Raw genomic sequence first — 121,896 nt, 5'->3', positions numbered from 1 at the left:
AGATCTGATTCAAAACCCTTTCCTGTATTCTTTAATCCAGTTTTAGAATAGCCAGGAGACTGGGAACTGTCTTCAGGAGCCGTTGTTGCTGGAGGCCTTGTGCTTTTCCTGGTTGGGGTCAGTGTGTGATCTGATGCTGAAGCTTGTACGTTTTGTGCTGTGTGAGGACAAAAGGTGTAGAAGGAAGTTGCATTGATCCCTGGACTGACTGGTGAGGAGTCAGAGTATTGCTGTGCCTTGGCTGAGCTGGGTGTTAGACTGAGCCTGGGGCTGGCTGGGCGAGATGCTGGAATAGTCCTTGCTCCCAGTGGGCTGGAACACGATATTGCTAAATTTTCATCTCTTTGCTCAAATGGTTGAGGGTTTGGTGATTCTCCCGGGGCCAATCTAGCGATGGAGGTGATGTCCAGCAGGGTTTGATCCTGAACCATGGAGATCTGGCTGGTCGGTTCTGATGAAAGTGAAGAGCTGCTTGATATGTCACTGGAAGAGCTTGACGTAGCGAATGGGGGTATTTTCTGAGCATTATGGTCACTCCTGTTCCTCTGCGTGCTAGTGACATTTAGAGCTGGGTGTTGTGAAGCCCTAAAGACAGACAAACACACACTTTTTCCTCTGAACTGGGCTAAAGGCTCATAAGACAATTTTAGGCCTATTTGGGACAATTTAAAGCCTGTTTCCCATAATTGCATTTCCCCATAGGCTGATTAGCTTCTCATGTCTGTATAAAACCCTCTGCTCCTCATGACCGAGAACAAAGTGTTTGAGAATAAGGCACGTAAATTCAGGACCGGTTCCTCCCTGGTGCCAGCTAAGCATTTATCAGCTCTCATCAGTGTGATAATCACTGGCACATCAGTGCTCTCTTTCCCAAAAGTCATACAGCTCTGCGAGAACCGGGGATTTGGTGCAAGGGGAGGACAGGAAGGGAAGAAAGCTACTGGCATATTGACAGTGACAAATCCCAGTAAGAACGCAAAAGGTTAAAACCTGGCTTGCAGGTTGCCACAGCGCCTGCCCTCCATCATCCCTGCAAAGGGTGAAGACCTGCCTTCACCCTGGACCCACAGGCTTTAGTCTCCTGGTAGCTCTGCATGCTCACCCAGTAAATTAGGGGATGAATAAACAGACAAGATAAAACCAGAAGGGCATGACGGAATGACATCACTGTTCCTGTGGTGACATTACAGGACATTTATTTTATACGGTGCGGTGTGTTGAGGATTCTTCTTTCCCCCCTCCTAAGCTGTAGACTGCGTACAGGGGTGACCACCTATTTCAGGTGACTGGAAATGCCAACTGCATAGGCTGCCAGACTCCTCCTCCCGAATATTCTTTCCTATACTTGTCTCCTGGCTGCTGCCAGACCAGAGAGATCCCAATGCTTTTTTTTTTTTTTTTTCTATGGCTAAGTTCTAACTTAGTTTGGCAAGACTGATGGACAAGAGAGCAAGTTGTACTGCCGTAGACTTGCATTGTCCTGATGGGTAGCGAATGCAGCTAGAAGTGCACCTTGATGGGGAACACAAACATGCCCACTGTGCAGATCATGATTCGGGATTTCTGACAACCAAAGGACATGACAAACTTTCATAGCAATACCAGTGACCAACTGGTATATTCATATTCCTCTTGTGGTGGAAGACAGCAGAAAATCCTGGTCTGGATGGATATACAAGATCTAACGTGTGAAGTCCTGTCCTGTTAGTACTAGTGGCTTGATTTACCTACATATTCACTTCTCCTCCCTGCACCTTTCTCAGTGTTGGATGCAATTAAACACCAAATTTTTAAGGTCTTAAAGAGCAGGGCTCACACCTATTGGCTTCAGTGGAGTTAATTAAGGCCTTTGCTAGATCACAGCATAATTATCAGGTTTAAATCAAATTTAGAGGTTTTATAATTGGAAAAACAGACAATAAGAGAGCTACTGCATAAAACCAGAGCCAAAAAAGAAGCATAAAATGAGTTATATAAAAGGCAGGAGAGAAAACAAGAACACACATGTCCGAGGGAGCACCCATCCCCAGAAGCTTTCATAAACTGGCTGAACAGAGGTGGAAGACAAGAATTGCCAACTAGATAGAAGGAAAAGCTTTTTCACCCTGGGGGTGCTCAAACACTGGGACAGAGGCCACGAGAGGTATTGGGATCTCCATCCTTGGAGGTATTCAGGACTCAACTGGACAAGGAATTAAGCAGCTGGATCCAGCCTTGTCCAACGGACATGCTGTGAGCAAGGGACTGGACTAGAGCCCTCCAGAGGCCCCGTCCTCCCAGTGTTATTCTGTGATTCAGGGATTCTGCCTAACTATGAAAATAACTTCTTTCCCCCACAGTTTCCCTTTCTCCTTTCACTTTTCTCCCCTCTGAGTCCCATCTCACCATCTTTCTCCTCCATTGGAGCCTTCCCCTTCCATACTGAGTTTATAGTGCCTGTTGCAGGAGAGTCCCTCATCAGTAAAAAGGTTTCTAAAGGAAAACCAGTGTTGCTTTTGCAGCCCTGTGGCTCGGATGGATTGCTACCCTTTCTTTGCATAAATTCGAGGGGGCATCTCAGGCCTTTGAAAGTGTGGGCTGTGGGAGCGAGGGCAGCCTGGAGCTGGGCACCTTTGCTGTGTTGCCTTTGTAAATTGAGTTGCTGTTTCTCCATTTCTCCTGAAAACAAGGAAGGATGGCTTGTAGCGTGTTTGGTCATGCTGTGGAGGTGTTTGTGAAGTTGGAATTTGTCACAGGCAAAGCTGATTGTTCATTTCTCGTCAGAGAGACCCAGAAACCTCGTAAACTTGTGAGGATTTAGAGCCAGAGGTTCTGGCTGAAGGAGCACATCCCCACACGGGCGGATGGGGAGAGACCTGTCTGCTGGCTCATGGGCCGCTCTGGGACCGAGAGGAGGAGTGGAAAAGGGTGATCTTCTGCTACAAAGGACACAAAATTACTGGTTATTTAAAGCAGAGCCGAATCTCAGGCATTCCTTAATCTTCACTACAAAACCCCACATTCAGGAAATACGTTTTGCTGTAGCAAAGTGTAGGAAACTTATTCTGACAAGAGCAAACCCCATTTTAAGGCAACTAAAAGAAGTGCATGTTGTAACTTTTTTGTTAAACATACCCATATTTGTCCTCAAATATCTTATAGTGTAAAACTATCTGAACATCAAGAAAGCAACAATCCCTACCTATGTTCTGGGGGGAATACATAATATGCACAGTAACTGAAAGGCTATTTGGGTGCATATACAATCTGAAAGACTTCATTTCACATCTTTAGCAATGTTGGACGGGGTTGGATTTTTTTGTGGCGTTTTGTTGGTGGTTGTTTGGTTGGGTTTTCTTTTTTTTTTTTTTTGCATAAATCCAGGATTAGCTGTAGGAGATGCAATTTAAAAGAGTGACAGAAAACACGTTTCATAACTAATCTCACTGAAATTTATATAAGAAACATTTCTAATTCACCTGTGCACTGGAGGAAACAAAAAAAGTATTATAAACTGTCTTTATTTTGCTTTCCTTTTCCACCCTTTAACTTTCCTGGCTACAGTGCTAAACATTGGACTGGACTTACTTTTATCATCGTGCTTATCTCCGAAGCAGAGGAGCTGGTTGCTTAAGAAGCAATCTGAAGCTTGTTAAAGCAAAATGTCGGTCTGGATTTTAGCAGAGGTAAATGAGGGCACAACTGAGCCCTGTAACTTTGGAGTTTGCTCGTGGGCAAGGGTTTGCCTGAAGACAGGGATGAAATTCCCATTGCTTTCAATATAGCAAGGCTGGATCTTAGTGCTGTAACCATGGTGTTTTATCAGAGGGGATTTTTTCCACCTGTTTTTATGTAGTGAATCACCATGAACTGCATAAATTACAGGAAGAATTGCAAGACCTGGAGTTGAAATCAAGCTGACATGAAATAGGAAGGTGATTGCAGCTGTCAGGTACCTCCAGCAGGAGAAACCTTGACTCAACTTTGAGTGACACTTCAAATGCGTCAAGCCCTTGTTGTCTGCCTTCTTCCAGCCCTGTGCTGCTCAGCATATAAAGCATGTTCCCTGTTGTCAGAGTGACCTTGTCTGCCGTCTGTGCCTTGCCCTCTCCAGCTGAGCTTCTGCAATAGGCTTTTTGTAGCACTGAATTTGAAGATATTCAAAAGTTGCCGGCAAATCCGGCACCACTTTCCTTCTGTGGCACTTGTGACCAAGAAAAAAACAGTGGATGTTCGTTTTTATTTTTTGTGAATCATTTCCACCATGTTTTAAATCTAGAGTTCTTCTGATGATCTTGTTTGAATAGGAAAAAAATGACATTATGCTTTACGGTGAAGCACTGAGAGGCTGGTTGCATAAATCTTACTGTAGACAGCCAGGGGTGGGAGGATGGTAGAAGAGCTGTGGGATGGACCCAGGGGAAATGCCTGCAGGGTGGTGATAGGAGAATAAAATTATTTTTTTTCAAGGCCTCCTCTTTGTCAGGTGACCCTCCTAAAATGCCCACACTGCCAAAACAGTGACTATATTATTTTTTTAATGCTGAATACATTGTGAATAGTCTTTCAGTTTCTACGAGAAAAGCTGGTGTCCTGGGCCTCGGGTTTATCTGCCTCAAATAACAACCAAGGCTTTTAGCCACAGACAGTAAGAATGTGCTGTTTTCTGTTCAGGTCTTGTGTCTTCTGAGCTACCCATCTCCTCTTTGGCTTTGCCACCATACCTGTCCCTCCTTGCCTTTTGTGACATATTTATCCTGCTTCTTTCTTACCCCTTGTTCTACATTTGTCATCTGTACCTCTCCCATCTGCACCGTGGGTCGCGAGCACATTGATCTAAGCAGTGGGCTCATATTAAAGCCTACTGGTGGGAGAAGACTGGAGGAGAGGGTGGAAGTGGTATGGACACACAGATGTCTGAAATCATGTACGCTTGCTTTCTTGGGCCATAAATAACTGTGTAATAACAAAGGAAATCCTGTTGCGAAACAACTTCTATCATTTTTGTGTAGCAACTGTGCACAACCGGTGCATTGAGATCTCCCAGCCCTGCACATCTGAAAGAAAAAATCGAGGCCTCCAAGGTCAAAAATGACAGCAAATAGACTATTAAGATTGTTCAGAGCTTTGCAATGGAAATGCTGAATTTGGTATGAATGAAACACGGCTGGAGATCTTAGATGTATAGGGGCCAGCGCCATATGTTTGCACAGGAAGGCGGCTTGGTGAGAGCAGAGGCTGCCAATTTATAGCTACAGCTCCCTCATGCTGTTCTTAGCCCAGCTCAGGCAAGTCTAAACCCTGTTAAAGGAAAATTATAATTTAGTGATGGACATTAAATGGTTTAAGATAGAATTATCAAGAATGAATATTGCATTGCCCCAATCAAGACTCCTCTGGAATCGAGCTTCTGATGAAATTTATAATTTAAGGACACTTTTCAAAATGGATAGCTTAGTCTTGCCAACAGAGGAACCGGAGATCCTGCCCTGGTCCTGGCCTGGCATAAGGCCCTTTGTGCTACCTGCGCTCTCACAGTGCTCCTGGCCTGCTCGCAAACCTCTAATATTTTCTCTTCTAAAATCACTTGTTCAGTTGGTGTTTGTCTTTGATGATTGTTCAGTCTTGTTCTTTTATTTGAAGTTTTTACTGTTTCACTCTTCAGCGGCACTCCCCCAAAATCCTCGCCTCTCAACAAGGACCAGATGCCCTGTTCTGATTTTGTGTAAGGACAGAAAATATTCCTTACATGCTCTTTTGGTTCAAATTAGAACAGCCTCAGAGCATTTCTAAGTGAGGGCAGCTGACAGGTCCTCCAGGGAATGAAATGCTGGTTGAAGTGAGCAGCAGGAATAACTTCTGGTGATATGTCCTTGCGTCCTACTGGTACAGAACCACCTTTGTGTGAAGAGTTCAAAAAGAGCTCCAAATGATCTGCTGGCATTTACTCTGCCAGTGGAATGCAGGTGGTGAGTTGACCAAGCAATGGCGAGGACTTGGTGTGTTGTAGGTGACGTGCCTCTTCTCTCACACAGGCAAGCCCCTGGATAACCAAAGGGCCAGTGTAACCTTTGTGGCTGCTCGGACTTTAGCAAAGCACTTCTCCCATTGCCATTAACAATTCTCTGCTGGCCATGAGCCTGTTGCGTGGATAATGCGACAAAGAAGAGTGGGAGTGAAAGAAGTTAGAAACAATGTTAAGGAGAATCCTCTGATCAGGTATGGGCCAGTTATGGCTTGGTGGGGCTTGTTCCAGGAAGGAGACTTTCATCTGAAGGTTGTGAGGCTTTGTGCCATCATGAGCAGCAGTAACTAATGTATTTTGCTCCCTAATAAGCACAACTAATGAAGATTTTGAAGCTTAAGTTGGATTAATAAGCAAACTGTGAACCGAGAGCGGAACTTCAGTCATCACTTTATTAATATTGATCTGATTTCATTGCAGTAGATAACTGATGTGGAGCTCAAACTGATGTAATATTGAGGAATGGCCGCTGTTCTTTAACCTGATACCGGACTTCTCGTTTGCAGTTTGCTTTTACAGCGTTGTCAGCACACCCCTGGAGGTAAGCTATGTGTCCTTTACATTGATGTACTGGGGCAGGGCTGGGCGTAGGACCAACAGCGCCTTGTTGCTGCTCCTTAGAACACCTAATGTCAAGTATTGTTATTTGTTCTTTGAAACAAAGACCTTTGGACAGTCTTCATAATGAAATAAGCACGTTTGAGCACTAGCCAGTAGCTTGGCAGGCAGGGCATTTTCTTGGGAAATATGACCCAGATAACTTTGTACTAATAGACATCCTCAGGCCTGTGAAAATAAAGGATGTGGCTCTGCCTGTGGAAAAGGTCCATAACTGACATAACATTTTCAAGGAGCAGGAGTTACCGAGTGAGCTGATGACAACCCAAGCTGGAGAGTAGCACTAGCACTCTCATGCCTGTGCAGAGACCACCTGCAGTGACGTGAGACTGGAGCGCTGTTCCAGCAAGTCTGATGAGGGATCAGGACCCTCTGTTCTTAGGATTATGAACATCAGGCTTCCATGAGGATGTGGCTGAGATGCGCATCTCAGCAAGACAGAGGCAGCAAAATGCTATGAGGTTTCCAAATTCTAATAGCGCAGAGTCAGCAAGTCACTTCCCCAAGTCTCCCTCCTGCTGAATGAAGTATCGCTTTCTTTGCAAGGAAATAGATGCATGAAACTGCTCACAACTTTCCCCCAACTGATTCTTATAGCATAAAGTAAGATTATTTTTTTTTTTTGCAAACACTGAATAAAAGCATAACAATTTTCTGAGTAAGTGCAAGAAATGGCATTAATTATACTAATGTTCTTGTCTACCAAAGCTGCTTTCAGTCTTTTTTATATTCAATAGCATGCATCATCATGAATTGGTGATAAATATAGATGAAAAAAGGTAGTGATAATGAAAGTTATACAGGTGTAAATTAGAGCATATTTTTAAACTACTATGAAGTCACAGTTTCTTGAGATAACATAAAATTATAGGATATGTGCACATCCTAAACTGAATCCTGGAGAATTTTGTACTGTTCGTATGCTAGCTGATTATCGTTTGGGCAATGCTGTCTGGGAAAGTTACAAACCTCTATTTCCATAACTTCCTGCTCCCAATCTTTTTCTTAATGCCAAGGAGCCAGCGTGGGGACGGTACAAGCCATTGTGTATTGGACAAAATTGAGCCATGGTCACTTACTATTTGGGGAGCAGCTATGGAGGCACTGTAACCTCAGGTCCCCAGCCTCAGCCCTCTCCTCCTCAGTCCTGGAAAAGAGAATATAGAAGTAGCACCTTTAACAGAAACAAAGGCTGCTCCCAAATGTACATACATGGAAGGGTCAAAATCAATAAGAGTACAACATACCTGGGCTCCTCCATCTATAGCCAGCCAGGCCCATTATGGAGATCGTAATGGTCTCAGGAAGGACTCGGTTCCTTTGGCTTTGCCCCTCTCAGGGGAAAGCTCATGTAAAGAGGCCATGGGGAATAGAAATGAGGGGCTCAGGGCTGCGTCTCTCCCACTCTTTCACTCTTCAGGATGAATCTAAGCGTCGGGGACTAACAGCATTGTACAGTACGTGTGTGTTGGAAGTGGGTATGTTGCTAGTGCTACACCATTTAAGTGCCAGTCCATGTAATTTTCCAGAAGGAACAGCTCTGCAGATAAACCTTCCTGTGTTGCAGAATAAAGTACAGAATAAATCCAAGGCAGAATGTTACACTCACCCCTGTGTGCTAATGAAAGGTGAATAGTCAGATTGGAAATTCTTATTGATGTCCATATGAAAAGATACTGACTCTGTAAATGAGGTATGGTAGGTCAGTAGCTTAAAGCCTGCTCAGATATCGAGGTGACCAAAGAGGAAATCAGAGCAAAAGGTTGGCATGTCTTTGGAAAGCATTGATATGATCTGCACGACATCTGATATGAGCATAATGGAGTTAGAGAAAGAAAACTGTGAGTAGGATACATTAGAGAAATGTACAAAAAAGGAAACAATAGCGTATGCGAATGATGATTTGAAAAGTTCTGATTCTCATAGTGTTGGGAATAGTCCTGATTTACTATCCCTGCAATAGCTTTAGTCCTTCCGACTATTTCAAACTGCTCCTAGCACTTCAAAACTACAGTTTCTATTCCTGCAGAGTCATTTTGTCTGCACTGGTATCAATGGCTGTTTGAACTCAGTTCACTCTAGAATTTCACCAGGAGCATCTGCCTGATGTTGGGTTGGTTTTGCAGATCAGAGTAAGGGCTCAGTCAGCAAGAAAAATGTTGTGAAATCAGCTGTGATGCCACAATGGGTGTTAATGGACAGCTGCAAGTTGGCAAATGTTGTGCTATGGATGAGTGAACTGTGGAAGGCTGAATCTTCCAGATTTACTTGCTAAATTTGTATGTTGGTTTAACAGCACCCACTAAGTGAGATTTGCTTCACAGGGAGCAAAAGGCTGGATATCAGACTGGAGACAGGGCTATGCTGATCTCTAGGATCCCCTCTCCCACTTGTGCCAGGGTGGGCTGACCTCCTTACCACTGTCTGCAGTAGCTTCAGTTCCAATGGAACTCAACACGCCTGGCCTCACGCAGGGACACCTCCCACTAGACCATGTTGCTCAAAGCCCCATGGCCTCGAACACCTCCAGGGATGGGGCATCTGCAGCTTCTCTGTGCAACATGGGCCAGGGTCTCACCACCCTCATAGTGAAAAATTTCTTCCTAATATCTAATCAGAATCTTCCCTCTTTCAGTTTAAAACCATTACCCCTCATCCTATTGCTCCACTCCCTGATCAAGAGTCCCTCCCCAGCTTTCCTGTAGCCCCTTTCGGTACTGGAAGGCTAACTTTTTATTCCTTGCTCAAGGCAGGGGCAAAGGGATAGCGGTCCTTTGTCTGTGTGCGTTACACAGGGCATTACAGAAGCCAAATAGCTGGGCAGTGGGAAGAGGAGAAGTTCCTGGCACGTTGACATTCCTTCAGCTGACGGTCACTTATAGCTTGTCAGACTGTATAGGAGAGAACAAAGAATCCCTGTCCCTTTGGCTTATCTGGAAGGATCCTGAGAGCAAAGGAAGCAGACAGGTATGTGGAGGGTTCCTTCTCTGCTAGCTGGGGTGAAGTGTAGGTAATGGACTATGCTCAAGATCATATGGGGCAAGAGCATTCATATGAAACAGAGCAGAAAAAGAAATTGAGAGGCAAGGAAGAGAGATACCTATTATGAACTGACACCTAATAAACTAAAAAAATTGAAATAGATGGGCAAATGTTATAGACGAATATTCAGGTAAAAGGAAAACCAGAGAAAAAGGGAGGACAACCAATAATAGGCCAAAGACTGAAACCAGGCATGTTGCAGAGAATTCTACCGATAATTATATAGAACACTTAATACATGAATAATACGTCCAAGCCTGTATCACTTACGTGTTCTGCTTAGAGTTATTCTGAGGACTATCACATCTTTTATATCTGAAGAACTGTAATATCTTTTGATTTTATGGTATGAACTACAGAGTCTATTTTGTCTGGACTTTTCAAAGTATCCCGGGCCTGGGAAGTAAATCATAAAATATAACACCATGAATCTGTGATTTTTCAGCAGCTTGCTTAAATGTTTTCCCAGTGATAGAAACAGTAAGGTGCTCAGCTGTTGAGAGACAAAGTCTGTGTCTTTGCGGTTGCAGGTAGTCAGAGAATTTGTTGGTGTCTATGTAAACGGTCTCTGTTTGCAACCCGGTTGTGGTTCTGTGCGGCCGTAGGGCTGGTGACTATGGGCACTGCTTAAGGTGGAGTCAAACCAGGCTGTGGAGCTGCATTTGGGGTGTACACATATATTTTTTGTGATTTTAAAGGTCTTTCCTATGCTCTTCACAGCTGAGGCAGTTTTTTGGATGTGGAGGTTATCAAGCAGCAGCGACGCAGGCTGGGGGAGGCTGACGTGCGAGGGGAGGGATGGGGTGGGCTGATGGGGACAGCGGGGGTCAGGGCAGCAGGCCATGCACCAGTGGGGCTCAGCCCTTGCAGCTCCTGCACTGGGTGGTGAACGTGGTGCACACTTGTTAAATTGGGAGTTCTCAAGGGAGCATTTCAGCTCTCTAACCTAGTGCATCTCTAGTAAATCTTCTGTTGTTATATGCAGCTACATGCGATTAAAATTAAGTGAAATACAATGGTTACGTTTGAAAAAGTACTTGCTAGATTAGCAGTATTTTACTCTCGGTATTTTTTATAAAGCAAATTTCTTCTCTGTGAGCAGGGGCCTGTAGAAGAATATTCCAACAAAAAACTTCTATCAGGCAAAGTGGGGCTAATGCTTTTCTTCCCTGTCTCCCAGAAGATAAACTGCAGCTGTTGGGAATAATGAGAAAGCTTCAACTTCCGCTAGAAATATATTGCTCTTAGAAAACTGCCTATTGCACAAAGTCTATTCAACACAGAGGTTAGATGTGTGTGTACTGTGGCTGCTGGATGGTGCCCGGAGGCAAAGGAACATGCAAAGAGGGTAGTGATAGGTACAAAGTAACAGGAAGGAAGAAAGGCTGGAGGGTTTTATTTATGAGATATGGGAAGGAACATGGAGGTGGAGGAGTAGGAGGGAATGTGAAGCATCCCTGGATATATGCACAGGAAAGACAGAGAATTTAAGTTATTTTCTATTTGTGCAAAGGTCGGAGCCAGGGGAAGTTGTGTGTTTGCTGGGACTGCTGGCACCCCCAGCATGTAGCAACACTGCGCTGCTGATTGATGATCCCTGGACCCCCTGCAGTCTCAGAGTATTCCCAGGTCACAGTAGGGAAGCTGTCACAGTAGGGAAGCTGATCATGAATATGCTAACTTCAAAAAAAAAAAAAAAAAAAAAAAAAAAAAGGATGCAATGCTGCACAGCTTTAAGTCTCTGGAATGATCCCATGGTAACACTGTCTCTGGGCTTCTTATTATGTATTCAGATACAACAATTAAAATAATGTGATATAAAAAAAGAAAGTCATAATCATGAAGTTTGGGAACACCACATGCTTGAGCTGTGTTTGCCAAGTGTGCGTGGAGGGGCTTGGAGGATGTGACCAACAAGTGAATTGTTCACACAAATTCAAAATCAACAAGGAAGCTGGAAGGACAGAACAAAATACACAGTCCGGTCATAAAGCAAGTGGCAGAGACAAAGCATTGTCCCTGTATGCTGGTCAGGGTGGCTCTGACCAGTATACAGAGCAGTCACAGGGAGCAGGCTGTTCTGTATGCATGTTGCCGAGTATGGAGCTTGTTTTGAATGATACATATAAAACAAGAGTTTGTACTGGCCAAGGTGGGACTTGTTGCTTGCCTTGGGCATATGTGTGTTAAAAACCTTGCTAGTTGCCTGGACAAGTTCCAGCCTTCCTTCCAAGAGACCTGACAAAGCCTTGATGCTGCCTTTGGCTTGTTGTCATTCTTTGGGGCCCTTCACCTGTTTATGCAGCGTGTTGGGACCATGGTCTCTCAGATTACAACTAATCCAACGTGGCTTTGATTGAAAAGTGTTACGTGGTATTGATTTCCATGCATGTAAAAATGGGGGAGGGAGGAGAGCTGTGTAATATGGTGAGTGCAAGAGGAATCAAAATCAAACCACACAATACCTGTGTGAGATAAAGAGGATTACTGTCCTCTATGCCATTAATGTTTTTTGCTATTTACTGTTCCAGAAAGAGCAGTAGTGGTACTTTATCAAGTTTCCTTAGCACTTCCCAATGTAACTCCACATATTCTGTTTGCTTAAAATTCTGCCAGTCTCTCGTCTGCAATTCTCACTTCAGCAATCCGGCCGACTGTTTTCCCTCCCTGAGTGTTGATTTCTCCTGAGGCACAGGCTGACCACTTCCTCTTCACTGTGTTTGGGGGATTTTTCTCACACACAGAATTTTTTAAAATTCACTGTCATCTTTAAGTGCAAAATTACGAAAATCATGACTGTTTGAATCATTTTTCTCATGCTTCCAGACTGACTGAAAGGTAGAGGGGAAAACCTTGAAGTTGGCAGAGGAATAACTCTAACAACAGAGACTATTAGTTAAGGTTGGGTAACCAAAGCAAAGGAATAAGCATGGAAATTCTCTAGTTCTTCCTGCTCAGGAAAGCTCCTCACTTTGCTCCTGAAATGTCTGATCATTTCAAATCTTCTCTTTCCTCAGAGCTTCCCAACCACTCTCTTCCATCTCTGAGAAACTGCCACATTGGTCAGAAGAACAAGAATGAATTCTCCTTCTGTTTTCTGTCCCCAAAAGATCTTTACATTATTTCCAACAACAGGCTTTCAGTGAGGATTCTCTGTACGTATCAGCCTCTCATTCCGTGAAGGTATCCCTATGGAGTCCATCATACCTTCCCTGCTATGTGAGGTCAGTATTTGCGTGTTCTTTACATTCTGCAATTTTAAGCAAAGCCTTAACCTTCTCATGAAAGAATGAGGGCAGCAAATAGCTCAGTGCGGCCACACGGGCCAACTGAGAGTGCGTGGGGTCAGCAGTGTGGCGGGTGGGCAGTGTGTGGTGACGGGCAGAGTGGAGGATTGTCAGGACTTAGAGTCCACCTGAGGCCCTGGTAGCAGCTTAGGGGGCACTGCGGAATGCTTCTGCAGTGCGATATGATGCATGCGCTGTATTTGCGTGGAGGAGCTCAGGAGGATGGGTTGTGTGGAGGAGCCTAGGATGGGTTGTAGGCATGCGACTATGGAAGATGGCGACTCCAAAGTGTCCTAGTGGTGGCTGGAACATGTCTTGGCAGCCATTCGGATTATTAGGAACTGCTTACTACACGTGCTGAGAAAGGATGGCTGCAACATTTGTTATATCCCCACAATTTTACCTTTCCAGAGAGGGAAAATTGGCTTGTATTGGCAGCATAGCTTCTTATCAATTCCTATGAATCAGATGTGTACTGTAAGGACTTGTCAGTCTTGTGTTTTAATGAGTTATATTAGAAAAGGCAGGCACTGGGACATCACAAAATTTAAGAAAAAACAAATCAAGGAGGATCTTTTGTGCTTGTCTTTAACACACATCTTCTCCAAGTATCTCAGAGACTTCACCCGTGTGTGCTGGAACGGGTGAGAGCCTGGATTTTCTGAGACTAGAGGAGTCCATGAAAACCTCCACTGATGGAGCGACTGACTGCACTGACCTTTCTCTGAAGTACTTCATGGCTTCCTGGTCTAGGAAGTTCTGCTCTTCTCGAAAGCCCTGCTCAAAGATTTTGCGCTTGTGTCTGAACTCAATGACAGTCTTAGTGTAAGAGTTCAAGGTAGTAACGGAGGCCGCCATGCAGCAGGTGAAAGAGCCCCATGCCAGACTGTGGAGAGAGAAACCAGCAGACAGAGCTGGGTTAAGACAGCAGCTCATGTTATATTTCTGACGCCAAGAGACACACATACACAGGATGCAACTAGGCAGGTAAGTCAGTGGTGACAAACCCCTTCTCCTCACCTTACCTCAAGTGGCCTGTGGCACGTGCTCAGGGGTGCAGGCAGGGTGCCGGGCTAGGGGCTGGGCACAACTTTCATCCCGTGGAGAACCATGTGGCAGAGTGCTAACGTGAACACTCGGTGCACTCTGACAGAAGAGCTGAATGCCTCTTGATTTTCCTTTGAAAGGTTTCAGAGCTTTGCAGACAAATGCTAAAACCTATAGAACAGTAATGAACTCTTGGAAGGAGTAATGCCCCAGAGAGCACCTCTTTTGGACCAGTGGAAGTTCTCCAGCACCCATGGGTGACTGTCTCTGCACAGCGCTACTGCAGGGATGGTTTCTGTTCGGTTTCTTATGCCTTCATCAGACTACTGTATTTCCTTCTTTCCTACTTAATGGACATTTCTAGCATTCCTGGCTTATGGTCTCTGAAAGCCTGACCAGAACAGAAGACAGCGCTTCCATTTTGTGAAGAGATCCAATCTGAGGGCAGCGCCCCAAGCATGCCAGGGGCAGGACACCTGCAAGTCCCAACCAGGAGCATGCGCAGACAGAGGGAGAAGGGAAGTGGCTGGAACCGCAGCGAGCGTTGTCCTGGGGTCTCCTGGCAAAGAGAATTCAGCTGGGAGCTGCTCTGCTCCCTGCCCATCACTGGGTTTCCCCCCGGGTGCCTTCTGCCCTCCCTGCACATCTCTCCTCCAGCCTTTACCTCACTGATCTCAAGTTTGGATGTGGCTGGGGGGAACTCACAGCCCCAGGGAGTTTAGGTGCTTTTTGAGCATGAAATGGGGCTACAAAAAAAGGCACTGAATTCCTCCTTTTGCCTGCAGAGCTTATCTGTGTTGAGGCTCCCCTGGACTTCACATTCAGCCCATCCGCTCCAGCTACATGCAGTTCACAGTGGCTTCCAAACTAACTTGGATTAACTTTATCATCTGTGTCAGCTACACACTTTATCTACACCTCGCTTTCACCTTTTCTATAGCCAAATTGAACGTTACTATAAATTATGCAGAACAGAAAGAATACAGCCACAGTAGATTATCTTCTAAATATGCATTATCAACAGAGCCCTCAGCGTGAGCTGTTTTCCCATTCTGCAAAGGATCTGCAGACAAGGAAACAGTTTCTCATTTCAAATTAGGCAAAACTTGAAAAAGAACACATATTCATGAACTGAAAAATCTGGGGGGGGGAGGGGAATGGTTCAAGTAAACAGAAATTTCAATTATTTCAAAATTCGGTGCGTAACAAGTCCTTTAGGGACTCCCATGGCAATGAAGTGTGTGGAGGCAGCCCTTTCCTAGTCATTTTTGAACCCAGTTGCCAGATGCAATCAAATGAGAAGGAAGCGTAGTGAACCCTGGGGTGATGAAGCTCCCTTAGGTTTCCACGGTTGGGTGGAGAAGTGGAAACCTGTGCTATGTGCGAGCGTCCAGGCACAGGGAAGGCCGGCAAGTATCTTGCTCCTACACGGAGCACGTGGAAAAGCTCCAGCACCCCCAAAGATTTCCAGCTGGGCTCCTAAACCATATCATGGAAGAAGCCAGCTGAAACCACATTCTTCCCTGTGCCTGGTTGGTGCCTGGGGAATGACATACGGAGACACATTTCTTGTGAAAGTTTCTGATAATTTCTAATCATTAACTCAGAAAAGTGGAAAGGTTCAGAGAAGGAAATACAGAATGAAGACTCTCAATGTGACCTCAGGTCTGGCATCTGGTAAATCATAATAATGAGACAATTAGGATTGATATGGTTTAGGTTTTATGGCCTTTGGTTAAATGTTATTTATTTTTAAGTGTAAAGAGTATTTCTCCCACCTGTAAGAGTGACATGTACCTTAGGTGAAGACCTCTTTAACAGCAATGCCACACCATACCAGCTGTGTCCCAGCTGTGGTGGGACTGCACCCATAGTGCCTCTGGTAGCTGAGCTCAGGGCTGTGCTCTCAAATTCCTCTGCGGCTCAGGTTTCTGTATTTGTTTTCTTTCTAGAGGGGCCGAGCTTGAACATCCGCTGATCCTCAGAGCCACTGAACCCCCTGGCCCACTCCTGGCTTGTGCCAGAGCACAGACCAACCTGCAGGTTTTGCCAATGGGTAAGATAACAGGGCCAGGCGGTGGGACATCTGAGCAGACCACAAGCAGCCCTTCCTCATTTTGAGGAGCGGTATCTTTATCATTCCCTTTCAATAGAGGGGAAATAAAGTCACAGAAAAGGTAGTTTTCCGATTGACACTTGGGAAACAAATGCATTCTAGATCTCCACTCATGCCCTTTGGCTCTTGGCCATGGGGAGGCTGTTCCCTGGCCCTGCTTTTCAGCGGTGTTACAATTCTCTGTGCTCTGACACGTTGTCTAGGAAGGTGCTGCAGTGGTTCTTTTTACAGGAGGCTGTAAGTAATGCTGATGTTAGCGCTACTGGTTCAGGGATATTTAAAGCTCATGCTTCAGGCCATCTCCTGTACCCAAATGGAGGAGAAAGAAATTCCTACAAGTGCAGAGTTTCCACCAGGCTGGGTGGGCATTTGTTTTTAACCCTTCTTAAAGAAGGTGTTCAAATCTGGGCGATGCCGGGGAGGTTGTAGCTCTCTAGTCCATAGAGCAGTGGTGGTTCAGTGTTAGCTGGAAGGAAGAAACCTTGGGTTTGCTGCGTTTGACTTTCAGACCTTCCTTTGCCAGGTCTGCTACCAGTCACTGGCGTGGCGTGAGGAAACCCATGGCCTTCCTCAGGCTGCTGAGCACCACTGCAGGCTGAAATACTGCTGTTATTCATGTCTGCCCTGGGGGAGCTGTTGCTGAGTCGATGTTTGCACCTTGCCCATCATCCTGCATAGGTAAGTATGTTGCCTTGGAAGGTATTAGGGGAGGGAGAGAGATTACCAAATCTGAGAAGCTGCTTTGTGACAGCAACAGCTTGAGCAGAGCTCAGCTTTAACGAGGGTGAGCCAACAGTGACTGTGTAGAGTGAAGCTGAGATCCTGCTTGATGAATATGGGAAGAGCTGAGGTTACTCCCACACATTTGTCTGCTTGTGGGTATCTCCAGCATCCTCCAGGGTCAGTCCTGGTCTTTAAAGCAAAGCCCGCTGTGCCTTGGCTCTGGGGAGAGCTGCAGGCAGGGGGTGCAAGGTCTGTTCTGTGACCAGGCAGCGCCGAGAGCTGCCGTGGCAGGACAGGTGCTGGGCTCCAAAGAGCCCGGAGCACAGGCAGGGAGAGGGGCCAGGGAGGGCTCTTAACGCCCTGCGTCTACCAGCCTCTGATGCCCCTTCTGAGACATGGGGGTTCTTGTCTTCCACAAGGTGAAGGAAAATAATGAGTGCTCTATCATGCTAGACATTTCACAGCATTCTGAATTTTGAGTATTGCAGTAAATTATAAAATAGATTACCGAAGACAAATTAATAGAGAACACACCTCATTATTTAAATATATTAATCATTACACAATTATTATGACATAATTATTATAAATATTTATACAAATATTATAAAGATATGAATGCAGTATATTTATATGTTCATCATCATACGCAATCGATATTCATTGGTGATACACAAAAGATCTATTTTAAATATAATGGGATTTATATTTTGTAACATGTTATTAAAATGTTAGTAACTCCTCCCAGGAAACACAGTGTAGTGAGGAGAGAAGGAAAGACTAATAATTCCCCGCAGTGCTGTGCATAAGGAGTACATGTACTTATTTATTGGTGTTAGCAAAGGTTGTTGTCTCTGCTTTGAGATGGAACAAAAATAATATGCTATATTTAGAAATGAAAAAAAGAAAGCATTTTCCCCAGCCATCCGAAGAGGCTGATGCCTCTAGAGGGATGCGAATGTTGTTTGCAGGTATTTCTATTCTCCACAGGCTCCTATTCTTGTTAAGCTTCTTATAAACTTGCAAGCAATATAACACCGTCGATGTCTCTTGGCCAAATTATTTTTACGTGATTTTTTAGAAGATACATGGGAAAGGTTAAAAAACAAAATAAAAACAGTCTCCAAAATGCTGTGTCCATTTTCCCGAGCCTTTTCCCCACAATCCACAGGGAAGTATCATGGTGCCAGGAGCACTATGCCTTCCTCTGCGGTTGTGTTAAAATTTGCACTGTAAGGTTCAACTGAGACATTAATTAAAAACAAAACAAAACCAAAAAAAAAAAGTTAAAAGTCTCTGAAATGCCATGGCAATTATGTACCTAAATTGAACTTTAATGAGAGTGCTCAATCTGTGTTGGTAATTGTGGCTGGTGTTTATTTACAAATGCTGTGTACCTGCTGATGCGCACAGCTGCTGCTGCTGCACAGTCACTGATAACTGTCCTCTAACACCTCAACAATTGTACGGCCCTGGTGGGTTTTTGCTCCTAGCATTTTGGCAGCTGGAAATTCATGTGCCTGTTCCTGAAAATTTGAGATGATACGTATAATCTCCCAACAGACTGATGGAAAAACTCCAAAATGAAAAGATATGAACTGGTGGTGACACTTACCAGAAGGACCATCCATAGTCCCATGAATGTGGTCGCCAGTCCTCTGGCCCAAGGCTGACTGTCACTTGGAAAACTTGAGTATACATCATGTGTGCCACCATCCCCAAGAGACCTGAGAAGCAGGGATTATAATAGCAATTTTTGTGCTAATGTTTTTTTTATAATTCTTGAGATAGCTACTGCTGGAAGTGCTTTGAAAGCTCCAAAAAAGTCTTTGTTGTACTTTTATGCCTCCTATTCTACTGTGGAGGAGGGAGCTGCATGGGCAGAGGAAAGGTGTGACTGAGAGCTCATTATTTTACATCATACTGAATTCTCAATTAAGAGAAGAGTTAAAGAAAGAAAATTGTTGAAGAAAATGTTGCACAATTAGCATCGCCACCAACCTTGCTGCTGCAAAACAGGGGTATGCCACCCACAAGTTATTGCACTTAGCCCAGCGCAGACAGGCCTCAGGTAAGAGAATAAGGAGAGAGGCTGCTCTAGGCAATGCAAGATTGAATGTGTTAACACCAAACAACGATATTTTATCTGAACAGTTGCTAAGATTTATAAATTTGAAAGTTATAAAACACCTGGGAGTTACACAAGGAAGCTAACTCAGCACTCCCGATGATGTGTGGAGAGAGGATTACGATAGGCATACTTTTGATGGTACAATGTTGATGATGCTTGCTTTTGTGACATCATTATATTTTGCTGAGATAATTACAACTGGGTGAAGATTAGACGGTGTATTAGACACTCTGCTCACCGCGATGCTAGAGAACGGGGCTGCAGTTAGATCACTGAGTTTGCTCTGCCACTTTTCTGGCCAGCATGGCTCTTCAGCTTGAGCAGAAAAAAATGCCTGAATCTTTACACCTAGGCATCCCTTTGAGGATGATCAAAACTTTCCAAGAAGTGGTGGCCAGTAGCAGCTTGGAGAATTTTCTGGCTGCAATAATTTGGGATATGTCTGCTTTAGTGCCCGGATGGTGCAGAGTGATGCTCCCAGCTAAGCTCATGAAAGGGTTCCAGCAGTTGGGTAAACTGTGGGGCAGGATCATCACTTCCCAAACAGACCTTGGACCTACAGATGTCAGAAGCCCCTTGTGCTGCAATGACAGTTCAAGGCACTTTGAAATACCGATATTCTGCCACAGTGGGATACAACATGGGCCCATATGGTACACTTTGCTCCTTAACCAAAGTCACCATTTATTGGTATCTGACCACCTACTTTTTTCCACAGTTGCCCTTCCTCCATATGGAAAATCCTGATTTTCCCTCCTCAGACACGGATTTTGTCGCTTCTTTCCTTCTGACTTTCAGAGTCTAAAGCGCTTCATTAGTCTCACCAGCCATGTGGATGATTCAGGGCAATGCTGGGGGAGGGGAGTCGGGGAATGTTATGTTTGTGTTGTGGGTATGTTAAGCAGGACCTTCAGCAAGACAAATGGCGTGTTTGATACAAACAACTGCAGAGGCTGAAAGAAGACAGTTTATTACAAGAAGCTGTGGTGGTTTGCTCAGCGGCTTCATGTCGGTGTCACACGCTGGGAAGTTAGGAGGTGGAAAGAGCAATTCACATCGGAAGAAATGATGTTTTGGCAGGGTGGGCGGCCTAATGGGAGCACAGCAAACCAGTACACACCTTGCTTGTTTCTGGCTATATTTAATTTTCAGAATGCATAGGGAGCTTGCTGTACTTTTTAAATCAGTGGATTTTTCTCCAGCTGACAGTTATGGCGTTGATCATTAAGTCTGGGGTTTGCTGTTCGTATACCTACTGTCAGTAATTTTTCAACCTTAATAAAATATTACAGGCTGCCCTGAGACGTGTCATAGTCACTCAGAGCCATCAGGACATGGCCAGGACCGGCTTCAGCAAGGCTGGTCTGCTCTTTCCTGTCGTGCAAAACCTTAACGGGGTTTCAGCAATGTTCAGCCCCTTCGCTGTGTGGGAGGCCAGGATGGCAGTCCCCTGATGCTGGTGAGTAGGAGGTCATCAGCAAGTCCTGCTGCAACACGGGGATCACAGTGAAAAAGTGGCACTGACTGCTTTTTCTGCTTAGTGGGGAGGAGGGGCGGGGGCGGACAGGTACCTGGCTGTGCTGTCAGTGGCACTGTGCCATCTACAAGCTATAGCAAAACAGTACGAGTCTGTCTTTCATTGGGCCGCTTCATGCGCTTTCGCTTTGGTTTATTCCTGATGCCACCAATGGTTTGGTCTATTTTAGACATACTTTGCCAAGCGCTCCATGGGGATGTCCTATGATATTTTACGTTGTACGTTTAATGGTCACATGTTAGATAAAATGGCCTGCCTGTAACGTAAATCAACAAAGGCTGTATTTACAAGACCATCTTTTCCTCTGACTAGCTGCTTAAGGCTGGACAAAGAGGACAAAATGCCTGTATGCCCACCCACCTGGGGACCAGGGCAACAGATGCTCACGGTGGAAAGTCCCGGTAAAATGGTGGATTGGAGTGACTGGGAGTGCAGAAACACTGACCTTTATAGTTGGCTTGAGATCATTATCCTTGCTGTACCAGAGATGTCTCTAGGAGAGCTTAAGGGACTAAATTTGGAAAAGATTATCTATTTTAAAGCATTTTCAGATACCTTTACTAAAATATTATTTATGGAATATATCATGTTAATTGAAATGCTTTATTGTAAATATTCCACGAGAGACTTATATTAAGTTGTTTAATTTGTAGAAGAATACCAAAATGTCGGTGTTGTGGGGTTTTTTTAATGACTCACAACAGATTAAGTAACAGCAACAAGTGGCCACACTGTTAGAGTAATTTTTTGTAACCTTTAGATGTTGAGCTATGAGAATATGAAAATCCCATTGCGCTTTTAGGAGGGAATTCTAGCATGAATTTAATGAGAGGTGTGTTGCTCCAAGGCAAAGCCTTCTTTGTTATCTGATTTCTATAAAGCTGTGTCATTATAAATATGCTAAGATTAAATAAATAGGCTTGTCATCTTCCCTCTGAGATCTCTGTCGCTGAAAAAAACCCAGCTAGCAGTGGTTTGGGGGTTTTGGTGGGGGTTTTTTTGCTGCTTCTTGTTTTTCTATCCCTTTTCTCTGTAAAATTTTAAGCTTTATATTTGGAACATCGTGGCAATGTACTTATAAAGAGGGAAGGAAAAATAAAAATAGAAAGATGTGTAGGAAAGAAAACTTCGTAATTCTTACAAAACTTGAAACTGCAGTTAATGGTGAAGAGAAAGAGAAACAGCACAGAGATAATTGTTTGAATGCTGAAGAATTCCACGTAGTTTGATTTTGAAAAATGAACTGAGGTTTTTTTTTTTTAAAACCCAAATTACATCCTCATCTGAAAAATATGCCTTGGCAACTTTTACTTGATTTTTTTTTTTTTGTCCTTTTAGCTCCACTTCTAATCTAAGTTTTATACCACTAACTGTATTTCACAATTTGAAGCTATCCCTGAAGATAGAAAATCCTTTGCAAAAATGTACACTGCACGTTATAATCTCTTTCAGCCTGAAATACAGCAGAATAAAATGCACTTTTATTGCAGAAGTCCTTTCTGCCAGAGAGATCCATGCAGGAGTGCTCACAAAAGCCAGCTGTGGCTGTTGCTCATATAAATCCTGGGAAGGGCAGTTTTCAGCCAGCACAGAAGCGAAGGGGCACTTAATTACACGGTTAGATTTGATAACTTCTTCTAGAGAAGTGAATTCCTCAGGTTCGTTCGCTGAAGGGCTCCAAGTACTGACCGAGCATGAAAATAGCCTGAAATATTTGTTCTGAGAGATGTACATGTCCCCTAATTACTCTTGGGGTTGCTCCAAAGTGAGATTACTAGAACCCTTTTCATTCTCAATTTTGCTGATGAACAAGATGGGCTTCTTTCTTTGGCTTGAAGCATCAAGCCATCACCTGCTTTTAGGATTAACAGAGAAAAAAGAATTTTCGACACTATATGTTTTTCATCAGTGTGACAATGCTGAAAATGGATGCTCAGGCTATGGGTATGGGATGGCCGTGTGGGCTAGGGGGAGGCTAATGACTGCATTGCTGTTGTGAAACCAGGAATACGTGTTTCCAATTCTTACTGGCAAGAGGCAAATTTATCATGCATTCCTCATTCCAAAGGAACAAAAAATTGTAGTGAAAAATGTGATAGTTAAATGGGGAAAAGAAGTCTTGTACCCCCAGTTTTTATTCTTTCACAGTTTCAGGAGTTTTGTCTTGGCTCCTCAGGCAAAAGGGAAAGGGAAGGTTCGTACCTGAAAGGACAGTGAAGACAGCAGCAAAGGCATTTAACTTGAGCCCATCTATCACACTGCTTGAATGAAAGAGCTCGAGGCACATAAGGCTGAATCCGACGACTAACAGCATGATGTATAACACCTCGGATACTACTGATAGCCACAGGACACCTGCAATGCACAAGAGCAGCAACTGGTCACTGATTCGGTAAGTACTTTCAAGAGGTAAAGCTGATAAAAATTAATTAGGAAATCAGGAATATCTAGGAGTAATTGGGTTATCAGAAAGTTTAAATTTAGCAAACCACCACCCAAACTCTGAAAAATAGAAAAAGTGGTGAATGATGATTTGAATAATGGCAGGGTGGTAAATATATTGCAGAAAAAACAAGCTGTTGCCTAAGATCCTGGCTTGGCTAAAGGACCTCTTTGGGTATATCTTGAACCTCTTGGCTCCTGTGAGCCAAAACGTGGGACACCAGAATCCATTTTCTGTCCCTGTGTCATGGTTCAGATGAGCAGAATCTAGCACTCATGCGGTGATATTACCTTACAATGTATGGGCAGGTGGGAGATGAACAGGCTTGGATACCTCTCAGTCCCTCTCAGTCCCTCTCAGGTTTTAAAACGCTTGTCACGACATAGTGTTGAGGCCTGTTATTAGAAACTCTCTTTCCCAGAAACCGGTGTCCTGCAGAATGACTGTTCTGACCCAGCGTGTTTGGATCCACTGCACAGATCTCTGCCCCTGCGACTGTCTACAAAACCTGCCAGGATACCTGTGGGGTGGAGCCAGTTATTTATAACATACTCAGCCGAAGAGCTGCAGATACAAAATTTGGGCTGCCTTCTGTTTTCTCAACCCTTAGGTACAACCCCTCGGGTGACGGGCAGAGCTGATGCGCCCCGTTGGACCCGTGCATTCCGCAGGACTTTGCGTCATCTGCAGGTGAGTGGTTCTGGCAGCATTTGGTGGTGGCCGGATGAGACTGCTTCATCCGCTGTAGATATTACATTTGGAAATTTCAGCACAAACCTTTTAGCAGGATCCGCTGAGTCTTTTAAAGACACCAACCCATAGGGTAAATTTGCGAGGATGGTAACTCATGATAATATTGAGTCCCTGCCAGATTTCCAGTTGCTGTTTCAGCAGGAGAATCTGCTAGAATTCTTCAGTACATTTGCTAACCTGATTGCTAGAGAATTCACCTGGAAACAACGAGCAGTGATGGAAAATTTCAGCCTAAGCAGTTGAAACATGGGAAGTTAAGCATCTGAAGACAATGGCTTCTATTAGAAAACGTTATCTGTAACCATAGAGACTGCTACAGGCTTCGCTTGCATTAATACGTTCTCTCCTCACTGTAAGAACATATATGTGATAATGCCTATAGTTGAGCTTATCAAACCAGCTATGCAGCCTCGCTTTTATCAAATACTTGAGTGTCCTCTTAGTGACCAGGATGATTGCATTTTTTCTGGGAACTTGTCTTTTTATAATTGCAACTAATTAATATGTGCTATTAGTTGTTGGTACCATATCTGACCTTTTGAGTTATTAAACAATACTGCAGAGACAGTAATAAATAAACCTTTTAATTCCTCAGTGACTTCATGTGTAATATTGCATCTATCAACAGCAAACAGCTGTTTATCTCACTCCTATTAGTCAACTAGGTATCAGGGCAACTGGCACACTCTCCCAAAAAGAAATACGTGTGAGAGACAGCAAGCGTGTTGTTCTGCGATACAGCAGGATTAAGAAGGGATTTTGCCTCACTTTCTCACAAACAGAACTTTCTATGACAAGAGAATGATGAAATGGTGTGAGTTGAAGAGAGTTAGATTATGTAAACCTGACTTATAAATTGAGGCAGCAGAGCGGCCTAACTAACGAGCTCTAATTCATAAATGTTTCATCCCAAACTTGAAAGAGTAATACATGACGTATCTGCCCTGATGTTTATTGCCCTGTTTCGACTCTTGAGGATACTCGCTGCTGGGCAGTGCCACAGCAGTGACTACAGCTCAGGACTGTGGTGGGGCTCTGCTCTCTGCTTCCTTGGGTGAGCACCTGGCTGAAGGGTCGGGCTCAGAGAGCTGCAGTTAATGGGGTGACATCAGGCTGGTGACCAGTCACTTGTGGTGTTCCTCAGGGCTCCCTTGTAGTTTGACTGTTTTCATCAATGACCTGGACACAGGAGTTGAGCGCACGTTAAGAAAGTTTGCTGATGATAATAAATTAGGAGGAGACGTTGAGTCCCTTGAGAGCAGAGAGGCCTTAGAGAGAGATCTCGGTAGATTTGAGTGCTGGGAAATCACCAACACTATGAAGTTTAGCAAGGACAAATGCTGGATTCTGCTCCTGGGGCAGTGTAATCCTGGATGTACAATCCAATTCCTGGATTGGGGGAAAACAGGCTAGAGTGCAACGCTGCAGAAAGGGATCTGGAGTTTGGTTGATGGCTTGGGGGTTCAGTTGATGTACATCAGCTGTGTACAGGTCTTCTCTATTGCCCAGCTGTGAAAGAGTGCTTGAAGCTGGATGCTGTAGACGCAAGTGTAGTGTCCTTGAGAAATAATAGGAAGCTGAAGAGATGCACATATGTCTCTATGGGATGGCCCACGTCCAGAAGGCAAGTGAGGGGATGCTGCTAGAAGCAGCCTTGTGCACATTCAGAGCAACAGGAGGGCTCTGGGACATGAGGGTGGAGGGCACAAGGGGCTCAGTTGGTGTTCTTTATCCTGATGGTGAAGGAGAAAGGAACAGGTGGAAGGAACGCTGACTATGTGGCTGGTGTCACAGGGAGTGCCTTGTCTTCTCTAACCACAGGGCCCTCTTTGAGGAACGAGGACTGCTGAGAGGAATGGGATTCCACCTGGTCAAATGGGACAGAGGTGGTTTTGCCAAGAGGATAATCTTGCAAGGAGATCTTCAAACCTGATATGCTGGAGAAGGCTTGTCGTAATTTGAAGAGCTGCAAGGGCATGGTGGACTGTGAGGAAGTGTCAGGGGGCTGGAGCATGTGGAGTACAAGGTAAGGCAGAGAGAGCTTCACCTTTTCATCCTGTAGAAAAGAAGGCAAAGGTCTTGCTGTCTACAGCTACCTAATGGAAGGATATAGAGGACAGAACTAGGCTCTTAGAGCTGAACAGGGGTAGGATAAGAGAAAATGTGCAACATCAGAGATTCCAGACTGAGCTAAGCAAAAAAGTAGTCAAACACTGGAAGAGGGACCCAGTGAGGCTGTGGGATCTCTGTCCTTGGAGACGTTCAGATCTCCACTGGACATGGCCCTGAGCAGCTGGATCTAATGGATATGCTTTCAGCAGGGTCTTGGAACTAAAGGCTCCAGAGGCCCCTTCTACCCTAGATCCTATGATTTTTTAATTGCACAGTTGCTGGGTCTAATGTGCTGGGGGAACAACTGGAGGGAGGAGGTTAGCTGGGGCAGGGGTAGCTGGAGTAAAAGCAAAGTTGAACTATGGCTGTGATGAACAGCTCAATGAAACACGAGTTTTGCTGCTCTGTGAAACCTTTTTCCAATGAGACACAAAGGCTGGGTGAGTTTCCCATGGAAGGCATAAGCAGTTCTTTCTTCTTTTTCAAGCCTATCTGGAAGGGAACTCTATGTCTAATTCTCGTGTCTTATTTCATGGTGTACACTGACTGTCTGCTCTGTGCCTTTTTAAAATGCATTTAATGTGTGTGAAATTGTCCCACATGCAGTGTTTGCATAGTTCTGAGTATGTCCTGTCCTGCCTGCTTTGATTTTGAATTTCATCTGAAATAACAACCAGAAAATGCAAGCTGTATCTGGATTTTGCATCTTCCTGTGGCTTTCAGAAGCAGAACAGTTGATTCAGGTTATTAATTCAGGAGACAGTGTCTTTCTGTCCTGTGCTGATGGTGAAGTGATCTCCCACTGTTCTTCTCTCGACATGAGATTCATGAGGCAGTCATTTGGCATCACTTACTTCCACTTACAATCTCTTACAGCCTCCTTCTGCAAAGAAGAGAGCTCCTTCTCTTCAGCAGACCTCAGTCATCCCAGGTGACAGGGAAGAAGCTCTCCAGAGGACTTTTCTCTTTGTCTGTCTTTTCTGCTGTCACCTTTTCTGTCTCTCGTACTTCCCACCAGCCTGTGTCCTCTGCTCCAGGGATTTGTCTGGCCTAACTCAGCTTTTGTGAAAAAATCTTTCCTTCAGAAGAGTCAGCACCTGATTCATTTGGAGACTCCTACCTGGCTGGCTTGTATCTGAGGGTCTGTGTTCATATAAATCACCTGCTTCCTCTCATTTTTTGGTCTTTGTCCTGTTTATGCTTTTTCCTTGCCGCTTCATCAAACCGAGTGTTAGGTGTGCGGAGAAAGTGCTGTAGGTTTGTGTACAGAGCTCAGCTGGGATGCGCCTGTTATGCCGAGGACGTTCCTTGTTAATTCAGAAAGATTTTGGGTTCTCACCCGCTTTGTCCTCACTATGGGCAGCATTTGTTGGATGATGTGTCATCCTTCCTCGCCTTGTAGGAAATAATGCTGCGACATCATGGCAACAATGCGAGACCTCTTAGGAGAGTCTTTTAATTTAAAATAAAATTAAATCAAAACTGATCTCACTTACACTCCTGTGCACACATTTTCACTAGCACAAGTATATGCAAGGAGTCCATCCAGCGTGCAAGCACCAAGATGCATGTATTCAGTCAATCTTTCCAGGATTCCCTGAAATAATACAGAGGATGCCAGCTGTTGAGTCCTTCTCATGTCTTCTGGGCTTTTCGTAGGTCAGCAAAGATGTGCTAGGTTTGCATGTTCCTTTCTGTCCTGGCTGGGAGGTGACCGTGATCTGTCTTGCTGTTCTGTCACGTCTGTATTACACATCATGATTTACCTGGTGTTCTGTATCTCCCAACCTGGTGTCTGAGAAGCTGCAGGTAGATGGGCACTAGGATCCTCATGACCCACTGATCTCAGTACCATCAACACCTGATATTCCAATACACCTTATCCTGCCATTTTTTACTCTGGTGCTTCTACACCAACCAGTTTATCACATCCTCGATGGTGTTGCCGACAGTGATAGAGTTACTTTTGTGTACTGTGGGCCACTTTGGGTCTTTGCTCCTGCGCCACAGATATTATACTGTATGTCGCAGGTGGGATTGTTCTGCAGCTGAACACCACAGACTGTGAAGCTCTTCCTGGTAAAGGGGTCACCATCTTCAGGACAACCTCCTTGTGAAGCGAAAGCACTGGAAGTACTGGGCTGAGCTGCTCACCTGGAACTTGAGATGGCAAAGCTGGGACTCACATATGTCAACTGACATCATAGGACTTCTACCTCAAAAGGAATCATATCATCTTCAAATCATCTGATCTCAAGACAGATTGCACTCTATATGATTACCAGCTTTGCCTAAAATGTGAAAACATAGCCCTGCTGAAAGCACATTTTTCATCTGTGTTTCTGTTGTGGTACAGAGATTCTGATTTCTCAAGGAGATCAATAAATTAGCTGGGACATAACTGAACTTCTTCATGTCTCTAAGCTACTGTTATTTCCTGAACAAGGTTCATGGTGAGAAGCATCAGTGCCACCTCCTCATGGACTTAGCCACTGAATGAGTGTTGTTACATGCCAAGGAAATTCATTTTCCGGAACGCCAAGTGAAGTGAATGTACTCTCCATAGTGACTGAAAAGATAACTGTTACCCACCTGGTCGCTGAAATCTTGGGAATTCAAGTACATCATGAACCAGCTGACAAGATCGGTTCCTTCATTGCTGTCAGGCAGTGGAGGGCAGCATCAACATTTTGAAAGATTTATAGATACTGAGTGCAGTTCTGCAAACCTGGTGATCGCGTTAAGTGCATCTGCCAGAGCCAGCATGGTAACAAAGGGATGCTGCAGACAATTCTGAATGAATGAACCAAACTGAGTATTTTCCTGACAGTGAGGTAAAGAAACTTTTACCTCAGCCTGTAATGAGTCTCAGGGCTCAAAAGTTCTTCACAAACTTGAATTTATTTCAAGTCAGCCCTGATCACTGGGAAGGCACTGTAAATGAACATGCTACTACCTCTCACCAAGGAGCACTCGGAGTTGGGAATCTCCAATGCTGCCTTTCCTTTGAAATGGGAATTCTGAAAAAGTAATAGAAATCCTGCTTAGAAGAACTCAAGGCATTGTACCACATTTCAGTGAATTCCTGATTAAGGAATCCAAAGAACAGTGTGATTAGTGACTTCCAGGAGTTTTGAGCCGATTTTGACTGTTTGGTATCTAAGTTAAGAAGTATAAATGTGAAACTGGGGTAACTGCTGTTGTTGTCAGAGGTTGTGCTGTTGGTATGTATCTGGCCTTTTTCCTTCGGAGTAAGAAAAACTGAGGACCATTCACAATACCCTGAGCGAAAATACATATCAAAGCATCATGCATGCTTTGTTCAAATCCATTGCAATTTCCTGGCACAAAAAAAGCAGCAGTTGCTGACTCCAACTTTTCTATGAGAGAGCTTCTGACCTCAAGGATGTCAAGAAATTACTGACACGCTCTTCTGTGCTCTTTCCCCACAACATGGAAAGATGATTCTTAGTTGTCTTCTGCTGCATTATTAAAGCCATTCGCAGATTCATTAAGAATTTGGACTGAAATACCAAGAACTTGGATACCATCTGAAAGAGATTATGTGCAGGATGATAAAGAAGCATTTGCTGCTGTTTCTGGAACCATAATTTCAATTACTGTTGTGCTTCTGAGATTAATACAGCCAACAAACCAGTTCTAGAGAGTTGAAATACACATCTATACCTCCTATCGCCTACATTCACATGCTGCCATGGAGTTTTATGTTAAATATGTATGACTGTAAACTTGTCAGCAAATCGGAAAAGTTTATTTTTGGTGCCAGCTCCGTGTGCCAACAGTTTCTGATGCCAGATTGTGAGGTCCTATCTCCAGATGAAATAATGATATTGAAATCCCCTTCTGGCTACTTCTCTGGGCTGGTCAGGTCATGAAAATGACTGTCAAAGATCCAATATTAGTACGTGTTCTCAAGGCAACACTGAAGAGGTGGCCAACAGAGAAATTGCTGTTAGAGTTCAAAGCATTTTTAATCCATAAACATGAGCTGTTTGCTTGTAAAGGGTCTCTTCTGAGAAAATCATATTGCTATTCCTGAAGGAGAATGCTGAGTCATGTTAACTATGTTATATGCAGCATAGGCAGGAGTTGTGTGCATGAAAATGTTAGTCATGCATTTTGGCTAGTGGCTTGGAAATTATGCCAGCATAAAAACGCCCATAAATTAATGTATTACCTGCCAAGCTATGTGCCACTGCCTGCTGAAAGCCCCAGTGTTCCCTGAGCAACGCCCAAGAAGCAATAGTCCAGAGTCCGTATTGATTTCTGAGGTCCCTTTCAGACAGAAAATTAGCTTCCTAATTGGGGTAAGCTCATATTTAGAATGCCTCAGTGGGATTTCATCCTCCTTAGAAACACCTACTGCCTCAGTCTCTGCTCCCTGCTGAAGATGCTCTGTGGTTACTGCCCACCAGCCCTTCTCATAGCAGACCTGCCCTCTTGGCTGAGCAGTTCGAGGATCTGACCAAAGCAGCCTCATTTGACCTGTCACACTGTGCCATGCTGTCCTCGAGCAAGCAATCAGACCGGACAATGGTGCAGACAGCCAAAGAGATCTTGAAAAGGTTTATACTTGTCACGTTCCTCATAACTCAGTGTTGCACATCTGCTCCAATAGTGAGAGGAGTCTGAGCTATGATGAGACATCATCTCAAGTCACTCCTCTGCCAATTCAACCTTAGAAATTCTGATACAAGCAGGTGTAGGCTTTGGGGCTTGTTTGTTGGTTTTTTTACATCACACTTTATGATATAACAAAAAACCTTTATGTGCTAGAAACAGTGGAGCTGAGCACTGTGTGGTCCTTAATAACTATTGAGGTTATCAGACCTGATTGAGATGAAATCCAGAGCACTGCACCCAAAGGACAAGCTGAATCCAAAGGACCCAAAGGACATTGCTGAGCTGCTGAAAGAGACACCAGTGTCCAAGCAATGCTCTCCCAGAGAGTGTGCATCCTTCTCGCCTCCTCATTGACACTGCTGATAGCCCCAGACACTGATGCTGTTACTTGAGGAAGACAGTGCTCCTGTTAGCCCATGGTTCACCGTCATTGTCCCCGAGATCCCTGAACTGCTGAACAACACAGGGAAACCACAAGAGGCTGTGACAGCCAACTAGACAGGTGTCATCCAACGTAGCAGGAAAAGAACCATGTATGAGGGAAAAACTGGGCTTTGGGTGGTGTGAATTTTCATGGAGAAAGCCATGGTGCAGGTCTTGTTCCTTCTTTGGGCAAAAATATTTCACTGGTTTTCTTGCTCTCCATGCATGCTGCGGCAGCCAGGGAGATGGGGGAGTTGTCACCCTTGTTACCAGCAACAAAAAGTTATGGGCACTTGTCTTTGACAGCCTCAGGTCTGTATGTCCTGCTTTATGAACATAATAGTTGCACTGGAGATGGCGGGGAGAGCACCTGTGTGCTCGATGGGAACGGATCCTTCCCCTTCATTTGTTTTTTGATGATGAAACTCTAAGTCCTCTCTGTAAGTTACTGTGCTAGAGCTAGATGATGTGTGAGGGACCCAGAACATATCTTCTTAGTGGCTGAAAGACTGGGGGCAGGCCCTTGTCACCCTTCCTGGGAAGGAGAGAAGCTTGCTGTGGAAAGAATGACCCTAATGGTCCTCTTGCACTTCCCTATTCATTATTGAGACTTAGTTCTCAGCAAGTTGATGATCATCCATAGCCTGTGGCACCCATAATGGTCTGCCACGTCAGGGAAAATCTAGTTATTTCGTTAATACTCAATTCTACAGTTGAAAGTGTGATGCTGAGAGCACACTGGCAGCTGCAAAACACATAATAGATGCTGGTGTTTATAGTGAGTGCTCCCTAGACCTAATGGGTGTTCGGTTTTCTTGCGCTACTGATTTTTAAGATATTCTGTTTACTTATGTAGAATGGCATTTTCTCTGCGTTTTTTTTGGTCCTGTCTGCTTTGTTCCTCCTGGTCTATATTTGCTGTCCTTATGTTTCTTGACTCTGGCTGTCGTTGCTCTGCTTTTCCAGACCTACCCGCTATGTTGGAACTGACACCTGGATCTTACTTTAATCTCTCCACATTCAGTGCAAGAGAGAAGAGAGGGGAAAAATACACAAATGGGTACACATTGAGAAATGTTGTGTATCTTGTTTGGGAAAAGCATTAAAGTAAGCTTGAAAGGGCCACGTAAATCTCATGCTTTCTCTTCAGGTTGCATTCTGATGGTTTTAGTCATTTGCTCATCTCTGCTGCTCCAATACTGGGAATTACAAGCCAGAAATATTGGAGTGATCAATAAAAAATGGTGAAAGGAGTAAACATTGAGCATGCTGTTGTGGCTGGCGGAGGGACTCCGCTCTGAGCAGTCAGCCCATCTGTTGGTTAATGCAGACTCATAATATCAGACCATCTGCCTGCTCCTCTTCTGCTGCAGTGTAAAAAAACTGGGAGAAGTAGACCACAAAGCTATGAGAGACGTTCCTCCAAAACAAAGTTTCATGATCCTAAAAGCCATCAGAGATACCTAAAACTATCTGTTGTTGTAAAACATCTTAGTCAAGATAGATAAAGAGCCAGCACCCAGACAAGAGATTGCAGTTTGCCAAACATGAGAGACCAAACGAGAGAAAAACACAATCACCAGAAGCTGTTCAGCTGAGAGAAGAAATGCCAGCTGCCTTGGTTCTGTCTAGCTCTAGTTCTTCATTGGTCTCTATTTTGAAAGGTGAGGTGGAGCTGTGAGCTAAATAAAATGATTCTCTTCTACATGATGATGTATTTTCTATGACTTTTTATGGTTCTGACATTGAGTTTGGTTCTGAATTTAGTCCTGTGTTGGGCACTGAGCAGGCTGTGGAATATCTTTGTGCCTATATTTTTTCCTAGTGCGAAAACAGTAGAGTAATATAGTGGAAAAGACCATGAAAAACACTCTAAAGCAGGACTATCCCCTGTGTCTTAATAAATATATTTGGGCTAAATGGAGCTGCAGGGCAGGGGCTGTGATGTGCTTCCATCCTCGGCACTGGGCTGAGAAATGAATTACATTCAGACCCTGTGGCATTCCCACAGCAGAGACTCTGTCCTCCATGCCTTTGGCATCACCAGCATGAAAAGCAAGCCTATTGCTTCCTTTTAGGAATTTAGCTTGAATTCTGCTATTAAGCATGGCTTCATCTTTGTATATCCAATTAGTTTGTAATAATAACTTCAATGATTCATAATAGATGTATAAGAAAACACAGATAAAATGTTAGTAAGACTTTTTTTTTTCATGCATACTTAATCATAACTCTCCTAATACAAGTGCACTGGTACTTGTCTGTGTGGGTATGTGTATACCCTGTTGCAGATCTATTAAGAATAATGTAAGCAGAATACAAAATGTTCAAGAAGACAATGGGGACTATTTTGGAAAGCATACAATGCTTGTGGGAGAGACAGTTACATTTCTTTTCACTGGATGCAGGTCTCTAAGTGGTCTTTTTAGAAGATCTATCCTCTCTTTTTCTTCTGAGGAACAGCTACCCAGTACACAAAACCTGGCTGTTATGAGTTTCATTTATCCCTTTTCCAGCCTGAAATCTGTTCTGTGTTGCCCTTCTCATAAAAAAGGATTCCTTATCTTTGACCATAACTGTCAAAACCTCCTTGCTATCTCTATAAATTTTCTCATAACTTTTTTGAGCTGGGGCTGGCAGGGGAGGGATGAGAGGTACACACAGAGTGCTGCGGGTGGGTACATCATGAATACATGTGGTGGCATGGTGACTTTTCTGTTTTGTTCCTGATTTCCTACAACGATCCTAATATTTCTTTTCATCTTTTCTTAATCTCTGCAGAGCAGTGAATTAATGTTTTCATAGAAGTGTCTGTCATCACTCCAAGAACTCTATCCTGAGGGGTAAAAGCTAATTCAGAACCCATTGCTATATACGTAAAGGTAGGATTACTCGTGTTCACCACTTTGCGTTTATCAAGGCTGAATATTATCTGCTGTTTTCACTGACTCCGTGACTGAGAAAGAAAGATTTGTGTATAGTTTAGATGCCTGTAATATATCTAGTATCTTTAAAGTTTTCGCACTCCATTTGTCCTTTTAGCTGAACGTGTTAATTTCTGTTTCATCGGCTCTTGTTTTTCTTACCTTCTCTTCTTCACAACTTTTTTTAAACTTTTGTTGCTTCTGCAAGGATGCTGAATTTGTCTATGTTAGTGACAGCTACAAGGTATTTCTTACTAACATTTTGAACCAAGTTTGCCATACCACTCAGGAATAAGTCAAGATTTATAAGTTTCCCCAGTGAATTTCTCCATGCTCATAAAGTTTGTCCAAATTTTAATCTCTACATTATACCAAGTGTGACATTTTCTCAGTTAATGCATGGGGTTTTGAAATCTGCTCCTACTGTTTTGCTTTCTGTCCTTATATCTTCTCTGATACCGAGTTTAACCCTGCTGCTGTAAACCGCCCCAACGGGTGATCACTAATATAATTCGGTATTTTTTATCTGAGTGTGGAATCCATCCATAGAGATTGTCTTGCTTATTAATGACATTACCTTGTTTTTCTGATTCAGCTTTAGTACACGACATCTGCTTTGTCTTTCAGTGTAATCAGTACCAAGACGTTATTGTCCCACTAATTATCTTTCTTCCATCAAATTTCTGGTACACCTATTATGTCAGTATCCATTAAAATCAGGCATTTAGTTTCTCTTCTCATTAATTGCTGTTGTAGTGCTGGCTTAGAAGCATGTATAGGTTTGGCTGAGCTTTCTCTTTTTGCGTGCTGTGTTTAGGTGAGACTTTATTTCTTTATTTGCTGTTTTCCATGTGCCATCTTAGTTTTGCCAGCTACTTTTTAGACAATAGAGCATTTTTATTGCTTCATCTCTACAGGATGCATGATCATGAGCTGTGTAGAGGACAAGCAGAAGGTATCTCCTACCTCTGCCAGTACAGCCTCTGATTTAAAAAGTCCCCTGTAACATTTTGGACCGTTAAGTGCTCACTAGCAGTGAGCATTTTTCTTCTGCAAGGCTTTGCCTTGCCTCAACCTCCATGGTCTCTAAAAAGTCTTATTTTATGCATGTGTCTTTCCCTATAAATAAGTAGAAAGCAATGCAATATAAGCAGTTGCTTATCACCTGCTGCTTTGCCATTCATTGTGGGTATTATTCTGTAGGTATCACAGCTGAACCAAGTGAGGTCCTACAGAGCATTAGAGTAACTTAGATCAGACTGTACCATAGCTGTAAGGAGTTTGTCCTGTGAATCCTGTCCTAAGCTGGTGTGCCCAACTCTAAATTTTGAGCCAGAGCCGACCTTTGAGCCTGTTCCTGAAGCAACTTCCCAACAGGATTCCTCTGGCCAGAGCACTTTATTGCATACGTGCTGCAGGCACTGCAGGTGTTTGGAAAGTGCCTGGGTCACAGCCCCCGTGAACACCATCCTGAAAACTCTTGGGGGCACCACATTTCCTGCAAGCCCTAGCTCTTTCCGAGCAAAGTTCTTCCAGCAAAAATGCTACTTCCAACTGATTTCCACTGTATATATCTCAGCCTCCCCTTACATGAGGAGTTTAGCTGGTCATGACTCCTCATCCTCTGGCTCTCTGTGGCGCTGTAGTTAACAGCTGATGTTTATGCATTTATAGAAGAATGCGAGAGTTCAAATCCCCACACAGTTCTAGGCAGGGGAGGAACAGACCTCTGTGTGTGTGTGTGTGTGTATATATATATATATAATGCTGTGGTGTTATGCTAGTCAGTGAAGTCATTTATCAGATCATTTGATGGGACATATTGCTACCTTTTGCTTTCCACTGTGGTGCCACGTTTTCCAGACATAACATCTGGCCTTGGTTTCTTCCTTTTAAATGTATTCTCCGGGGGCTCTTGGAATTCCTCTTGGGCCCAGATTTGAAGCAATGGAGAAGGGGAGCTAGAAGGTGCACCCAAAAGGTACGATGAAAGGAGGAGGGTGGTGGAGTGTGTCCCAGTCAGAGTGTTCTGGATGGGCACTGCATCAGGGAGACCAACAGAAAGTTGATTTAGCAAGGTTTTCAACAGCCCAAGGGGAGAGGAAAGGCTGCAAGCTGCGTTCAAAAATGGACCAAGTAGCTGAAAACTGAGTGTACTTCTCAGTGTAATGCACAAGTGTCCCTCACTAAACAGGTTACCCTTTTCTTCTTTGGACACCAAAATACTCAGCAGGAATAAAACTTGGATTAAGTTTTGTGAAGATCCCAGGAGTAATTCAGAACTGAAAGATCAGGCCTAGCCTAACGTAGCAGTTTCCTTTCAACTCCTTTTGGAAATACTTGCTATCTTGCTACTCACATCCGTAATGAAAATTAGAAAATAGCACACATCATGGGAGCCAACAACATCTGCTTTGTGAGAGCCCATTAGAAGTCCTGGCCGACATAACCAGCTATTGCCCTAGCATCCTTTATTGCTAGCGAATGGGAGCTGTCATAAGAAATATTTGTGGACACAGAAAATGTGTTTTTTTCCTAGTTATTATCTACCATCACCAAGCTGATTTTGTTAAGCAGATTTGGCACTAACAATCAGCAATAGCTAATAAATTCATGTTAGGCTTACAAGGTTCTGACAGATTGTTGGCAGCTGCCTTAAACACGGGGAAGAGCTCTCCTAGTGTGGGTTGGAAATGCTTATTTATACCATACTGTGGGTCTGTTTGCCCCAAATTTTGCTGCCTCCTTTTAGTAGATGTCATCGGTGCAATATATGCAAAGGGTATAATAACTGATCAGAAATAGAGTATCCAGCTACACTAGAGATCAGAACAAATGGATTACAGATAGGAAGCTCAAGCATAAGCTATTACATTATTACAGTAAGAATAGAAAACGTTTTCTTTTATCAATGCAAGATTTGTGGTAAGGATGTAGCTAGGCCTCACCAAAGATGTTTTTATTTTGCTGTGAATGTTTCGGTGATTAGCTTTCCTATACTAAGAAGGGTTTAAATATCATGCAGAGGTTTTGTACTGACTTGCTGTTAATTGGTGAGGGACTCTAGAAGAGACTGGCTACACAACTAGACTAAGTTTGTTTTTAGGTGTCCTTTTAGCATGCCTTAAAAGTGGAAGCTGATGTGCTCAGGAATAGGCACTGGCTGCAGCAGCCTGTATTTAGCTTGGAAGTTGGTTAGACAGAAGTCGTCTTTGCATCAGGGAAAATCAACTGAAAAGAAAACTTTAGAAAGCCTGAGTGCTGAGTTGCAGTAGCTGCATGGAAGCTTTTTAGATATTCAAAACCTTGAACAACTGCATTTTAGTGTTAAGTGATGCTAAGAATGTGTGCGGCAACTGAATGAGCTGAAGTCTCATTGCGCAGATAAATGTAGTCCAAAAATTCCAGTTACACAATGTACTGTGAAAATCACAACATACTTGTATAACTGAGCTCCACATTTTATATTCAATGTATTTTATCATATCTCATTTACTTGGAAGAAGAATCAAGATTCTGTCCCAGAACTGGGAGTAACTGGGTAGCTGACAAGCCTATGACCACTAAAGCCAATGCTGAGTGAGGGGATGAAGAAATTAAAGGAGTAGGAAGTTCTTTTTAACTGGGAAGGAGAAGAAAAGAAATCAGGAGTTGAATTCTGCTGTGAAAGTAAGTTGAGCATCATTGACACGCAATTTTCTCTGCATATGTGATGAAAGTATCTTTGCACAGCACAAGATTGATGGTGAAAATTTCAGATTAACTATGTTGCAGTGTCCAACTTGATCTACAGTTGTTTATCAGTCAGCTGGTCAGCACTTTCCATCTCTGACTGAGTGTTCCCCTCTCTGCCGACACGCCTTACAACTCCAGGGCAAGACATCAGATATAGGTCTAAGTTTCTTTATACCACTATATCAAAAGAGCCTTCTTTCCTCAAAAAGGAAAAATAGAATAGTCTAGAAATACACACTGACATCGTGTAGCAACTCTAAAATTCAATTATAAAAAATTGCTGACAGTGTTTCACACAACTAAAAGAAATAGTTAAGTAAAGCACTAATGCTGTTTTGGGAAGCGTGTGGGTGATGCAACCAAGCATTATGCACCATAATGAACTTGCAGAGAAAATGGATAAAGCCCAAAACCATCCCATTGCCTTTTTAACAGACACATCAGGCTTCTTTTGAGTCTGTCTCCTGAAGGTGTCATGCAGTGTCCACTAGCCCTTGCACTGGGAAAGGCAGTGAGCTACCATTCCCCAGGCTGCCCTTTCAGTTCCTCTTACACCTGTATCAGTGTCCCTCATCTCTCCTCTTACATGTCTCTCCTTCGGGCTGAAGAGTCTTAGTCTCATCCTTGTACAGCACCTTCCAGAACTGGGATTATCCTTGCTGCTGTTCTGTGAGCTGGACTAAAAAGGACAAAATACCACACTATGTTTTATATAAAGGCGAAGCTTTCAAATGTATACAGTCCTCATGCAACAGGGTACTCTCTGCTCTGTTCTCAAGTCCTTTCCTAATGCTTTCTAACAGATTAGTTTGTTTTTTGACCGCCGCTGAGTATTGACTTAGTGCTTTCATAAGAACGGTTATACCCCAAGGTCCCATTTGTGTGTGTAAATTCAGCTCAGAGCCCATTAGTGGCAGTAATCCCAGGATTGTTCTTCCTTTACGTGCATAATTTGTTTAGGTTTACTTACAATGAATTTCACAGAGACTGTCTCTGTTACTCTTTCTCTCACTGAAATACCCCACCGCTTTATTAATGGTAATTGCCCTTCTCTTTCAATTTGTCCGGCTGACCAGCAATTCAGACAAACTAAGAACAATGGTTCCTTACGCCACTTACTGCCTCTCTGTCAGACCTGATGAAGGTACCGTATGCCCCAAAGGTTTTGTAATTGTCTCAAGTGATCTAACAAAATATACTGCTGCTTCACACAAACATGAATTTTCATCATCCAAGCCCATTATGAGCGTGAAGGACACTGCGGGGCTCGTGCCCCTCTTCAGCTGTGGGCAGAGTGCTCTGCTGCCAGCTGGGAGCAGGACGGGCTCAGCTGCCCTGTTTGTTAATTGAACTCTGCCCATTCTTTTCCAGAGAAATACTATTTTGAAACGTGGCTTAAATTGCTCTTGAGAATTTACAACTCCAATACCAGGGTAAAGCAGAGCTTTGCAGCCTGCCTCTTTCTGTGCACTTGAATATATATATTTTTTTTTCCGAGGGCAAATCAAGCAAACAAGCATTTACAGCATTCCCTCTCACAAAGAGCCGTTTGGTACTGTGACTGCAGTTTTCTGACCACAAATGTCCTCTTGGCCTGAGGAAACCATATTGCATGTCCTTCCTTACTAGGGGAAGAAGGGAAGTGTCTGTATTAAAATATAAATCTTTATTTTCTTGGAAAAAAAAATCAGCTGAATGAAGAGAAAATGCATCAGAGAGATGACAGATCTGCATAAACCGAGTAAACAGCTCTCTTAAACCCTTGGCATTTGTTCCACCTGGCTGTACGTAATCTGGATGACATGTAGGTCCTTGCGTGCTTAGGTAGTAATGTTTCCCCTGGCACTAAAGTACGACTAGAAACAATACTGATGCAATTTGTAAAATGGGAAGAAACCTTGACTATATTGTCTTACCTTTTTCAGAAGCCGGGGCAAGGTCAATAAAACTTCGACATTTTTCACCTTTAAAAGAAAAGGATTATTTTAGGAGACATAAATTGATTGGTTTTGTTCTACCTCCTCTTTCTGACTGGTGTTTCTGCCGTCGCTCCCACCTGATACTCCACAGGACCAGTAGGTTTTCCCACACAGAGAGCAGATGTTTACCCGTGCCTCCAGCCTGGACCAAAGCCGCTATGCTCACAAGGCTGGGCTCCCCCTTAGGATTACAGCCCCTTGATCAGGAGTATGAAATACAGTTAGTGAAGAACAAAGTTCTCTCTGATGGCTGGGTCCCTGTTGGGTCAGTGCTGCTCCTTCCCAAGGCCAGGAATAGCGTCGCACTCCAGATGGAGTAGCATTGGGAGGGCACAGGCCTGTTTCACCTGCGCTTTTGCCCTCCTTCTTCTCATTGTCAGGACAATGCCTGTGCCCCACCAGGGTCTGACCGAACCTCCCAGTGCCATGGGCACAGATGTCTCAAGAGGTACATATGACACATGTGACTGGGACAGAGAACACCTGAAGCACAAAGCAAGCTAAGCAATTGCATAGAATTTCTAAAAAATTGCTTAAAAAGCAGGCAAATGCCTTGCCATGACCACCACTCAGCCCTGTGCCACTCCCTCTGCTTTGTGGCTGCTGCATCCCTTTATCGTTGTAAATTAAATTTTCTCTCTCTACGACTCCACCTCTATTTTTGCAGATATTCTTGAGAAGCCTATTGCTTCTGAGCAGGAAATGGATCTTACAGGTAGATGTATTGACCTTTCTTTTTTCTTTTTACTTTGTCAGGCAATCAAAGAGGTTGTAAAATAATCCCTCTGCTCTAAGTGCATCCATACACCAAGTGTTGTCTTTCCTTCACTGTGATATGTTCCAAGGTGACCAGTAGCCCGCCTGCCTCGAGGAATCAGAGCATGCCTGCCAGAGGTAATGGCCAAGAATCCATTTTACTCTGTAAGACTTCAATTGTTGCAAAGACAGCGTCAGGGGGAGATTTTTTTTATTAGTTTTGCTCAATTTTAATTGCACAGTTAAAAGACTTATTTAGGAAATGTGAGCCATTAAAAAAAGAATAAACAGTGAAATGCTGTAGTGATGTTGAAGTCGGTGTCTAATTTTTTCTGAGTTTTAATGAATTATATGTACAAACCAATATAAAATGTTAATCTTTCTGGTGTCTTTGTTGGCAGGATTGAGATAAACGTAACTATTCAAATGATAGCTGTGCTGAAACAACAATCTATTATTATTATAATCCTATTATTACCACATTTATTTATTTTTTGCGGTTTTAAACCTATGCTAAAAGCGTTGTGTACATAGTCTGTAGTCTGTTTGTCTCTGTGTATGTTGCTATAAAAGGTTCACTTGACATTGAAATGAACATTTCAATATCTCCATGGCATAGGGAGGGACTTCTGCCCTGTGAATCAAGGCATTGTCAAGAGGACAGTCAAGAAAAGGAACGGACACTTGACTGATCGAGCACCATCTCTGTTTCAAAAGAGGTAGGTAGGGCAGTCCATATCTGAGCAGAAGGAATGTCAGATGAGTAAGTTATTAAGTTTTGGGACAGACAGACTGAAAGATACCTGGTGGATCACAGAAATCGCAGCATGCCAGAGCTGTTGTGTTGATGGGCCCTGCAGGTCTCTTGTCCAGCCTCCTGTCCAGAGCAGGACTATCGCTAACACCTGATCAGGTCAGCTGTGACTTTGCCCAGCCAGCTCATGGAATACTTCAAGGATAATGATACCCATTCTTCAGTGATTCCAAGGACGGAGATCATCCCCTGCTCTGGCTGCACCACCCTTCTGGAGAAGTGTCTCCTTATGCCCAACCTGAACTTCTCTAGCTACTCTGTCCTCTTTGTAGTCATCCTTCTTCTATTTGTAGGGACATGAACAAGCCCAGCTCTCTCAGATTCTTTTCACACATGGTGTACTTTAGGCCCCTGATCAAGAAATCCAGAAAAACAGGCGGACTATAAAAGGTATTGTGCTGCATGTAGGCATCATTCTCATCCAGAGCCTCTGAGTTTTAGGGCAGGAGGTGCGTCAGGAATGCGTTGACATAAAATCAAGAGAATATAAGGAGAGTGACCTTAAATTTGGCCTTGATATAAGCAGATTAAGCAGGATTTTTCATTCTAGCCATATGGATTTGTGGTTTGGGTTTGGTCTTGTGGGTTGTTTTTTTTTGTTTTGTTTTTGGTTTGTTTTTTTCCAGACATAAGCTATTACTTTTATCACAGTTTTATTTTAACCTGACTTCAAGCAATCTGGCTAGCACAGAGTCATCTCTCACCTGTGGTTGCAGTGAATCTGAAGTTGTATTACTGGAAACCTTTAAGAAATACCTGACTCTAGTGTGTTACCCCAAGACAGCCAAAGAGGAACAGCATTGACTGCTACAGAAACTGCACAGGCTGTTCTGGGAGCTGGAGATACACGGTGCCTTTCAGGTACCTGACAAGGTATGAAGTCTTTCTGACTCGTGTGGGTACTGAGGAAGCTGATGGTACCATAGCGTTTGGCTGCAGGCGCCTTGTCTGCGGGCAGGGTACGGAGAGCGGGATCACAGGCTATTTGGAGGAATGTGCATCCTCGTCCTCCCTCAAGTCAGCTTGCCCAGAACACCATCTCTCCTAGGAGAGCTGGCTGTGGCTGAGGCCTCCAATTTAAATAATATGGACTGAAAATGGTGGAGCGTCCAGGAAAAGTCCTTTTGGGGCCACAGTGCAAAGAATGACTTTAGACTAGAGACAGAGAAAAGCCTAGAAGGAGGTCGTTTCGCTTCCACTGGCTGATACATGTGCCTGGCTTACCGCTAAAGGTTGTGGTAGGAACCGCAACTGCAACTTCCTGATGAGGAACACTTCCCTTCGTTGCTCCTGTTCCTGGAGCACTGGAAACCCCTCCTCCATTTTCAATGGTAACCACTGGTGGTATTTATAGACCACATTCATACTTCAACACGCAGACATGCATCTCGCTGAGAACTGAAGATGTCAGCAGCGCTTTCACTGTTCCTCTTAGGATTTATTCTAAGTTATTTTTGGCTATCTTGTATAACTGATCTCTTAAGCCCTCTTAAGTTTAATTTTAGACTTGGCAGAGTTTATCCTGCTGTGCTGCCCTTTTCCAGATGCATCTTCTCCTCATAACCAGGCTCCTGGTGAGTCTTTAGAGAATACAGAAAAGGCTGTTTAGAGATGCAACAAGAACAGCATCTAGGATCCATCCCCCTGGTAGTTCTGCCTTCACACTGTTGTGGCAGCGATTCTGACAGAGAAGAAAGCCAAGGAATGATCTCTCCTGCACATAACTCACATAGAAAGAAGAGGTGTGACCTAGCTTGAGTGCTCTCCACTTCCATGCAAGAGCAACGGCCGTGTATAGTACATGTGAAGCTCTCTGGAGCTCAACAGTGTCAGGGAGCTGCTGGAGGCTTGAGAGACCATCTAAACATCAATGAGAGCAAAGCACTTGGTACCAGCTTCTTCTATGGCTTCCCAAGAGTGAGGTAGAAACATCATCTATCCAAGCGCTTGCCAAATGCATTCCCTCATAAACAGACTGGCACTGCTGGGCTCCCAAGAAGGAGGCATGGGTCATAGGGGCCTGTAGGTCTGGGTACCAGCAACTGGAAAGCCCAAAATTTGTGTGTGTTTTTGCCTAGTTAATCTTAACTAATTAATCTAATCCTGCATGTTTGTGCATTTGTAATTCACTAGGGAACTTCAAACTGAACTAGCCAGAGAGTGGGAGGAGACACAGCTGTAAAGACCCAAGGTGTGAGCTGGTGCCTGGGTAAGAGCCTTGAAGTTTTGGTATGGATAATAGACTTAGAGCCCGTGACAATATCTGAGGGACCGTTAGTGTGATGTGCTTGTGCATCTACAGAGGGAAAAGGTGTGCATGTTTCACTAGCGATGTGCCAGACTGCTCAGCCAGAGAGCAGAACGAGGAGCGAGCCAGCCGATGGGAGTGATGGTGGTGTTTCTGTGGGTGCTGGAAAAGGCACAGCTCTCTCTGGGTTAGGCTGTGTGGCCAGCCAAGTTAGTGTCATGCATGCTTGCACATGTGTGTGTGCGTGCATGTGCGCGCACCTGCACCTTGTATATGTGCCCAGCCCGAACTGGGAAGGACATCAGCAGCAAAAAGGCAAGGGAGGAGAAATTCCCTGGGTCTTAAAGTCCCCTGGGCTCAGCTTCCCAGGAGCATGCCCAGCGTTTCCTCAGGCAGGCTCACTGAGACTTTTCCCGTTTCATGGCTCTGCAGCTGTGGAAGCTGCCACAGCACTGCAGGACAAATGTTTTCCAGCTCCTCATTAGTTTCTACCAAAGAAATCTTGGCTTTGGGCCCCTGCATGTTCTTAGGAAACAGTGTAGAGGAAGATGTGGATCATATCACTGCGTCAGTCCCGGGGACACAGAGAGAAAGGCATATGGCAGCATAAGGAGATGATCTCTCTGTCTTGCTTTCAGCATGAGGCCCATTCTTTGTCCTCTGCTGCTGCTTACAACGTGGTGGGAAGTCCTAAGCTTCCAGCCCTTCCAAGTCTGTGGCACAGATTATCACGAAAATTGTCTCGTGTCTGCAAAAACAAATAATTTCAGGAAAAAGTAGAAGGCTGTATGAAAAGTGGACACTATGCTGGTAGAGCTGCGTTCTGGAGAAAGTAAATGAGCTGGTAAGAGTAAGACTGCTGCAGGGATGGGAAGGAGGCACTGCAGGACATCGCTGACAAGCAGTGGCACATGTGGAGGGGTCACCCGTGTGTCCTGTCACCTCAGCTAGGCAGACCAGTCCCCCAGACACCTCCCTTGCCCTGTCACATGGAGGTAGCGGGGCTGCTGTCCTACCCTCTCCACTGCTGAGTCCCGCTTCAGAGCGTCACACACACTTTGGAGAGCTGGGACTCTATGTTGGAGGTAAATGCTTGTTTCTCTTACCTTCCTCAGGCAGAGTTCAAAGAAAAAAATTAAGATAAACAGGTCCCGTAGAGCCATCAGGTCTGCACAGTATACTGGCTCCAGGGCTGTGGGCTGCTTTCCCCTTGTCGTGGGCACAGCGAAACTGCACGTGAGAGATCAGATGTGCCCAGCTGCTGCTTCCGAGGTGGACGCAGGCTGGCATTCTTCTGTGGGTCTACGGAAGACACTAGGGAGCAATTAGAGAGCTATAGAGTGGAAAGGCCGGTCTAGGTGCACACAGATTGGGTCTAAACTATATCACAGATGTGCTTCTAAGCTCGGTGTGCAGACTGGAGTCACCCCGACTTTAAGCCTTTGGGACACCCAAGTGTATTCTGTTTCTCCTACCCCTAGTCTGAAACGTTTGGTTTGTTTGCTCCTGTCTCCAGGACCACACACTGCACAACAGTGGTTGGATTTCTCCGGAGTACACCTCACTAAACTGATGGTTTAGACTGGAAATCAGGAAGAGGGCAGAAAACACACCAAAAAAAGCATAGGCTTTAAGACAGTATTCTAAGCTTATAACACGGCTGTCGCAATAGCAAGGAGCAGAAGTTGATGTCCTGGATACTTATTGCTCCTACATTCCCGAGTTCCTTCCTCTCCGAGCCAGTGATAAATGCCTCACTAACAACCAGGGCAGCAAAAATCCCCCAACTCTGAAAAATCCTAGTCTGCATATCTTTCAACTACATGGTTTCAAAATATTCTAGTTAAATAATTTTACTTAAAAGAAATCCGGTAGTTCTGACTGAAAGAAGGATCTCTATTATAACTCTGCTTTTCATCTCAGGAGAAAAAAAAAAAAAAGAAAAAGAAAAAGCTGTCTGTATTCACTTACTCTGCATAAAATTTTACAAGTTCAAAAGTACAGTTCTGATGGAAATTTAAATGATTAAATTTCATTTAAACAGCATTCCCTTTTAGTAACGCTCTGGCTCCCAGCCTACAAAAGACAAGGTCCCCTTTTTTCCTAATAGGCCCTAACACGTCTTTATATCTCCAATTATATCTGGAGTCACGTGAATCTGATGAGATCCCACATCATCTACTGAGAGTAAAATCATTGTATTTGTCTAAAAAAAGACATAACCTTTAAGGGATCCCAGCCTAGACAAGGCTGAGGACTCCAACCAACTTCAGTGAAATAAAGTACTACATTAGGGAAAATACAGGTTAATGAGCTCACTCAAACCGAGTTGTATCGCGTTAATTAACGAGTGAAATATTCCACTTTTGATTAAAATTATCTCAGACAGACTATTTAATTGAGTTTTTTCTAATGAAAAATCAAGCATTAATCTGCAAAATCAACATTTTCCAGTTCACCGTGTTGATTTTGCTGGAGCGATATTATCTTCTGGAAAATAAACAAGTTCATGCTGAATTACACTAAAATGTGTCTTAACTATGAAAACAATTGCTTTCTCTCACTCTGACAGCTGTCATTCATAGCTGCTGCCCATCGACATTTCTCTTACTTCCAAGTAACATCAGAATTTGTTCAATTTAGTCTTCTGCTAACTCACAATCTTTCTCCCTTCGGGGGTTGTTTTTAAATCTGAATGCTATACTACTGTTCTCTTTCAGCAAACTCAAACTCTCAAGACTTTCTACCTTTTAAAGTAAAAAAGCTTAAAGCTTTCCACTTTTTCATTTCAGGCATGCATTTTTCCTCAATTCACATATTCACAAAGAAATGGTAATAATTTTCTCCATGCTCTGGAGTTTCCCCTTGGCTCACCGGAGCAGTAGATAGCTGTGCAGGGGGCAGAGGGTGCGGGCAGATCAGGGACTACGCCAGTGCCTTTGTGCTAACCGGGGCTATGTGCCATGGCAACTGCGTTTTCTGCGCTGAAACTCTCCCTGATGTGAAAAATCTTGCACAGGATCTGAAAGCAGACATCTCGGCAGGCTGCTCTCAAATCATGTCTAATTGAAACACATCCAAGTCACAAGACTCATCTGATTGTCTTGGTAAGACCTGACGGATGTGTACACACATCTATCATTTGGAGAGCTGGAAAACAACTCAGGTTTTTAAGTGATTGGGAGAATCAAGGAAACAATGGCGCTGAGAGAGTCTTTCGATGATTCTGGTGTCAAATTAGACCTGACTTTATAATCTGGAAAACATTAAATGAGACAAAGAGTTCTGAGTTGGTTTCAGCATTTCCAACCATGGAATGGAAAGAGGATGTTTTTTCCCTGTTGAGCCCACAGGTGACCATCTGCCACACTGTGCCAAAATAAACTAGTTATCGAGGGTCTGGTATCTGTGGGAGTGTAAGGTCTCCCCGGAAAACTCTGAAAGACTAGAACTGTGGCTCTTCACAGAACATGTAGCTGATACTTATGCCTCATTGTCTGAAGTCTGACGTGCCTTCTACAGTCTCCCGTGTGACTGCATTAGCAGTTCCATTCAGGCTGGTGATTAACAAAGATCAAAGCAGTAAGTAACCAATAAGACCCTAAAGCCCTGGTTGTAGAAGTAATGTGGTTCAATAGCTCCCAGTCTTTCCAATTATTAGCTGCGGATCAATGTAGGTTCTCTTTTAACCATGCCAGTGCTTCTCTCCAGATAATGCCCAACCAGGGTATTTGCATTGGATCTGTGCCCTAGCTCCGGAGATACGTAAACAGGGCAGGCAGAGATGAAAGTCACCGAAAGCAAAGAAGGAAACTCCTTTTCACAGATGGGATTACTCCAGAAAATGAAAACATCGAAAACTGACGTGTGCCAACATGGAGGGAAAGACAGATTCAGGACAGAGCATCACTCTGATGGCACAGCACGTCGTTGGGAACATGAGTCCTGAGGTTGCAGCTTGAAACACGAGCAAGTGACTGTAGGTAAGAAGCAAGGGGTTGCTGGAGCGGGGGGGCCTTGAACGTCAGAGCCTGTACTAGATCAACCTGTGCTGCTTCTCCACAGTTAACACCATAACAGTATTTCTTCCCTGGGTTGCCCATCTATCCGCTCTCTGTTCCTCTTAGTCATTGAAATTTAGGCTGCCTGTTTCAAAGTGAACTCCAGAAACGTCTCCCACCTTCTGTACCCAAAGATGCTCAGTTGCTTCCTATTTTTCCAGGCAGGCATACCTGTCTTGGAGTATGGAAAGTGAGATAACCTTAATCTTTCAGCCACAGACTTTTAAAGGAAGTACACTGCAATGCACTGCAAATGAATATCCAGTTTTTGAGATCAAGTGAAAAAAGTTCTGCTTGCATTTCTTCTTGTGAACCTTATTTCCAAGCTTGTACCCGGTAACTTTTCAACAAAGTCTCACTTAGTGATTTTTGTCTGGCCAGGTGATGCAAAGTGAAATCAGGCTGAATGACAATAGGATATGTTTTTTGGTCTCTCTAAATCTAGTGAGTCTAGACATGATGGAATTGTGTCCTTTTCCCCACCGAATGCAGCCAAATGCAAAGTCGAGCATCTTAAAGTGAGTTTTGTTTTCTTGTGACTGTTCTACAAGCCACGTCATTCCATAATAATAACATCTGCTTCTTTATTATTTACTGTCTTCTCTAGTAATTTCTAAGCTAGATCAGCAAAGATGTATATTACCATTTTGTTCACCAACAAGAACACTGGATAACATTACACCAATTTCTGATTAACAGAGGATGCTGCTGGAAGCAGCCCTCTTCCCTGGTAAGTCCCCATTTTGAGATCTGTTGGGAAGCCAGTTCTGTTAATTCCATATAAGGAAAGTTTCAAAATCGGGATTGAATCTGGTGTAATTTTAAAACCACGAGGATACCGTGATGATTGATATTCCATCCCATATTTATTTCTGTAGCCCTGAATTCACCTGTTCATATTTTGCACTAACTGTTGTCAGGGTAAGCGCCTCAGTTCTCTTTGGAACATGGGACTTATCTGTTAGTCTTCCACCACTTTGATGTTTATTCCATTTACAAGGAACTATCAGATACCTCCTTTAAGACTGCTGGGTTAAATGGTTGAGGATAGACACATCCAAAGAGAAAGTAACACAGTTTTTGTTCATGAGATATAGAGTAACATGTCAAATAAGGAGCAGCTCACTGCCTAGTCCCTTACTTTACTGTTACGAGTCTCAGCCTGCAGGGATTTTATTTCCACATTTTTATGTATGATAGATGTTCATACAGCTAGTCTGTCTAGCAGGATCAGGAGGACCTAAAATCCAAAATCCCCAGTGCACTGCAGACACAAAATATCCCCCAACATCCTATAAAAAACCTGAATGTCTATAATAAAGCAAAGACTAGCAGAGAAACCACAGCTATCGTGTACCACAGGAAGAGAGCAAGAGACATCGTGAGGAACATGAACCGATCTGAGGGCTCTTATCCTGTAACTTAAATTCCTACAGCCAGATGTCTCTTATTCTGTAAGCAAAAAATGAGGGATTTGTTAGTTCACAAGTGCTTTTCTGAAATGGACCCTTCCCCATGTTGTAAAGGAAGGCAAAACGTTATCTAGCCTGAGGGAGATTTCTCTTCTGATCCCAAATTAGATCATCAGTTTAATGTTCAGTGCATGAGCAGACATACCAATTAGATACTGAGAAGCTGTAATAATGTCAACGGCAGCAAAGCAACCTCCTCACATACTGTCTCCACCTGTAGCCAATTTCTGGTGCTTTAGAGAAGGCATAAAACCCTCCAGAAAACGTGATATGCATCAAGTCAGCAAATACTTTCTTCCTGGCTCCCCCTGGTAACCAGCGGCAACCCTGAAGCTGGGATGTCTTCAGAACACAGACATGGCGTGAGCGAGGCAGTCAAGCCAAGATGGCTCCTTTCAGACCTCCTTAAGATACCAACAAATCAGCTATGCAGGACTCACTCCAAGCTTCCGCACGCCAGAAACATTCCCCTTCCCTCACACAGTTCTTTCTGCGACTTAAGAAGTGGCCATTTCAGGCGGTGGGTTTCCTTTGCTCACACTGCCCTCTGTGGAGGCAAAGTCCAGACACACACTTTCTGGGAAGCCCTCCTTGGATTTTCACTTTTTTCCCCAACGGCAAGTTACTCAAGTCATAGTCATTTCTTGATATTTATCCATAAGGTACCATCCCATCCCCGCTAGATCTTCAATTTGTTATACTAAATAGGACCAGTTCTTGAAGGAGATTCTCTCTTCCTTAACTACCTTGGAAATCCCACCCTGCGTCTGTTTCACCTCCCCCTTTTCTTACCATAGCTATGCACGATGGCATTAACAAAATGCGCTGGTGCTCTCTGTGCCTTGCACAGCTGGACTGATTCTTCCCTAGAATAACACTTTTCCTTTATATCGCAGCGCTTTGCAGCTCACAGTCACCCCACAGTCAAATACTGGCCCGCAACTTGTTTCTTATCTTTTTGCTCACAATCGATAACTATCTGTGACCTCACAGAATCTTACGCCTTAGTGTTTTGTGCTTTTAATTTATTTTTTTATGATTATTTTAATACTATTCTTACAAATCTATCTGACCAGCTCCCATTTTCAGTTATGCAGAAAAACCTCTCCACTGCAATGCCAGTATTCCCAGACTTTGTGTCACAGCTTATGTAAGGAGTGCATTTAAAGTGGGATTGTTGTCTTCAAGTTAAGACTTCTGTGTTAGAAATGGCAAGTTCTTAGACAGCTTCCTTTTTGACCAATGAGGAGAACACATAATGCCAGGGCTCAGCTCATGCCATATGAGGAGGAACTTAATTTCCCTAAGAAAGTCACTATGTCCACAGGTTTGCTGTGGGATTTTTTTTTTTATTTTTTTTTTTTTTACAAATTAGATGACATGAATTGTACCCCTAGCCAGCCCTTTTTCCTACTTTGGTAATCTCAGCAATAACAGAATCGGTCCCCCAACCAAATATAAGGACAACTAGAAATATCTGATCTCCATTGTGATAATTTCCCTTTTTATATTACTTGTCACTGTCTAATTGTAAAAATGTTCTTTAATCAGTTTACAATCTATTTATCCCCATCATAATAAATAATATAAAGTAAAATCTGCACCACAGACTCAAGCAAAAGGACTGCCTACTTGACTAGCTCTGTGTCATCATCCAATGATAGATATTTAGGGAAGAACAAATGGGTGGGTACAGGGTGATTCTGTTCATGTACTCCCCTTGTGATATTAGTACTGCATCAGTAGTTCGGGGACTTCCTGGTCAGAGGTTGCTCTCAAATCATCATGTTAGTAACACAAATGGATGTTTCCCCCTGGAGCCATGCAATCCCCCAGTTTTGGCCTTCACAACACGCCCTGGCAGGGAGCTCTGAAGAAGGAGTATTTCTTTTTGTCTGTTATGCTTTATTGTTCTTAAATCACAGAAGCACTCAACAATATTTCTTGTCTGATTTCTGTCATTCCCTGTTGATCCCCACCAGTATCACAGTTCTCTGCACAGCATGCCTTCCTTTCAGTCTGAGGAGGCTCAGGCTGTTTAGCAGTCCCCCGCGCGGAAGCATGCCTACATCCGTCACCACATTGTTACCTTCTCTCTGCTCTCTGTAGTTCTTCTGTAAAGAATTTTCAGTGGGACATTCCATCAAATGTTTTTTTGTGACTCCATAGAGACTGGGTCTAATGCATTACCCTTGCCGAAGAAGCGATTCATCTTTTTAAAAGATTTACCTTTAACAAAACCCTACCTTTGATAAAACCCATTTGTTGCCATGTACTGAGTGCTTTCCCTGAAAACTGTCCTAATGTTGCTGGGTCAAGTGGCCTGTATCATTTTTTTCCAGTCGTCTTTGAATACAGGAATGTGCAGATTCTTGCTACTAAACCTGCATTTTCATGTGCCAATTATTTCAACATCCTCAGATGGAGATTGTCCAAGCCCCCTGGGTTCAGTTCCTCTATCACTGGAAATTTTATCTTTAATATAGAGCTCTACCTCCTCAATATCTTTTACCACTCTTTCCCTCCTAAACAATTTATAACTAGCAATTTTTACATTCCAGTCATGCAAATAAACCCGTCAGGTTTGTCATGCCAATTATATTGTATTTCTCAATAATCCAGCAAGAATTCCCAGTTCCTCTTGCTTTTAATTATATACTGACGAGGTGCTTCTCCCTGGTCCCTCTTTCTGGACAGCTGCCTACGGTGAATCATATAGGCTTATTATCACACGGTGGCGGGGGAGAAGGGTGACGCGGTACCGCCCTGGGTCTGTGAACGCGTGTGGCAAGTTCTTGTCTCTGTATGTTACAGATTTATTCCTTTCTGCAGGACAGACCTCTCATTCTCTGGCTCCTTCTCAAATGTGCATTTAACGTCCATATTTATGGCCTGTTTTGATGCATCCTTACATACCATGTAAGTTCCACTCTACCATTTACTCCTTAAAGAGTGCTAATGAATACATGGTATGGAGCATACAAAGAGCTACAGACCCCTTGCCCTCAAAATAGAATTCCAAGAATACAAAAAAAGCCTGTGGATACCCAATCCTGATCTCTCTGGCTTCTATGGAGCGTGGTGAAGCAACATGGAAAAGCGCATTGTTTATTTAATGGGACAGTACAGTACTCTTAACAGGCACCTAGGCAGCTGCTTTTCCCTCTGAATGTGGATGCTATTGCTGAGATTGTCTGTTGATTAGCAACTAAAACAAGATCTGAGTTCATGGTTTTTTGTATTAAAATCAAGACACGCTATTGAGCAAAATCGGCTAACTTGCTATTGCTTCCCAGCTCTCTCACTCCTCTACCTGTTAGTGTAAGGTGTGCCACCTTCCCACTTCATGTATTCATTTTCTCATGGCACGTATGTTCTTGAGTCACGGAACCTACCAGCTAGCTTACCGCTGCTGCTACTAGCCCATTGCTTGGCTGGTATCTTGTAAAGGTGTCCACTGCTGACACAAGCGTAGACCTAGACTGCAGGTGTGAAATAGGATACGCAGTCCAAGTCGTACTCAAAAAGAAATGAAATGATAAAGAGCTTGGCTGCAAGATGCCTGGTCTTGGCCAAGGATTTCATGGCTCAGGAGGAGGCAGTGTGTGAGTGCAGAACAGGACTTGTGACCAGCATGGGCTGCAGACCCTCCAGGGTGTGCTTTAGCTTCATCCCCTTCTGGAGATGAGCTGCATTGCTCTTACAGAAGGTACTTCCACCCGTGTGGGATCCAAAGCATTGGACCCAATCTGAAAGGAAGAGCCTTCATCCTCTCTTTAGTAGACTGGGATTGAGCATACTTTTGAGTCGGAAATTGTGCTAAATAATTACGGGACTCACCCACAAATGAAATACATTCATGCCCTTCTATTCCCAGAGGGGATTCACAATTACATTTCTCAGGTGCTAAATGCTTTTCAGATTCTTTAGCTGTCCTAGACATGCTGGATAAAAATACACTCTACATTCACTAATTATTTCAGAAATAATCACAGCATCCAATCTCTGTTAGAGATGTCAGTGAAAACAAAAAACCTGCAACAAGATGAAGGTCTGCTCCGCTAGTCTCTGCACGGAGAGTGTATGGCATGTTTTTTGCACCTCTGTCTCTGGAATCTAAATAGACATTTCAGATAAGCAGCGAGAAGACACTCAAAAACATTTTTTTATTCTGATCTAAATGTCATTTTAAGGTGTGACTGAGACCCAGCCCCTCCAGCCAACTGGAAGCCCTGTGATCCTGTCCTTCCTTGTAGTATCAGCCTTTTGGGAACTGGTCCTGTCGTGTCGGCACTACAAGATCTGCTGTAGTTTCAGCTGCACCAGTGCAGAGAGCAGAAAGTTTTGACAGTGCCATGACTGTAGGGAGAGATAAATCAAAAGCCTGGTGGCCAGATGAAGAGTGTGGCTCGCAGCTGGGAATGGTAGGAGTCTCTGGAGAGTTTTGACAGCATCGCAACAACAGACTGTTGCGGGCATTCATGTGTTCCTGGTGGGATTCATGTTGCTTAGCTTCAGACATCGGCAGTGGGGACGCAGGGACAGGTCAGGAGCTGTGGAAACAGTCCTGACCATAGGCTGTGGCCATATGTTCTGCTGACAGAGGTGTGAGGCTGTGGAGCAGCTACCAAAAGGACTTTGCCTGGAGGAAGGCTGCTGTTGCAGTCATTTTCAGTATGCTATTGGTAAAGCTTCAAGAAAGGTGTTATTGAAAGTATGGAGTACATTCAAGCTGGGGATTTTGACTAATTTAATACACTGCTGTCTGTGTGCTTAGTGGTATTTTCTGGATGTTCTCCTGTCATCCTGGGGCGTTTATTAACAACGCAGTGACTGTATGACTTGTGATACCTACGGGCTGTGGTCAGTAAGTGCGGGGTGGACAGTGTGATGAGCCTATGGGCTGGATTACTCACAGCTGTATCGAGTGTTGTGGGTGTATGTGTAAGCATGATTGCAGTGCTGCTGGACTGGCGCTGGCTGGTCCCTCACTGCCCTGGAGCTCAGGTAAAATGATCACCAGTCAGGCTGCGAAAGGCCATGACAGTCTGGTATTACAAACCTGTAAGTCTGAATGAAGGCCTTTCACGGTTATTTTATGTGGACGCTCTTAGGGACAAATTTAGACCTGTGTCCATTACACCGTTCCTGCCCTTACCAGAAAAGCTATGGCCTGAACGAAGCAGCTGTCCGCCTAAGCCAATATATCCCTACCTGGCTGGATTCTTTCTAAAGGTTGGTAACTCCTGGTCTGCTAACTGAAGAGTACTTTTCACCAAGTTAGTGTTTCAAATAAGAGGAAACACACATGGCTGCTGTGGTGGTGCGGTGAGGGAGAAACAAGCCTCTCTCTCCTGCTCTCACCATAACTTTCTAAAGCTGGCTTCCAACTATCTCCTGAAATCACCCACTACAGCACAGCTTTGTTTACCCAGTACAGAATAGATCCCTGTATTTCTCTTCTCCCACAGATAACTCAGTTTTCTGAGTGGGCTAGAGTCACACAGTTAGAAGTTATCTCACACATAAATCTTGGCTTGGAAAGCTTTCAGTATCTGCCAGAAATTCGAGCATGCTTCATCATCCCAATCCCAGCTAAAACGCTAAAAAAGTTGGAGAGTCTTAATCTACTGACGCAGGCTGCTGTGGCCTAAGTTTATTTCCAAATCAGTAAGACTAAGACAAATCATCTTTTTTCTATGCTTCTTTCCTAATGTCAAGGGGGTTACTTTGGTGCACTCATTTCAGCATGGAGCTGTTTATTGACAGTCCCATGGCTGAAGTTCATGAACTTTCCTTTTCATATATTAAACTTGCGTTTTAATGACCAACTAATACTCAAAGCACTATCCTCAAAATTGCCAGCGAGCATACACAGCGCCCTGGGGCGAAATGGACTGAGCTGCTCCCCAAGTTTCCCCCACTTTATAGTACATCTTACAGAGCAGTTGTACCACGATCTCCTAAACTTCCCATTATCAGGGAGGTTGTGTCCTCAGAGACATAACACATAGGATGATTAACTGTTCCTCTCTCCCAACAGCGGTGAAGGATCAACTCCCCAGTCTACTCCTTGGGCAATGGAATGAAAGAAGCCCAGCAAGGAGGGCCAGTATCCACGAGCCGTTATCATCTCATACTGTGTCACACTTGTAAACTTTATTTTCCAGTCACATAATCTAGAAAAAAGCTCTTTCAAAAGCAGTTTGGATGTTAGCTCTACCAGACAGCTCTGGGAGTAGGGACTGTCAGTTTGCATCTGTTGAGACTTAAATCAGTCCCATGGCTGCTACCTTCCATCCACCCTCCAGTGGTTTATTTCTTGGTAAGTGCCAGGGTACACCAGTGGAAATGAATGCACGGAGAAACTGGAGAGATGTCTTCTGGAGTGGTTCTCAGCAAGTACACGGCTGAGCAGGGAACAGAAATGAGCTTTCTTGTGCCCAGTAGTGCCATTTCACTGCCATTTCTCTACTCCAATATACAACCCAGCCACCAGGAAGGGTTTGTGGGTGGTCATTCACTGAAGGGATACCAGAAAAGAGGCAGTCTAGGCTACAGTGTGATAAAATCTGTGACCTTTGTGTTTTCCCTGTCACTCGTATCACTGTCCTAGGGGTTATTTCAGGAGCAATTACAATTACATGTCAGAACCTCCTTAACAAGTACCAGCCGCTGTCTTTTGTGTGCTCCATGGAGCAGCTCCCAGAAGGGAAGCACTGGCCAGTCTCTGGCTGCAGTGCCCGTGAGGGTGGCACATACTGCTTATTGGAGGTTCAGCTGGCTTTAGAGCACAGACCCTGCATCAGCCAGCAGGTAAACAAGCAAATCCTTGCTCTCGCTGGAAACAGGTTGCTTTTCAACAAAGAACTGTTAAAATCTTGCCTCTCTCTGCAGAGCGAATCTGCTTTAAGATACAGCGCAGAACAGCTTGCCTGTGTGTTTATCACACTGAGCCAAACACAAAGCAACACAAGCTGGAAGGAAGTTGTTTTATACTTACCAGCAGCATTGATATTTTCCTCACAGGAGTACCAGATCCCAGTGTGGAAATACCTGAAAAGGAAGCGGTCATCTCCCGTCTCCCAGCTGTAATGAACCACATTCTGGTTTGTCTCATTTGCAGTCTCATTCCCGCTGTAGTTGAGGCAGTTTGTCTTCTTCTCTTTCCCACAGCTGGGCTTGGGGACCCTCTGTGTGCCCTCACACCAGTGGGTCGTGATAAAAGCTGTTGTAGAGAAGAGGAGAGCCATCAGATTCAGACTCACTGCTAGCAGGGCTCTGCATCTTCGATTTGTCTTCATGGTAAATCCGCCCTCCCTCCCCCTCCTGCTGAGAGAAGAAGTCAAAGGGGTTTGTTTTATTTGGGAGGGGGGGGAGGTTCAAAGCCTCTCACGATTCAGAATCCAGTTTTCCAGGCATCAAAACTCTCAGCTTCTTCCAATCTGTTGTTGTAGCAGTGAAGGAAACGCTGCAGCCAGATTCCCATTCTTCTCTTCACTTGAAATCCTGCCTTTGTCCGTTAAAGGAGCAGCTGCAGGCGCGGGAGTGCGGCCGTCCTCTTGTAGTCGGAGTGCTTCAGCGCGCTGACGGGATCAGAGAGGGTCTGTCTCACAAAGAGCACCAAGAGCAAGTGAACATCTGCTCGGGTACCACACATGATCCCAAGGGGCTCCGCAGCCTCCTCCGCTGGGAGACACCTGCAGGCTGCAGGACTCGCTGTCCTCTGCTCCCGTAGGATGAGCAGGAGAAACTCAGCGGGAGGCAGGCGGCAGGGCCAGCTGCTGCCACCGTTCTCGGCAGAGCTCGGGGACCACTGCAGCGCGCTGACAGCTGAGTGGGACTGGGGGGAGGCGTCACATCTTAGTCCCAAAAAGAATCGCTGTTTGAAGCTGTGAAATGCATTTTTCATATAGCAGAAGGTAGAGATTTGTCCAGGAGGAGGAGGGATGGAGTGATACTTTAGCTTTTATTCTCTGAGCTAGTGAGTAGTAAATCGGGGATTTGATTTTGCGAGCAGCATATCGGTATAATTCTCTGTCTTCGGGGGGCTTGCTCTGGAAGCCAGCAAAGACCCAGAGGAATTTAGATTTGAAAGTGTGTAATGAGTAAAACCTATGTCTTTCATAATACCAAGTGAAGCCCCTTTCTCAGGCTTTCATTTCCAGCTACAGCCCATGCAGATGCTCAGTTTGAAGTGGGTCTGTAGGACATTTTGTAGGTCCTGGTCTGTGCAGGATAGAACTGATTAGAGCAAACCCTGGCCTCTGCTCACCAGGTGGCAATGCTGTGAGAGCAGGGAGCACTGCGTAATATCCCGTTTCCAAAGAGAAGTGTATTGTCCTGTCTTGTTGGTTGGCTGACTTGTAGAGTTTATGTCCTCTTTCCACATTGCTCAGCGCTATCTGGTGAATACTGAGTGCTGTGAGGAGACCAGGGCACTTGATGTTGGTGGTGGTACAATCTGTAAGACCTTGTATCCAAGCATTGAGGTTGGCCACATTTGCCACACAACAGTTCTATGTCCTTAGTAGATGAATGCAATTTTCTGTGGTTAAGAGGTTGCAGGTACCTCCTGGGCTTTTGACTGAGTGAGATTTCCTTCCAGCCTTGTTTGGGCTCCCTGCAAGGACCGTGGGGATGCTTGTGGCCTCTCAGAGCAGTCCAGCAGTGGGTTTCCAGCAAGCCCTGAAAATAACCACGCAGCCACACAGGCTTACACTAGTAGATGCGACAATGCTCTCATCTCACACTCTGTTAAGTCAGCGCAATGACTCAACATACAAAGCTCATCCTGTGTCTTACTGCCTGCAGACATGAGATGTGGTGGTAGTTTCTCCAGCTCCTTGAAGAAAGCCAGAAGGACCAGGTGGACCACACAGGACATTAGGGACCCGTTCCTGCCTTCCTGATGTCCCCCTCACAGGTGGACGTAGGACTCTATATTATGCCTCTTCTTGATGCCTGTCCTGCATGTCTGGTTCCAACTGTTTATGAGATTTTTCACTATTTATACGGAATTACTTGGCTTTAGCCATTTTGTTTTACAAATAAACGAGAAAGTTGCTAGAAAATGCTGCTCAGTGAGAGCAATCGTGATTGCAACTTTGCAAGACCAGTGAAATAGTTTTGTACTGCAGATACTTCCCCACCTAAGTGGCCTTCACTTTGCCCGCTCCTGCCTGTACATGATGACCACACCTCTCCAGGTTCCAGTTCTTTCAGCATTTCATCTTGCAGCCAATCAGCATTATTTGTTTGGTTTTAATTGCATGGAAGAAATACAAATGATAGCTGTTTAGAGGACCGCAGGATTATTACTTCATTTATTTTTATGTTGCAGGGCATTCCACTTAGAAATGCATTTGTACGTTCCTGTGTTTCTCAGGCTTATCTGCCTATTTAGAGGAATAAACAATGCAATTTAAACTATGACAGAATGCCTTCACAAGAAAGCTAGCGCTCTTTTTCAGGGTTATCTTTCAAGTGGCTGTCAGTATCTGAATCATCACACTTTTTTCCAAGTGTGAATACAGGTCTTTGCAGTGTTTTCTCACAAATCTTTTCTGTCTGCTGCTCTGTGGCTTTTGTTTTCTGGTTCCCGCACCAACTTCTGCACGTCCTATTTCACCTCGTGCCCATCTCCCTGAGGGATGGGCATCCAAGAGTTTGGTTATCTATCTGTGATATTTCTGTCCTAAATACTTTTGAGATTTTGTTTTTACTCCTAATCCTGACAAATATTTCTATCTTTGTGCCTCCTTATCTTGTTTATTCTTGGTTTTTGGGCTGACAGGGCTGTTGAGAACAGGGATGGTGGCTATATATATATATTTTTTTTTTTTTTAAAGGCAAAATAAAGCAGAAATTTGGTTTCTTTTGTGATACAGAGTTTTTAGAATCGTAAACATTTAAAAATATTCAGCACAAAGTAAAAAATGCTCAAAGCTGGGGAATTTTTTTAACACAAATTGTTTTCTTTTTCCTAACAGAAGTCAGTTTTCTAATTATCAGTCTCCTCTGGCTGTACATGTTGGGATTACTTGAAAAGAAGGAAACTAGTCTGTGCTACGCTCGTGCTCCAACCATCTCTCTTTATATAATCTCTGTTTATCAGATTTGTTGTGTATAAAAATGGAAAGATCATACATATGCTGCAGAAGGCAGTTCAGATGCCAGGATTAAGTTGTATTTATGTGGTATTATCTTCAATAGTAAAGCAGAAGGGTTTGAATGCTATAGAGAAGGTTTCATATTGTGGTTACAAGAACCTTTAAAATCCTTTTTGCAGCAATAGCTTTTCTCTGCTGTTGTGAGAAAAACTACCTTTATGAGTTATAGCTAAACCTATTTCCTTTACTATTTCTTACAGGATCAGTGTAAATCATTATTACTCAGTATTTACTCGAGCATAAAACGAATTTGACCCAGAGGATTTAAAATAATGGTAGCATTTGCAAAGGAACCCTTTCAATCAGGCCGTGTTTTTCACTAGTGGGGAACAGAAGCAACATTCACTAAAATGAGAAGCCACCCTGCTTTTGGGCCCTCTGATGATGACGGGGAGCGTGGTGGGATTAGTCTAGTTGTTTCTTTGATACCAGCAGTGTCAAATGCATGGGATTATAGGCTGCTTTTAAATCAACATTTAAAAAACCCTATTAGCTGTTCTTTAAATTCTCATTTCTTACAGGTCTCTCTTCCTGGCCTTCCTCATGTGTTTGTATTTTCTTTTTCAGCTGTCACTGGACTGAATTCCTGGTCCCTCCTTCCATTGTGGGTTGGACACCTCCTGGTAGCTCATCTCTGCTTTTCCTCTGCACCACAGAGCCAGAGAATTCACTTGTTCCATTCATTTGTCTTGCAAATGGTTCAAAATCTCCTTTTCCATTCAGATTTTTCCTCCTTTGACAAGAGAGATCTGCATAACTCATCTTTTTCTTGTTCTTTTATTGTGGCAAATATGGATTGTTGGTGTGCCTCCAGTATACTTCCCCCGTCCCCATTCTGACCAGAAAAATGGTACATTTTTCCTTCCTTCAGTCACTCAACAGGATTGACTTTCATATTTGGAGAAGAAGGTTGGGATGGAAACACTCTACATCTTTCCCTCCAATCACTACCATGTATGTTAGTCGACTGTGCATAGGTTGTCTTCTCTCCATTCCAAATCTAGGCTACCTTTTGCTGTTTTCACCTCATTTTTCTTTTTTTTTTTTTTTTCTCAGAACTCTGACCCAGAGTAGTCTGTGATCAGCGATGCTTAGCACTCCGAGCTCACAGGCTGAGCTGTACAATCCTGTTGATCTAAGAGATGCTTCCAAGACGTTACTGATTTTTTTACAGAAATTCAGCCTTTAGCAAATGACAGTCCCACTAAGGTATATTTGAAGGTGAGCTGAATATTGATACCATATGAAATCTCGGTCTTCAGCTTAACTTTTGACTTGAAGTGTGCCTTTCATGCACTTTGCTTGGGGGCATTGAGTCGAGCACAAGAAGATTGCTCAGAAAATTCTTCCTGTTCCTAAACTGGCCAGGCAAAAAATGGTTTCTGACAGTACTGTAGCAAAGACATTTAGCAGTCTTGACAGATAGGAAAGCAATAAAACAAACTGTTGATTCTCCTGTATGTTTTTCCCATAATGATTTCCTCAGCCCAGCATCACTGGTCAGTCTACAACCCATTCCTAACTGCTCTCTTCAGAGTAGCTGGTTTGGATATTTTAACCAGTTGTCAGTGTTGCCCATCCTTTCTTGGACGCCAGGACTGTGCCATTCAAAGACTATAGGCACTCTTTCTCCTCATAACAAATGGGGTCTCTGCAGCTCTCTGATTTGCAGTCTGTCCCAAACAGAGTTCGATTAATCATCCAGCACCACTCTCTGTCTAAAAACTGGGTGGTTCGTGTATTTGTAATAGGGTTGGGATGCTAACAAATTTGTACTTATCTGCATTTCATTCTTCCAGCAGCTGATGGAGAGGGAGATGAAAAGAAGTGACAGGCCTGAGTCATGTTGTAAATCGTGTCTAGGAGGGATGACTGGCTGAATTGCCTCAAAAGGCAGTTCAAAAGGTCAGGGCTGAGGAATTGAGATATTCCCAGGGCCATTCCCAATAGGCCATTTACATGTATCCACCTATTCGGGGAGTGAATAAAATGTAATGGTATCCTACTGTTGTCCCTGAATGAGAAGTGTTTCTGTCTTGGGGTTACAAGAATTATTTCCTCACAACCAAGATGCATACTGTTGGATTGGATTGAGATGAAAGTTTAATTAATATTTATTACTTTTGTTAAGACTAATTTTGCTCAGATGCATTTAAGTTATTACAAGAAGTTACAGACTCACTTAATAAGAACACCAGAAGCAGAATTCACGTTCTTTATTGCTACAATCAAAGAAGCATTCTTGCATATCAAAGCCTTAATGGCAGCTTGAGAGCCTTTCAATATTCGTAGACTCCTTAGCCTGGCAAAAAAGTAGCCTCAGAGCAAAGGAAGCCACAATAAACATAGCGATGCTGAGAATCATGCTCTTTTATAACCCAGGCATGTGAGTTCCATATTTGGGTAAAGTTATATATGTTCATATCCCACTGTGCCTAATTTGGAGGTGCCTAATCCACTAACTATATTTATAGCACTTCCATTTTTTTGAAACATTGCTAGGGTTACACTGATGCTACAATAGTTGATCAAAATCTTTTGAAATCATAGTAGATCTCAGAAACATCGTGTCCTAGCCCTTGTGGCAAAGCAACCAAATTTGAGATGGATTTCATAAAAATTTGACTTCTTCCTCAGAATGGACTCAAGCTCTGAAATAGCATTTTAACTCCTCTCAGGTATCACCTTCCCCTTCCTTTTTTTTTTCTTTTTAAAGACATTTTTTCCCTTCTATTATCAGTATACTTTTAAGGACAGAAGCTAGAAAGTTTAAATAACTGTAGTTTTCAGTTTCTGCCTGGTAAAGGAGTAAACTGTGTACATTTAGTGTAATTTACGTGACGAATAATGTTGCTTATTTGTATGTCCATGTATTTTATTCCCATAATGAGGATTCATCCAATTGCCCAGGCATTGTAGATGGTACAATATGATTTGGCGATGGGATTTTAGTTCAAAAAGGGGTGGCAGGCATTTGTTTGAGCAAGGTCTGTACCCTGGTGTTCATGTTTCCGTATTTTCTCTGCAGAAATTGTAACCTGTACAAAATGCATTTGTGAAAATAGACTTGAGCAGAGCAGGAGAGGCTGCTTACACAGAGGGATGGCTTTTTGATGGGGCCAGTATGACTTGCAGAGAACGAGCGTACATTCTGTCAGAAAAGGCGTATTCCAAGCCAATGAGTCAAGAGCCCCCAGGCTGTGCTCGTGATCCCAAGCGGTGTTGCTGGCTCGGAGACAAATGGAAGCAGGGTAGTGACCCTGAAGGGGAGTGCAAAGTTTGGCAACCACAGGAAGGCAGGACAGTCAGGTTGGCTCTAGAAGCTGAAGCTGAATTTTACAAAATACTGCATTTGGTCTATATTGAGACGGAAGCTACAGGACACAGCAAACTTATACATTAAAAATGTATAAAAAATCAGCAAGCAGGTTTTAAACATTTTGATGCCAAATCTGAATTTGAGTAGAAGTCTTTCCCCCTGGGAAGACAGCAGAAGACAAAGCAACAAAAGTGAAAATCAAGAGATTAATAGTAAAAGCAAAACAGAGAGGAAAAGATATCTCTTCATGGCAAAGCAAGGTAATTGCATAACTGTTCCAAGTGGAAGAGAAAAGGTCAACAGGCAGATGACAGGCTGGTGCACAGAAAGCTTTTGCCTAGCAGGGGACAATATTTCACTGCGCACTGGAAGAAAAATGAATGATTATGCAGCAGTGACTAAGAAAATGCCAAACTGTATGGACAATATGAGAAGCTGAGAAGGCCTGGGTAAGACTATCCCATGATGACACCCGTGTCATGGTGAGAGACATCCTCTAAACTGCAGGACATTTGAGGTAGCACCAAATTCAGCAGTGATGGGAACAGCGTCAAAATTAACAATGAAGTCGTACCAGATGGCAGAAGAGGGAGTCAAGGCCAGGACTTGGCAAAGAGAGGGAAAATGTTAGCCATCAGCCTGTCTGGATAGCAGCAGGAGGGATGAGATATATGAGCAACTTGGAGGACAAGCAGGACACTACTTAACAGAATGGAAGCGTAGCAGTGAAGAGATAGGGATTATACATGTCAAAAGTGGGAGGTAGGTTTGAAGACCACAATATGTTAAAAAGTGTAGAGCTGCAGCTGGTTTGTATCAAAGACCACTTTCACAGGACTGTGTGAACTCCCTGGCCTCAGGGGGGCAAAATGAAAGAGCAATTGTTCAAAGGGAAAATGCAATCAATCTGGGAACTTAAATGGGAATGAAGTTGCAGGAGGGAAAAAGTTCAGCAGCAGGATAAGGACTGCCTGCCTTGGATTGTATTTCCAGGCTCACAGCTGATCACGAATATTTACTCTTCTCAACCCCTTCCTTGACTGAGTTTTGGATGGGGAAAAGTCCTTTCTATTCTCAGTTTCCTGCAAGGTCTCAGGTAGGGACCAATTTACCTCTTCACTTGGCCTCTGAGGTTGTGTGCATCTTTGAAGAGGTCCCCATTTTTCCACCATGTGGTCTAATGGTAGTCTCGCAATCATTCAGGTCTCACAGAAGTTGATTATTCTGCATAGGTTAATATAACACCCGTAACACAAAATGGACTGCATCATTTGATATAGATACAGAGCACTCAATTAAAATAGTTCTGCCAAATGTGAATTGTAGAATATTTGTGTTTGGAAGGGCTGTGTGGAGGTTTTTGATCCAACCCCTCCACTCCAATCGAATGTCAAACCTACATCAAAACTCCTGGAGGCCTTGACAAATTCAGTATTATGCCCAGTAGTGCTTCTGTCCAAACTTAAGGAGACATTTTTTCACTGTGAGGGCAGCCAAGACAGTGAACAGATTGCTGAGAGAGGTTGTGCAATTTCCAGTTTTGGAGATTTACAAGCCCAGACCAGGTAAAGCCCTGAGCAGCCTGGTATGACATGAGAGCTGACCCTGCTTGGAGCAGGGGGTTGGACTAGAGACCTCCTGAGGTCTCTTCCAGCCTGGATCATCCTGGGATCATATGAGGAGCTAGGCACCACAGCTAGCATTCAAATCTCCCACTCACACGCAGTAATTCTAGGCTGAATATTGGAGTAATTTATCCATTTTGTTCATAAGGAACAAATATTCCAAGCACATCCATTCGTGAAAGGTAATCCTATGCTTTCAGGAATAAAGATTCAGCACAGGAACCTTTATAAACTCCCTCGCAGTAAGCAAAGTTGTTACAAATTTAGTTCAGTTTTCTGCCGTTGCTCTAACTTCTCCAGAAGCTCCTTTGATATGTGATCATCTGTTTGCCCTGTAGACTCCCTGGCAAGCATCCCACTTCTACAATCTATTATTAGTTTAGATGTTTATAGGAAATTGTATCTCAAGTTCTTTTTGTCCTGATTTATTGTGTGTTTACATTTAATCAGACAGAAATTGCAATCCCTCCTTTTTTTCTCATTTGGACATGACTTCAAGTTTTTGAAGGATGCCTTATTGCTTGTATTATCATCCCTCACCTTGCTATTTCACCATGCCAACGCTTCTCTGCTCTTCCAAAAGTCTTTTTTAACAGGTGGAATGTATTTACTTTAAGCCTCTGCTGTGTCTTTAAATAGGCCTTGTGGTCTTGATTCAGATGTCTGATAATAATGTAAAAATTTAAAGAAAAAATCAAATGCTGTTAATGTCCCAAGAGAAAATGAAGATAGAGGTCCACAGCTTGTTTGTAGAGGAGGTTGCTTAAACGCCCTGGGGTCAGTGGCTGGACAGCATGTGTCCAAGGCCAGCTCTGATATGGTGCACCCATGTCACCTGGGATGGGCCTGCTGCGGAGAGGACTGTGAAAATCCTTACCAGGACCTCTCCTCTCTGTTGGGAGCTGCCTTTGAGCCCAAGCCCTGGCCCGTGGTCATTGCCAGAGGCGACGCTGTAGCTCTGTCTGTGCCTTCCCATGTTTGATGCCCCAGTCCTGACCCACCAGACTCATCACTGCAGACTTGTCCAGTGACTGGACCTGACCCCAGACATTGCCCCCAGACCTTCTTGTGTGGCGACTGGGGAAGCTGCGCCTTTTTGGGAGATGGCAACATTTCTCACCTTGGAGCCAGCTCACCTTACCTTGCAGAGCCATCACTCTCCTCCCGGGTCCGTGGTGAGGAATGATAGACTCATGCGGCACAGCAGACCCTGGTGTGGGCAAAGTTAGCCATTAGAATTGTAAAACACAGCCACACCAGGAAAGTTCAGGCTGGCAGTTTGTCCTGGTCTGAGGTAGAACAGAACCAATTTTGTTTTCAGCAATTTTACTTTTCAGCTAAGCCTCTTCTAACTGCACTTTCTAAAATTAACAGCATATTCTTCAGAGAGTGTCTGCTTCTGGAGTGATAACGCCTGATGTTTATAGTGAATACCAAGGAATGGTATGCAGAGAAGCTCCTGCTTATACTTATTGCTAAAACAACCAAGGCCAGCTAACTTTGTTATGTACCAAGTTGGAGGGTTGGAAGTGGAAGAGTGTAGAGGGGTCGCACCTGCAGGGAGGAGCGGACAGGACAGGGCACCCAAAACTGACCAACAGGGTATTCCATCCTGTTGGCATCATGCTCAGTAAAGAAGCTGAGGGATGAAAGGGGTCACTCTCTTTCTTCAATGGCTGGCATTCAAGGAGCACTCTGTCTGTTTGTCTGCCGTGATCCTGATCTGTGTGTTCCTGGATCCAGTTCAGCTCCCATCCATCGCTGAATCCGGTCTGGGACTTTTCCCACTGCCTGCCAGTGACATGGTCATCATCCTGGGAGCTTGATACTGGTTTTATGTATGTTGTATATATTTAAATTTTTTCTTATTGACATTATTATCTTCCCTTTTTAATATTAATATTTCATTAAAGTAGTTTTAATTTTCTTTTCAACCCATAAGTCTCTCCCTTATTTTCTCTCCCTTCTCTTCTGGGAAGGGGGAGAGAGCAAGGTAACGAGAACATCTGTCGTTCTTTTAGTGGCCAGCCCAGCTCAAACCATGACACAGTTTCCTCAGTTTCTCTATTTTACTCCAGCGCTGAAGATCTTGTGAAGTGCAAGCTCCTGTCAAACCTCGCTCTGGGTCTGAAGGCCGTCGGGGTGACCAGGATGTCTTCAGGGTAGGATCACTGCCTGCTGGCCTGCACCAGGAGAGCATGTCCTTGGCTATTAACAAAGGTCTGTGTTTGATTTTGAGCAAATCACAAACATTAAACTCCTCAGAAGTAGCCATTTCTGTAGTAATAGCTAAGTTATAGTCCATACGCTGAATGAAACCAAATTAGGGCTCCATGTGCAGTATTTATGTGGGTAATTTCACTTAACCTTGCCATCTTTTAATTCCTTTTATAACTTGATTTAGTAATTCCTGAAGTTTTTTATAGTTCCATTTATTCAGAAGACCACAGGAAACCTGAACTGAGTAATTTTTAGTTTCTGCAGTTTTGTACTTCAATAGCAACAGAATTGTCTGTACATAAACTCTTTGAACAGTAAACACCTTTATCAGTAATGTTAAGTTGTTTATTATCTTTGTAGCACTTCATTTGCAGGACACTACCACTTTCACAAGAAATTGAATTGATTTGTAGTCAAAATAGTGATTTTGGTTACTTTTTGATTTTGTAAGAAAAAAAGGTAGCTTTTAAAGGGACAAAACCATACTGTAGTAAAGCAGAAAGTAGTTTAAAATGGTAATTTATCAAACTAAAGATTTCAGTTTGATTGGCCAGTGAAATGCTGGACTGTATATTAATGTTACCCTTAAAAATTGCTAATGGTAATATACTTCTAAGGAAATATACTTCACAGGAAAAATTAGGCTATATTCCAGCCAGTTAGTATCATGGAACAGGTAAATTAATTCCTTGCTTTCTTGTCAACCCAGTAATACCAAGTAACCCTTTTCAAATGTTCATGTAATCAACAGTTTTTATGCTGATCTGCATGTAATACACTGAATCATTTTTTCTTTAAAATACAGTCTTTTCAGCATTTCTTCTGTTCTTACAAAGTGTGCAGGAAAAAGTTGGGTTTTGGAATCACATCCCACAGGTTACATGCCCCATAGAAACAAAATTCGCTAGAAAGGTGACGCAGGTTTGTGCTTTATTTTCATGCAACATTTTTTGAGGAAAGTAAAAAAGAAGTATTTTGAAAGAAATGGAGCCACGTACTACCACATCAATGGAAAGAAACAGAGCAAAGTTCATCAGTACACATTGCTGCGGTTACTTGCCTGGCCCTTCTTTGAAATGTAGTATCATGATGGTTGTGGGAGCAAAATCAGTTATCAAAGGCAGCCGTTGCCATGACTGCTAAGGCACAATTAACTCTTGCAATGCACGGAAATGAACTAAAGGGAGTGAGTGATGGCAGCTGTCTACGCCAATGCCGTGGTACATGGATGGCAAAGGAATTGCTCTTGTTCTATACCATGATTTTAAGGCTTAACAAAATGCAGCACACACTTCAAAGTGAGAAGCTTTCCAGGGACTTTCAATCAGTATCTCAAATGTGGCTTCAAGTCTCTACAGACACAAACTGGAATATCCTGATGCAAATTGCATATGGTTTTGCTAAAATGGCAGCGGCACTTAAACAATTCCCTTCCATCTCCCTATTGTAAGAATTTTTTTCAGGTGTTTCTTTTGTTTAACATTGAGCAGTTTTGTACAACTGTTTAACTGCTTTATTGGCCATGAGGAAGGGCATAAAATCTGTTATTGCAAGTGAGAAAGAAACGTATCCTTAATGTGCAGCTGGAAAATATGCGCTAAAATAATTTTTAAAAGCCCCTTACATTCAAGGGCCTTTTCTTTCCCTGCTTTCTTCCATTTCCCTAAACAATTGTCGGTACTGCCATAACGCAACAATGTCAGGGGGGAAGAGCTAGGAGGAGCCACTAGGGCTTTCATACCTATAGCCATGGAATAGACAAGCACCAGGACAGTTTCCTGTACGGCAACATCTCTGTGGGGCACACAAGAAACCAAGGCACTGAACTCATCCAAATCACTGGGGAACAAAACAAGAATAAATGTGAGGCACTCCCCAAATCAGCTTTACCACCAAGGCCTCTACAGTGGGGAGCTGTGCCTTGAAAATTCAAGCACTGGGCAAAGCCGTTTAAGGAAATGTTTGATGAAGAACCCATAGCCCTGCAAGGGAGAGCGCTTCTGCGCTGTCCTCCATAACAAATCATTGCTCTCCACTGCCTGCTGCCAGAATCACCCGGTCACTGGTTGCCTCCCGTTGCAGCCACCCCAGCTGGGTTCAGGAAGGGCAAAAGCCCTGCTGGGCCCCTCAGCGCTTGCCATATCAGTCCATGCACATGCCCTTCTCCTCTTTGCTCAAATCTTCTCCTTGTCTGGGCCCACCATCATATGGGGTTTTGCAACTAGGCATTTCTTAATTAATTATCAGCAACCGTGACAATCAACCCTGAGTCTTCAATGTTCAGGCTTGCGCAGTTTTTCTCACCCTATAATTTGCTAAAAATTTAGCAATACCAATTTTAATATTTAACACCAAAGCACTATATCCTAATATTGACCAGACAGGAGTAAAACAAGCAAATGGGCTGCAACACAAAAGAAAGGTGATGGCCAGGGACCTGAGCATCAACTGTCTCAACAGTGAACATAGAGGTATGAATAGTCCTGAGTCACTTCTATTTGTTTCACGGTGCTTTGTTGCCACCTGGTGGCCTGATGCAAGACTACAAGAATGACATTTAAAAAGGCACCTTCTTTTTTAAGAAAAAGATGTCTTGCATTTCATTAGATCCGCAGATAGTTTTAAAAAAAGCTTTTCAGCTCAAAGTCTTTTCATGCCCTGCTAACGCAAGTCTCTAATTTACAGGTGATGGTGATAAATTACTTTTCTTCAAAGTGACAGCAATAATTGCAATATACGCAACAACTATATTTTATTTGTATTTAGAAGGAATTTCTCTTTGTCTTTTGCAACGTCCTTCCTTAAGGTAACAAGGTATCTGAAAGATAATGGTGTCATCAGGCCTGGAATGGCCACTAACACGGTAATGCTGGATTGCTTGATCCATCCACCCTGATGTTCCCCCACTAGCCACGATAAGCACTCCTGTTGCCCCTCAGCCTGGCCCTCCTGACTACAGAAGCAGGTTTGCCTTGTGAGAGATAGTCAATGTCCTGCTTCAGGTGTAGTGTTGAACCACAGGGATGCCCAGCAGGCACCCCGGACAATCCTTACCACATGATTTGCACATGTTTTTGTCCCTTTTCCCGTTTCTCGAGCCTGCATTTCTCTGTCCTTCCCTTACCTTTCTCCGCTCCAATCCCCTCTCATTTAAACAATTCACCCCCAATTATCTTTTTCCTAAAGGTCTTAGTTTTCCTTCATGCATATCCAGCCTTCATATTTTTGACACCCTTGCCTAGCTGATCTTGAACCTATATAGTATTAGCAGTGCTGTTGGTCTTGCAAAGCTCTGCTCCTCCAAAGGTTCTCAGTGCTCCCTCCAGACATCTCTGAAGTCTGTCTCTTTCTCACATGACGCCTCCCTAAGCACTGGTGAAAACCCATGCCTCATGGTGCCGTCTGTAAGTTTTGCTGGCACTGTACGTTGTTATTTGTCACATGCAGCAAATTACTATGTTGTGTCCAGTCATTGTCAACATCCTTTTCAATGAGCGTAACCTCAGGTCGGGGCCTGCAGCCCTAAAGGCAATTTTTTCCCTGCTCGTTCCAGCTGGTTTAGCCACGTAAGAAGCTCTTACTGGCTGCTTAATTTCTTTTAAAAATACTGAGGCAAAAATACTGAGGCTGAAATGTTTTGGAACTAAGGGACTGGGCTCTACATTTATTGCTTTGGTCCAATCCTGGTGGCTGAAGGGTGGGCTCTGCCTTGGGACTGTCGATGTGGCTGGCAGAGGTAAAGGGAGCATGAGTTAACTCGTATCTGGTCATGGGTATGGATATGAAGGGATAGTATAGGAACTGGCGGTTCTCACCTCTGCTTTTTATGCAGATGGCTGAAGGTGCTACAAAGAGGACCGGAGCAGGCCACATGCTCATCATATACAACACCTTTGGTTTGCGGCAGCTTTTAGACACATACAAAACAATGTTACTTATCAGCAGTCTGAGGAAAGTGGCTCTGCTTAGAAGATCTGTTTCCACAGGCTGTTTTTTTCTATCTAGGGTGCTCTAAAGTGTTTCTTGAATCCACAGTCACAGAACTTCTTCTGAGGGGATCACACGCACCATCAGATCGCATTGTTCAGCTTCTTCACTGCCACACAGTATCAGCTGTGCGGGGGCCTCTGATACTTTCTGTAAAACAAATGCATTCACTCAAACACCCCCAGACTGATGAGGTTGTCTGTCTGTCTTCTACTTTTCCCCACAAACCCTTCCTCTCATCTTTCCTGCCACAACTGCCCAGAGACCCAGTGCTCAGGAACCCACAGCCACAAAAGCTGCTGCCTGCTTTCTCCCTTGAACTTGACAGCACATTTAAGCTACTGACTTAAACGTATTCCTCCTGAGTAAGCGAGAAAAGAGGCTGCTTTAGATGATTGGTTTCTCCTCACCAAGGAGTTGAGAAGCTCAGCTAGCACCAAGGGACATGGAGCAGTGCTGCCAATGACATAGCTGTTTTGTTCAGGGAGCAGCTGGTCAGGCAGGGTTAGTCCATGCCTCCCAAGCTGCTTCTCCACAAGCCCCAGGAGCGTTGTCCCTGGTCAGGGCTCGAAGCGGAAGGCAGTGACAGCCATGCAGCCATCTCATATGGGCTGCTTGACCCCTGCAGCTCAGCTCATCACACTGGAATGAACAAGGTTCCATATGCATGTGTTTGATTTTTCTGCCTGCCCCATGCTGCCGTGAATACCCAGCACCCTAAAAACCAAGAAAGCACGGTAAAAAAGAGTTACCAGTGTGGCTGGCAGGACAGCAATGGGACAGCAGGAATACTGAAAGATTTTACTTGTTTTCCAGGTAAGGAAAGGCACGGTCAAAGCAGCCACAGCGACGCCAGCAGAGGAGATGAGGGCAGTAACCAGCCACATGGATGTGCCACCTAGAAATAACAGAAGCAGCAAAATTTCTTAGAGAGACTGTGAGGACAAACCACAATGCAGTCAGCCTGCACCCTCTGCGGCTGCTCTTCCCACCCACCCTGGTGAGATCCTTTGTCAGCACACTCCAGGAAAGGATACCAGTGCAATGGGGCCGTGCTTCTAAGTCTTCCTTTTTTACCTCCCCCAAGGAACAAATGGGCAGCACATTTGCAAACAAGACAGGAGATACTGCGTGGAAACAAAAGGAAGAGCTAGATGCTGGGGTATCCTTCTTGGCCATGACTACACTGGGGGAATAAGAAGGCAGGCTGGCTGTTACCTTGTGCCCTCACGCACTGTGTCTGGCTGAAGCTGCTGCTTCTGTTGATTGCCTCGACGTATGTCTGAGCTTTTACACAATAATCAGGTCCCGCCTCCATGGTGTCCAGGTAAACCACGGAGTTGACCTCTTTCACCACCTTCTGCTGCATCTGCCACAGGCCCAGGAGAGAGAGCATCAGAACAAAGGGTAAGGACCTAATTGAGAACAGGAGTCCTAATATGATCCTAGCTCAGACTTTGCTGGGAGAAAAGGAAAGAGCAGCAGGAGATGTCCAAGAGGACTATGTGAATAAAAGGAGAGAAGGAGAAAAGCAGCAAACAAGGAAGCATAGTGGAGTGCAAAATGAGACCACACGCATCTAGAAGGTTAGGAGGGGATGGAAAGAGGGAGCTGTGAGCCAAAGAGGCAGAATGATCTGACTTTTTTGCTGGGATACCAAAACCATGCTGGTGCTAGCATGAAATGACAGGAGTGCCAGAACCATGCTGAGATAGGGGTGTGAGAGCTGTGCCATGACTGGAGCACAGAGGGGGGATGGACTAGATTAGTAAGGAGCGCGTGAATTTGGTGTGTGCAATTGTAATACGCTTCAGCAACTCTTAAACAGCATATGAACACCAGTACATTATTTTCTTGCAATAAATAGGACTCCATTAAAAGTTGCTATTCCCAATCTCCCCAGTCATGAGAGGACAAGTAACAATTAGCTAGTTGCTCCTAATTCTTGCTGTGTTGCAGATGCAAAGCCTGCTTTCACAGAAGGCCTGATTAGCCTCCAGCATCACAGACATACAGACACATCCAACAGGGCCATAGGGCTCTCCTGGCAGGGCGAGTCCTTCTCTCCATCAAAAGATCCTTCTCCACTGAAATGTGATCTTGAGGGCCATTAGTTCAAAAAGATTTCAAGAACAAAATCAGGTCAATGACTACCCAGGGTGTGTAATCTCTTGCAAAAATATCGAATCAGTCATGTCAAATGTGACAATTATTAAAATAAAAATTAAGAGTCCCAGCAGAGAACTGGACATGTACTGACCTGCAAACCTGAAGCTTGTGACAGTCCAGTTGGTAGAAACTATTCTGAAGTTTGGAATTAATGTTTAGGTGATTAATAACATATACTGAAGAAGAGTTAACATTTTATTCGTAAAAAGCAATCAAATACAAACCTATATGGTTCTTTCTAAGGCGTCAGAAAGCTCATGGACAAGGTTGATCTTAGAATCATAGAATGGTTCAGGTTGGAAGGGACCTTAAAGATCATCTCATTCCATATTCCCTGATCATCTCCCCAACTTCCCTGGGCAACTTGTTCCAGTGCCTCACCACCCTCACAGTAAAAAATTTCTTCCTAATATCTAATCTAAATCTCCCGTCTTTCAGTTTGAAACCGTTACCCCTCACCCTATCATTACACTCCCTGATAAAGAGTCCCTCCCCATCTTCCTGTTTATTTGAACTACTTGTTTACTTGGATTTCCAAAAGGTAGTAAAAATCTATTTCAAAAACCCATTAAGCTAACAACCATGGGATAAAAAGGCATCAGAGCTCTGAGGGCACTGATCAGGCTGTAATGTTGCTGACCAGCCCTGCCTGCCCCCCTGCCCCATCTTCACCCTCCTGTCCATGGCCTTCAGTCCAGTCTGAGCTATGCTAGAGGTGTGCCTGTCTCCAGACCTGTCTCCAGGATAGACCTTTGTTAAGCACATTGCAGCCTCATCCTCCAGCCCTGTCTCCTTTTTGCTCCTGGTCAGGGTCTCTGGACAGACCCTGGGCCTGGTTTATTGCTTGCCTTGTCTGGGGCTGGTGATGGACCCAGTCACCAGTACCTGGTTCTGCCCACTGTGGTCAGACCCTCTGGGTCTGTGCCTCACAGGGTGGGGCGCTGCTTGCACTGGGATCACCCTTGGCTCCTGGCTCGCCTGCTTATAGAGTGCAGCCCTGCTCCTGCTGATAGAAGACAGACTTTTGTATGGTTAAATTGCTAATCCTTTCTCAGAGTGAAAGGAAGTCATGGTGGAGACTGATGCAGATCTGTGCTCACCATCATATTACTACATGTGATCAGTAAGAAAAATGAAAACTGATACATCCTCATGGTACTAAAAAAACACTTCAGAATAATAAAGACGACGGACAACTGTGAAGAACTACAGGAGGATCTTGTAATAAAATGACAAGTGAAATTCAACACAGATAAATGCGAAATGAAGCTCATGAGAATTATTCCCCTTCATTTTTACAGTCAGTGACTGGACTGTAAGTCAACCATCAGAAACAGGAACTTGAGGTTCAGGTTTTGGGGAAAAGTCAGCTCTGTGGTAGTCACCCATATTAGCAATTTCTGGGAAAATAAGAGCGTGCAGACCTGTTTTGTTCTATTGTGCTAACCCATAGTGCTCCTGGACCTTGAACTGTGCAGGTTTACTCCCTGCCCAGCTTGGTAAAGGCAAAAATAGCTGCAAGGGGTTCCACAGGGAACTACTAATTAGTCTGTGAGTCCTTGGCCCGGAAAAAGATGCACAATATAAAACTATTAGAGTGGTGGGGAAAGTGAATATGGAATAACTGTTCTCTTTCTCTTCCCTAAACCAAGATTCAGACTGCACAACAGTTAAGCTGCAGAACTCCTGACTACAGGAAGCTGTACATGCTAAAAGTTTACATAGCTTGAAAACAAGAACAGATAAATTAATGGGGAAAAAAAAGTTCATCAAAGGCTATTAATGATACCATTTCTGGCTCAGGAATTTCCTGGAGCTGTGTCTCTGAAATCTCAGAAAATAATCATCTAAGTGTAATTACATGCAGGCTCTCCTCTTATTATCTTCCTTGGTCATCTCCATTGCCCATTGGCAGAGAAAAGATACTTGGGTTGATGGTCCCATGATCCGACCGCTTTCACACTTTTATTTTCTTAGGTGCCACGTAGCCACCAAGTACGCAGGAGAAAAAAAAAGAAAAAAGATGTCTACTGAAAAAAGAAGGACTTGAACAGAACATAAATTATCACTGCTTCAGTATTACCCAGGTGTAAGCAATGCCCTCAGCTAAGCAAGTTACAGCTCGCTGTCAAAGTCAAGCTGTTTTACAAAAAACTGTGAAAAAACTGTCAGCACCTCAGTGTGACACCTTAATCTTGGTCTGAGTAAACCAAATGATGTTCAGAGAAGAAAGTCATCATAAACACCGTCAGTTCCTGACTTCTGTTTTCTTTCAATAGTTAAGGTCCCTGTGGGGATTCCTCTTCCCAGAGAAAGAAATGTGGAAAGACCAGACAAACTTCTCCACAGGCATTAGAGCAGACTATGAGTATGTGCAGAGGACTGTGGCACACATTGATTCCAGGCAGGTCCTCCAGCCTCACAGCAGGAGCTTGGATTGGGAAACAGGTCCTGGGCAATGTTTGTAAGCTTTCACTCTAAGTGTGTGGGCTCTCTGTTATTGCCCAAAAGCCGAGGGTAAAACTCACCCTACTCTCCTGGCCCTTCTTCCAATAGAGAACAAAGAACTGAAACGCAGGCCCCATGTCTTCCAGCTCCACTAGTAAATGACACCCATCTGCTATGACCTTCATCAGAGGTGGGGTCAGGGAGGCTGCCAACACAGAGAGAGCACCATTGTCACGTTAGAGGCAACCCTTAAAAACTGTCTTCCTTTTTCCAGCTAGGAGAGGAAGGGAAGCTGCCATCATGAGCACAGCAACATTAATCTGGAATAATAGCTGGTTGCTTCAGTGGGGCAGAAACTTCTCTCTGCTCTACCTCTCAGTATGTCTAGATACAGTAGCAGACTTTGAGCAGGAGGAGGACCGTGACTGGCATTGCAAACAGGAGTTTGGTAATAGCTGAGTTGCACAGAACTTGAAAGGTTTTGAATTTTCTCCAGTGGAGGAAGTGTCTGGCCTGAGGGTCCCATGTGATCAGCAGCAGCAGAACCAGCTGGGCAACCAGAAGTTGAGACACTAGATCACACCAGTTCTGCTCCTGGGCGTTAGCTTAGCACTAACATACAGAATAGGAGCTGTGAAACCATAGCTTCTTCATGGGAATTTTGGCAGTTACTCAAAGGTGAAGGAAAAGCAATATGAGCCTCAGGATAACTCTGGCAGTTCCCATAAATCCTGATTTTCTTTTAGTATCTATGTGGTTTTAGATAGACTCACGCTGATGACCTGCTGTGACTTAAGTTTTTGTAAACGTATGCAAGTAAGTCTAGGCAATTTTCTTCATGCTTACTTTGATATTCAAAGCTTGGTTCAGTCTGGGATTCTGCTATGAGGGGTATTAGTGAAACAATCAGAATCAATCAAACATGGCTGAAACTACACACTCTACATTTGTGAATTGGGAATCAAGGCAGTACGGAGATCGTATTCTACTTCACTACTTATCTGTGCCTTTCTTTACCACTCTCATAGCTGAAACTGGTTTCAACCTCTTTGCTTTCAAGAAAGGAATGAGAGCAATGTATAGCCACATACAGAAGAGTTGTTGTTACTAGAATTTGCTCTTACATCCAGTGAATTGCCATTAATACTGAGCAACAGGAAAATATAAAATCTGAGTATATTCATGATGAATGTGCCACGAATGGGAGGCCTGGAAAACTACTTTATACTTCTAAATTAAAAGCTGAGAATCTCCTTAACACAGTGTCTCAAAATAAAAAAAAAAAGTGTTAACATGATTTGGAGGTTAAAAATAAATATTGGACTAATGTATTAACAAATGGACATTGCAAGAAGCAATTACTAAACAAACAGGAGCATTTATATTTATCTCTGTGCTGGCACACTGGATACCAACTATTTGAATTTTGACAAATGAAGAAGTAAGACTGACTGAATAGTTAGTTTTAGGAGGATCTTTTAAAAGTGTTTTCCATGTGTTATTATACTTTATGTGTATCTACACCTAAGACTTTGACACTGGAGCTATTTCATCTAGAAGTACTGTGGCCTGTGCTGATGCCCTGACTGTCTATGAACCACATACGGAACCTGTGGGCTGTACTTTGAATTCCTTATTTCCTCTCAGACTCAATGACAGGTTTCCTAAGAGATGTGAAAGCAGGGACAAGGGAAAGTGAGCAGTAAAAATGGATAAGGACAAGAACTTACAGTGACTTTTCTTTCTCCTTTAAACATTTGTCCATATATGCATATTCACATTGCAGCCCATTGCAAGCTGTATCCCCTGAATTTTCACAGCTTAGACAGAGGATTCTATTGAGGTCTCTAAGACACAGGAGCAAGTTGTCAAATACTTCACTGTACCATGAGAAAGTTGATGCTTTTCCTCATGAATAGGGTCAAGTTAAGGAATATCCTTCCCCAATCTCTGCCTGACAGTGTGGTCTGTGGCTCCATTCTGTGCCACCATAACTGCTGGAAAAGGGAAGGATTTTTCATCTAAAGCACTGTCTAGAAAACACTTCTACACCAAGAGACATACTCACCAACTTAGGTGGCACTTCTGATGGTGCTGCCTTGACTAAGTGCTCTGTGTGAGTGAAGACTGCTCACTTGTGAAGTAGTAGATAACTTGCAATGACAGATAAAGATCAAGACAACTCTGGTCTCAGACAGGCAATTTCTTCCCTGGCTAAAACTGATGACTGCTGCCCATCCCCGACTGAGAGCTGCACTCTAATAGTGACCTCAACAGAGGTTTACCACCACAGTTGGTTTTTTTTGCTGGAAGCAGTTGACTACATGGCAGAGAACAGGTAATGATTCCAGAAAACCACTGGAAATAGTATGCTAATTTTAGGCCACAGCAGATCCTTGGGTTGAGCTCGGTCTCAAGCTTTGCAGGAGTTGGAAGGATATGGATAAAATACCCTGCATTGCTAGGACTGCAGCAATGCTACTGTTTCCATTTTTCTTTCCTCTTCTGAGGTTACTTCATATATCTGACAACATGGGAGGAGGGAATCATGTCTGGAAGGGAGTGGGATTTTGAGGATAGCATAAGGCAGAAAGAGGGTGACATGGCTGTTTTCTAGGGTAAGTGCTTCAATAGGATCAGGTTCTGGACCCTCAGACGTGACTAGATGACATGGATTAGATGGAGTACTGGCAGCAACCCTGATACTGATCAGAAGTCTTTGAAATCAGCGGCAAGAAAAAGCCAACCCAACTTGCCAAAAGAAATGCCTGGAGTCTTCTTACTTATCTGTGAAGCCCTTGAAATTCAAGCCCTGTAAATTCAGCCCTGCTTCAGGAGGAGCTGATGTCCAAGAACACAGCATGGCTGTCTAAGACTGAAACATCCCAACCCAGCATGAGAGGAGCTGAGAAGTAGGACGTGCTCTGTGCATTTATGGGCTTTGCATGATGTGCGTAGTACACAAACATGTCCTTGAGCAATCCCTCAACACCAAACTCTGAGAAATTAACATGACCAATACAGCTTAAGCCAAATAGCAGGACTCACTTGTGATGCGGTTGAAGAAACCTTTCAGCGTGCTCCACTCTGATCTTCTAGCACCAACATCTGCCCTTACACGCAGGTTATAGGCCACAGTGGCTGAGATATCCTCTGTTATGTTACACACGGTGGCTGTGATGAGTGAACATTCACAGATGGGAATCCAGCTCTCATTGGCGTACTCTCGTTCATACTCCCTGAGGAAAAGAAAGCAGACAGGCAACAGTCTGATAGGAGATATATCTGTGACATGGGCTAAGACTGCTTGCTAGTTCTTTCCTGGTAAAACCACTACTGGGATACACTGGGGCTGAAATACCAGGAGTATATGAAACCAGCATGGGTGTATTTTAGATCTTATCTAGAGAAAAGCTCCCAGACCAAGCTTGTTCGTGAGCCAAATGCAGCATGATACTGTAGGAGGTGTGGATAGCCAACGCAGTGTTGATGCATCAAATCCTGCCCACTCACTTGACTTGATCATCCCTGGTAAACCAGAATTCCAAAGCCATACTGTGATAGAAGTCATAGCTCAAGATGTATCAGAAACCTCCTGTAATGTGTGTTAGGTGTTTAAAAGATTAACACTGAATAAATCTCAAATGTTTTCTCTTTCCTCTTCTAAATAAACTAGCAACAGGTAGTCTTCCTAACTTTTTAATTCTTTGGATAGAAGCTGTTTTTATATGTGGGCTTAATGCGCACCTTGGATTACTCAGGTATCTATTAACCTGTAAGCAGTCTCAGAATCAGAGCGAAAGGATTTCTTTTCTACGACTTGTGCTCAGCAGCGCTGGAGAATCAAACTTCTCTTACACCTGTGAGCTGAATAGCGCTCCAGACATCCAAACAGTGCAGGATTTTAAGTCTAAGTAAACAGTGTTCAAAGAGCAAAAAAGAAGAAAAAACCCAGAAGTTACCCCTGAAACTCAACAGAGTATCTCACAGTTTCTCCCCGGACGATCACAGGACTCCAAGTTAAGAAGTGTTTCATGTTGGTAGAAAGAATAGAGATATTCTGAGGTGCTGGCAACAAAGCATCTTCACCTAAAATTCCCAGCAAAAGACAAAAAAAAGAAAGAAAGAAAAAAAGTATATGAATGTACTAGGAAAAAAGCTTAGAAGAATAATGCAAAACTGTGTTTTGCATCAGAAATACACATGCTTCATTTCACTACTGTCACTTCAGTGTTTGAAGGCATTTTACAGAGAAGAAGAAACGACAACCAAAGAGCAAATGACAGGGCAGTTAGGCTGGTGCTTACAGAGAGGCAAAGGATGTCTTTTCATTATTTCAGAGTTCTTCATTGTATCAGTAAAACATTGAGAAAAGGTCAAGATTTTATAAAGCCATCCAATTCCATTTTAATGAAGTCAAGTGAACTCTATAGACTGTTCCAATGGATGCCATGGTTTGAAATGGTGCTATGTCGTTCCAGGCTTGACTGGACTGGACACTGTAGAAGATCCTAGCTCTGGTACAGTTTTTTCACGTTGCAGGATTCTAGTAAGGTAAGTGCTTGTAGGCTGTAATCAAAGTACCTTTTAATAGAATAAACTTATTCAATGGACTATAAATGAAATTATTACATTACTCTCAGATCGTCAAAGCGTAAGTATGGGATGGTACCTACAGTGTAGTTAATTTTATCTTATGACATCTTAATGTAAAATCCTTAGCAGTGTTTGAACCAGAGCATAGAAGGCAGGATTCCCCATGGGCACATCCTGCACTACACTGTGGGAACGGACTTATCTCTGTTCTGCTACTTCCCAGTCCCAAGAAAATGATATTCTCTCTGCACAGCAGGGAACGGTTCCCAAGGAACCACTGGAAGGGAGGAATGGATGGAGCGCTTTCAACCAACCCAGTATAGCAGTGGTCTTTTCAGCACTCTCCCAGAAACAAAGTAACTGTTCTATCACAATATATCTATGTTACCTAAAGATTATTTCCTAATAATTCTGTTTAATTACACTGGTTTCACTTAACAAGGTCTATCTTCCATTAGTCTTTAGCTGGTGTCTTCTTTTAAGCTGCATTTACAAAGTTAACCAGCTAATGTCAGTTGTTTTACACAGGATCAAAACCAGGTTGACAAGTCCATGAGCACGTTTGTTTTCATGACAAGTATTCTTTTAAAGCATTAGAACAACATCAGCCATCTTTCTGCCCTTAAAATATTCCCTATTTTAAGTATTCCTATCCTATTCCTATTCCTAAAGTATTCCTATCTTTATAAAATCCCTAACAATGTGGAGAACCTTGATGCCAACTCTGTTATAATTCTTTGGTATAAATTATATGGTTCTGTTGACACAATGCTCAGCCATTCTTTAAACTAAAAGTCAGGTATCTGTGGGAAGAGGAGCTTTCTTCCTTGCCATTTAGATAGTGGAAGAGTCACTGTCTGCCATATCAGCAATTCTATCGCTTCTGGCCAGTTAGGTGTTCATTCTACTGTCAAGCCACTTTTTGTCTGTTAAAGAAAAAGAAGTCTTTATTGACCTTCACTGTGCAGCTCAACCACCTATTTGGTCTCTTGTATTCTCCTTGCTTCTCAACATTTAGATTGTGTGCTACTACTTTTCTTTGTACTCTCAGTTCCCATGTAAATTTGGGGAGTTGGCATACCTAAGTGTGTGAATTACACAAGAGACTTCAGTCACATGATCAGACACTCGTTTTTCCACAGGACTCATACACACAATGATGTCCAGGTCTAAACAGGGGTGAACTGCATTGGAGTATTTCCTAATTTTTTAAGTCCTTGACTTTCGGACTTTTCGGATATATATTTTTTTGTATTCAACAGTACTGAACCCTATCTTATTAAACTGTCTAGAAAACAATTTTAAAAGAAGACGATAGTTCTGAATTGGACTATCTACCTTTTAATAGCTAAAATATTATTTTGTGTGTGGTTGAGACCAATCTTCATTTCCTGGCTATGCTTCACTTAGTACACTGGTTTGCCGGTTTGCTGGCAAAACCAGTGACTCTTCTATTGGCACAGTGAGACCTGTCACCTCTCTTCAGCTGAACCGCAAAAGTTTGTACCCAGACACTAAGGTTTCTTTTTTCCTTTCATTAGGAAAAACTCTGGACCTAATGACAGTGTATGTGTCTCTATTAAAAATGTTCACTGATTTAGGTTTCTGTTTGGTATTAATACATTTAGGATGGGCACAAATTCTGCTACTCATAAGAATTCTTCTCTAAGAAAAATAAGATACATAAAAACCTAATACTTGTGTGTTACCTACAGAGCACATTTGCTGATTTTTACAGGGCCACATACCTTCTGTGGCAAAGCTATAGCACACAGCAGCTATTCATTCAGTGCCATGGAGTGTCTGCAATTTAGTGTCAAAAAACTACGTCTCCAGTACTGCAGGTAAGACAGCGGTGTTGGGGCATAGTGTTACGAACATATAGATCATACTAGTTTGGACATCTGCCTTCAGATGAAGAGAACTGCATCCCTAGAGAAAGATATTATTTACCTTTCATAATCATAGAATATAGAAACAGATATCTGTGTGGGTATAAGTATACATATATATGTGTGTGTGTGTGTAGTTGTTACATGTAAAAATTATAAGATTTTCTGCTTGTAAGGTTAAATAATTAAGTAATCATGAATGAAACTTATGATTCAGCTTTGGTATGTGTCACTTGATTGTATGTACAGAGATGCTTATAACTGCACAACCATGCCATCCTGCAAACACAGTGGAAAGACCACAGGACCAAATTAAAACGGTGTAAAGCTAAAACTTGAGATCCTTTCATAACTTAAAGAATCTACAGTTAAAAAAAAACCAAACCAACATTTTTGTAATCAAGTCTAGTACATTTGTCCATCTTACTTTTCAGTTTAAAATTACTTAAATAAACCCTGATAAAATTCCATTGCTCTGGGATAGATTTTTATACCCTTCTTTCTCAGTGAATATAGAACACAATGGTACAGAACATCATTACCTGCTGTTAGTTCATCACTACCATCACCACTACTTACTGTTAAATGTAAGTGAACACTGCAAAAACATTAATAAAATTACCTCCTCATTCATAATAGCCTCTCCTTTCAGGGGCTCAACAAACACAAGAAGAAACAGTAACTCCAAAATCAATGTTGCATAGCGTTCAGAAGTGCTTTACCTCATCTATGCTTTTTCTGGCATGCCCCTTAAAATTTTATATACAGGCTGAGAAATCCTTCCTTATTGCTGTGCTGATAAGCATTGCCTTTTAACTTCCAAGCATTGTACCATTTAATCTCCTTTTTCTAATCTGGAGGACAACAATGTCACCAGCTTCTTGTATCTTTGAGCATGGTCTGCCTGTCTGCATTTGAAGAAATTCCAGTGAAGGACAATCTGACAAGGTAATTCTGAACCCTAAATATTCATAGAATCATAAAAAATGAGTAATGTCTGTAACACCCTAAAAAGCTGAAGGAATTTCTTTGTAAGCTAAATGGTGAAAATGAAAGCCATGCATCTTAAACTCCTAGAAACACAGCATTTTAGACAACAATAACAAATTACGCTAAACAATCTCTTTAGCTATAACTCTAACCTGAAGGCTCTGGGAACATCCCCTCCCTCATTTACCAATTGCACAAACTCACTGCGAAAGGCAGGGCTCCAGTACATACACCCTTGCCTGTTTTTCTCCCCAGCACCCGGGATACAAAGCCTGGACTCCCAGGCTCAACAGCAACACACTGTCTTCTAACCTGGTGTGTGCTCTGTGCAACCGCAGGGGCACATTTGGACATAAACATTTGATCAAAAAATGTTCTTTGCTCGAAAAGGTGACTAGGACACAAATTTTCATATTCAGGCCATGGCCAAGAGAATGGGAGACCCAGTGTAAGTTACCCCACTTTTCTCTCCTACTGTCTGTCACAGTGTAGAAGACAAAATTGGACAAGTATGCAGCTGAGCAAGGCTGACAGTCAGTACACACAGGTAACATGGCTCCTGTGCGGAAATGTCACAACTAGTCAGGCCTTAAGCAAAAATACAGTAAAAATAACCCCAAATTTCTTTAAAGAATAGTTGCCCAGCTTTGCCACCTTTTAAAAAGCATTTGTCATGATCTTCCCTATTCCACAGAACAAACTTTCAGAGAACATGCAACTCGACACTGAGCCAGTGGTTTCCGTATCTAGCAACTAAGAACTATAAATAATGATTGAAAGTGTTTTGCTGGCCAAGGAAGTTACAGAATTATTTTTTCTGAGGCAGAGAACAAAGTGGAGCAAGACACAACTTGAATTCAGGAGCTAAGATAGCACATTTAGAAATACAGAACTGAGCAAAACTGGAGCATTCTGGCAAGCCATGTTTGCTTTCCGGAAGACTGACCATTGCAAAACCACTGAAGTGTCGTTAGGAGATCTGAGGCCAAATTCCTTCTAGGAGATGTGCTTGGAGCCTGGCATTTACTTGAAGAAGCACGTTACAAATTTCACAACCTCCTCCCAGGGTAAAGGAGACCCTCAGTGAACATTTTTGAGCTATTAATTAAGACTTTATACCCTTCCTTTCTGACCCCGCACCCACTCCCCACTCCACAGGCAGGACAGCCCCTGGGCTCAAAGAGATCAGCATTAAAAGAGGACTTGAAAGTTCAGCTTCTGACAGAACAGCAAAAGAGCAGAGACAAATACAGTATTAGTAAGTTAACTTCCTTCAAACTGAAACTCCCCTTTAGATTTCAGAATTGACTTGCAGAACATAGAATTTATGAATTGTCTTCTTCCTTTGCTTATTCTAGTATTAATTATAGACAAAGAATTAAAATTCAAGATCACCAGACATCATACTATTTGGCTTAAGTTTTGTAGAGGCATTTCTAACAAAAGGACAAAAGCCTTTTTGTTTCTCACAACCCCTTCATATTCTGACTTAAGTCAACTGAAGATATTTTAGCCATTTACCTGTGAGATTTGGTGCAATCAGACTACCGAGGAAGAAGAAGATGAGCTTTAGTGACATTTTGCTCACGCTTGTCGCCTTTTCCTGCATTCATACCCTGTTGCACAGCCCAGAAATTTCCCTTTGTCGACAGAGCGCCCTGTCTGAGCCAGCCATGATGCCAGCGAAGTGGAGACTCCAGGGGAATATTGTAAATACTGCTTCTCTGCGCCAGTGCCAAAGACGTACATACATTGTTTTTAAGGGTGTAGTTACAGGGAGTGCCTGGGCACTTTGATGCCAGCATTTCTTTACAGGTCTGTGCAACTGCTCAGCTAGATGGCATAATTCTGTTTCACTTAGTTAGCAATTATTTGTATTAAACAAAAACATTATAAGGAGAAAACACGATTCATTGGATATTTCCATGTAGTTTATATAGCTGTAAATGCTCATTTTTCTGCTCATCACCCAAACTAGATAAATCACGATGCTTTCAAGCACCAGGAAAGTTCCCCAGTATTACTAAGGCCTGCCTGTAACCGCAGAGGTGCCACGAAGGACTGGTGTAGAACAGCGTGCCTCTGGGCTGGCAGGAGGATATTCTGTGCTCCAATTTATCTTCAGTTATCATCTACTGTTTTTACGGCAGCTGTGTTGGGTGTGTACCAAGGAGGATATTCTGTTTTCAGGTATGATTCAGTGCATTTAACAGTATTAGCAATGAGATAATATGCTTCTGCTGGGAAGCAAAGTAAGTATTTGCAGAAGAAAGGGAAAATTTAATTGTCAGTTGAAAAAAAACCTGTTCTCTTGTTGTACCGAGAAGGTATAAATAAAGCAATACTGAGTTTTGAGCTATCATTTAGTTAGGCCTGGGCAGCATATCTGATTCTTCACTGGTTTATATCTTGTGGTGCCGTAAACATGGGGATGTATGCACTCTGATTAAATATTCAGACATGAGTTAAGAAGTATCTCAAAACCCACATGATCTGTTGAATTATGCCTCATACCATGCACTTTATTACTGAAACAGATGCACAGAAAAGAGTTTGCATACAGTTTGCAAGAACTATATTGGGATCAGGTACACAGCTAGAAGTTTTCCTTTCCAAAGATTTCTTGTCTGTGAGCCAGTCAGCTCCTTTTCAAAGGTGGGGAAAAGGAATACAGCCCCGTATCACAGTTATGAGCAATAAAAGAGGTAGAGCCATAATAATAAGGATTGCGGCTGTCCTGAGTTATCAGCAAGCCTCTAAAATGAAAATTATAGTAATATTATACTATATTTCCTTCCTTGATTATAGCCACCTAAGGCACAACATAAGCATAGAAATGGATTTGTAGGGCATCTAAAGAAAACTTGAGGTGGAAGCTGAAGGTAGTGCATACAGAGGTCTAAATTGTGCAACACAGGAGGCTTGGGATAAAAGCGATTATTCAGATTACAGCAACAATAAAATAAAAGTGACAAAATACCTTCTGAGATTTTCCCTTATTTTGAAATGCTGTATGGAAATACTTGACTTGAAAGAGATAGAACTTGATATTTGACTTGAAAGAGATAGTAAGCCTGGATGTAGAGAACTGATTCAGTTATTTTCTCGCTTGCAGATTTGGCGTCTTGGATAAGCAACCTGATTTTTCATCAGAAAGCAGAGCACTGGACTTAGTTAAAACAATGACTTTAAGCACTAAAAAAAAAAACCCTGAGAAAAAGTTTAAAAATTCACAGACCAGTAGAAGTCAGTCAGAACTTGAACCAGATCAGTAAGAAACTACAGGTAATTTCCACCAGTTTCCTACTTTGGAGGCATTCTGGATTACTTTTGCTCATACAAATCAATGCAAAATGATGCAAAACTATTCAGATGGTCAGTTTAGCACAGTTTACCATCAGCATCACAATCATTTGCTCAGGAGAGGGACAGAAATAGGTTTCTGTTGCATCAAATTTGACTAATATAATTTTGATGATACTCAAAATCTACATCCAGAAAAAAGAGACTGTGCAGCCCTTGCCATGCTCTTTCAAGTCAGCCACCAGTTTAACCTTGCCAGGAAATAGTGGAGAGTTGGATAGAAAGGAAATTGGCAGAATATGTAAACAGAGTTGAGCTTTTGGTATGTTTGATACAAATGAGACTCCTAAAATAAATTGGCAATAAATCGATTTATTAATACTTGGGTAGATTTGGCTTTGCAAGGGAAGATCAGCAAAAGAAAGACAAGGAGATACTGAGAAACTGTGGAATTTGCCATAGAGTTTTAGCAATTTTTGTAGCAGCGTGTGAGGAAAAAAAGCTGCCACTACTGGGAAAGGGAAAAATTGGCTGCTGTAGGGCCTGTGAGTACAGCTCTGTTTGTAATATGTGTGATTGGACAGAGAAATTCTAAAATAGGTCATGACATTTGCCAAACATGTTTGTAACAATGATCATTCAGTTTGTAAAACAGAGGAAATCAGCAGTAATGCAAAAGGTAAGGAAGATAGTTCAATTATTTGCTAATATTCTGAAAAAAAAATTGCTCAAAACCCAAAAGGACATTTACAAACATAAGTTTTGCTGATAGATATGTCAACATTTCCTAAGGAAATACCCAATTTAGAAGGATATCAAAGCAAAATATGTAAATCTGATTCATTTGCTTACTCTCTTAGTAAATTACAGCAAGTTTAGCTGTGAAGTTAGCTATTATGTGTAACAGAGTTTCTAGGTGAGTGAAAATCATACAACTGGTTAAGAAAGCTTGAGAAAAACCAAGCATGCTGGGGAAGAAGTAGTTACCAAGTTGAGCTATGCAATTAGTTGCAGGAAGAGAGAATATATATGAAATAGGCACTTGCTCAGAAATGAGTTTGAAATGTGTGCTGCTAGAACTTGAGAGGGAATTTCTGATAGCCAAAGAGTTAAAAGCTAAGAATACTTGCTTGGATTTCCTTATGATACCAAACATACCCAGTCAGTATCTTATAAATTCTGTCTGAGGAAAATCATTTTAAATATGTACATCAGGTGAAACAAGAAGTTGACAGACTGTTTTCAGTGATGAACTGTCCTGCCTCTGGGGACAGACTTTTGTGACTATTGCCACTGTGGTAGCCAAGAATAATGTTCCAGCAAAAGATACAGAGGGATAGCTTGTATATAACTTGGAGTCTCAGTCAGATCTTTTCTGTATCTAAAGCAATGATGACGGAGACCTGTTCTCTTTGCTTGGCTTTTTCAGATGCAAACAGTAAAAAGGCATAGTTACAAAATGTGAACTAGATGGCGTTGTTAAAACTTGCCAAATAAAATAAGTTTAAGGGGAAAATGGACAAACATGTGTTTCCAGAGTGCTTTCTGAGTTTGTTGCGACACGGAACTGAAAACTCAAGTTGCTGCAATGTAAGGAATCAGAGTGGTCTGGCTAGGAAGCTGTTCTCCTTTAGAGAACAGGTCACACTGCCCTGGCAAAATGCATCATTGGTATTGTAGGAAACCAGATTATTAAGTAGCCTCCTCACCATCTATCAGTAGAAAAGAGAGGAGAGATTTGACAGGTAATTGAGAAAATGCATGAAGAAATGCACGAAGAACTGACACCTTAGTCCTTGTACATAGATTTAGGCAAAAAATACATAGCTACACTGGTTCTCATGTGAATTATAGAAAAGGGTTTGAAGTTAATCTATGGGTCTTATCACTTACTGCAAATAAGAATACAATGGAAGCCATAATTTGATTTGCGTTGTTCACATATGGTTATTTGCAAGGAAAGTGGCTTGAAGGAACAGAAAAGAGAAGACCCAGGTGACAATTTTAAAAGAAAGTCTTCAGCCGTATTGGAAAAGCAAGTGGGCAGGGTTTCATGTAACTACCTATCACAGCCTTTGTTATACTTAGATATCCTGGTGGATGCTAAAACCTTTGAATAATAGATTTATTTACCTATGTTTTGTGATAAGCTTAAGCTGCCGATCTGAGACAGAACCTAAATAAGTGTGAATAGTTTAGAAAAAGGTAATTTATCTAGACCAAGTCACTGAAGAAGAGATTTCCTTTGCTTAGGTGAATGAAGACTTGAAGCCTTGCAAAACTGACCAACGTGTTTGTAGCCTGTCTGTCTTCTGTAGATTTCTGCAGGGCTTTGTTGTTATTGCAGAATATTTGTTTAAGAATTTACAAACATTGCAAAACCATCACATGGCATAAGAGGGAGAAGAAAACCATGTTTTGGGAAGCAGTGTGTGGCTCATTCTCATGATTGGAAACATTTCTAGCAACTGCTCTTATTCCAGCTTCCTCATAGTTCAAAATCAGTTTCTTTTTAGTGACACGTGACTGCATGGGTGTTGAAAAGTAGCTTAAGAGTTAGCTGAGCTGGCTGTGAATACAGTAATTGTGATCCTGCAACTATTTTTTTGGGGCAGTGCAAAGCTCAGTGTGGACTAATGTAGCCGAGCATCAGCATAAATAAGCTGCTGAGCTTCCTGCTGCTGGTAAATAAGCTCTGTGTAAATGATCTGGCTGAACCAGGTGTCTCCACACTGCACCTCAGTGGCATAGCAACTACTGCTGTTGTTTACCAGTCGGGAACAAGGCTGACAAAAGAAAAAAAATTACTAGAGGGAGAAGTACTATATTAAAGTGCAATTTTAAGTTCTTCAAAGAGAAATTATAGCACTACCTGAAAGAAACTCCTGGCTGTGGTTAAATCTATAAAACTTTTTCAAAGCTCTTTATAGGGAAGAAGTTTGGTCAGGACAGACAATACATCCCTGAAATAGCCCTTTAAATTCAGGAGTCTTGAAGGATAACTTTAGTACATGGCTGGAAAAACTGCAGTGCCATGCTTTCAGAGCTGCTTATGGGTTTGGGCGTACAGCTAATACAAAGCCTTCTCAAACTGGGACACTAATTGCAAATATTGCCTTAAGTGAGAAAACAAGGAATTAAGTGCTCAATGAAATGAGTGGATTCAGGAAAAGATAGTCATGTCCTGTTGTCCCGTAATTAGTGAAATAGCAAAACTACGTGTTTTATTCATCCAACTCTCTCCCAAGACTCTCATCTCTATTCTTTCAGTGCTTCCAATTATGTAGGTATTAATTTGCTCCCTTCAGTTGAATGGCAGTGTATAATACAGACAAGATGAGTACAAGAGCTGCTGCTGTGGTACTCAAAATGACAGTAGCTGAATGTCTGATATTTCCTTTGGTCTTTCAATGAGCATTAGAGACCCAGTATGGGACACAGGATGGACTCTCAGAAGTTTACACATCAGTAGGTATGTGGATACTGTCAATGGGCTGAGCTAAATAATCCCATTTAAAAACAAGGCCAAAAGCTCTAAATGTCATTTTTATGTTCATATGATCATTATCAAACATCTGATCTCCTTTGTTAAAATACATGGAAACCCTGAAATCAGAGTGAGACAAAGGAGAAAAATCACTCATATTTATTTAATGCTTGTAGTACCAAAGGACCTCATATACTTAATTTCACATGCAAGGGTCTATTAACCCTTCACTGAGGCTGCTTCTATATATGTAGTGAAGTCTAGATGGCATCTAATAATATATAACAATGTACACACAATTATATATCAAGGAGTGAAACTTTAGGTGAATTTGGACAGGCTGTAACTTCCATAAGAAATGTGAGGAATAGCATGTAGGTTCAAGAATGTACTTTGGTGTTCTGGTATTAAAGCATTCTGCTGCATGCTCTCGGTGTTGACCATTTCCCAGAATCTTCTTCAGAATCTTCAGAATCTTCATCTTCATGGTTGGAAAGGACCCTTAAGATCATCGAGTCCAACCAAACAACCTACAGTCTCTGCCACTAGAGCATGCCCTGAAGTGCCACATCTAGATGTTTTTTAAACACCTCTAGGGATGGTGACTCAACCACCTCCCTGGGCAGGCTCTTCCAGGGCCTGACCACTCTTTCAGTAAATTTTTCTTAACATCTAACATCCTAAACCTCCCCTGACACAACTTCAGACCGTTTCCTCTGGTCCTGTCATTATTCACCCGGGAGAAGAGGCCAACACCCACCTCCCTGCAACCTCCTTTCAGGTAGTTGTAGAGGGCAATGAGGTCTCCCCTCAGCCTCCTCTTCTCCAAGCTAAACATGCCCAGCTCCCTCAGCCTCGCTTCATATGACCTGGTCAATTTCTTCTCTTGGCGCTCTGCAGAAGTTTTCCTAAAACTTACACCAGAAGGAACCTATGTCTATTGACAGAATAACTTTGAATTATTGTACTGGCTATTAGACCTGGTTGTTCACTCTGTGCTGAAAGATAGACCATGGCTTGGGTTGTACTGCAAAATAAGTGATGCCTAGTGTTCCTGAGACCTGTGGAGCTGTTTGTGGTGTTACAGCAGGCCAGCTAGGAGAGCTTTAGCTCTGCTGCTCTTCCCATTTAGTTTGCAGAGTTCCACAGACGTATTTTAAAATTGTACCAATAGGGGTACAGAGGTCTGGGAAAAAGAACTTCCTATGAAGTAAAGTAGGAAACAGGGACTTTGAAGGAGCAAGTACATCTTGCTCACAGTTCAAAGCAAAACCACAAATGAATGATCTGAGCTTAATACCAGAATGTCGAGGTAACTGAGTGAAAAATTAAGGGAAATAATGGTTCTATCCAGTCCTTGCAATTTGATTTGAACAATGCACTGCTTTGGTCTGATTCCCAAACAAATTGGAATTTATTTAATTATTTGGTGGTTTATTATGATATGCAGAGGAGCTGACTCCAAGGAAGACCCTCAAAACAAAAATTTATGTTAAAACGCCTGTGGTAATCTATAGTAGAAAATAGCTTTTTACCCCTTTATAAATGTTATATTACAATATACAAAAGGATGGGGATAGAAGGAACGGGAATTTAACTGTGATTCACAGGGAAGGTGACAGCCTATGCTAAATGTTCCCAGGGTCAACAAGACGATACAGGGTCAACAGGGTTTAGGAATTGCTTTAGTGGCCACTAAATGTCACTGTTGCTCCACAAAATGGCTGAAGGGGCCTTATTTTGTCAAAGATAACTTTACTTCTGAAGACAAAAACCTTTGGAAGCTGTAATACACACTTGTGAATGTATTTCTATTACTTTTGGATGAGACCTATCCCCAACTAATCCACCTAAGAAAGAATATTAATTTTAGAGAAGTAAGCACTTTGTTAACCCTGTCCACAAGATTTTTTGTAAAAAGGAGCCTTTTTTTTCTTTAAAAAGCCTTGATTTCTGGTATGTTTTCTAGAATCACAAATAGAGCAAACCTAGTGTATAAATTTTTTTTTTTTTCAAAATTAAGAGAAGCAAAATAAGGCAACTTTATATAAGAAAAAATTGGTAGAATGTATTATAGAAATCTCTGAGATACATCCAGCAACTCAGTGCCAAAAGATAACCTGAGAGTCTTGATTTTGGGAACAAGCCTAATGCATATTCTAGTGAGGAGTAATATTTTCCTGTTTGAAAAAAGTATCTCTGGGTTGGATGAACGTCCAACTGGTTCAAGAATCCCAAGCACGGTGAACAAGAGAGTCTTGCAAAAGACACAACAGAGCTACAATTAACAAAGAAGATACCTTCTTTCTATAGGGCAAGACGTTTTTGAGAGTTTTGCTGTGTATATAGCAGTTGCTTTTCATGAATCCCATCTTAGATTTTCCAGAAGTAAGGAAATATGGAAAGAGAGTATAGGTTAGAAGAAATGGAATCTAGAAGGATTTTAAGAAAAACTGAGTTAACAGGAAAGAAGTAAGCATGCTTTGAAATATTTATGCAGGTGTAGGAGCCAAACAGTGGTATTAAAAACCTGCTGGAGTTAAGAAAATATATGTAAGCATTCAGGTAAAGGAAAATTCTTATTGTAAATCATGTTTCTTTTCTTACTCGTCTCTTTTTTTGAATCTGATTATTTCTCAGGACACAAACATGGGAACTGCATATTTGTTTGTCTGAAGTTCATCTCCTCCAATTACTGTCATTTTCTAAACATGACCTTACATTCTGTTTCTTTACAAACTAAGCCAAATTCAGTGGAGTTGCAGTAGAGTCAGTCTGGGGAGAACTTCTTCCACAGATAAGGTTACAGCCTGTGGCTGAATAAATCATTGTGAGATACCTAATACTAATTTTTGATTCTCAAGTCTCTTATTGTATGCAGCACTCTGGCACTTGAATGCCTTCTGTAACTGTAAAATGTGCTCATGAATATAGGTTTACTTCTGTGATTTTCAGAAGGTAAAAATGGTATGCATCTCAAGATTATATACAATATATGATATATACTGGAACTACATGGGTGAGAATAGATTGCTGTTTTGTAGAGTAATTTTAAAATAAAGACTCCCAAGCTACCTCTGTATGGTCCCAGTAACTGCCTGTAGAGGTTTGTAAGATTATCCGTACTGAATACTCTGGGCAGATGCAGGAGTGTGCATATGGATGTCTGACTGTTCTTAATGTTTGTAGGTTTGTGAGAGAAACCATCCATTATTGTTGTCAAAATTCTGTTTGGCCTGATGGTCAGATATTGGCAGATGAATACGGAAGTAAACTCAGAAAACACTTCCCATGTAGCCTGCCATTGGGACTAAGGATGAGAATACAAGGATTTTTAAAGAAGAGAATCCTGTTTGTGCTGAAGATGTCTTTGGGAAAAAAATTAAAGAGGGAAATGAAGAGGGAAAAAAGAAATATGTCAGATAGCAAATCTGTGACCAGTAAGAATATTCTATCTGGTATTCAAAAATCGTATACTAGACAGTTTAAAACATGTGCTTAAAAGCAAGACCATTAATTCTACCAAATCAGCCCAGATTTACATTTTCTATTTTAGTCTGTTACATAGGTTCATGTACTTTTCTTCTGATCATCACAGGCTGTCTAGCTTGTGAAGTGTTTCCCTTTAGAAGGGTTTCTATGCCATAACATGGCGCTACTGCTACTGAGGCAGTAGTCTCCTAGTCTCTAATACTTGTTGCTCAAAAAATATTGGGTTGGATTCTCTACTGTTGCTATTCTTTATCCTCTTCAGCTACCAACGCTTCACAACTCCTGGAATGCCATTTTGCTATACACCATGTGAAGTTTGAGAAGATCAGAAGGATTCTCTGACCTCTGCCTCACATTAATAGCTTGGACAAAGCTATCTGCCACCTGGTAATAGCTGAAGTTCAGCCCACTTAATTGATACCTCTTATTCTTTTCTGTACACAGTAGATGAGCTTCTGATCCAGTTACACAGGTGCCAGCACCACTTGCTGACATCTGTCTGCAGTCTTGACTTAAGGCGAGACACCACACATTAAATAAATGAGTGGACAGGTGGAAGAGGAAGGATAAGAGAGATATAAGGTGCCTATAGGAACAAGGTGCCTTACCCTCTGTTAGAACCCAATGTTACAAGCACATACTTCGGATACAGCTAATATAATGTTAGCATAAAATTCATGATTTCTTATTACTACATGTGAGCATGAGGAAGAGAATGAGCATAGGCAATATACATTGAAATATTACCTTCAATGTTAATAAAATTTAAAATATAGTTCTGTCTCAGGCTTCTGTTCAAGGAGCCTGCTAATTTTCTTAACATTTGCATGGAGGAAAAGTTAAGGCAACCTTAACTTAACTTTGAGCAAAGCCTGAATTTCTAAGGGCCAAAGTGTCAGTTTTCACAGATCATTGATCTATTTCAAAATAGCCTTTGAATAGCACTTTGAATCGCACTTTGAATCATTAATGAAAGGATCACATTTTCTTCTCAAGGTATAGGGAACGGTGCTGGCACAGAGAAATATTTTGACATCCTCGCAATAAATTTAGACTAGATACAGACTCTAGAGTTTTATGATTTCTCTGGCCATCTTATGCTTAACATGCCTCAGAAGTTCTGAACTGCTGCCTTTGTTTTGCCATACCTCTTTCCTATAGTTCAAAAGGGAATCAGAAGAATCAGAACGGGGACTCTTATGAGCCTCCCTCTATGCAGCTTCAACTTTTGTCCCAACAAAAGATATTTTATATGCAGTCAGATTCTCATCTCAAATAATAATTCCATTGCATTTAATGGTCCAAAAGTGAAATCCCTTCTCATTTTTCCTGTTCTGAGTGACAGCAGCAGTTGGTTCTGTGAAACTCCAATGTGGAGATGCAGAACCGAAACCACCGCGGTGTTTTATCTCCCTTTTAAAAATAGGCTAAGAAGATGGATTAAAAAAAAAAAAGAGTAATACTTCTTATTATGAATAATCATCTATCTACAGCTTATACTGACTTACAAACAGAATTTATATCTTTCTGATGAAAGGCCTCAGGTGATATCTAAGTGAACCTGTAAGAGAACATATAAATTCAGTGATCTTTCTTTATCATAAAGTTCATTGCTTTAATGACTTGGAGAAACTATAGACCTTCAAAATGCTTTTATTTGGAGAATTTCTTTTTGCATCTTAAGATGTCTGAAGTGCCTAGATTTCTAGAAATGCAGAAAAAAACATAGACCGAAACATATCCTTCCAATGTCTTCCACTGTAATCTATTATCCAAGGCCTTCATGCATACTACATCATCAGAGCAATGCTCTTTGATGACTACTAAGTTCTTTTATAAATTATTCATATATCTTTTTATATCACCTACTGTGGCATCAGCCAGGGACAAACAAATATTACAAACATGGCACCAATAAAAAAGAATGCATAATCAGTCTCTAAAAATTCCTTATATTCTGTCAAGTCCTTCACATCGCTGTAGAATACTAACAGCCACTGGACCCCTCTAGTTTGAAGGTCCCCTTCTACAAAAAGCACATTGTTAAATATTATTTGACAAACTGCAGCCCATTTTCTACTTTCATAGATGTGATTGATTTCTTTTGAACATGGGGTTTCTTTTTTGGGATTTGGGGTATTTTTTATATTTTATTATTAGATTTTTAAACCTTACAAACAGTTCAATTAATTAATCTTCTTGTGGTAAACACATCTGTTTGAAAACTGTTTCTTCCTTCTTTACCTTTTGAAAATGTAGTACTTTTCTGACTCAAGAGATGGGAATGGATGCTTTCCATCTGATTCTACAGCCTGGCATGATGGCATGATCTGTTCCTTGTTAAGGATTGAGCAGTAAGGAGAATGTAGACTCATTCGTATACTCTTCTACTGAAGTAACATATATGCTATCATTTGTAGTTCCTATAACTTTCACTTAGTAGTCCAGATCATTTCTTGTGCTTTATCTTCATTCTTTTATTTAGCACAACCTAAGAATTCCCCTGGGATTCATAATCTCTTACATAATGCCCCACCTAGGTTATAAAGTTGTTCTCAGTAATCCAGAATTTATAAGATTCCTTTTTTTTTTTATTATTTAATGAAATAAAACTCTGCAGACCCAAACAGCAAAGAAATGAGATTTGCGAGAACAGAACTGGAGATAAGAGCAAACAAGACTGGAAGGACTGCTTTGATCAGCTCTAAAGCTCTTCTGCAACTGCTACTCCCCAAGACTCTCTGCACACCTTTTACGAGAGCGTGGGAATACGTTTGAATGCGTTTGGCTACCATACTGCAGCAATGGCAAAACCACTGTCTGTGTCACCAGTGCAACCAAATTCACCAACGTTCCCCCAAAGCTGAGCAGATGTTCAGCTCTGCCATGGACAGGTATGTCAGACCCTGGGGTACCCCCTAATTTCCAAATTGAACTGTCCTGCAGATCCAAGGGCTTTTATTATCTTCTAAAGGCACAGTATTTTTGAACATCTAAATTCAAACAAGAAAAGGGTGTCTGCATCACTTTTTTTCCTACAAATAGTGTTTTCTTTTAGTTCCTGTTGCTGCTTTGTCTTTATGAAACATTTGATTCTTGGTTTTTCCTTTGATTCATGTATATATAGTGATGTATAAGCTTGGCTGTTCTTCTTTGCTATTTGTCATTTAATGAAGACTAAATAAAATGGTGCAAACAACTAAAAAAAATTAAATTTACAAGGTGAGGCACCCCTCTAAATGATAAATGGCTGAGATTTTGATTTATTACTTTTCCCATATAAAATGATGACTTCATGAATAAATAAAAGGAGTTTCCTTAAAGCTGAAATGCTTCCAGTATACTGCAATCGTAGAGTCCAGGGAGTTCTCTGTAGCAGAGTTTTGTGTCACCAAAGCAGATGGTTGTTCTTTCTAAAACGGTAAAGTGTATAAAAGCCCAAGATAGAAATAACTGAGAAACAGCACAGATACTAGAGTAGGGATCACCTCTCCATTTACAAACATCAGATTATAGGTGTTTCGGTAGGTCTTAAAAGAAAATCCTGATAGCTGTGCTGTGATTAACTGACCTTATAGGTTAACTCCATATGGAAATTAGAACAGGTCCGGCGGAAGCTAAAAAGAAAAAGTAACCCTGTTAGGTTTTGTTTTCTTTAGTATTAACTTTTTATCTTTCTTTCATTTCTGGTAAAGATGAATGTTCTTGTGCTCACAAAAGACCTACTTGTATGCAATTCAGATTTGAGCACCTCCAAGAGGGGGGAAGAAACCATGGGCTCCAAACTTCAAGCCTCATTAGTGTCATCTGTAATCCTTACAGATTACAGATGTTACTGGACGTAACAGGCTCATGGCCTTGTTGCATTCAGGGTTGTTATCTATAAAGAAGAAGGATGTCAGAAAGTAGAATGAGGATAAACTGTACGGAGTATAACTGAGATTTTTATTTCCCTCTAATTGCATAACTTTGTAAATATTCCTTCTCTAAAAAGGCAGCAAATGTTGCGAAGTGACCCGGAGTGATCTATACATTATGTTATCCCTAACATCAGACATAAATGGGTAAAAAAAATATGTACTGTGTAATCTCATTAGTGCTGCTGTGAAGCTGACAAATTAATTCCTTTAACACTTTATTCAACTGTGAAATACAACTGTAGGGAATATACTTACACAGAAATAAAGCATATACTGCATATACTAGAAAAGGTTTCTGTTTGCAACGTTGTCTCTGACTAATGAGTCTAAGAAGAGTCTAGAAAAGAGGAAAGGAAAGCTAGCTCTCCAGCTATTATCTTCTCCGCAGAGTTGACATACACAGACTCATTATTGCATTATGTTTTATTCAACAAAATCACTTTAATGTTGCAGCTTAAATTGAATTCACTAAAGCATCTTCATCTCTTGCTTAATGTGTCTCAAGCGTCTGCTTGCTGTTTGCATTTTCTTCAGAATTATGGCAGGGAATCTTTGGAAACAGCAAAATTATATGCAATTCACAAAACAATGTGGCTGTAATGGGGTAATCGGCCTTCAGCGTAATTAAAGGAACATTCCCTCATCAAAGTAATTCTGCAAGAGGCCTAGAGGCTGTATTGTACAAATCATCCAGTTAGTAAAATTCTTTATCTGATTTGCATTTAAAACCTACTTATGCAAATAGGTTTGCTCAGTGGATCAGAAGAAATGTAATGACTTAAAAAAAATGAGTTATTAGACAAACCTGCTTCTTTTCTATAAATCACGGTGTGTGATTTTATTCACCTAGAAATATTTCAATTAGTCTTGTATATAAGGTCTTCTGGAAGAGAGGAATTCCTTTGATGCATACACATAGCCATGTGTGACATCCACTCTGGACATGACAATTCTACTTCTCCGAAGTAAAATCATCCCAAAACATGGGAAAAAGCAAATGCCTTTTCCTTATCTAATGATTTGTATCAGAGCACAGGAATTACACTTGCCATTTTGATCTGAAAGCTTGATTCCTAGTTTAAACTAAAGCAAATGACAGTGAAAGGTGACATGTGAGAATTAGTAATGCACTGTGGAAAAGGCTCATTTTATCAAGGTTCAAATTCTCTTGTAGCAGATGGCAAAGTCCCATTTCTTAGACTAGCTTTAGCCTTAAGTACCAATGCTGGTATAAGTTTCTAGAATCAGGACGTAAGATTTGCAAGTTGTATTTGTGTTTTGCTACTGTTCTGTAGCTACTAATGCTTCAGTTGATATGACCTTTTGTCAAAATACATTTTTTCTTTCGTTCGTTGTTCATAGTATCTATATAAACACAGTACTCCTTTAGTACTTTTTAAATAGCAGGAATAGTTCATGAAGCCATGTTAATCTTTCTCTCAAACACCAGTTCAGTACATGAACAAATGCATTTTAGACAAAACAGTGTGAGGATGAGCAAAGGAACTATGTGAATGTCTCCTTCAGTCAAACTGTTTAATTCATACTAACAAGTAGTCTGTACCTTACTATTCCTGGATACACCATGTTTCAGTCAGAGTATCTCATGGCTAACAAAATCTGGGACTGGAATTTGGGGATTTGCAGCCATTTAAGCCAGATCTCGAGCTACTTGTTTTGGCTGCCCTGAGACACAGTCTGAACAAATAATTAGTCTCTTCCTTGGGACTATTCAGACACTAGCTGTTAGGTGATTTTGGGTCTGGGCTCAAACTGGACCTTGTGTCTTAAGCATTGGGAAATCTAATTCCCATTAAAGGTGCCATTGCAGCCACTGCCTCTGCTGTGTTACTGTTCTGGACCCCTCACGTTCCTTCTCTAGGCCAGGTTTCCCCTGCTGTTCCCTGACACCACCTTTGAGGTGTCTCAGTCTTTAATAGTCCCAACCCGAAAGGCATTTACCCCAGAAATGATGGAGGGAATAGCAGGATTTCTGTGTTGCATCCGATGAGTTCACATGCAGTCAGAAAGGATCTGATAAATGGGAGTATTTTGAGAAGAGAGGATTTTAGTTTCAGTGGAGCTAGGTGAGGTTACAAATTGATTGTTAAAAACTTCAAGGCAAGGCTGGATGGGGCTTTGAGCAACCTTGTCTAGTGGGAGGCGTCCCTGCCCAGGGCAGGGGAGTTGGAACTAGGTGATCTTTACGGCCAATTCCAACTCTTAACCATTCTATGAGTCTATGATTTTAAGACTACTGTTTTGTGGTGATCAAGCACTTCATTGGCTTGCTTTATTTTGATGCTACTGGGAAAAAAGTGTTCCTTTTTCCCTTTGATTTACCTTGACAAAATTTCTAAGCTTCTCTCATATTTGTATGTTCCCTTTTCCACTCCAGGGTATATACGCTTTATGGTAGTCAGTCTGTAAAACTGAGGTGAAATATCATTATCTACACATTTCACTAGATTTGCATTGTCTGAGCTTTGATGTCAAGGGAAAACATGGAATAATAAAAAATAAGCACCAGAACTTTTGATAAAATATATGTTAAGAATTAAACTCTCAAACTTGTGGAAGAGTACAGCCCTGTAATTTCCATCAGTGTTAATTTGCATCACATAACTGTCCCCTAGGCACTAAAATTTAGCAGCACATAAAGAACAAAGGTAGAATTCTCTTTTCTCCCCCCACCTTTCCATTTTCTACAAAGTCTTCAGAGAACGAGTGCTTTCAAAGAAAAGCCCCAAGGAGTATGAGGGTTCCCTGGCAGTGCTGGAGGGTAGAGAGAAAGCAAGAAAGAAGCAATGAAGAAAATGACAGTGACTCAAGCACATACTAAATATTGACTTTGGAAACAGACTAGGAATTCTTATATTTAAAATACAAAATATTAAAGTTAGCTTCAGGAGACAGGTGTTTTCCTCTTGTCCTTACTGTGACCTTCTGTTGCTCTGTGTTTCTATCCCCATTTATGCGAGGGGGGATAAATATTTTTAAAGGCTCTGACAAATGCAATGTTTTAGAACTCTCATATGAATTGCCATTGAGTAATATAACAGCATTTATAAGGGGGCCTACAGGAAAGCTAGGGAGGGACTCTTTGTCAGGGGTGTAGCAATAGGATGAGGGGTAGTGGTTTGAAACTGAAAGAGGGGACATTTAGGTCAGATATTAGGAAGAAATTCTTTCCTGTGAGGGTGGTGAGACACTGGAACAAGTTGCCCAGAGAAGCTGTGGCTGCCCCATCCCTGGAGGTGTTCAAGGGCAGGTTGGACGGGGCTTGGAGCAACCTGGTGTGGTGGGAGGTGTCCCTGCCCAGGGCAGGGGGTGGCACTGGGTCGTCTTTAAGGTCCCTTCCAACTCAAACCATTCTGCGACCCTGTCATTTACCTGTTCTGCTGTATGAACTTTTCTGTTCAGTGCAAGTTTCTCAGACAAGCGCAGCAGCCTCACAATAGCAAGCGTTCCCGCACCTCGGGGCGCTGTCAGCCCGCGGGGGCCGCTGCCCAGGGCCGGTCTGAACGGCCCGCGGCGCCGCCCCGCTCCGCCCCAGCTCTCGCGTGCCCTGCCGGCACGCGCCCTCTCAGCCCCGCGTCCGTTACTTGAGGCACGCGGCGCTCGCCTCAGCGGGCGCGTCCTTCAGAGCGGAGCCGCTGGTGTCCTGAGGTGAGGAGGGGGAGAGGCAGGGCCGGGAGCGGTCTGAGGGATGAAAAGTTGCTCAGCATTTAGTCCTACCTAAGAGGGAAGCCTGCGAAAGAAAACGCTAGAGAAATCTTACTACGTTGCAGAACAGAATCCGTGTTTTGAACCTGTGGAAATGTCGTTTTTATTCACCTGACCAACAGCAATCAAATCCTGTTTGTTTCAAAAACAAATGTGTCCGAATTTTTTGTTCCAGCTTTGATATCTAAATTGTCATTGCCTATCAAGATTTCTGTGTGAAAAAGAAAACTTGTGTGTGAAAAGAAAAAATTAAAACAGTGTTTGGCAGTGTTCCGTGTGAGAAAGAAAAATTCTGTGTAGGGGAAAAAAAGAAAAAAAGCATTTCAGCAGAGCGGACGATGTTCTGCCTTGTGTTTGTTCCTGCGCTTGGGTGCTGGAATGTTGCTTGTGATAGGAACAGGCTCAAATAACTCAGTGTCTTCAGAGCAGCTTTTTGAAAAACAAGAATATGCACAGCCAAACACTGAACAAGAGAGAGAATACAAAATATCTGCAAATTAGCTGGGCGCTATTTATTCTAGGTATTGAATGAGTGAGGAGTCTTGAAAGGAAATCTATGAGAAAGCATTGTCATGAATGGCTGTGTCATCAGCCATGGTCATGGGGACTTGAGTATAACGTGCTTATTTTTCTAGGTCAAATACAAAACAAAAATTGAACACAAAAGCTTCTTTCTTTTTAAATTTTGAAACATTTCAGTATCTCAGAAGATTTCTCCCTTCTTCTTGAGCTATTTAGCAAGCTTGGTCACAGTTTCAGTCCCCCTGAAATCTAAGTATTTTGACAGTTCTGCTATTTGTCAGAGTGTTTCCTAGCTTTAAGATATGTAACAACATCTTGGATAGCCACAAGAAATGGCTCTATACAAAAATAAATTAGAAGACTCCTGAAGTTAGGTACAAGGAACATTGGCTATATTTTATTGACGGGGAACAATGAGATATTGTAGACTATCCCTTCAAATTCCTTGCAACTCCTACAGGATGTGTGAGGGATAGCTGTACAAATGTGAAACACAATATAAACTGTTTGATTTTTATTTATTACTGTGTGGTTAAAAAGAGTGTGATTGGCAAGATTTTCTGGTATCTAGGTCCTAGGACTGTGGTCCAGATCAAGTTAGATGCTGTGAAAGGACTGGGACATTGTGTGCCCCTGAGACCTGTGTGTACTCCCTGGGGTGACAGCTCCTTTCTGAAGCGTGGAGCTTCCCGCAGGCAGCCAGGCAAGGAGGGAGGAGGGACAGAGGTGCAGGATCCAGCACGGGGAGATGCCAGAGTGGCAGGCAAACTCCTTTGACTGCAAAAAAGGTCCATGACTGTGCTTCAGAGCAATGGGAAGATTTTTCCTATCTGGGAGACATCTTATGGGCTTACTCAGTTTGAAAAGTCTGAAAGCTATGGGAGTAGAAAGACAGACTGAAGTAAAGGATACATCTTTGCAAGAGAAAAGTAGGCATCAGAGAAAATTAGTTTCAAAACGTCATTTATCTGTTTCAAGCCTTAGTGCTGAGTAAAGAGGTAGTAAAGTGTAAACACGTAGTAAAGAGATAATTCATAGTACGGAGCTCACATGCTTCTAGATTCATAGTTTATTTTAATAAACCTATTTATTTTAATAAACCATTAGCAGCTGGTGGCCTTTTGCGTGCTACCTGCAAAACATGAGGAAGATGCATCCAACAGCTTTAGCAATGGTTAATGTTAATATTATTGTGTTCTAAACTGTTTATTAAACTTACACTATCTGTGAAAAATTACAAATTGCACTGTTTTTAATTATAATTTCGTTTAAACAGACCAAACTTCATGGGGTGTTTCTACTGTCACTTTCTCCAATCAATAACCACTGAGATCAGTAAGGCCACCCGCCTCAGGATTACCAATAATGGTGAAGTCTGGATTATACCACAGATGTTCCTGAGAGAAAAATACAAAATCACATCATACACTTTTTAACTACAGTTCAGGTTAGTCATGGGGTTATTTCTTTTGGGATCAGTGTTTTTCAGGATCTCATCCTAATTCCAAATTGTTTCTTTTGGGAATCCAATGTATTGTATTTTTTAACGCAGTGATCAAGTGACAGGTAGGTAAATTAACATATTCTGTCTATAGAGGTGACACACATCTCATGTATTGATCTGACTGGAACTGAAGTTTGCCGTTTCCTGTTTACCACAGTTCCTCTGGAACAGTCCTATGGAAAATACTTTTCTTAAGGCTCATGCTATGAAGAAAATAAAACAAATCTCTTTAACCTGATTTTTCTAGTATATGTCTCTTTTTCAAGTCTCCAGCATTTGCAATGCGCTTATTCTGCTTTCTCAGACCCATGTATTCTTCAGTGGTGTGGTACGTGGTGTTCTTCATACAACAAGAAATTGTGTGTGTTTCTGGATCTATTCATCCATTAATTGAATATATTTAGCATTCTTTCATGGCTTAGTGAGAGCTGGCCACCTGTGTCCTTAAAGGCATAACTTGACAACACTGGAAAAAGTAGAGTGATGGTCTTTGGAGAGAATTTTTCCCTCTTGTCCAAATTGTGTGTGAATTTATTTGGGGTAACTAATAATTACAGTCTGTGTGCCACAACATTTTATTATTTTTTTTTAAAACAAACACAAATAGAATACGTTGTGAAGTGTGTTCATGAAAAAGGGTTTCATAATTCCAGAGAAACTGCAGGAACTCAAACTATTAAACCATTTTGGTAAACAAATCAGTCTGCCACTTTCTCCATGTCCTTACCATGTAAGACCAATTCAAAGAAACAAACAAACAAACAAAGGAATGTTTCTTGTTTATTTCCTGTTCTTTGATGTGAAATATGTTCTCTGTTACCTTAAAAATGTTTCCTGAATGTATGAGAGAAATATATAATTCAAAGGTGAACAAATGTTGGTGAGGTGACAATGGGGCAAATAGCACAATGTTACGGAATTTGATTTCTTCTAGAATGATGGGTAGCACGAGAGGCATAAGCAAAAGGAATAAAAATCACGTTGTTCCAACTCCTGATTTTGCTTACCTTTCTTGTCTCAAGATTGCAAGAGATCATGGCAGAGAAGTAGCCAAGTCTGCTTCCACTGTAACAAAATGTCTGTATTCTGTGGGGAAGATATTACACAGGAGGACATGTCTTGCAAGTGCATAAAAGAGAACCGGAGAAGGCCCTCTGAAAAAGGATAACATTTCTTTGAAGGAGTAGCAAAGCTGGGCAGAAAGCATCTGTTGGGAATTAGTCACAGTACTGCTGGTTTGTAGAGGAATTAAGCCAGACTTGGCTTGAGATATTGTCAATAGTCAAGAACAGATTGAAAGGGCTACATGCCATCATTATCCTATGTACAGTTAAAAAGAAAACACAAACAGGAAACCTGCCTCCCCCCGTATTCTGCCCCACCCCCCAAAAAAAAAAAAAAAATTCATTCAGGTGCCAACCAGAGCCTTGAAATGGAGAGTTTGAAATGGAATATCTTAATGACATCTACATCTTCTATGAAGAATACTGGTGGGTCATTTCTGGGAAATACTTAGGACATATTTCAGATTTGCCTTTACAGTTGTTACAATCTAAACATTTGTTTACAGTGAAGAATGGTCTGGGCAATCTGGAAATCTAACAGCTCACTCCCTGTAAACCAAGCAGGCTGGACTGGCGAGGAGGCAGGCCAGAAGCACTAGCTAGCTACCCCGTCAACAGCTCTTCTGGCTTTGACGAGTTTTTGCAGAATACATAGATTCCACTGATTTGGTACTTTCTTATGAAGACATATACTGTTGGAGTTAATGTGTGAACAGTCCTAGCCTTCGCTTTTATTCCTTTATTGTCTTACTCAGGTGTTGCCTTTCTTCAAGTTGGATTATATACTGCAGGGAGCAGAGGACATTTGTATTTGAATTACAAACATTTCTGAGGCTTATTTGGGCATGAGAGACCTGATGGGGTAGGTGGCATATGCAAGCCTAACATGCCTACCAAAACTGCAATTTAATTGTGTATTTTGAAGTGGCTTACATTAGCATAATACAAATAATAAGTTCTATCCCCACATCTGCTAGCTCCAGATTGGTATACATAATAATGGTTTTCTTTAGCTTAAAAAAAGACATATAAACGAAGCAAGTTTCAAAAATATCCTAATGGGATGAAGGCATTCTGCTGCTGGCAAGTTCTCGTAACTGGTTGTATTGTACTTGGATTTCACATGCAGTGAATAATAGAAAAGTCTTAAACTTTCATGTCTTTAAGACCTTAAAGAGCAGCTCATGAGTCACTCTTACAACTCCTTATTTTTGCAGTGTGCTTCATGTGAAGAGATCCCATAGAGTACAGTAGAGCAACTTAGGACTGACTAGTTTCATATGAAATAGAGACTAGTCAGTGCCCTTAGGTTGCTGGGCCCTAAGAACAAAATGAGTAACCACATTCAGCAGTGGCTGTGAAACTCCTGAAGAGGTGAGGGATGCGTGATGATATTTGCTTTGAGGTGGGAGGAAGGAAGAGGAATGAGAAATTAATGGCTCCACTTACAAGTGTACACTACACATCTCTACTAAGAGCCTACTGCAAGAAGAAAGGCTTCAGGGCAGCTTTTCTAACCTCTGCTGCGTGTTCTGGCTGTACAGAGTGTTATTTTGGTTCATAAAGTCCCTGCCATACCCATGTAGCGTTCCATAGGAAATCTAGGAATAGGATGGCACTGAGTTGGGTATAGGCTTACACATTGGCAAAGGCTTTTTTGCTTTTTTAATTTGTTTTGGTTTTGTTGTGAGTTTTTTTTACAGTTATGTGTCTACTTTGTGTAGCCTTGCCAAGCCTTGTACTGATATGTCAAGTCTTGATATACACAGCAATGATCTGTTTTTAAAAATTCAGCATTATAAGAAGTTTTCTGTGGTTGTTGTTGTTGTTGTTGTTGTTGTTGTTGTTGGGGGTTTGGTTGATTTTTTTGGTCTCCAAAACGAAAGGGAGCCTCCTAAAATGTAATAGGTACATTATTTGCTTCCAATTTGCTTCCAGTTGAACTAGTTTTCTTTCTTCCAGTATACATGTACCCAGAACAGGGAATGTAGAATATTAGATAGGAGCTAATTTAGTATGTAGAAATTGCCACCTCTTTTTAATTAACTATTGATTTGGGGAATTTGTGTACTGAGTTTAATCAAGTGTGATGAGAATAGATAACTTTACTTAGTTTGTTTGAATTTAAGGTATATAAATCTGATGCAGGGCATCTATATTTTAGGAGTGAAGCTTCCTGCTAGAAGCAATCAGTATCTTCCCTGGACCTAGGAATTCAAACTGCATGTCCACTTCGTTTTACTGGAGTCTCTCATTTACAAAGTTTTATGTGGCAACAGAGATATTTGATCTTAAAAAAAATCAGTTTAGTATTACCATCACCGTATGTAACTGGATATGTTCTGGAAATGATGCAGACACTACTTTTCATTAAGAAATGAGAAATGATACCGCCAGTGTTAGCTGAAGCCTGCATCATTAGCTGTTGAGTGGGGGGAAAGTGGAGCTGCCTTCAAAGTTGAGTTTCCTTGCCTACAGACTATGAACTAGGGTGAGGAAAATATTCTGCCGAAGAAGTAGTTTCCTATGGAAAGATTGGGAGAAAAGTCTTTCACTTTAGTTTGAAAATCTCACCAATTATTTCAAATTAATCATTCTAAAATATTTAAAAGAATCCAATAATAGACTTCATAGGTCTTTTTAAAAATGATGGCACAAAAATCTTTCAAGGTCTCATTGTTTTTCTCCACAGTCTCACTGCGAGCACTTTGTATTAATATAGTATATTATAGTATTAATAGTATAGTATTATAGTATAGTATTAATAAAATTCTTCTTTGCTCTGGTGATACCAGTTATTCCATGGTCTAATAGGTTACTCTATTAGAGTTTTTGATACTCTAAATTTTAATCCTATTGGCTTAGTCCCTGAAGAGTCATCTCCCTCCTTGGTGTGTTCATCCTCCATATATTTCAAGAAGGTTATTGTTCCCCTCTGTGATTATTTAGTCAACGTATTACACATTAAGTCTTTAATTGTTTCTTCTGAAGAAATCCCTTTAGCCCAATTTGTGGCTTAAGTATTTGTGGTTATTGAACAAATAACCATCTTCAGTACAAATGGATGCTCTTACTGCTAGGTAAACAAGCTTTAAATCAACAGTCTAGCTTTTGAGTGCTTACACTAAGCATTTTCTTAGCCTTAATGTTGGCTAGGTTCAGCAACTACCTGATGGTCTTTCACAATTTTTTGCTTATTTTTCCATAGTAAAAATTTCAGCTGCTGGTGTTGTTCTCTGTGAGTGGTACCACTGACTGCTTTTTTGTTATTCTTACACTGTGAAAAGATACACCCCTGGAAGAGGACTGCAAGCCATGATTTAATGCCACTAGCTAAAAGAAAAGTATGCTAATTCTTTTCACAGTCATAGTCTTTTCATAGTCGTAGCCTTTTGGATAGCCATTTTCCAGTACAGTTCTCTTTCTTTTTTCCCACCAAAAAATGACTATCAAATGTAGTTTACAGTCTGGCCCTCAGCTACTCCTCAACGTAATAATCAAGTCCATGGTATACAACTGAGGTTAATTGTTAAGGAATAACTTTTCTGTTTTAGATTTTGAAGGATTTTTGCACTGGCTAGTACAACTATCAGGACTAACTAGCCTGACTTGGGCTGTTGCACTGCACTGGTAAAGTGCCTTTAGATTAACAGCATCTGATGTGTCTGGTATCAGACTACAACTATTAAAGTTTCTACTAGCTTAATCCTGCCGAACAGGTGTAAGGGAGAAATTCTCCCTTATGCAAGGGAGAAACACGCAAGTTTTTAAGTGGTGTGTAGAGGAGTTAGGAATGTCAGTGTTGTTCAGGGTCTATTGATCGCTCACCTTTTAAATAAAGAGCCATAACTTAACATACTGTTGTCACAAATGGCTGTAGAACATGTATGGGGCAACTTTTTACATGAAGGAGGATTAGGTAAGTATCTCTTGAAAGCTGAGGGGTCATTTCTTCCTCTTATTCAATCTGTCAGAAATAGATCAGTTTCCAGAGCTGGTCAATGCAGAGGCTGTTTACAAGAGAAATAAAAATGGAAGGACCTCAACTCCCATTTAAAAAATACTTTTTCCCCACGTTAATATAATTGATTTTTTTATAACCTGGTTATTTTACATAAAACCAAATAGAAATAGGTTGCTGGGCTGAAAAGAAGCAGCAACTTGAGCCATGGTTGAGAATTAGCATGTGAACTACAGTGGCAATTATTTGTGCTATTGAAATGGCTTAAACCTCTTACTGGTCAGGGTGCCTCCTGGCTAGGGACAGATTTGCAACATGAGCAGGAACACCGAGTTGTATTACAAAACTTTGGGCGTTAGAAATCTCTTTTCATGATGGGGTGTTGTGATAGCATTCCACCCAGACAGAGCTGCTGAAGGGAGAGCATGCAGTGCAGACCTCAGACTGCAGGAAGTGCCTAGGCCTCTCTCCTGGGGCAGGGATAGGCAGCAGACCTGCCTGCAAAAGGTGTGCCCAGGTGGAGAAACTCCAGCAGCAGGTGGCTGAGGGTAGCAGGCCTATCAAAACATTTGCTAGGGAGATAAAATTTAATATTTATTTAATATAACCTTACACAGCACTTTGTTGCCTACGTAGAAAATTGTTTTGTGAGACTTAGATTCTGTTATTTGCTTTGGTATTTGTCTGGAGTGACTATCAGGTCAGCCCCTTAATTTATGCCTCAGTTTCTCTACATACAAGTGTCTAGAATAACTGCAGATGCATTTCAAGAGTACATATGCTTCTATTGATACACAAAAACAGGCATTGAAAAAGTTAGAAGCAAAGGAACTATGTAGGAACATAAGAAAATCATAGATAAAATACAAGCAGAAATTCAGACAAATTATCCAGAGGTGAATGCATTGTAGTTAATTTGGTGAACTGTATTTGTATACAGCTATGATATTAAGAGATGGACTTCTATGAACTGAATCACCAGCATACAATGTTGAAATCTTTTCATCTGGTCTTGGCAGATCTGCTGGGCCGTGTCCTGAACAGCACGGAAGGGAGAGTGAAGTTATAGTGGCGATATACATCTATAGTCTCTCAGAACACATGATCTTTGAGGAAAATCATGCAAGGAAGTGCTATAAAGTGAGAGCAAGTATGGCAAGGTCTGTCTCTTTAAGAAAGTAAACATTATAGTTGTATTAAATACTTTACTGAAAAAAAACCCTATTTAATTCTAAAAGCTGCAATGTGGCTCATTCGTTCTTCATTAAAACATTCGGAGTAATAGCTTTCAGCTTGATACCTAAACTTAATGGTGGTGCAGAAATGATCAATCAAAACATAATAGCTAATGCTGTGCATGTGTTATTCTAGCTGCTGTATAAGCCAGCATTATTATTAAATTTAATGGCTTCTCTCCAGGACTTCAAATTCTATGGCATTTAATTACTTCCTTGTGTGGTTTGCACCACAAAGGTTGCTGTTTAAACACTGTTGATAAATAAAGAGGAGACCTTTAAAACTGCGAGATGCAGAGGCTATATCTCAATTTTAAACAGATCATTCAGGTCTGATTAAAATGCAATAAATAAAACTGCTGTTATTGTAGAGCATGCTGGCACATGCCAGCAAAGCTTCCTTCTGTGTTGTGAAACTTGGGCACTGGTGTCCATGCTCAAAGCACAGCTGAAGCTCTCTGGGGCCAAGAAGGATTTTGGGGAGAGGTTTTCAGAGGACTGGGGGGGACATTTGTCTCTACTCTGGTAGGTGTTCTCATCTACTCTGTTGCTTGTGAGTACACAAATGTCATGGCTTTGGACCCCATCACCCAAGTTCGTTAGTTTAAAGCATGACTTTCTAAGTGGCTGCCACTCCCCAGCAGCTGTTTATAAGTGTCTGCAGGTGAGTTGAGCTGGCTTTAGGGGCTGCCAGCACCACTTGGCTCTCCTGACCTGCTGCCTTCTGGCTGGTGCCTCTGCACCCACCACTGAGGGTGTACTGGGATGTGAGAACCCCCTCACGCTCCTGGTTACCTCAAGTGCCTCAGGCTCTGTACAGTGATGGCACACAGCAGCTGCTGCTTGGAGTGTCAGCTTCCCACTGTTTGGAGAACAAACGTAAGTGATAAAAGTTACATGTCCAATGAATTTCTGTCAGTCATAAGGGTAGTTAGCAGTTCCCTGTTTTAATATAGCCACTTTCTTTGAATAGTAGTGTATTCTTGCCCTTCTGCCCTAGGGGATGGCTTTCTCACAGTTAGGTTTATAGGTGTCCCTAGGGTAAAATCAGTTTAGATCCAGTCACTTAATCTGAACTACAGAAAGATTGGCAGAATCTCACCCTTTAATGGTTATAGTTTCTTGGTCTCCAATCTCTCATGACAGATTTCTTTAGCTTCTTGTAGGACCCATACACTGCCCAGTATCTGACTCTTTGTCATTGATATGTAGAGTAACACATGCAGCTTGCTTTACCTGGGGCCTAATTGTAAATTAAATATACTTGCTTTACTGTAGCTGCTAGTTCTGCAGAGGTACAGCGGGAATTTTTTCCCTTTTCACTTTCTACAAAGAACAAATAAGGCACTCCTTCCCTTAGTCTCATTTCGTAGAGGATGTTAGATTGATTTATTTCCATAAAGGTGACCGTAAGAAATTATAATTCCGTTCCTTAGAAAAATACATTCTGGAAGTTTAGGGAGTTGACTAAATGGAGGCTGGTCATTGCACAGCATCAATACTTGAATGAGAGAGAGGAAAGGAGCACAAGATGTGAAATGTCTTTGTATTCCAGGTTTGGTTTCTTCCCCTGAGCTTCCCACCTTCACTTCAGTGTGTCTTTAAAAATATTTATTTCACCACAGCTACATTCTGAGCATAACACATCAATGAAATAAGTGATACTAAGAATGAACAATGGGCACTTAAGGGGGTTAGGAGTCTTTTACCTGAAATAGTAGACTAATTTTGAGGTTGATATGAGCAGATATGCATTAATCTTTTCTGTTGCCCGTGGGCAGGTTTAAAACTACTAACCCACAGCCTGCTTTACATAATAGCAGATAGTCAGATATTGGTTGTGGCTCCAAAACCTGTATTCTATCCCCTGGATTAGAAACTGCCTGTAGTACTTTCTTGAAATTTCTGCTCTTTCTAATATAAATTGCTTCTATAGCACTTAGGCACCTGAGATAATGCATGTATAAACAAAACTGGAGAGCAGCCTTGCCTTTGCCATTTGATAAAAGGAATAGGAGGAGGCAAATAACCTTGCTATGTTTGTAAGACACTGAATGGGTTTCTAGAATAGTGTCATAAAAGGCTTTGATGGATCAGGACATATCTTTCAATCCCATGTAAAGCTGAACCCTCGTCAATTATGAGACACTTTTACAAAAGGCAGAGACAGTTTCTTTCTGCTTCATGACTGAAGGAAATGGGATCTCTTTTATTCAGGGCTGATATATGGAGGAAAGTGAACTTGCTGAAAATCAGTTGGGATCGTATGCTTTTTTTCCACTGGAGCATCTGTGATAATAGCTTACTTGCATTTAAGGCAGTAAGGTTCACCTCCTGCTCAGGATCTTGGTCTTTTTTGTGGCTCAGGTAGTAACAGACACCCAGAGTTATACTTTATTTTCTTCCTTTGGCTATGATGAGAAGATTGTTATCTTCTTCCGTGGAGGTATGCTATAGCTCAGTTATTTCTACTTCTGTTGTTTCCAGGTTGACCTAAACTGATCTTTCTTTCAGAGTCTACCAACTATTCACTTGGTTAAAGTAGTTACCTTGACATTGTTTAACATGTCTGGTTTTGACCTGATTTCTTTACTCCTACAGTATAGACAATATTGCCTTTAACTGATAGAATCCATTTATCCTGTACGTGGATTATGATGGTATCTATTTGCCCTAGTTATGATCAAGCTTCTGTTGCATTAAGGTTTTTAAAGCATGAAGCATGACACCACTTCATCAGAAAGATAGAAGGCAGACAAAGAAAAGGGATGTGATATACAAACAAAGCAATAGCTACAAAGTGTGAGAGGGAAACAAAGCTTTTTTAAAGGAGGGTTTGAATGAGGCAATGCTGAAGGGAAAGAAGTAAGGAGGGGACATTGAAGAAGCAGAAGTTGTAAGATGCAGATGCTACGGGGATTGGAAGAATATTCAGATGACAGTCACCATGCCTGAATGGTTGCTGAATGTTACAGCAGTTCCTTTATCTCTTCCAGCCATCTAATTTGTGCCTTTGTGCCTTCTGCTCCTTTAGTAAGTAGCTTCCAGTATTATGATGATAATGTTAGCTTTTGAGCTGACTATCTCTGAAATCCCTGATAACATTTCTCATGGCTTCACTGATCAAGATGGTATTGTAAACTGGAATAGTACTGGAAAGAGGAACAAAAAAAAACCCCAACGAGTTTAGTGGGAGCCAATTGCTGCATTTTTCAAGCTGCTTGTTTTGATTTGTCAGTTACTTCCTTGCAGTCCTGTGCTTTATCATTGTTCAGAGATGTGCCAGTGAATTTGGGAGATATGTAAGAGTTGCAAAGTGATTTTTTTTTTGCTCAAAGACCAAGGAGAGGAGAGCAAAAGGCAGCTTTCTGAGTCTGAGCTCCTTCTGACACATCCCTTGGTAATACAAATAAGTTTATTTCAGTGCATGACAGCTGTTGCTGCCAAAACTCTGAAGTCTGTTCCTAGCATGGAATCTAATGATGAATAAAATTAAGGATTTGGAACTGCCAGTACATTATTAGGCCTCAGCCACAGATGGTGGGATAGAAAACACCTTTCTGGTATGTAAACCAGAAATCCTTAAGGAAAAGCTAGTTTGTGGAAAATAGTTTTCTTGATGGTACTGTTGCCCCAAAAGCAGGGTCGTTTACCCAGTGTGCAAGACACCAATGTACGCAGAGCAGAGGTATTTTATTATTGCATATTTGTGCAGATATGGGTTCTAGGTGGTATGCCACAAAGCTAGCACACTGGTTCTCAATATCTTTGGTACATTTGTATGATTTGAAACACAGAAGTACACGCCTTTGGTTATGATTATTGTTTAGTACCTTATCTTAACAATTTCTGTTGGTTAGTATTATTTCTCTCTTTCATCTAAAAATACAGTGCCCTTTAATTGATGTGGACATGCTCCAATACAGGGAGCGGGTGGAGGGAGGTAAGTCTGTTTAGTCTCTAATTGACTTGGTGATCGTGATCTCCCCCTGCCTCCTTTACCTTTCCCATAGTTACAACCAACTTGTTGAGTTCATGCTTTTTTTGCAATTATCCAGCTTTCAGCTCCTCCTGGGGTAGGATGTTCTGGTTTTATTGGTCTTTAGATCTTCTTTATCGGCTTTTCAGTTCCTCCTCAAGGATACAGTTGTTAGTAAGGCATGCATTGCTAAAGTAGCCAAGCTTACTTGTTACAAAGTAGAATATCCCTTTTTTGCTGTACATCATTTCCTCCCTTGTTGTACATCAGTACTTTGTAGGGAAACCTGAACTTTAAACCTGGAGTAGGCAGGAGATTTCTGTATCCTTACAGAGGTAATAGGTGCTCTAAATTTTCCTGTGTACATTTTTGTTGGTGTGTTTTTTGGGGTTTTTTTTGTTGTTGTTGTTTTGGTTTTTTTTTGGTTTTTTTTGCAAAAAGGAATTGAACTGAACTAGGTATTTAAGATTTATGAATAAGAGTTTCATTAAGTTGGTCTCTGCATGTTCCTACTTATACTGCTTTTTAAAATTTTACAAGAATGCTCAAGTGGAAGGAAAGAGCAAATAAAACTGCCTTTCAGTATTTTCTTTCCTCAAAGAAAATACGTGGGACGTATGAGTGGGACGACTCATTGGATGCTAATTTGAAACAAGTAAGGCAAGCTGTTGTGGTGGTGAAAGCATGTGTTACATGACTGGAAATGGCACCTATATTAAAATACGCAACAAGGGAGGAGAAAAGGGTGAAGAAAGCAAAACCTAGTTGTCCTCTTGCCTGAGGCTTAGTTGTGTTGTAGGACAAGCAGATATGTAATATTAACTACACCATCTATTAGGAGCTTGAGTGGAAGGCATTTATTTTATGACCAAGGATGCTGAGGAAGAACCTAATAACTTCCTGTATTGGTTACATTATGAAAGCCCCAAGTCTGTAAAACAGATGTAAATACATCCTTGTCCTTCTTTCTCCTATCCTTATTTAGTAATCTGTTTGCCTCCAGTATGGAATCATCAGGGCCATGAGAGCACAAATGGACCTTAATTGCACAGAGCAGCCACAGCTGGCCTCCTCCCGCCTGCTGGGTGGTGTACAGGGGATTCTGAGATACTCTCATTAATTTGTCAAGATGATATAGAGATTCCATAAATTTTCCAATCACAAAAGGTTGCTAGTTCCCTATGATGTTCAGAGACCACTTAACATACTATTTCATTTTTAAGAGAATTTGAAAGTAACAAGCTTTCTGACTGACATCTCCTATTACCCAGCGTTCTTTGGCCAAGGTACCTTTTCTATATTCCAGTCTTGTTTCTATATTCCAGAAGCTATTCTGGATGATGTGTCCTTGGGGGGTGTATCTTTGAGGCCGCTGTTATTAAGGGCGTGCATTGCAAAGACTGTTCAGATTGTCAGCTGTCACTGAGGTCACTGTGAAACCTGCTGTAGAGATGTTGTGCCAAGCAGCTTTGTAGCATGACAGTCAGCACCTGAACTTTCTCTCTATTACATTTAGAAAAACAGGTCTGGTTTCCCTGAATTGGGTTTGGGTGGTTTTTTTGTTAACCTGATTTTCCTAGAAGCAACAGCTTGCCACAGAAAAGCATGACCAGCTTCAGGCTTTTCATTGTAATTGAAAATGCAAGCTGTATAGGTCTTAAAGTTTTTGAGCCAGCCTGAGATTTGCTGAAAACGCTTTCTCTAACAGAAGCTCCTATTCCAAATCTTAAATTTTAAAAATATTAAACTAAAAATTAACTCTTTTAAGAGGGCTTAATGTCTTGTAAAATATAAGTGAATGCACTTCTAACCCTCTGAGGATATCAAGAGGGTTGTAAATCATTTCAGCTCTTTGTTGCTTTCATATATAATGAGATAACATACAGTACATGTTTTGAAATATGCATGCATTGTATATTTTCATGCCATGAACTACTCTTGTGCAACACTGAAAATAGTATTTTACACTAATCAGCTTGAGCAGTTGCTATGTCATCAACATACTAAGTTCTTCATGTGGTTGTGTTTAACTTACAGTCTTGGCAATGGCGAGCAGCTGACCTTAAACCTGAGCACCCTTCAGAATGCCAAGCATACGCCTATGCTCCCTTCAAGGCTAAAACAGGGTGAAAATGTTTCAAATACTTCTGGCTGATCTGCACAAAAATGATGAAACCCACCCTCAGCAAACATGTCGTTATAGCTGCAGTATGAAGATTTCTTTGGAACTTGTATTAAACTGCTATCATTCTGATATATCCAAGTCCAAACTCCTATCAAATTATGAAGTCTGTAACAAACCATGAATAGCATATTTTGTGCCCTTGCCCAGTCTTAATTGCACAGCAAAAGTACAGAACTAGCCAATACAAATGGCCAGTAAATGAGAATGCTGAGATGCTCCTCAGGTTCCTACTGTATATGTGATCTATCTTTGTTTTCAAATAAGTAGTCCAAATACTTAAAAATATTTCTTTTGTGAGAGAGGTACTACAGTTTAAGGGCATGTGAATGGAAAATTAACTTTGTGCTTCGGTATGTTTAGTGTGACCATGTAAGCAATATTCCATCACAGCCAGGGTCCTTTCAGTAAACTGACATCAAAGCACTTAGGCTGGTGCAAAAGGTTTCCTCCAGAGGACTTAAAACAGCACGAGAGAAAACATAACCTGTTTATGATCTACTTAGGAATTTTCTATTTGTGTATGGGTTCAAATTAGTTGGGGGCAATATTTTCAGGCTTTATGTCTGTAGGCCTTTGCTGAGGGGGAGAAATGATGCTACTGATGCATGGTGCACAACACTTGTGTGGTGCTGTGTAACCCTGCCTGTCAGTCTGTCGCTTAGGAGACTCAAAATCCATGCAGTGGGTTTATAGGGTATATTTGTGCCAGAAGGGATTCTGCCCTTCTGATCTGTGTAAATCGGTAATGCCATTTGAAACTGGTTTTGTGTCCTGTCAGCTATAGTATTTTGTTCACCAGTGTATAGTATTTTTCTCACCGGATTTTTATGGTCCTGAGCTTTTGAAACAATAAGTAAATATAACCACTTTTTAAACTGTTCTTCTATACAATAATTTTTTCAGTAGGAAAGATCTTTTTCAGAAAAATAGTGGTTTATTAATTACTCTCTGGCAATTTAAGATTATCTTTAAAGAAAAATAGGAAAGACCTGGGATTTTGATGCTTTATGTATGATTTTAAATATGATAGGCTGTTTATAAAGCCTATAGTAATAGGCTCTCCTTTAATAGGTTCTCTTTATAAAATTACTCTGGCTTATAAGGGTTACACAGATGGAAATTGATGGTAGGGAGGGTAATGCTGATAACGGCATTGTCTACTTTGTACTCAGCAGGTGTGAATCCAGAGCAGCTCTCTTGATACAACTAGATAATTTGAGATGCTGTTTTCTGGACTGTGTTTTAATATGAGCCACTTAACTGACAATGCTATTACTCTGCTCTCCAAAGAGTGCCTGTTTAGTGCAGTGGCTTCAGAACTGGATGTTCAAATTCCTCAAAACATTTTAGGTGTCATTATTTGTTAAATGCAAGACTGAAATTTGATCTGAAAAACTCAGGCAAGGCAGTAGGTGACATGTGCAGTTCCAATATACATGAGAATGTGTATATTGGGAGATACATACATATTGCTCCCAATTGCAATCCCCGGATGTTTGCGATTTTTGTGCCCGGTGCTGTGGCAAGTGGAGGAGGTGGGTTGGAGGCTGACATGGCTAGGAAAGCCCGGCACCCCAAGCCTTGTGGGGAGAGGAAAGCGGTTCCCAGAGAGCATGAGAACAAGCCACGGTTTTCCTTCCTGGCACCTTTGCTGTGGGAGCAGTCCCCAGATGTTTGTAACTTTTGCCCCCAGCACTGTGGCGAGTGAAGGAGGTGGGTTGGAGGCTGACATGGGTAGGAAAGCCCGGCGCCCCAAGCCTTGTGGGGGGAGGAAAGTGGTTCCCAGAGAGGGTGAGAATAAGCCATGGTTTTCCCTCCTGGCACATTTGCTGTGGGACCAATCCCTGGATGTTTGCAATTTTTGCACCCGGTGCTGTGGCCAGTGGAGGAGGTGGGTTGGAGGCTGATGTGGCTAGGAAAGTCTGGTGCCCCAAGCCTTGCGGGGCAATGAAAGCGGTTCCCAGAGTTCCAGTAACTACTCACTTGAACGGATGTTTGACAAGCTTATTCAAAGGATGAATAAGATTGGGTGTGCTGAGACTATTGTGAAGGATGGAGATGGATCATATAATTCATCACATATGCTTAATGAAGGCCACAGAGAAAACAGCAATTGCTTTGATTTAAAAATTAATCCCATTGTTCAATTAACTATTTAACTATTAAATATTCTGTCCTATTGGCATTTTAGTGACACTAAACCAAACCAGCTCATTCAGTTAAATGCTCACTTTTTCAACTCTGATTCGACATTATTAAGGCTCAGGTTTATCAGTAATGGGACTCTTAGGACTTGGATGTTAAACATTTTTAATCGGAAGTCCATAGTTCTAACTGGTGGTAGGCAAGATTTTTAGTTAAGAAGTATTTCAAAGTGTTACAGAAAATTATGTGGGAATAATCTACTTTCTTCTGAGGGATTTCACGCCTGCTGTCTACATTTGGAGATCATGGCATGGTAAGGATAGTGGACAAAGCAAGAAAAGTACTGGGTCAATGAAGGGAAGAATTGACTTTATAAATGTATTTAATAATATATATAACTTTGTGTTTTGACTAAAATTTACTGAATTGTAGATTTGAAAGTGTCTTTGTTTCTAACACCCTTTGACTTAAGAAAAGAGATTTGTAAAGTGGATTAAAACACACATGTATATATCTGCCATAGTTGTGCATGTCTTGCATAATATCCTGAAGGTGGGATTGTCCTGTCGCCAACCAGGCATGGTGGCAGTGGGAGTGGAAATTGATATGTTTTCCTGCACAGAATGCAACTTGTAGCTTTGGAGAGAAATTTGAGGGTGTAAACATTGGGCTGTTTTGGTTGGTAGAAATAAACCATACCATTTGATCCCAGGTCAAAGAAGCAAGCCTTTCCACTGTCTGTGGACAATACTTACAGAAGTCCTGGCACGTTTCTGATAGTTTCATGGGGATATTTTGATGTCTGATTGATTCTGAAGGATTTAATAATCAGTGATATATCCTCTTTTGTTTTGGTGGGTTTTTTTTCGTATGGCCATCATAGCAGATGTAATTGTTGCATCCAAGTGTTCTTCCTAAGCTGCAGTCCCTCCCATTAGGCACACATAGCACATAGGGGAGATGTATCATGAAGTTGTTGTTGGGAAGGAGGATTTCTATAGTTCTGTCTTTTGCCAAATCTTACTTATTACATGTCATCTGCAAGGGGCAATTTTGAAGCTGCCATATTATGGCATGAATCTAGTTCCAAAGTGCTCATGAGATCTTTGCTAGAGACCTTTGCAAATACCTACAGTCTGTTCCAGTACCTTTTGAAGAACTTTGCGAAGGTTTGGGATCATGCCCCTTGAAACCCAAATGTCTCAGTAGTTCTAGACAGAGATATCACTTTGGTTTATATGGTGACATGTGGCCTGCAATTATATTTTGAAATATAGGCAATACAGAAGCTACCATGTAAATAGATTATTTCTTTCTCTGCTCCTAATACAGAGCAGAGTAAGTTTATAGGGAAACCTGAAGCTATAAACAATGTGCTATAAACAATGGAGTCAGTGCCTCCAATGTTTGTCAGTGAACATAAAACAATAATAAAGAATAATGAAATATTTATAAGCTTTTAGAAGTAATTACAATGATGAGGTGCAGAGTTTAATTTGGAAGCAATAGCAAAATAAATGAAACATTCATATTCTATACTTATTGATTCATTTTCAGACTTATTAAAAAATAACTTGTCCTCTTCATAGCAATAACATGTGCCAAATTACCTGATTAACATAAATTTTCAATTCTGTTTCCCTCCTGTTAAAGTAATTTTACAAGTGGGTAAGTTGTCTGTTGTTCCTTTTCTTTTTTTTTTTTTTTTCTTTTATCAGAGCACGTATGAAAAGAGATCTAAGCTTTTAGTGCTGATTATATTGCCTTTCATGGGCAGGACTGGTGTTTTATGTTCTCCTGCAACACAAATAAACTTACAGAGTCTGTGTTTTCACTGCAAAGACCTACATTAGAGGGCTTTAAATCAGAAGATTAGTCTTATGTTGGCTTGCAAACTAAGGTGAGCTAAGGGAATGCAACAAGTATTTCATTAAATTAAACGTCATAGTGCTCTGATATAAATATCATTCTGAGGTAATTCCCATCATTTTACTCATTAAGACACCAATCTCCTATGTTATGGTGGTTGTGAACTGGTTGAGCTGAATTGCAAAATCACTTGGGAATGGTCTAACTCTGCTTATGCTGAACCGGCCTGCTTTCAATGGGAGCAGAGTTAGAAATAATCTCTTGGCCAATCTGTCCTTGAAACTCACTAGGAGTGTTGTTTCCTTGGAAAAGTTGAACAAAGGGATCATTGCCAAGTTTAAACTCTGATTAAGTAGGATGCAAATAATGGATAGGCACCATCTTGGCATTCTACAGGAGATAAAGTTCACCCCGTGAATTGAAACAACCATCCTCGATATTCCTCTCTATTTCAGTTGCTTATTTATAAAGTAGGTACAATAAAATAAAATAAACCTTCTTTACATTGGAGTGTTATGAGACTCAATCATCAGGGGTTTTTTTCCCTTTATACCTCTGCCCAAATCCCTATGTACTCCCTGGTTTCTTGCATCCCAATCCCATGGCTCTCGGGCAGCACTTGGTGGAGGCCAGCCTTCCCATCAGGAGACAGCACAGTTCTCATCATGCTTCCAGCTGCCTCATGGCTCAGTGTGTTTTGCTGCTGCGTAACAGGTGGAAATGGAGAAGTGCAATTTTCTTTACTGAGGTTGTAGGCCACCCATCTTCCTCCCAGCTACTGCTTCCTGTTTGGTTCCAGGTAAGCACTGATGTTACATTTTCTTTGCTGTTAGAGGGTTCACCTCTGAGAAGGTAAACAAGGGAGAGACAAAGATGAGAGGCACTTTTGGGGTGTGGTTTTTTTGGGAACCCAGGAAGTGTTTGAGCACTGGTGTCTCACTACAGTGCCCTAGGATGCTCAACATGCCTACTGTATTATACTTAGTGTACCTTACAGTCCAAGAAGAGCTGTTGACTCAAGTTGGGCTGACTGCTGATAATTGTATTGCATATGATACCTTAGAAGTCTGGCTGTTCTGTTTTGTTGTTGATGTTGCATTTTTTAGCAATGATTTCAAGCAGATATGTCTCGAAAGCAGAAGTAACCAAGCAGATTACTTCTGTAGATGGTTAATCACAAGTGGACATGATTGGGAAGAGAAGGCTAGGTTGTGTGAGAATTCCTGAGGGCTTAAAAGCACTTTGTTCCTCAATTTGGCATACCTTCCTGGTTAATGGCCTTTTAGATTTTAGTGAGTTCTACTAATTGCTCTATGTGGCTCCGGATGAGTTTTGCGAAGTGTTCTGTGAAGAACCAACATGGAATGTGAAATCTAAAAAATGCTCATTAGGTTTAAAGTGACTTTTGTCAAAAGAAGGGAAGGGAGCAAATATGACCAAGATGCCAGTTGTTAAGCTAACTATCTAGTCAGAAGGTGAAACAGTAAATCAGGCTGACATTAAGGAAGGGATGTAGCAATACAGAGTAATGAAGGCAGCTAGAATGTAGCACTGACTCTTCTCCCAGATTGATCACTTTGTCCCCTTCTGAAAGTTATAATGATCTGAAAGATTTGGACCCTGTTCCTGAAGTGAGCTCCATGCATAAAGCCTGGTACTCCAACTTAAATTTACGGTGTAGGCTACTGTACTGGGGAACTGTCTGATATCAGGGATCCTTTTAGTGCAATGTGCTGTAGAAACATAAAATGTAATGACTAACTACTCTTGCCATACTGTATTTGCATGCTAAGTAACAGGAAGAAAAGGCCTGACCAACCTTCTCTCCCTGAATACCAACAGAGAATTTATTTGTTGTCTTGCCACTTCTCCTTTTCTTTGCATGAAAATGTTGACATTTCAAAAAAAATGTTTGTTTTTAATTAGAAACAAACCCACAGTATCTGTCTCTATAAATGTTCATTTCTTAAAAAATAGAAGCTAAGCTTCAAAAACAAGAACTTGGATATTTTATTTTTTAATTTGGAAGAAGCAGACTATGCCTATGATCAAGACAGCCTGGAGACATAAGTGTGCAAGGAGCCAGGCAGCTGCCTGCCAAGCACACTGTCAGGAATGTGGTGGGGCTGGTCATTGAGGCAGCTTGTGTGGCTGCCTGGTTCCACTTCAAACACAGATGGAATACTGGTAGAACTGGCAAATTCTTGTAAAGCACTTTTATTCTATGAAGTGAAAGCTTTTGGATGGAGAGCCATTCCAGCCAAAATGGATGCACTTTACTGTAAAAATAAGCTGACTGAACAGTATGATAGTTAAAACATGTTAGTTTCAGGATTATTACTGTCTTTTAGTATTTTAGATAAGGTTGGGGAGTTTATAGAAAGAATAAACTAAGCAGAAATAGAAAACAGGATTAAGGGACATGATGGGATAAATGTGATGGAAAAAGCAGATATGAGTGGTGAATGAGCACTGGAAAGAAGAAATCTTCAGGCTTTTGCAGTCTGACCAGTCTTGCCATTTAGAGCTGCACCTTCCAGTGTGGGGGAGATGATCTGAATAGTTGTAGAACTCTTTTAAGAGCTGCAAGCCACAGGGAAAGGTGGGAGATGTTGGAGAGAAGGGCTTGGGGCAGTGTTGGATCACCTTGTTAATAAGCAGGGAAAGAGGGTGAGGGATTTTTGCAAGGCAACAGTTCTGCATAGGGGATGTAACTTTTGTACAAAATCTCATTTATTGCTTGCTACTTCTGCTGCTACTGAGGATACTGAGTAATGTTTTAAAGCTTTCCTTTCCTCCTGAGCAACCTATGTGTAGGAACTCATGGATCTGAGAAGTGGGACATGAGCTGTATTAATCTGTGCTCATCTAGAGCAAAACTACCTGCAGTAGCTGCCTGGTTGCGCTCTTGCTGACAATATCTTGTTTATTGAAGAGGATCAAAATTACAGCCAAGCAGGTTACTTCTGTAGATGGTTAATTGCAAATGGACGTGATTGAAAAGAGACAGCCAAGCTGTGGAACTAGACCACTGCAGATTACAAGGCATGTGTTTATCTAGCACCATTTAAAAAGCCTAGCAGGCTTTTTTTTTTTTCCTCTGCTGAGCCCACTTGGCTTGTGTTCATCCAGCTCTGGAAGTATTTACAGCTGCAAATTAGACTGAGGCAAATGCCCACACCTTTATGACAAGAAGCTGTATTAGTAGGTGTTTAAT

The 121,896-nt window shown here is 42.0% G+C and overlaps 2 protein-coding genes and 1 long non-coding RNA gene across 3 annotated transcripts; 1 reads left to right on the top strand and 2 right to left on the bottom strand.

The window, feature by feature from the left end:
- Positions 1-545: 545 nt before the first annotated feature.
- GSG1L (GSG1 like) lies at positions 546-56,173 on the bottom strand. Its single transcript, XM_054212325.1, has 7 exons — positions 55,873-56,173; positions 39,456-39,503; positions 22,708-22,860; positions 18,453-18,564; positions 13,670-13,837; positions 7,702-7,769; positions 546-585 (listed from the first exon to the last, which is right to left on the bottom strand). Exons 1-7 carry the CDS (start codon positions 56,171-56,173, stop codon positions 563-565), a joined length of 873 nt encoding a protein of 290 aa, XP_054068300.1. The 3' UTR covers positions 546-562.
- Positions 56,174-60,155: 3,982 nt separating this feature from the next.
- Positions 60,156-71,538, top strand: LOC128914041 (uncharacterized). Its single transcript, XR_008468165.1, has 3 exons — positions 60,156-60,262; positions 66,064-66,205; positions 71,009-71,538. It is a non-coding gene; the product is annotated as an uncharacterized LOC128914041 (long non-coding RNA).
- On the bottom strand, positions 70,241-83,866 carry IL20RB (interleukin 20 receptor subunit beta). The gene is made up of 7 exons (XM_054212569.1): positions 83,809-83,866; positions 78,772-78,898; positions 77,858-78,048; positions 74,890-75,014; positions 71,411-71,561; positions 70,945-71,090; positions 70,241-70,342 (listed from the first exon to the last, which is right to left on the bottom strand). The coding sequence occupies exons 1-7, from the start codon at positions 83,864-83,866 to the stop codon at positions 70,241-70,243; spliced, it is 900 nt and encodes a 299-aa protein (XP_054068544.1).
- Positions 83,867-121,896: the final 38,030 nt, after the last annotated feature.

Source organism: Rissa tridactyla, chromosome 8 (assembly GCF_028500815.1).
Source record: "Rissa tridactyla isolate bRisTri1 chromosome 8, bRisTri1.patW.cur.20221130, whole genome shotgun sequence".
In the NCBI taxonomy this organism is placed as follows: Eukaryota; Metazoa; Chordata; class Aves; order Charadriiformes; family Laridae; genus Rissa; species Rissa tridactyla.
This window is presented reverse-complemented; position numbering and strand designations above follow the sequence as displayed.

Bases quoted from the DNA above. Each gene is read 5' to 3' on its own strand.
- GSG1L (XM_054212325.1), bottom strand. From the start codon at position 56,173: ATGAAGACAAATCGAAGATGCAGAGCCCTGCTAGCAGTGAGTCTGAAT. The intron at 18,565-22,707 runs GTACGAACCTTC...CCTGCTTCTCAG, and splicing joins TGTCTTCACTGTCCTTTCAG to GTCTCTTGGGGATGGTGGCA. The intron at 13,838-18,452 runs GTAAGTGTCACC...CTCTCTCCACAG, and splicing joins GACTATGGATGGTCCTTCTG to TCTGGCATGGGGCTCTTTCA.
- IL20RB (XM_054212569.1), bottom strand. From the start codon at position 83,866: ATGTCACTAAAGCTCATCTTCTTCTTCCTCGGTAGTCTGATTGCACCA. The intron at 71,562-74,889 runs GTGAGTTTTACC...GGCCTGTGGCAG, and splicing joins AGAAGGGCCAGGAGAGTAGG to ATGCAGCAGAAGGTGGTGAA. The intron at 70,343-70,944 runs GTAACTCTTTTT...TTTGTTTTACAG, and splicing joins CTGTCCTGCCAGCCACACTG to AAAGTATCAGAGGCCCCCGC.